We start from the raw sequence: 118,257 nt of genomic DNA on the forward strand, positions 1-118,257 counted from the left end.
CAGATCCGAAATGCGAAGATCCAACGGTCTCCATCTGGATCCGTCGTGCCTCCACATGCTGCCTGCTCTTCACGCCACCCTCTGCTCGTTTCTTTGCCTCCTTCCACTCGCGTTTGTGCGCAGTGGCAGGTTTCTCGGCAGGATAGCCACCCGCAGCTACATTTAGCCGGTCATCGTACGCGAGTTTTTTAAGGTGAGATCTTTTATTACTTAAGATCTCCCTTATTCGCGTCCTTCCCCATACATCCGAGAATGTAGCATGTGGGGGATTGGGGTACCGACTGTGTACAGCCTCTATCACCTCCCCAACTAATCGGCTATTTTGATCTTTAAATTTAATAAAACAATTTCTATATGAGTTTGATACTACCCCACGCATGTATTCCATTACCTCCCTCCCCCTCGCATCCATCACTATCCCGCCCCTATCCGTCACATCATAGCAAACCACTCTCTCCATCTCTCTCATCTCCTCCTCTTCCGAACTGTCTCCTCTAACTCTTCTCCCTCTATCTCCTCTCTCACCCCGTGCCCTACTACCTCCCCCACCTCCCCCACCTCCCCCACCAAAGCACCCGCCGCATCCTCCCCCACTCCCACTCTTCCTACTGCTGCGGGTGGAGTCACGACTGGGGGATTGTCTACGTGACGGTGGCTGTGAGCCCTGACGTGACGGTGGCTCTGAGGGAGCACGTGATGGTGGCTGTGAGGGTGTACGTGAGTGTGTCTGGGACGAGGTATGTCTCCTCGGTGGACGTGGAAGAGGAGAAGCTGCATGCCGTCTCGTCGGACTCGGAGGAATAGACGGCACTGGAGTGCCCTGGATACTCGCGACAGGGGTATAGACACCAGGCAGGGAAGGAGGGGGATGGACATACATATACTCTGTAAGCTCAACCGGACCAGGTTGGCGCCCAAAGTGATTCATCATCTCCATCAACCAATTGCTGTACGCAAATGGATCGGATGAAGAACCTGGAATATCCATAAAGAACCTGCAACAAACATCATCATGTACATCATGGGCTGTCTCTTGACTCACACATTGTCACTACACAAGTCAAATGCCTGCAAACCCTGAAATCTGAAACGCGGCAGTTTTCTGTCTGCAGAAACGCGTGTATACACCCGGCAAAAAACGCGTGTATATACCCGGCAAAAAACGCGTGTATATGCGCGTGGAAAAACTCTGCAGACAGGTTACACGCGCTCCTACACGCGTTCTTACACGCGACCTGCGAAAAAAATTTCTCGAAAAGACCGACCCCCCGACAAAAACAGAATGTCCTTACAAAAGGACCAGCCATTGTCGCCCCTGTCAGGATGCAGCAACCCAATCGTGTGCAAAAAGACAAACCCAAAGAGCAAAGAGCAAAGTAAACAAATCTGACAAAAGAGACAAGGCACAGGACAAAGTGACTCACCTCTGAAAAAGTGAGTCCTCTCTGCTCCTTCTCTGCTCCCTCCTTCTCCCGTGTGTGTGCTCCTTTCTCTGCTCCCTCTTTGCTGTTGGAAGAGGCGAAAACAGGCGCACTGTTGATTTCTAAGTTCAAAATCTATATTTGGGGAAGGCGGGCTATGTTTAGTTTAAATATGCCGCCGCGTTTATGTGTGCGTTTATATTCGCGTATATAAACGCAGGTATATTCGCGTGTACATGATTGTAGCTGCGTTTATACACGCGTTTTGCAGATATTAGCCGCGTGAATATACGCGTTTTTTAGGAAGTAGCCGCGTTTATACACGCAAATTGTAGGAGATAGCCGCGTGAATACACGCGTTTTTGTGCTTTCATTAAAAATATATAATGAGTTTGTGTTTTCTGATTTGTACACAGGATGTCATCAACCTCTTCAAGCAGTTCTGAGGAAGATGAGACAATGCGTCATCGTAATCGCGATGTGTGGTTGGGACAACGGATCAAATGTATGTGTAATCGATGTCAAGGATGCATTGTACGAGCACGTCGAATTACCTTGAATCATATCTCCATGTATGGAGAATGGAATCAAACAGGTTTGGAGGTGAGTAGATGTAAATTGATGGTATTCAAATGACTCATGGTATCCAAATTAAATTAATAGAGTTGTAACATATAATTTGATAAATTGAAGCAGGATGCAGTACCACACCCTAACATGGTACCCTACGCGCGACGAGAGCACGTAAAGCGTCGACGAGATGATGCTGGAGCTTCGGGATCTAATGTCAGAGATGAGTGGGAAAGGGACGACAATAGCCCTGCACCTCACGAAGTTGTGGAAGAGGAGGTGCTTGATGATATGGTGCGAAATCTTTTTAAGGATGATCCCAAAGGTATGGACGACGATGATATGGAACAAGAGCATCTTTATAAAGCTTCATCGACACCGGTGTTTGAAGGGTGCACATTCTCAGTTTTACGTGCTTCCCTTGAACTACTTAATATACAAACAGTTTATGGATGGAGCAATGCAAGTCTTGACGCATTGTTGAAGTAAGCATTCTAACTTATAAATTTGAATTAGTGGTTTAAGGTTTAGGATTTAAGACTAATTATAATTGATGATATTGGATGCAGGCTATTGTCAAATATGCTTCCAAAGGAAAATAGACTGCCCACCTCAAGAGACATAGCGAGGCGCTATGTGACATCTCTTGGAGGACTGGATTATGATAAAATACATGCATGCGTCAATGATTGCATTCTCTTTCGTGGGACGCATAAGGAGGCTCTGACATGTCCCACTTGTGGTGAAGCAAGGTACAGAACAGATATGAAGAGTTTTGATGTACCTCGTAAAGTCTTGCGACACTTTCCTATAATTCCTCGCATCAAACACATGTTCAAGTGCAAATCTATAGCAGAGCTCATGTCATGGCATTCCTCACATCGATCGGATGATGGCATGTGGAGAATTCCCGCAGACACTCCTGCTTGGAAGCATATTGAAGATGAGTGGCCCAGCTTTAAAACAGAGCCCAGAAACTTGAGACTTGGCCTGGGTATGGATGGAGTGAATCCATTTGGTTTCAAAAGCACCGCGTACAGCGTGTGGCCAGTTGTGCTGGTGAATTATAACCTTCCACCATCAATGGCGATCAAGAAGGGACATCTTATGTTATCCCTTCTAATTCCAGGGAAACATAAAGTCAAGCATATGGATGTTTATCTTGAACCACTGATTGATGAGTTGGAGGAACTATGGAGAGGTGTTGCGGTGGTGGACATTAGTAGGCCTCCCTCCTCTCGACACTTCGACTTAAAAGCAGTGTTGATGTGGACAATGCATGACTTTCCAGGATACAGCGATTGTTCTGGTAAGACGTCTAATTACCTCCCTACTCTATTACTATTGGCTATATATATTAATTAGACGGTTTGACTTTATTATTCTAACTTTTGTTTATATTTTAACAGGTTTGAAAACATCGGGTAAACATGCATGTCCTGTTTGTGGCCCTTCGTTAGTACATGAGTATGCTGATGGTTTGTGTAAGACTATATTCGATAATCATCATCGATTTCTCCCCTCAGATCATCCTAAATATGTTGCTAGTAAGAGTAACATTCCTCCACAAACACTTCGTGCAAAAGATTGGAAGCGTATTTGGGAGTCTACAACTATTCTTCCTCCAGATGGCATGAACAGGTATAGTGATGTTTTTTCAATCTTGTTTTGTGTAGTCTCTAATTGGATTAAAGGTCACATAGAGCAATCCCTTGTGCAGGTACTCCATTTTTTTCCGGCTGCCATATTGGACCCATCTTAAGATCAACCATCTTCTTGATCCCATGCACATCTTCAAGAATGTGGGATCTGGTATTTGGGAACATATTACTGGTAAACGAGACAATGTTAGCGTACGTGAGGACTTGCGGGTCGCAGGACGTATGCGTCAAGCTTGGCCACGAGAGGTGGGTGGGCACGTTCGTCTTCCGCCTGCACCATGGATTATATCAAAGAAAGAGGAGAAGCAGGTAAAGCAGGCCATCACCACTTTGCGTACTCCCACTGGATGCATGAGATCATTGAAGGGAGCCTTTACAACCACTAAGAAAAGAGGCGTTGAGCAACTATATGGGTTGAAGTCCCACGATTGGCACAAGATGCTTCAAGTAAGCGTTTTCCAAGTTTTGTACGTACGTTGAAATTAAATTTTGTAATGCCATAAACCATAAATGTGCTCTTATGTGCGCAGTTCATACTACCTACTAGCATCGACCATTGTGCGAATAAGAGTTTGAAAAAATGTATTTATAAGATGGGCGAGCTTGTGAGGTATGTAAAACCCATGCTCAGATCACCCTTCATTATACCTTGCAAAATGAACGTGCATGAGGTATAACGTACTATTTATTTATTTTTCAGATATGTTAGTTCCAAAGCAATTGATCCAGCCACGTTGGATGATGCGCGTGTTATGGCAGTGGAGGTGGTTTGTTTGGTAGAGGAGACTTTTCCGCGAACCATTCTCACAAGTCAACTACATCTCATTGTGCATTTAGTGGACGAAATTGCTTTATGTGGTACTGTGCATGCACGTTGGATGTTCTTCCTAGAGCGCTTCATGAAGACCTTAAAAGACTTTGTGAGGCAAAGTGCAAGGCCTGAAGGAAGCATGGCCGAGGGTTGGTTGATACAAGAGTCGCTTGTATATATTTCAGAATTTCTTGGTCAGGTGGACAGCTCTTTGCCACGACTATGGAGCAATGAAGAGGACTTGAGGATGACCTCTATTGTGCCTCAAGGAAAAGGACAGAGTAAAGTAATTGACAAAACGTTGATTGATGATCTCAATTTCACTTGTATCCTTAATAGTGATGTGATGAGCAGATGGGTTACAAGATATGAGGATGCAAAGACAAAAAGGCAAGCAGAAAGAGCTCTCTTTCGGAGGCAACATGGCTCTCGGAAGGCGTACCCTAAGCATCTAGCAACACTTCCGAATGATATCCATGTTGATTGGTTGCATGAGGAAATGGAGAGAGCAGAGAGTGACGAGGGGCTGCATATCACGGCGGAAGAATGGGAGTATGCACGAGGATGCATGTCAAAGGTACATAGAACTAATGTTTTGCATTAGTTGTAAGTGATTTTCTTTTAATATTTATTCACATTGCTTACACAAATATTGTTTCTATTTTGGTCCAGTGCACTATGTTCAATGCTATATGGTGTGAAGGCAAGCATTTTCGAACACAAAGAATTGATGAAAAGAGAAATACACAAGATTGCGGTGTCATTAGTAGCTTTGAGGGAGCTAATGGAAAAATGGATGATTATTGTGGCATAATCCAAGACATATTTAGGCTCGACTTTCGTCGCTTCTTTGTGTATGTTTTGGATGTCAAATGGCAAATGAACGTGGTGGAAAAAGGGCCTGATGCAACGATAAAACGCCATGCAAGTGGATATGTAACTATTGACTCTACAAAGTTCTGGCAAACAAAGAAAGATAGGCTCGTATTGCCACAACAATGTGAGCAGGTATGCATTTTTTTACTAATGTGTTTCATGTACATATATATCTAAGCTCGCGTACCCCTTGACTTTTGATATGCTAATTAATTACTGTACTGTGTGTATTTGAGTAGGTTATCTATCTACCAATGGTGCATGACATCAAATGGTGGTACGTCATCCCTATTGCACCACGTTCCAAAGTGATGTATAATACATTCACTGATATGGAGCATATGGAGGATGTAACAAGCCGCAATGAAGATGACGTCGAACATGCATATGCCATTGAAGATGTTGTGATCGATGATCAAGAAATAAGAGATGATCGTGATAATGAGGATGAGCATGCCATTTCTCATGATCATGAGAATGACCCTACCATTGAGGATGATGGTGATGTTGATGAGGATGATCAGGACATCGATACCATTATCAATGGAGTACAGAATATCGATAGTGGAATAAATTTAATCGTAGCCTTACCAATTGATCAAATGGATATTGATGTTGATCGTTTGGCAAGGATGGATCTTATTGAAGATGAGATCGAACCCTAACCAATCCGTCACTGTATGTTCTAAATTGATGACATTTCCATCATCTCATATGCAATATGATTTATTCTTGAATATATTTCATTGTTGTAAATGCATGTAGTGGGATTGTGTAATGATCTATACTGTAATGTACTATGAGATGGTTTAAGGAAAATAGTTTTTAATTTTGTAAAGGAATTCAGTTTTTTTTCAGTTTTTCTCTGCCATTCGTGTATTAATCCGTGTATAGTAGCGTGTATTTATCCGTGTATAATAGCGAGTATTACCCCGTAAATATTATCGTGTATAGGTGCGTGTATTACTGCGTGTATATAGACGCTTTTATACACGCGTTTATTAATGCAAATATACACGCGAATTTAAATGCAAAAATACACGCGCCCGATTCTATTCAAATACAGGCGCGACCATACACGCGTTCGTAATTTATCGCGTGTATGAAACGCGTGTATGGCAGCATTGTCTTGTAGTGCATGTATCTTCAAATGTAATAACATGCATGTAGGCTAGGAGGTAGCATAGGCGGTGCAATATGCCATACTTCATATGAGATGCTTTAGTAGCCACCTCTTTGTGTGGGTATGTTACCAGCCTCTTTGTGTGGGTATGTTACCAGCCTGATTTCCAAGAGATCTTACAAATTGCAGGTTTGTGTGCTTAGCCACATGTTTTCAGAGAGTGCCTTTCAAGCCATTGGTTTTAACTCATTGGGTTCTAGGGCAAGGGGATCTCTTTTTTCCTTTACCTATGGTGGCTGGTTCCTGGGTCTTTCTGGAAGGCTTAGAGATTTGAGGTTTTCCAGTGGCATGGTCCGTTGTGCCTTCCTTCGTTTCCCTCTTTGCTCTTGGTTGAACTCTACCTTTGAACATGCATCGAGATATGGTCCGATTTTGGTTTTGGTGTTCACCCTAGTGAGCTTTCCCATTTGCACTTTGAGGTTGTGGTAGAGAACCTCTGCCCATGCCACCCGTGTGCCTTCCTTTGTAGCTTTCACCATCCCAAATGTTTTCCTAGACATATAATAGGGTTTATGTGTAAGGTTTATCATTTCTACCACAAACGAGATAAAGCCGTAAATGAAATGATCCTTTCCTAGGAGGCGGTGCCTCTGAAAGGGAAGAGATAAATCCGTCGTCAATCACCTCAGAAAAAGATGTTTTGTTGATTATGGTGACCCATGGAAGGCCAACTTTCACCTCCCACTGAGTCCTTCTAATCACTACTACATCTAGCAATGTGGGGCTTGGTTAGATTGGTTCCAAGGACAGAGGCTTCAGAACTGGTTTTGTTATGGCCTCTTAAGAATGGATATAGGTCTATCTCTGAGGTCTTGGGCAAAGTACAAGGTTTTGGTTCTATAATTAGCTTTGGGATAGGGTCTAGGATATACTTAGGCATGGTTAGTGTTTTTTACTCAACCACTTACTCTAACATTGGTGCCATACCTTCCTCATAAGCTCTTAGGTTTATTTCATTATCTCTTTAACACTGGGTTGGGGTACTCCTTGAGTTTCTTTAGAAGGTTTTCATATTCTATGAGTAGGAGATCACTAACTATCTCCTCAAGGGAGGTAGCCTCAGAGCTCTCATTCGAATCACTTTCGTTGATGGTTATGACTATTACCCTTGACAACTGATCATGTATTGCATTTATACTTGCTCTTTGAGGTCTTCTTCTTTTGGACCTTTAGTTTTGGTTTATTGGTCTTTTAAGGGGCTACTGTAGCCGTTGGGACTTACACCTTTGGCTCTTTAACTTCTAAAATAATTAATTAGTTATATCACAATATTTAATTAGAATTAAGAACACGAAACGCACCCCGTCAAGTCCAAAAAATCATAAAAACTAGGCCAAACCAACTCTTGAGTAGGGGACGTGAGCCTTGTCTCACACAAAAGACGTTAATTTAGACACGTGAGAGGCGTGAGCTTAGAGACATGAGCCATGAGTCTGGACATGTGAGCTGTGAGCCTGGACACATGAACCTCTGACGTGAGCCTCAAGGTAGATATACCTAATATCATATGGACCAATTATTACAGCCATAAAGACCCGTACATGGACACACCTTCTACCCATGTCCTTGGAAGATATTCTTGTCATACAATCTGTACCAGGTACAAATTCTAAGGAAAATTCTTGTCCTTCATAATTATTAGAGAATTAAGTACACATATTACCCACTAATAAGTGTACACCAACCCTATCACACAGACCCTATTCCTAGATTTTCATGCCCCAAAAAGGCCCTATGTCACACCAGGGAAGCACATGAAACAAGTTCAAACAAAAAAAGCATGAGCCTGCATACGTGAACGTGAACCTACGTACATGAGCAAAGAGGTGTAGACTCAAAGACGTGAGCCTAGAGATGTGACACGTGAATCTACATATGTGAGCTAAGAGACATGAGCCCAGATAGTCGTGAGCCAAGAGTTTAGAGACGTGAACCTACATACGTAAGCCTAGTAGCCACCTTAAAAAATAAACTTTTAAAAAAAATCTTGTCTAAAATAAATCTTTCGTGCCCCAGAAAGGCCTATATCACCAGGGAACCATGTAAGTCAAGTTCATACAAAAAAGGCATGAGCTTGCATACATGAACGTGAACTTGTATACGTGAGCTAAGAGGTGTAGACTCAAAGACGTGAGCCTAGAGATGTGAACTTGGACACGTGAATCTACATACGTGAGCTAAGAGAAGTGAGCCCGGAGTCTAGAGACGTGAACCTACATAAGTGAGCCCAGACATATGTGAATGTGCATATGTGAGCTACGAGGTGTAGACTCAGAGATGTGAGCCTAGAGATGTGAACTTGGACACGTGAATCTACATATGTGAGCTAAGAGACGTGAGCCTAAATAGTCGTGAGCCAAGATTCTAGAGATGTGAGCCTAGACATATGAACGTACAGACGTGAGCCTACAGACATGAGCCTAGAGACATGAATCTAGAGGCATGAACTTGGACACATGAGCCTAGTAGCCCCTTAAAAAATCAACTTTAAAAAAACTTGTCAAAAATAATTCTTAGACCTGATCCAGAAACATCGAGGACCGTTGATGATGTGAAACCGATCTAGACTTATTGTTAGAAATGATAATATAGTTAATTGCAATGCATCAAACCACACCTCCTCAAACCCACCAAGCCGTCAGTCCCAATAACAAAACTAGCACTCAGCAAAGTGCTCCCTAGTTAAGAAGGCTAGACTTCTCCAGATCCACCTCAAAGAGAAAAGCTGTAGGAAGAAATGAGCCACTATAGAAGTGCCTATGCCACGGAACTAATTTCTTCTCTATTTGGACAAGGAACAAGGAACGTGGGAAAGGGTAAGAAACCAATGTCAAGGACTACCTCCTCACAAAGGGGACCATAACGGCATTTACAGAACGTGTCGTCAAGTGAGCCTATAGCCTTAAGGCAAGACCAACGGAAGTGCCATTGTAAAACCACATGCAAGCTAACCCCATAAGGTAAGAGATCATGTATGCTAAAGCAGAGGGTCTTATGCAACTACCTCCTTACATCCCACCACCACATGCTCTCTAGTTAAGAAGGCTAGACTTCTCCAGATCCACCTCAAAGAGAGGAGCTTTAGGAAGAAATGAGCTACTATAGAAGTGCCTATGCCACAGAACTAATTTCTTCTTTGTTTGGACAAGGAACAGGGAACGTGGGAAAGAGTAAGAAGCCAATTTCAAGGACTACCTCCTCACAACCTCCTCACAAAGGGAACCATAACGGAATTTATAGAACATGTCATCAAGTGAGCCTGTAGCCTCAAGGGCGAGACCGATGGAGGAGAAGTGCCATTGGAAAACCACGTGCAAGCTAACCCTATAAGGTAAGAGATCATGTATGCTAAAGCATAGGGTCTTACGCAACTACCTCCTTATGTACATAAATATGCTAAATACATGCTTAGGATGGTGTTCAAAATAGGAAGGGGGGTTGCAACCAACATAGCACACCTAGAGGCTCAGAGTTGGACAAATTAAACCAAGCCAATCCACATCTTAAGGATGATTGACCAAATTTGAGGTAGTCAAAACACCGAGCGATCAAAACCAAGCAAGACCTAAATCGAGTGACATACACTGAGCTACTTTTTTGGCCATTTGAATTTACCATCATTAATGCTAGGATTTCTCCTAACTTCTTTGTTTTGTGTGTGTGTGTGTGTGTGTGTGTGTGTGTGTGTGTGAGAGAGAGAGAGAGAGAGAGAGAGAGAGAGAGAGGAGGAGGAGGAGGAGGAGGAATCGTTGCACGCGTGCACACACAATAACCTCATAAATAGGGTAGAAAAATTTTTAGGCTTCCATAGTGTTATATGCACATTATGTGTGCATATACTAGGAGGCTAACGCACATTAGGGTTGTGAGCATGGGAGCATGGGAACAAGCTCTAGTGGAGCATGGGTTAGGACTAACCTTAAGGGTTAAGGTTAGGGTGAGGCATCCAAGGGTCACACATGGGAGATGGAGAGTCAAGAGTCACTTGAGGGCCCTCCTATATAATAGGGGCATGGGGCACACTCAAAGGGGGCTTAGGCTATGGTCTCTTGATGTTATCTTGAGATTAGAATATGTTAAGTTCTCTTGTGTAGAGGATCATAACTACTCACCTACCATTTCACACTATAACTACATGCTAGTGGATTGGAGTTATACCTCTTGATGGTATGGGACATCAAGGTAAAGGTATGATGTACTTCATTATAATTCATGTGTGCATCCCTTAGGCTCGGGGGTGGTCGGGTGGATGAGTTTATGCCTGATTTATGCATGTTTATGTAGCATGTTTATGCATTACAATTATCTAGAGAGATCTTAGGGTTTTAACAGTGGTATCAGAGTAATCTCTAGTTAATTGTTGTTATTTTTTCTTCTCTTATTACAATTTTGGCATTTTTTGAAGTAAATTTTAATATTTACTAAATAAAAATATTATTTTATTAATTTGTGTTGATGATTTGCACGTGGATCGTCGATATGGTAGTTGGAATGTGTGTTACTACGGTTCAATGGACGAATCGACATTACGGGGGAATTCTGTGAGTTTAATGCTATTTTTTTCTATTTTTTGTGGTTTAAAATAAGCCTTAATGGAAATTTTTACCAAAATACCACAAATTTTACTATGGATATTTTTGGTAGAATGGATTCCCTGAATTTCTACAATTTTTAAGAATTTTTTCCTAATTTTTTATAAAAATTTAGAGCTTTTTATGGTTTAAAATGTATTTTTTAAAACATTTTTGCATGTTTTTCTACGGGTATGCTATCAAATTTCTGTCGATTTTCTGCTGAAATGCAGTAGGGGGTAGCATGTTGATGCATGGAGTGCTCTCTCATGCGTGTAAAGTTCTTTTCCTCCCCCAAAATCTGGAGATTCTTTCTATTTCTCTCTCACACCCATGTAAACACCTCTCTGATGGCATAATTTGCTTAAACATTAATCATAATTAATAATTAATTATGATTAATTTTTTTAATTAAGGCTTAATCCTCTCTGTTAACAGAAAAGAGAGAAGGATGGGGTGGTGTGAGAGTAGGATTGAATGAGAAGAAGGGGAGGAGTGGAGAGGGGAGGAACCTCTCCCTCTCCATGATTTTTCATCGTCGCGGCGGGGGGGGGGGGGCTGCGCTACAGCCCACCGGGCGAAAATTGCCCCCCCCCCTCCTTAGAAAAAAAAATTTGAAGGCTTTTCAATAAAGCTTTATTTTTAAAAAATATGTTTAAAAAAGGTGTTTTTTAATTTCAAAAAAAACTTTTCAAAGCTTTAAAAAAAAAGGGGGGGAGAAAATATGAATTTTGAGAAAAAAAAAATCTCTAAAAATATTTGAATTTTTTTCTCTTAAAACCTCTTGGCTTTCCGAATTCCAAAAAATCTTTTGACCTTTCAGATTCTGGAAACTTTTGACCTTTCACATTTTGATTTTTTTTTGTCTTTTCATTTTCACGAAACTGTTGGCTTTCCGTATTCCGGGGAAAACATTGGAATTCTGAAATTTTTTGACCGTTCTTCGTATTCTAATGCGTTCGGGGTTAATTAATTTTTTTAAAAAAATCTTGTAAATTAGCGAAAAATTAGACAAAGGTTATTTTAAATTTTTGAAAAATGTGGAGTTGGTGTTGAAAATGGTGAGACACCATGTGGATTCTCATGATGCATTTAGTAAAGCCACATGACTCTAGCCCACCAACCATACACCCATCCATCCACATTTAAAAAATGTGTGAAATTCTCTCTCTCTCTCTCTCTCTCTCTCTCTCTCTCTCTCTCTCTCTCTCTCTTTCCACACACACACACACACAAATATATATATATTTGTGTGTGTGTGTGTGTGGAAAGAGAGAGAGAGAGAGAGAACACACACACACAAATATATATATATATATATATATATATATATATATTTATGTGTGTGTGTGTTTGCTCTCTCTCTCTCTATATATATATGTGTGTGTGTGTGTGTGTGTGTGTGTGTGTGTGTGTGTGTAGAGAGAGAGAGAGAGAGAGAGAGAGAGAAAGAGAGAAAATGAAGAAAGATAGAGTGGGACTATATTTTTTATAGCTTGTAAGATTCAATGGTTTATAAGGACATGTTTTGTCACGTTTATATTTTTTTTCTATTTGAATTGTGCCCATTAGATCTTTTGATATTAAATCAATGGATATGATGTTTTCATGTTTAGCTTTCTGTACCTTTTATAAAACCAAAAAAAAGCATGTGAGGGAGATTTGCAAAGGCCTTTGTTAACCACTCTGTTGGTTAACATGGTTTCACCCACTCAACCTACTGTAAGGCACTTTGCCATCTTGCTCGCACAAACATGCACTTATCTTTTGTAAGATAGCATTGGAATATATAAAGTGGCCATATTCTGAGCTTAATATCAAATAGGGAAAGTCTATGGACTTGGTATACATACTTGCTTAAGACTAGTAATAGAGACTATACCATTTTCAAGTTTAGCCGGCCTAGTGTAAAAGCTAGTTATTTGTATATAAGTCATTTTTTATAATAAGCAATACATAATCATTCCCTTATAATAGTTTTCTCCTTTCCTTTTCTTGCTTTATTGCATGTCATTATGTTCTTACTTGCTTGATATATGCTTGTTTGGATAGGTTTGATTGTAGGCTTGGTTCGAGTGGATGCCTTCTACATCCTTATCTTGCAAGTTGTCTACTGGGTTTATTTTGCTACCTCACTCTGTAACACTCCTAGACCTAAAGAGATGGTCATGAAGTCCCTTGCTCTTAAGACTGATCATCTTATCAATTAATGAGTGATAAGTCATCCAATCTATGCATCTCATTTGGAGATACTTGGTCCTAGTAATATAATCTCGCGTCATTTCTCCCTCCTCCTACTTGAGCTATGCAATTGGACTCCATCTTGCTCCACTAGGTGAGAATCACACTATGAAAGTGTGCCTTAAGATCTTGTAGAGCTGGCCTTTTCAAGTGGGTTTAGAGACCTAAACCACTCACTTGCTTTCAAGGCAAAGTCCAAATGAACAGACCTTGGTGGAAGGTAGTCAAAACACTGGGCGACTGAAATTGAGCGAAATCTAAGTAACGAAAACTAAGCTACTTTGTTTTTGGCCACTTGAATTTACCATCATCAATGCTAATATTTTTGTTGCTCGATTTTAGGTCTACAAATATCTTTATACAATATAGTAAAGTCTCGTTATCATTCAAGTACTTCTCTTTCAAGTCTCGTTATCATTCAAGTACTTCTCTTTCAAGTGAAGGTATTCAAGTACTTCTCTTTCAAGTCTCGTTATCATTTAAGTGAAGGTACTCAAGTACTTCTCTTTCATGAAGTCTCATAATAATAGTTTCATGTGGGTAATATTGAAAGAATTAAATTTGTTTAGTGATGAGAAGAACCCCTCAAGAAGCTATATTTGTATTCACCCTTGAGATAAGGTCTTTGCACATTGTATCTCCATTCAATTTGGAACCCAATTTATGAGCTACAATAGAGAGAGGGTTTAGAACATACAAAGGGGCATTAAACCAAATTTATTAAAATTAAAAATTTATTAAAAGCTACACAATGTTTTCCCGCATCACGGTACATTTTTAATTTTGATAAGAGTTTTGTTTTTAATGTATTTTAACAAGGCTAGTTAGCCTCTCACTGTTTTTTTATTTTTTAGCTCAAGACATAATTTTTGAGTGGTTAATAAGCCTTAATCAAGACTTATTAATCCTTTTTTTCTAGGCTTATTTAAACATTAACAAAACTAAGGTTTATAAGCCTTAGTAGTTTCAAAGTCTATATAAAATACTTAGTTCCTAAGCCTAATAAACCTAAAAGCTTTAAGGGCTAGCACACCACCTTTTGCCACCTAGGCACAATAAAGGGCCCCTCTTAACAACTTCTTTTAACATACTATAAATCTGTAAGGGTCCCTCTTAACAACATACTATGAATATTAACAACCTTTTGCCACCTAGGCACAATAAGGGTCCCTCTTAATAACATCTTTTAACATACTATGAATCTATAATAGAATTAGTAAAGAGAAAATAGAGAAGCCAATGCTAACGTTATCACCTTTGGCTATAGTGCATTGCAAGGAGTTGTTATGTATGAGATAGTTTATGGGAGGTTATTGTTCATGTGTACTGGAGGTTATTGTTCATGTGTATGGGAGACTCTATGTGTTAAAACCCTAAGATCTCTCTAGATAATTGTTATGCATAAACATGCATAAATCAAGTATAAACTCATCCACTTGACTACCCCCGAGCCCAAGGGATGCACACATGAATTATAATGAAGTACATCATACCTTTACCTTGATGTCCCATACCATCAAGAGGTATAACTCCAATCCAGCAGCATGTAGCTATAGTATGAAATGGTAGGTGAGTAGTCATGATCCTCTACACAAGACAACATAACATAACCTAACCTCAAGATAACATCAAGAGACCATAGCTTAAGCCCCCTTTGAGTGTGCCCCATGTCCCTATTATATTGGAGGGCCCTCAAGTGACTCTTGACTCTCTATCTCCCATGTGTGACCCTTGGATGCCTGACCCTAACCTGAATCCTAGAGCTTGTTCCCATGCTCCCATGCTCACAAGCCTAATGTGGGTTAGCCTCCTAGTATATGCACACATAATGTGCATATAATATACTTCCCCTCTCTCAAAACATTGCACTCTTGCAATGAAAAGAAGGAGAACTACATTGAACAATATCAACCAACTCCCAAGTCAAATCCTCTATTTCCCTATCTTTCCACCTAATTTTAACCTCAAGGATTAGTCAACTACAAAGTTTCATTTCCCTAAATTCAAGTACCTTATCAGGTTCATGTGGAACATAGGATAATTCTTTGACTTCAACGAGTTCTTGAGGAGTCAGTGTGTTATCCTCACCTCCCAATTTCGCTTTCAATCTATTGATATGAAAGACTGGATGAACTCTAACATGTGGAGGTAGTTTAAGTTCATACGCAACCGTGCCAACCTGATGTATAAATCGAAATGGACCACAATATCTAGGAGATAAATTTGATCATTTTTCTCTTGACAAAGTCTGAAAATCTTTAGGAACTTTTAAATAAACCAATGCTCCTGGTTCAAAAGACCAAATTGAGCGTCCTCTATCAGCATAGAACCGTGCCCTATCCTGAGCACTCCTGATAGAATCCCGAGCTTCGGTCTCAGCATTTCCTGCATATTACGCAAGAAATCACTCGATGTATCAAGCTCTATGTCCTTAAGACCAACATCAATAGGTGCCCTAGGTTGATACCCATACATAAGCATGAACGGACTAAAACCAATAGTCATATGTTTAAAACTGTTATAGGCAAATTCCATCATTGGAAGATATTTTTTCCAATTTGATGCTTTTCCAGAGACATATGCACGAAGCATATCCTCTACAATTTGATTCATACGTTGCTCTATTTTCCCATCAGACTGCGGATGATCATAGGAATTCATACTCAAAGTAATTTCCTCATTGTAAACCATTCGGAATAAAGTAGGAAAACATGGCATTATAACAGTAAGAACCAGGGATTCATCGGCGCCCCGACGTACCCACATCTGCACATGGAATTATCCGCGTCCCGAGTTACCTATATCAACATAGAGAGTCATCAACGTCTCGATGAGTCACATATGTCCATCCGTAAACCATCAGGTCGATTGTATAAATCACCTAAAGTACGAAACTAGAGAAAGAAATGCCAATAAAGAAAAAATCTAAAATTTCTTAATCCGAACACAACAAAATAAACTCGTTGAACTTTAAAGAAAGAGATTTCAATAAGTGAAAATGCCGACAAGATTACACTCATCAATATATGCAGGCTATAAATAAAATAAGTTTATCTAGAGAGAATGCCTACACTATAACTTCTAATGAATTCAAAAAATGAGATTGTCTGAATGTTGAGGTCAACATGCTAAGTGATGTAAGCAAAGCAACAATCTTGAGCCCAAATTATCCCATTAGGTAATATATGTGAGGGATCACTAGCGCCCCATACCACCATGATACCACCCATACATACCTTATTAATTTGAAACTCCCTAGTACGCCATCTAGGAAATATGAATAAAATCCTGTATAAAAGGAATAAGATGGCCTTATCCCAGACTTTCACATACTAAAACCTATCTCTATATTCGTGAGACCACATCAAGGAATAACTCTTTCCGAGTACATCATTAGAAAAGAATTTTGAATTATTGGCGCCTTTCTAATGATAACTACCCAATAAACTCAATAAAGTTAGGATAGAAAAATAACAATTCACCTAGATATATAAGCAACTAGGTATTTAAGTTGGAATTTGTACAAAAGTACAAGGAACATAGTCCAAAATTAAGTACAAAAAACGAAGGCAAATGTTACCTTCAAAGCACATGATATTATCCAACAGATCAAAAGATCCTTATAAAACCATGGATAAAAGCATAGAAGCTCCTTGAATCCATGAATTCCATAGTTGATCATAAAAATCAATGCATGCCATCTAATGGACATTAATCATGCCAAAAGAGGCATTAAAATTGGTGGCCAACTCATCAATCCGGAGTATATGAACATGGTGTTGTTCAAACTAAACTCCAAACTAAGCAAGTGAAACACATGTGTGTAATACTCAATAAAAAACCCCTAGACACAAGTGATCTAGGTAAAACCGGATGAGTCATATAAAACTTGAAAAACATCCAATAAAATCCACCAAAACAAACAGATCAACTAACCCATGATAGAACTTGTCTTAGGCTTAAGAAATTAAGCACAGACCACACTTAAATAAGTGCAAATAAATTATCATGGAAAAGTGTCAAAGGTGAAACATACTTTGAACACAGGTTCTAGCCATCACATTGAAGAAATTAAGGAACATGTCCAAAAAGAATGGCTAAACAATGGTAAAAAATCATGCAAACATCGTTTAAAATTAATCTAAACAGAAATATCTACTAATACAAGGTATAATCGTATTAATAATATGCGAATAACCCACATCTATCTAATGTTAGCATGAGAAAACGTACTTCAACATTAAATAACCTCGAAAATAATAAATTCTCGAGAAAAAGAATTATCATGATTTTTTTCTAATTTTTAAGGGCCTCAAAATATGATAATTTTGAATTCCACCAAACCTATCTTATGGCATTCCAAACCTATAATTTTCCAGAAAATTTTTAGCAATTAGATTTGCCAAAATACCATTGATATTTTAAAATAACCAATTTCTGGATTTTCTAAAAATAATTTCTAAAAATTTCCTATTTTTTTCTGAGAATCCCATCGTTCACGAAATTTCCAATTCCGCCCGACAATTCTCAAATCCAATGAAAATTTACAATTTTAATGGATTTTTTAAATTTCAGCCTATTAGCTTTCTTTTATAGGAAGAAAGAAGAGCAAGTAACTTTAATGACACAAAGGTTGGTTATGTCAAAATGAAAGAAGTCATGGCATAGCAAGAAGCATGATGCATCAACTCTAGTAAAGAGAAAAACACCAAGGAAAAATAAGTTCAAAATGTTGTAAATCAGCTTGTCAAGAAAGGTAAGTTCCATTATTGTAAAAATTATGGACACTACATCAATGATGAATGTAAGAAGCACATTGCTATAGAGAAGAGAAGCATAGTAGTCACCTTGTGGAGAGAAAGATGATAATGATTTACATGCAAATATAATAAATTAGTGGGCATTCCTCTAAGTGGAAGACTTTACTAGTGTCACTTATGGATAATCAAATTTGGATTGTGGTATTTTGCAAAATGCAAGTAATGCCCTTCGTGATGACCATGATGTTTACATTTCAACAGGAAGTTCTCAGCACATGATAATGAATCCAACACATGTGGCACATGATTCAACCAATGTAGTGAAGGATAGTGAATCTGGCACATGGCACATGATTCAACCCATGTAGTGAAGAACGTGATATGTGAATAGCAGTGCTCCCAAGCATATGACTCCACATAAAGGGGAATCTTTTAGTATAAGCATGTACCAAATAGAAGGCATGTTGATATGGCAACTTAGGTTAAGGGTTTTATTCCTTAAAAAGATCTCAATGAGAGTGTTAACACTCAAAGAACATTTGATATGTCGCGTTTCCAAAAGAACTTAATATCTATGCCTACCTTGGACCAGCAAAGTTGTGTTCTTATTTTGGTGATGGTAAATGGACAATCAAGGATCTCTTCCTTGGTAATGTAGTGTTTGTTATATGCACTTTGGAGGGGGAAATATTTAGGTTCAATGCTCACATCTTGTTCTATTTATGTGATAGAATGAGGCACACTTTGGCATGCTAGGTTTCCAATCTTACACAAGTCTTAGTCTTGGGTCCCCTTTTCATCGCTAAAATCCCATGTTGTAAACTAGAAAAGTGGGTGTAAAAAAGGTGAAGCTATAAGAAAACGATATACTTGATCGCACAATATTATAAAAGATCCTTGCAATAGATTAAGAAAATTTTAAGTGAATTCTACACAATGATCATGGTAGTCTCAAGATGTTGACTTTAGCCTACAAATGATAAATATAAAAGTCAATGAGACCTTAGGTGATTGAGCCACTAGTTGTGGAGAAACTTAATTTCTTGTCCAAAAAATTCTCTTTGTTCAAGCAACACACATTACTTTCAAGTCATAACATGTGCCACTAGGCATCAACTTTTTCACGATTGTGTTGTACATAGCAACTCTTATACTCCTCCTCCACTATTAGAAATGAAACTCATACTCCTTTCCCACTATTAGGAATTAAATTCTCCTCTTCCACTACTAGGAATAAAACTCTTATAATTCCCCTCCAATTTAACCATTTATGCCTATTTGGAAATCTTGTCACATATACATTTATGCATCTAACCCCCTATCACACAAAGAAACATTATAGTGCAAGAATCCTTCTAGATATGACCTTATTACTTCTTGCAACTTGTTCTAGCATGCCTCTAGGTAAGCAACTTATCCAATAAAGGAATGAAGTAAGATCTAGTTTGGCCTAGCAATATTGCCACTACCAAATACAAACTTGTGACCCCTCTAGGCCCTTCCTGTGGTACACTCGCTCTAAGGCTTTGAACTTTAATGGATACATAGGTCATCTTGACCTTCAAAAAGTTATCTTAGGTCTTATCTGATGTCTTCTTGATCTACCAAAGTATTTAAGATTACTATTGTACAGTCTTAGGCCTTATTCATTTCAATGGTCCCAACACAAGGACACATATCAAAACTAGCCCACTTAACCTATAGGAACATGCCCTTAGCATTTCCTTTCTAAGACACCTTGTGCCTATCACAAACTTCAAAGAAATTATGTGGTTCAAATGATATGTCAGTCAGAGCTACCCTATCACTACAAATGATCATAATTATCGCGGCTACTCTAACCACATAACTTGGGCATACTCATCTACTCTGAGCTCCATCATGCATCGGTTGCAACGCTTGACTTTTATAAAATTGAAGCTCATTAATATACTATCCTACATAATGCATCAATAGCTACACCACTCTTATCACCAGGTCTAACTCATAAGCTTTTTTTTAAAATGGTTCCTTGAGCCACGTGCTTCTTGAACCACAACCCAACCATGATCAACTTGATCCTTGGCAAAGTTTTTAAAATAGGATACATTAATGTATCATATCATTGTTGTTACAATCGATTGCATTCTCCATCCCTTTTAAAAAGGCTGATAATACTAAAGAAAAGAGCCACTTGCCCTTAACCATTCTTGAGCCATGCATCTCATTTATCAACTTGGCATATAAAAGTGTTAATGTCAATGTCATGTCCACTTGACACAAAACCAACCAATAACAATTGCCAATCTTGGTCTCAATTTTTGTCAAACTTGAGCTATTTACTCATTATCTATGTCCACAACCTAACCATCTTGATATTCCACATTCATGTCACTTTAGATATCGTATCCTCTTATTGAGTCTCTATCCTCAAAGCAACTGCTTGAACACAATAACACCAAGTTCTCACACAATGTCTCACTTCATGCTTAAAGTTCTTAACTTTCTAGAGTTGCACAAAATTAGGCAAATGTGCTTAAAGATTTTATGTCATGTGATATAGGTTCTCATGTTCAATAAGAACTTCAATAAACAAATCCATTACTGATGAGTTTATAATTTAAAAAAATCTTATATTGGAAAATTGCAAAGCTACCTTTTTCTCACAATTATGAGTCCTTGAGAAAAATTAACAATGTTTTTCTTTCTTTTTTTTGCTCTTTGTGTCTCTCTCATATAACTTTACAAGTGGTTGAGATAGAGAGATAGACTTCCATTACTTGTGAGTCAGATGACTAGGTATGGTTTCTCTATGTCTCCTCTCAAATTGATTTCATTGATATTTAAGATAAAGAAATTTATGGTTGAAGACTAATAATATTTTCTTGATACTATTGTCAACTTTTGGGAATACAATTGAATATCCTAAGTTTTTTCCAATTGCATTTGCTAGCCTAGCTGTCCAATTTACTCCCAATTTATCAAGCCTAGCCATGGTGGTAGACATCTAATCTTAAAAAATTTAGCATTGTCAATCTAATGTGATGGTCATATCAATGCCCAACTTTTTTGGTTAAAGGCAATACTCAACAAAGCTCTTATCATACTTTAACACAACAACAATAACTATAGAGTAGGTCACATCAATAAGCTATAGTTTGCGATCAAAATAACATGCCTTACAACAACTATGACTAGATATTAATTCAACTAACACATGCCATATAAATTAAAGAGAAGGAGAAACAACTCTATTTATCATGCTAAAAGATCCATAGCCAGCCTGTGTAAATCAATAATCCACTAACCCCCTCCATAGGACATTGCTCATCTACTTGTTGTGTTTGCATGTTGCTACACCGACCCATAAAAGGAGGCAATGATATATGTATATGTGTGGAAGACTCTCAAGCTACCTCCATATGCGTTAAAGAGAGCTCAAACATCGTTGATGTGTGTGCTGGAGGCTAGAGCTCCATCTCAATCGTCTACAGATCCTCCGTTGTGTACAGCTGACTAGGCACTGAGTCTCGCACTTAAGGTGCACCCTAAGGCTACCCAAGTTCTTACACTTGAGGGCACCCTAAGTCTACCCACATGACCACTTTTGGAGCAACATAGCCTGGCTCATCTTCCCCCCTAGTAATAAGAATTATGTATACACAAAAGCTACCTTCCATTTCTCAACTTCAATGCCTACAAGCCTCCATAACCTTGTGCTAGGCTCTAATTCAAAATGTTAAGCCCTCCTTGAACACAAAAGCTATCTTCCTTTCTCAACTTCAATGCCTACAAGCCTCCATAACCTTGTGCTAGGCTCTAATTCAAAATGTCAAGCCCTCCTTGAAGTAACCCTAACCCTAGTCCTCAACATGCAATGCTTGGAGAAGAACAACCTAAAAAATAGCAAATGTTCATGTAAAGAACACTATTGAAAGGAAAGTAGCATGGCATGAAGCCCAACCATTATATATGGCACCTTGTATGTGAACAGTTGAGTCCACACACTATCCTTTTCCACTTGATTGGTCCCTTGTTTGTACATACCAACTTGCCTGCTCGTGTTAGCATATGAACCTAATCTTCCAATAGCAAATGTTCATGTAAAGAACACTATTGAAAGGAAAGTAGCATGGCATGAAGCCCAACCATTATATATGGAACCTTGTATGTGAACAGTTGAGTCCACACACTATCCTTTTCCACTTGATTGGTCCCTTGTTTGTACATACCAACTTGTCTGCTCGTCTTAGCATATGAACCTAATCTTCCTTTGGCCTCCAGCCTTAAACACCAATGTCATTCACAACTATGGTAACACACCTATGACCAACATGATGGTATACACTATCTCAAGTTACTATGGGTGTTGTTCTCATTTGTACTTCCAACCTTCCTTTGGCCTCTAGCCTCAAACCAACATTCACATTTATGACAACACACCTATGACAAACGTGATGGTACACACATTGTTTCATGCCCACATTGATGTTGTTCTCATTCGCACTTCCCATCCTCAACCACATTGCTTTTCTTTGGACTCCTAAGTACAATAGCCTTGATCCACTAATCTCTGGTCAAAGCATCAAATTATTAGCCTTGATCCACTAATCTCTGGTCAAAGCATCAAATTATTGGCCTTGCTCCTCTTTATCCTTACAAAATTATCAATCAATTGATTAGGGTCATGATAATGAGTAATGTGTCTTTCCCCCATTTAGATAAGCACTTTTATTAATGAAAGTGGAGGATACAACACTTTGATTGCTAAAAATGGAGAAGAACAAATTGTTATAGAGACATAAAACAAAGAATAATGTACTTAATTTTTCCCTACCTATTTTGAACTTATTCACAAGTAGCTCAACTAAATGCAATTGAAATTTTGGTTAGTGTAACATCTACACAACAAACATAGTAGCATAAGGTTAGTGTCAATCTACAATGAAATTTTGGTTATATCACATCTACATCAAACACAATAGCATAAGGTTAGTGTCATATCTACAACAAAAACACTAGTATAAGGAGTTCTTAATTGGACAATCTATTAATTTCATGGAACAATTTTTGGTTCACAACAGAAGAACTTGCCATTTTCATTATTGTTAAAAAGGAATCTTGTTATGGGACTGATGCAAACCAAAGTTTGCACCATATCAATAAGCATCAACAATCCATTCTCATTGTTGTTATGAGAACTTGCTTTCATTCTCATTATTGCTAAAACATCCAGCCATTTAAAAGTACAACTAAACCATCAAAAATACAATCCATTTTTTAAAATGCTAAAATATCTCAAAAAATAATATTTTTTAAACCAAAAAGAGCACGAGCTCCTAAAAAGCTCAAAAAAACTGTTAAAAAGTGCAAGTTTTACACTTCAATACTTTGAAAGATGATAGAGTTGCTCATAAAATCACACATTTTTTTAGAAAAAAAATACTCAATTTGCAATAAAATAATAATGTCCACAAAATTGGTTACAATGAGAGGTCTTATGCCTCTCGTGTTAAACCTTTGACTTTCTCCAAAAGAATTTTTTTGGTTTGTTCTCGTAGATGACCCAACTTTTTCAAGGTAAAACCATAAACAAGAACTTCCACATCCTTCATGCTTAGGCTATCCATGCGACGTTGACTACGATTTACTTTCTTTCCCTTTTTATTTACTCGAATCATCTCTGGATAATATTTTCCTGATAATGCATCATCTCCATTGACCTTGTACCAGTGGACCTCAATTGAGCTTACTTTTCCATTTTCCTCAAGGACTTTAAGTACCTTTGCCAACCAAAAAAGACATCCGCTTTCATCATCTGTTGCTAACACTACAATCATTGCACTTACAGTGAGCTCCTCAATATTTCCTTCCCACATTTCCTTCTCTTGCAGCCATCGTTCGCATTGACTAGTCCTTCTAGCACCAACATACGCTTCACGAGTCTCCCCATGCACCAATGTTTGCAATTCTTCAGGCAATTCTGCTCGTTGATTTGGCATTTGAATATTATCATCACGGTCTTCAAGTTCTTGTACCCTCCATAGAAAGGGCTCTAGATTCATCAGTGATCTTGAATTGCTTTGAACTTCCTCAATCAAGATTTCTTGCTCATGAAAAAATGTATTCCACCATCCAAGTGAGCAAGCTGGAAAATACACATGTGCTGATTGTATGGTCTCTTTAATTTCTATCAAAACATTGCTGATAATTGATGGCTCGCTTTTCTTTTTTAGCTTTTGCTACTTCAATGCTTGATGCCAAAAGCATTTTTGTTGCCTGAAGAATTTGTCGTTATGGGACACTGAGTAAAAACTTCAAACCATCCTGAGGATGCCATGCCTCTGAGTTAGAGTACTTCTTACACCACAAACGTGTTTCAGCTTCTTTTTCTTTTATTTTGAATTAATGTTGTTAAGCTGAGCGAATGTAGGGCTTGCAAAATCTCCACCTATTGGCAAACTCTCTAAAATCATAGGTACCTTTCAAAACATGAATTTCTGGCACAGGATCATAAGCTTCTTTAAGAATTGTAAATGCACTTTTCTTAGCAAGTTTGACTGAAAACCTGCTAAACATCTGATCAATTTGATCATGAGTGTGACCCACCAACAAAAATCCAAGTTTGACCTTTTTGAAAACTTTCTGCTACACCAACATACTCAAATAAGCAAGCATTATTTGATTTTTGTTTTCCCTTGCCGTATTATCTAGCTGCACATAAAGTGTGCCAGGTAATTCTCCTTGCCATTCACTTACTATTTTCTGAATTATGGTGATGGTCAAGTTAGGGTCGTTGTGTAAATTTGGAAAGTTTATAAAAACTTTCGACGTCATGATGCCGTTAAAGATGAGGGCTCCAACAACGTGTAGTTGTATGAAATTCTCTTCCTTCAAATTCTTTGGAGCATGCATAAAATGGGGTATCAACGTCTTCTTTTGATCCATTCCATCTATGACTAATCCCAAATACATTTCTTTCTGCTCAAGGCACTTCTTTCGATGCTTTGCTAGCTTTTGACACTCTGTACTGTGTTGTTCTCGATGAGCTTTAAGTGCTTGTAGAATAGGACGTGAAAAAACTCAAAACAATGTAAAGCTAGTTTAAATTATACCACTTGGAATTCTCATTCATAAATTAAAACATACAAAAAACACAAATCAAACATACCTTTTTCTTCAAATGTCTTTGCAACATCTCTTTTGGCTTTGAGCTCTACACAAATTTGACAAACCCCCCATTCTAGTTTTCTTGGGAATTTTCACATCAGCAAAATATTGTCTCCAAACTCTAAGAAATGAAGTTAATGAAAGAAATGACATGTTCCTTCCTTTCAACGTTTCCACACGTAGAGTTTGTAAACATGCACTCACCATTGTAAGTGACAAATCGTTCCATCCAGCTCTTGAGAAAACACAGCTGAGGAGTGTCACGTGTACTAAATGAGTAGCGTCTTATTCTACCCATTGCAATCGCTTTAAGATCTTTTGCATCTACTAATTGCTTAAACAAAACACTTGAAGAAAACACTTTCGACACACAAGCGTGCCGAAAACTGTATATTTTATCTTCTCTCCAGACCTTAATAAAAAATCATGTAATGTTGTATTCTGTTGAGCACGTTTTAAAGCAAAGAAGTTTTCATGTTCTTGCTTAATTTTTCTGAATCCAAGTGTCCTCGAATTGTTTTTTTTACAACAATACACCCTACATGCCTCTCTCAATACATTACAATGCAAAAACTTGTCTTTTCTTCTCAAGGGAGCGGTTGTCTCCACACAAATAGGCTAAACTAATGATGGAGAAACTGGAACATCGGTATCAAAATTTGATAAAATAACAAATAGTGAGCTTGTAACATCATCATCACTGATAGATTGGGTCAGACTTTTAGGAGTGAGTATGGATACAGGCACTTGAAAAGAGCAAAACGAGCTTGAGAGAGAATTTTGTTGCCCTACCACCATGACTAGGAACTTCAAACCTCTAAGTTTCTCTAAAAAACAATGGTCTAAGCTACAAAGTGGAGTGTAATCTCAAATCCAAATAACTTACTTTTAATGGTTAGATTCAAAAATAATAATATTAATTATTATAAAAAATGAGACTTAAAAGATGAGAGGAAGTCCTTTTTAGATACACATTCCAAGGGTTTGTCACTAAGAGAGCCACAAGAGTGTTTTTTTTTAATTTGGAGCATTTTTCTTGAGTTTAATTTTGTAAGGTATGTATTTTCTTGATTACTTTGTTATTTGCTACAATTTTGAATTTTTCTTTCATTATCATTTGGTTCAAAGTTTGCTACGAGGAAATTATGGCTAGGAAGAAAAACAAAAACATTATCTAAGGAGGTAAGTGATTTCAAAAATAGACTTTTTTTAAAAGATATTTTTTTGAAAGAATTGTTTGTCTTTTAAATACACAAAAATACCAAAAAGAAGATTTCATATGTAAATTAAGAAAAAAAGAGATTAAAAAATAATATTTTATAAAATAAAGATTTAATCAATAATTTTTAAAAATTATAATGACTTCATTTTTTTAAAAGCTAATTCTTGTGTTGTATTCTGGAATACAATACAAAAATCGATAAGTTGCCATGTTTCTTGTATATTAAGTAGTTTGTATTCTAGAATACAAAGCTTGAAGTCACATTTTTAAAAATTTAACACATGCACTTTGAGGTTGTATTCCAGAATCCATTGCTTGTATAAGTTGTATTTTGGAATACAACTTCTCTCAACACTTGAGTTGTATTCCAGAATATGAAGCTTTAACAAGCTGTATTACAAAAATACAATTTTTCTCTATACTTGAGATTGTATTCCAGAATACAGAGCTTCAACAAGCTATATTCTAGAATACAACTTCTCTCTGTGCACTTGAGTTGCACTTGAGTTGTATTCCAGAATACACAGCTTCAGTAAGCTGTATACTGGGATACAACTTCTCTCTACACTTGAGTTGTATTCTAGAATACAGAGCTTCAATAAGCTATATTCTGGAATACAACTTCTTTCCACACTTGAGTTGTATTCCAGAATACACAGCTTCATCAAGTTGTATTCTGGAATACAACTTCTCTCTACACTTGAGTTTGTTGGAATTAGGGTTGCAGGAAAGCACACAAAGCTTGGAGAAGAAGAAGCAAGAATGCACACAACACACAATGTATTAGATTGTGTCAATGTACAAAAGATAAGTTAGCCCTAGAATGATGGGCGTATATACAAGCCGGGGGAAAAAACCTCCTAAAGAGGGAAAAAGTGCCCCGACGGTCCTAAGTGTGTTCACACACATCACTGCCTATGTATATGGCAACAAATCCCCCCTGGGAGTGATGGTGTGAACGAGAGCTGGCACTCATGTATAGGGGAGTGCCATGCCCGAAGTAGATCAATCCACAAAGGGGAGCAAGCCCAAAGCTTTGCGGAAAGCTTCGAACTTCTCATGAGGAAGCGCCTTTGTGAAAAGATCGGCGAGGTTGTCCTGTGTTGGCACATAGGCCAAGTTGATCTCTCCTGCTGAGAGTCTCTCCCTGACATAGTGATAATGCACCTCAATGTGCTTTGTGCGAGCATGAAAAACTGGGTTTCTCGCAACTGCCAATGCGCTCTGACTGTCAGTGTAGATAGAGGTGGCAGACTCCTGTCCAACACCCAAATCAGCCATAAGCCGTCTGAGCCACACACACTCAACCGTAGCTGTGAAAGCTGCCCTGTACTCAGCTTCACAACTAGAAGTGGCCACAGTAGGTTGCTTCTTGCTTAACCAAGATATGCATGAGCTACCGAGCATGAAATAAAAACCACTTGTGGACACTCTTGTGTCATAGCAACCAGCCCAATCTTAGTCCGAAAAGGCATGTAAATCTGGCGGCAATGATCCCCCCTTGGGATAAAACAACCCAAGATGTATGGTGCCACTCAAGTAGCGAAAGATGCGTTTAACTGCCTTCCAATGCTGAGACCCTGGGCTATGCATAAACCTGCTCACCTGTGAGACTGCAAACTGAATGTCCGGCCTTGTAATGCATACATAAATGAGGCAACCAACAGCTGTCTGATAGAGTGTGACATCAAAGTGATCTCCAGCATCATGAAGACTCAACTTCAAACCTGTCTCCATTGGAGTAGCAATAAGCTTGCAGTCTTCAAGGCCAAATCTCCGCAATCATGTCTCAATATACTTTGTCTGACACAAAGCAATACCTCCATCACACTGCTTAAATTGTATCCCCAAATAATGATGCAAATGTCCTAAATCTGACATCTCAAAAGAGGCATTCAAATCAGCCTTAAAATCAGCAATATGACTCTCATTTGGTCTTGTGAGCAACATGTCATCGACATAGAGAGCAATGATTAGATATACATCATCCACACGTTTAACATACAAAGTGCTTTCTGTTAGACTATTCTGAAAACCATGTGCAGTCAAATATGCATGTATCTTTTCATACCAAGCTCGTGGAGCTTGCTTTAAACCATATAAAGCCTTTTTCAACCTGCACACTTTGTTTTCCTGCCCTCTTTGAACAAAACCACGAGGCTACGATACATACACCTCCTCATGCAATACTCCATTCAAGAACGCAGTCTTTATATCCAACTGATGTACATTCCAACCATTATGAGCTGCCAATGCACAAATGCTACGAATGGTAGTCATACGACAAGTGGGAGCAAAGGTCTCATCAAAATCAATGCCCTTTTCTTGAGCATAACCCTTTGCAACAAGCCTAGCCTTATAACGATCAACACTGCCATCTGGCTTTTGTTTCAACTTAAAAACCCACTTACATCCAATGGCCTTTTTACCAATAGGCAAATCACACAAAGACCATGTACCATTCTTCATTATAGCATCATATTCACTTTGCATTGCAGCCAACCAATTTTCTGAATTTTGTGCCTCATCAAATGAAAGAGGTTCTTCCTCTTCACACATACTAGACACAGCCAAAGCATAACAATCTGATGTATAAGAGGCATGTTGAAAACCTGAACGAGTACGACTACTCATAGGTGCATCAATCTTACTACATTTTGGCATACCTCTAGCCTGCTCATTTTCAGCCCTATCCTCATGAATTACATCCTGTAAATCTGCATTAGAAATAGGCTGATCTATGATGTCGTTTGAAATCTGCATAGGCTGAATATTTGCCTCATTAGGACTTACATTTAAATTCCCACCTGTAAATAGAGGCAACAACGTATCAAATACATCCCGTGAGCTCACACCTGTCTCTTTGGTACATGATAACAAAGGTTGCACAGCATCTTCCATAAAAACAACATCTCGACTAATCAAGATACACTTTGACTGTGGATGATACAATCTGTAACCCTTGCTCTCAGCACTGTAACCAACAAAAATGCATTTGACAGCCTTATCATCTAATTTTCTGCGTTGTTGCACAGGCACTAAAGCATAGGCCAAGCAACCAAAGACACGCAAGTGAACAATAGAAGGCTTCCTGCTATGCCAAGCTTCATATGGAGTAATAGACTGCAAGGCCTTAGTGGGACACCTGTTGAGTACATATGCAGCACACATGACAGCCTCAAGCCAAAACGCATGTGGCAAAGCTTGGCTCTTGACCATACATCGTGCCATCTCCATAAGTGACCTGTTTTTCCTCTTAGCAACACCATTTTGCTGAGGGGTATACGGCACTGTACATTGGTGTTTTATCCCACGACTAGCCTGAAATGCATCAAACTCTTTAGACATGTACTCCCCCCCTCGATCAGAACGGAGGGTGCCCACATTACAATTGGATACATTTTCAACCATAAGCAAAAACTGTTTGAAGCACAAAAACACTTCAGACTTTACCTTCAGTGGATATACCCATGCATGCCTTGAGTAATCATCAATGAAAGTCACGAAGTACAAGTGTTTACCAAATGACGGAGTTTGCATAGGCCCACATACATCACTATGTACAAGTTGCAATTTGCGATTGGCTCGCACAGAACCATCCTTTGGAAACGCAGAACGCTGCATTTTGCCCAAAATACAGCCTTCACAAACATGTTTCAATGGTGCCTCAAGAGGGGGCAATGAAGCAACCATATCAAATTTCTACAAACGCAGCAAACTAGCAAAGTTCAGATGACCAAAACGAGCATGCCATAGTTTTGCATCTGAAACTGCCTTTTCATCAAAAACTGCATTTGCTGAATCTTCCACACACTTGTCATAAGAATTGAGCCTATATAGCCCACGAAACAAGGTGCTTAATGCAATAATCGTATCACCAGAAGTCAAATCATGAACAGTACATCTGTCATCCACAAATTTGACTACAAGTCCAAGTCTAGCAAGCGGAGAGACAGACAATAGATTCTTCTTTATCCCTGGCACATACAAAGCATCTGAAAGTGTGAAAGCGCTGCCATTTGCAGCAGTAAGCATAATTTTACCAACGCCCTTCACTGGGTAAGAAGCATTATTGGCACATGTGACAGTATTCCCATTAGAGACAGCCTCAAGACAAGTGAACATATCATGATGTGAGGTAATGTGCTTTGTAGCACCACTGTCAAAATACCATACATTAGAGTCAACAGAAACTGCCAAACATGCATCATGTACAGATGAGTCATACTGGCAATACACGCTAAACGCCCATTCTGTATCCTGCACAACATTTACAGAATCTGCATTTGTAGAAGCATCCGCTATTGTGGCTGCATTTAACTCTTTCTTCTTTGCCTCTTTAGCCTTTAGCTTAGGGTAATTCTTAATGACATGATCATTTGCCTTACAATAGTTGCACCTGGTCTTTTTCTTGCCTTTATCAAGAGCCTTCTCAGACTTATTGTTGTTACCTGTGGAAGGAGAAGAAGTTGCAGACCTACTAATAGGAGAAGAAACAGTGGAAGGGGCTGCCTTACCACTTCTTCTCTACTGCTGGGCAGCAATAAATGCTTGATCAAGTGCACGCTGCCTGGCCCTGTTTTGCCTAGATTGCACTTCTTGCAAGAGCTTGTTGACTAAAGTATCATACTTGACAGCATCAGGTCTGTCCTCATTAAGAAGTCTCCACGTGGAAGCAAAAGTCTGATATGTCTCAGGTAAAGCATCAAGAACAGTCTACACAAGAGAATGATCAAGAATAATCTCACCTACAAAAATCAATTGTTCTTTGAGATCTTTAATCTCAGCAAGAAAAACATTCATGTCATTATCTTCTTGCATAATCTTCAATTCTAGCTCTTTACGCAGGTAAGCGATTTTTGCCTCGTTACGACCTGCATACAAACCAGCTAGAATATCCCAAGCCTGTTTTGCTGTTTTAGCTGAACGAATATGTGGGGTGATGTTACGTTTGATAGAAAGTGCAATCAAGGCATGAGCCTGCGCATCTTTACCATCCCAATGAGCTTGTTCAGCAGTGGGTAAAACAGCAGCAACAGTAGAGCTGCTAGAACCTGCAACATCCTCAACAGATCCTACATCCACAGAACCTGGATGTACATCCATACCCTGCATAATGTTCCACACTCCTTTTGCAACCAAAACATGCTGCATCATGTATGCCCAAAGTGGGTAGTTTGCTGTCTCCATCCAATTTGTCATCAGCAGATAACATGCGAAATACATCATTGTTGTTATCAGCCATGGCCACTGACTGAAACTGATGCAAAAGCTACCTGTAATGAAGCAAATATTGAACAGAAAACAACTCGTGCTATGTAGCACGGTCCACAATAGAGTACATATGCCTATTTTGCAGAAAACTGCACTGTCGAAATTTCTGCAAAAAATGACGAAAACACCTGTGCAGAACTTGAAATGCAAAAACGGAGCCCGAAACGACCTCAGATGCGATTTCTGAGAACGCAGAGCCCTACAGGTTAATTTGCAGAGTATAGGGACCTGGAAGCGCTCGTGAAAGCTTACCTCAATCGGAGAACGTGAGTCGGAGGGTGCTGGCGGCATAGCCTTGGGAGCCGATGCCTGCTCTGATACCAATTGTTGGAATTAGGGTTGCAGGAAAGCACACAAAGCTTGGAGAAGAAGAAGCAAGAATGCACACAACACACAATGTATTAGATTGTGTCAATGTACAAAAGATAAGTTAGCCCTAGAATGATGGGCGTATATACAAGCCGGGGGGAAAAACCTCCTAAAGAGGAAAAAAGTGCCCCGACGGTCCTAAGTGTGTTCACACACATCACTGCCTATGTATATGGCAACAGAGTTGTATTCCAGAATACACGGCTTCGACAAGCTGTGTAACCCAAAACTCAATGTAAACCATTAGAATAGACCTTCATGCAAAAAGGATTTGCTTTTTATCTAATTTTAGAAGACATGCAAAGAAAGCAAAAGCTCTCGAGTTCGCATCGCGCACACGCGCGACTAAAAAATAGCAAACTGTAGTTTTAACATAAAAAAACGGAGGAGGAGCGACCCGAGAGTATTTGGAGCAAGTGTCCTGGGGTTTTACTCCCCTTTTGAAGCCAACGAAGCACGATCAAAATCTCCATCAGAGCAACGTAGCAGAAGATAGATTTTGGGGGTAAATTTTTCTCAAATTATGTTCAAGAAAGAGGTTCTATAAGTACTTTGGTGTGATAAAAAGGGTCCTAATTATTTTGGGTTTGATCTATTCATCTCTTAGTGCTTTCTCCTCTCTTTTATATCTCTATATTGTGTTTTGAAGCTTCTTGTGAGTTGTATTCTGTAATACACAGCTCTAGAAAGTCATTTGTTGAAATTCAATTACAAAACACATCTTTGGAGGAAAACAACCTGTTGTATTCTAGAATACATCTCTCTCTCCCTCTTTATCTCTAGTGTACTGAGGAGCTCTCTCTCTCCCTCTTTATCTCTAGTGTGCTGAGGAGCTCTCTCTCTTACATTCCTATCTCATGTTTGCTTACACATTAACTCTCTCTCTCTCTCTCTCTTTCTCTCTATGTCTATTTGTTCTCTTTCACTTTTTGTCTTTCTCGTTTGTTTGCCCTACATACATGTTTGCTACTCTTAAATGTTGTTTCACTTAACAAATCATATTTTTTCATGAGAAATATAATTTTGTCTCTGTTGTTTATCTTAGCAATAAGATAATGATTTTTTATTGTCTTGTTTAGGATTAAGATAGCCTCACCAATACGTGATGCTCGAACTTCTAAGAAGTAAAAGAAAAGTAATCAAGCAACTGCATCTGTCCCTGTGGGTGGCTCAGGACATTCAAGAGTCTTGACACCTTCTCGATCTCAACCTGCTCCAATTAGTCCTCACTTTTAGACACCTCGAGTGACTGCGACTCTTCCAAACCCTGATAGGCGTCCAAGTGAGCCAAGAAGACAACTTTTAGCAGCTCACAAGTTTCCAGAGTTACAAGATCAACCACCATCAAGCAGAATGGTTTTTGCTACTCATGGACTTCCTTCATCATCTCAAGGAAGCACACCTTTAACTTAACATTAGCAGAAAAAGTCTTCAAGCATCGAAGCTACAACTCTTTCGAGTAGTGCAAGAGGTAAAGCACGAGAAGGATTTGCTTGGACAATTCACTTTAGCATGGTAGGTAAGCACAAGACAATCGTTGAGCCAAACACACCTTTCCTTTCTATTGCTGAAGAAAAAGGAGACTACTCTGAAAATACAAAGTATTTAACTTATGGTCGCATTGTTGAAGTCAAAGAAAGTATATCTCGTGGGATCATTCATCATCTGGTAGACAACAACAAAGGGAAGTTTCTTGCAGTTAGAGTTTTCTCTATAGATTTTCGGCTTGAAGAGATGAATCCTGTTTCTACCCACTAGCAAGAGTTTAAAGATGCAATGATTACTCGGTCACAAACGGGTATGGATGTCTTTCTCTTTACCTTTTTTTCATTAGTGTTAAAAAAATTTCTTATCTTTGTGTATTCTGGAATATGTAAGAACTGTTATTCTTTTTCAAGTTTGTTTGAGTCATGTCTTTCCAGCTCATATATTGGAATATGTAGAGGTCTAGTCAACTCTAGTTTGCATGTATTCTAATATACATGAAGTTTGTCTAGTCTCGTTTGTATGTATTCTAGTGTACACATAGTTCATAAAACTTCTTGTCTTTGTGTATTCTAGAATACGTTGAGAACTATTCTTTGTTTTTTAGTCTATTTAATTCTTGTCTTTCTAGCTCATATCTTAAAACACTTAGAGGTCTAGTCAAGTCTAGTTTGCATGTATTCTAGTATACAAGAAGTTTGTCTGCTCTAGCATATGCTAGAATGCATTCTAGTATACAAGAAGTTTGTCTTGTTTAGTTTGAATGAATTTTAGCAAGAAGGCAGTTTGGCTTACTTTTTATGTCTGGTTTAATGAGTTTACCATGTATTCTAGTATACAGAGATGTGGTTATAGTATTCTTACTTTTGCATAAGTTACGCTTTGGTTCTTACTTTTAAGTTCACTCTATCAAGTCTTCAAATCCTCTTCTACTTAGAATGATTTTTTTTTTTATGTGGTCTTTTTCTGAAGCATTTCAAGAGCATCATGACAATTTGTACAATACCAACCACTCCACTGATGATTCTGATTATGAAGAGAATGAAGGTATAGACATAGATGACTCAGAGGAAGATGTTGAAGTTCTTGAAGAGACTTCTGGGTCAAAGTCTCAAGATGTGAGTGATACTCTGCTTTATGGACCTAGAGCTCCAAAGTATGATCCTTCAGAATCTTTTGGTCTTAATACCATAAGAAATAAAGCCAAAAGGTTTCATATGGTTGATGAGAGACCCTTAATTTTACTAGTGTCTAACATAGAACGTCCTCCATTGGATCCTGTTTCAAATAAGAGACCACTAGAAGTTCGAACCATTGTCCCTGGACATGTGAATAATCTTAAAGTAATTATGAAGGAGAAACCAACAACAAATGTTTTACCCCTTCTTGTTCTTGTGGATAAGTCTTCTTGTGTTAACAAAGAGAGTTTTGAGAGATCAAAAATCAATCAATACAAATACTTTGTCTTGGGGGAAACTCACTCTCTCATTGCTAAAAAAGAGTTATGTGCTAAGTATCCTCATGTAGAGAGCTATAAGACAGTCCTAGCATGGGTCTATGCTGGGTTAAGTGATGATGATGCAAAGCTACTTGCCCTTGATCACAACATTGATTTCGAGATGCGACTATCCATGTCTTTCTTACAAAAGATAAGATTTTTTCACAACGAGTGGATCAATCATATTCAACAAGGTCATAAAGTTGATGAAGCTTTCAAAATCAAGCTTTGTGAGCAAGTTGGCCTTGTCACAAAGAAGTCAAGCAAAGCTGGACACTCTCGAAAAACAAATGTTCGAAGTCATGAAAATTTCTTTCAGTTGGCCTTTCGTGATGGAGAGATATGGGATCTACAAGAAGACATTTTCAAGCTTTGGAAAGGAAGGTAAAATCAAAGGGCAAAAAGTAAAGCTCCCACGTGGAAGTCAAAAGAGCAAAGGAACAGGGAATGAGGACACTTTGAAGCCAATTCCTGAAGAAATGCGTATCACAAATTGGTGAGCAATGCAAGGAATACGCGAGAAAAATATTATCATACCCATCTTAGCACAAGTGAAAGGAGGTTCTTTGACACTCGATGAAATGGCAAAGGAATTAGAACAGTACGTTGCTAATTCTTCTTTTTAAATCTACTTATTTTATTTCATCTAAAGTTGTTTTTTCATTTTGTGTTTTTTTGAAATAGGCAAAAGACTTTCTTGTACATGCAAAGAATCATGATTGAAAAACTTAATTGCAAGGATTGAAATGAGGTTCAAATGTTTTATCCCATCACTAGTCAGCCAAGCTCCTTAGAGCGTTTTATTTATCTTTTCAAAAATGCGGTAAGTAAACTACATATTTGAATAGATTTTGTTTTATTTGAGTGTTTTTGAAGGTTTTGTAAAAATTTAGATAAAATATTTCAAAAAATTGATTTTGATTTTTGTAATCCAGTCAATGTGTATTCTTGAATACATTTAATGTTTACTTATTTTCATTATAACAAGTCTCGAGCACCTCGTACTGCCATAAAGAGCATTCCTCAAGAGTTTGAGCAACATTTGAGTCGTGCAAGGACAGAGCAGAAGAGATTAGAAGAGGCGCAAACTTTGGAGACCATTTAAGAGGCAAATATTTTCATTTCTGATGATGTGTCTGCAGAACCAGTTCAATATTTTGTTCATGAAGGCAAAGTAGAGAACATGGAATCGTTTGTGACTGCACAATATTTTACTTTAGCCATTGCTGATGCTCCGTATGGATTTAAGGCACCACACTCAATACACGACGAAGTAAAGTACGGTGTAAGTGCATATAAAAGAGTCATTGATGCTTTCAAGGTCACAATGGCTGAATCATGGGCACTGGTAATTTTTCATGCTCATGATCAAATCTCTGCTGCAAAGAAAGCATTCGTTAACAATCAAATGGTCCATCAGCTATGCATATGGTATGTTAAATTTCAAGGATTCTTTTGCAAGTTATAAAAGCTTAAGTTAAAGCCTAACTTTTTCTTTTGTAGGACAAAGCCTAACATCAAAGGCTATAAGCTTGACAGACTTTCTTTTGCTGCCGAGTTTGCTACCATTGGTTTTTGGTCTTCTGCGGGTTTGAACAGTGAAGGAAATTTTAATTTTGCTTCGAAACCTAACCGAACAAATATTTTTGATAGACCAAGCGTCTGTCAAAAGCTTAGGGATCTTTCTGGTGATTCAAATGAGATCATGAATCCTAATCAAAAACCACAACTTTTAATGATGGATTTAATTGAGCTTCTATCTTTAAAAGGAGAGTGGATCATGGATCTTTTTGTGGGGACATGTAATCATGCAACTTGAACTTTTTACATATTTTATATTGCTCATTTAAGTGAGCTTTACCATGTTGATTCTTTTTTTCTTAGGAACAACCACTATTAGTGCTCTTAAAAAAGGAAGGAACGTTGTTGCTATTGAGCTAGATCCAGTTCAAGTTCGTTTTATTCAACAACGAGTCACTGCAACATGAGTTTCAAGAGGTTGGAATGAAAAACATGGCAGGAAACCCAAGAGTGGTGGATGTGTCTGGAGAACCTCAACCTCCCTTTGGACTTGATGTGATGAAATACAGTTTGTAGATCTTGAGCCTTATGAAGATTCACATACTGTGGATATTGATATTCCTCCTACGGAGTCAACACCACTCATTGTAGGATGCGAGCAAACTGATGAAGAAGTTAGTCATGAAGAGGAGGAATTTCCTGTGCTAGAATAGATTTAGACACTTGTAGTTTCAAACAATTTTTGGTATTTAAATCCTCATTGGGGGTGGTCAAGGATTTCTAGGTTTTGAGAGTGTTTTGAACAACGTTTGTTTGTATTCAAAACTGGCAAATTGACACATATTTTGTGAGACACCTTAGAGGCCTTGGAGACTCCAAGTTAAAATTTGGACAACGATCTCTATGTGTCTTGCATTATTGTAGTAGATGATAGAGAGAAGGACCACAAAGGCTATAAAAGGGTTATCTTCAAATGGCTCCTCTAAATCAAAATGCACTCTAATAGTACCATACCAACTCTTAATCACTCAGGTGGAAGCATTCTCGTTAATAGTAAGAATGTTACTACCACATCTCTTAAAACCCCATTTGTTATAATCCAAGCTCATGAACATCTACATACCCAACCATCATAGACCAACATTTTTTTTTGTTGAAAAATAATTTAGCTATATTGCTTTAAGAAATAAGAGAAAAGATGTATATACGAGGCAACCATCGTAAGACACGGCTTTGGCCAATTACATCAAAATAAAAAAATACAAACATAGACTCACTACTCTCTATGGTGTTATAAACAACATTCAGGACATTGTGGCACTTTGACCTTCTCTAATCTTTGAGAAGATGGTTCATCTTACATTCTTGATAGAGCGGCATAATTCATAGCTCATAGTAAATTTGATGGCCATGTCAGGCTCATTCCCTAGTTGATCTGATTAGTGATATGGTGAGTGGCATCTAGCATAGTGCCTTATTAGAGATAGCAAATTCATCTTCTTTGAACTCTATTTCTAAGGTGGCCTCCCAAATCTCGCTACACTCCCATTCATGTCTTTATTTGCAAGTTCATCACCATGCTCTAAATTGTTTCATGTTGTCTTCCTTGCCTCTTGCAGTCACCCAAATATGATCCATATCAACGACCAAAAATCCCATGTTCCATGTGATGTCCCGCAACCAATGGATGTGTTCCCATTGGTTGTGGGACATGGAATAGTTAGAATTGAAGATGAAATATCTAGAAGGTTTGCCAAGGTAATACTTGGCCATATAAAGGATGAAAAATCTGCACATGACAACTGAGACATTGCGAAGCTCTTCAAATTCTCAATAAACACAATTAAAGAAAGTGATAGGTGAGATGTAGGGATTCTTCATGTTATGCCTCCGTTAATTGTGGAAGTAGTGTGGACCCTTGATAAAAGCAGTCCGCACCCTATAATTGGCGGAATGAGTGTTAGGACCACCATGGAATCATCTACGTGGGGAGATGGTAGTCCAGACCTTCATGGCAAAACAAGGGAGTATCACTTGATGTCACATCATGATTTTGAGAGATGAGGCCTCTTCATGGTAAATATTGTTGAAATATACAAGTGAATGGATGTGTGTGGGAACAAGCCCTTAGCAAGAGGCTGTAAAAGAGAATCTGTAAATGAGTGAGAAGCAGTGAAAAGGTGAGAGGTATCTACTGGGAGAGAATAAAGGGTAGCATGAGAAGATTTAGGATGTGTGGAGATATTCTAGGAAAAGTGAAGAGGTGGAGAGAATCAAGCAAAAGAGGTGGAGTGAATCAAGGAGAGATCAGTGGGATTAGATGCTTGGCATCTTGTGGATGTAAACTCTATAAATTGAGGCATTCGCCTAATCAAAATTTGCTGGGTTTTGAGTATCCATGCCTACATTAAGATATCGGTTAATTGCTCACTAATTCCATCTTAATCATCATCTAATCACTTTGTTAATGATGTTGATTCTTGCATTTGATCTGCCATAGCTCATCACTTTGCTTGCATTTTAACATGGTATCAGAGCCTAGCTTAGAATCCATCCAATTTATGAGCTTATTATATTGCTAATCATCCTATTAATTAGGATTAAGAGATAATCAATTTTTTAGTCAATTTCGTTCTTTGCACCCCCAGCTAGTGGAGAAGCTCCCTCTCCCTCCAGCCTTAACAATAGGCTTCAAGCTTCTAGCCCCACCTAGCCAAGCTGCCCACGCACCGCCAGCCCATCAAATCAAAACGTTAAACCGCCGCCGGCTGCTCCAGTTTTTCGCAAATTTACAGGCACCTTCTTTCTAAAGCAAAACTTAGATCTACTCCTCCACCACAGAAGCAATTGGTCTAATTCCTCTCGGCCCTAGGGGTTTTCAAGGGTGCTCTACATGATGGTTATGTCAGATTTGTGAAATTCCTCAAGAAGAAGTGGCATCAAACTCTGCATCAAATCTGCAAGTGACTTTGGTAAAATAGAGATTAAGCATTCAATGTTTGGTCAAATCTTTTGTTTCTTGGCTTGATCCTCTACTAGACTAACTGCTATTAATGCCTTTGAAAGGAGTTGAGCTTATTTGAACTCTAAGGCCCCAGATCTAGCCTCCCCGCACACTCTGTTTTTTGCACACAAAACAAGGGATTATTTTGCTAATCAATGATTAATTAGCACTAATCACTGTATTTTGGTGCAATTGAGGGTTCAAATTTACCATTGGGTATCTGATACAGATCCCTATCACTTCAAATTACAATTCGAAGATGGTTTGGTACTCCAACCATTCAGTACAGATTTGTTACCCTTGGCTTTATGTAATTTTTTGTGAATTTATACTGATAAATCTATTGTAATCATCACCTAAACACGAGATTGAGTTGTAAAAGGGTAGACACTGCCCTTGAATCTTGAATTGGATCGAGGTAAGACCCTCTTCACATCATCATGAGCACGACACAAGAGATAGCTAAATTTAATGGTGGTGGCGAGCAATTTTATACATGGCAAACAAAAGCCATGTATTTGCCCAACCATTGGGCAAATATTAGCCTCTCTTTATTTCCATTATTCATCATCTTCATTCAACTTTTACTATGGTGGGATGCCAAACTTGTATACACATATCACGAGGTGGTTGTGAAAATTCATGATGAATAAAATGATGTAACTCATACAGATAGACTTGATTATATCAAAGGGGTGTTTTTCAAAGAGAACCAACCTTGGGAGAGGTTTGTGCTACATCCTTGAATAAAGTGACATAGCTTGTATGCATATAGACGTCATTATATCAAAGGGGTGTTATTTAAGGAGAACCAACCTTTGATGAGGTTTGTGCTACACTTGAAGATGTAATTGATATCATAGCCTAAGGTTGAGCATAAGTCTTGTATTGAAAGGGCTTTGTCAAGATTCCAAAGGTGCAAAAGTCTAGGGAAATATGGCAAGTGTAAAAAACAAGTCGTGCCTCTACATGTAAAAAAGGCTCTAGTGATGAGTCATGCATTGTATGTGTTAAAAAGGAGTGAAAGTAAGTGACATGTGTCGAAACATGAAAAGACCATGAAAGCTTGTAACCTCCTTGGAATTTTAATAATAAAAAAGAAGCCTTTTCTTGAAAGCTACATGTTTACTCTGATGCATTCTCTTAGTAGTGCTGACTACCTTCTTAATGATGCTTAATATATCTCTTTGATCCTAGCTAGTTTTAGATAATTTAATTTGGTATCATTGTTTAGGTCTCCTAGGATTAGGCTTACCTTTCCAATTGTAGGTCCAATTTCTGGGCTTACCTTTCCAATTATATGTTTAATTTCTGGGCTTATCTTTCCAATTCTAGGTTGAATTTTTAGTAATCGTTCACTAATTTTTTTGCTAATTCTACATAATTAGTGAGCTGATCTTACCTGTTTCATCTTCACAAATCCTTTAGCCATTGCTTGGATTCCAAGGTATTCTTTGATTAACACTATAAAAGAAGATGGCACTGTCATTTTCTTTACGCAGTGACTTACTTTGTGGCTATGGATAACAAGAGCGTAGAGCTTCTTCTCCAACATCACCAAATCCTCAATACATTAAATTAAGCAATCAAGGTCACAACATCTGGTTCATTAAGAAAAAGGTAAGTACACATGCGTTATTGGGGCACATTTGCACCAAACAACTCTACACAGTCTCCCAACATTTGAAAATCTACTAGGCAACCAATTTAAAGCTTCTCAAGAGTCTTCATGCAACAGGCTTGTCTCAAGTGTATCATCAATAAGCATCAAAGCAAGGTACGTGTTCTTCACGGCAACAACAACAAAGGCATAAGAAGATACAATACTTATAACCATCATTTTTCTCTCGATCACATATTAACCACTTTGTTGGTTAACATGGTTTCGCTTGCCCGACCTACCGTAAGCTGTTTTGCCATTTTACCTACATGAACGAGCACTTAACTTTTGTAAGATGGCATTAGAACATATAAATAAGACTTACCATATGCTTAATGTCAAATAGGAAAAGTCTATAGACTTAGCGTACATAGTTGCTTAAGGCTACTAATAGAGGCTGGACCATTTTTAACTGGCTGGCCTAGTATGAAAACTAGTCATTTGTATATGTATCATTTTTGACAATAAGCAAGACCCAATCTTGCAATAGTTTTCTTGTGAGCTCCCATTCTTCCCTCTTGTTTCTTGCTTGCATGCTATTGAATCTTGCTTGCTATTAACTGTTTACAAGGAGCCTAGTGTTTCGAGCTCGCACAGAGCACATTGAGGCACATTATCATTATGTAAGGGACATGCTCGTTTTTGCAGAAGAGATTAGCATGGCCTATGTCTCTACACACAACAATGTGGAAAATATGTTTAGGAAAGCTCTCTCACGTGAGAAGTTTGAAGCTTTTTGCAAAGCTTTGGGCTTATTTTCATTTGGGGATTGATCAGCCACATGATCCATGTAGCCATTTATATGGTAGGGATGTGTGGACGTAGGCTAATAATGGGCTATGGTACGTTTTTCCTCTTTAGGAGGTTTTTTCCCCTGAGCGTATGTACACACTCTTATGAGTGTGTAAGTGACCTTATCATGTCACTTCACTTGTACTTCACTCATTATCATCAATCTACTTTGAGTGTTGTGCTTTTGTCTATCTCTCCTTGCTTGCTGTATCTATGTGTGGGTTGCTAACTTGATCTCCACTCTAACAATTTGTAGCCATTTATATACTAGTGATGTGCTGATAATGGTTTGGGTTACTTTTTTCCTCTTTAAGAGGTTTTTTCCCCTGAGCGTATGTACACACTCTTATGAATGTGTAAGTGACCTTATCATGTCACTTCACTTATTCTCATCAATATACATTGAGTGTTGTTCTTCTATCTATCTCTCCTTGCTTACTGCATCTGTGTGGGGATTTCTACCTTGATCTCCACTCCAATAGGAAAAATCTAATTTTCATGTCCTTCTTGAAAAACTATTAGCCCTAAAATACATAAATCTTTCACATATAGGTCTAATTTTAGCCCAAAGGAGGAGCCCTATAAAAAGGTCTATAGTTGATTTTTTTCTACAATCTAATAGGTTAAATGCCTACATAATAGCTTTAGGAAAGCTTATGAATATGCGCTACTCCATAACTTGTAGAAAAGGCAAAGTTTGCCATGTTAGATAAGATTATAAGCTTATTCACAAGAAGCCAATTCCAAGTAAGGTCAAGATTTGAGTCAAATTTACATGTTCTACAAAGAAATTGAATAACATTAGCTGTAAAAGGGGAAAGAATTGGTAGCACTACAAAAACCCAAGGATTGTGATGAAGCTCTGTATGTAGAAGAATTAGTGCCAAGCTCTAAAGTATGTAGAAGAATTGGTGTCAAGCATGGTAGAGATCCTGAAGGTTTCTTTATAAGAAAATGAGGTGTTAATCCTAGTAATTAATCACCTAACAAAACCCCAAGGACTACTCTAAAGACCCGACTACATGTTAGATCATTACTTTAGAGAAGGTGCAAGAGAGAAGCTTGACGAGATGAAGCCATCATAATCGACATCTAAAGACTAAGGCGCTAGAAGGAAGCTTAATGCACGATCAAAGTTGACATCAAAGGAGACAAACATAAAAGAATCTAGATGAATGTAGGATTTTAATACTACTCGAGAGTACACATCATGGATATAATACTAATAAACTTAATATTTCAACTCTAATTCATGTATATGTAGCTGTATTCAAAATACTCAATTCTTGAGTCACAACTAATGATTTTGAGTAATACCTTTGCACTTAACATCCGTAGGTTGGTTGCCAAGGCAACCTTGTGATTGAGAAACGACCAAGCTGCCCTTGGACTTGTTTTCTCCAAGTCAAGGAAGGTGAATGTCAACTTGGAAGCGACTCATGCAAGATAATAGCGAGTTTATCATCATTTTGTCGGGTTAACTTGAGTGCTATTTTAGGGCAATCTAAGTCCAAGTTTGGGACATGCCAAATAGGACCCTTCACAACAAGCTACTTATACCTGAGGGTTTTAATATGTGAAGATACAATTATGTAGCTAATAGTTCATTATGGTTGATTATTTCAAATTTTAATGTAGGTAAAAGTACTTATGAATTATTGGATCTTAGCTCCATGCATGTATACACTAATGTAGCTAATAGTTCATTATGGTTTATTATTTCAATTTTTCATAGATGTTAAAGTACTTGTGTAATTTGTTCATTGTCTATATTGGATCTTAGCTCCATGCTTGTATAGTCTTCTTCTCACACATTTTTGTCCATTTGTTGTGTACAATTATGTGTAGCTTTCACTTTCTCATTTCCAAAGGGAAGAATATGGTGATAGGTTCTAGCCACTATATATCAAATAGTGTCTCATTATTGTTTCATATTCATTAAACAAAAAATATATATTTTCCTATCTTTTGGAGTGAGATCATTGGTCCTAGAGTTAAGCATTAATTGTAAAACTTATGGTGCTTTAGCACATTGAAATTACCAAAGACTTAGCATTCACCTTTGTGGTTACGAGTTTTTTTTCATGAAGTAGGATAAAGAGGTGTTATTGATGGTTAATTATGCATTATAATGATGAGTTCTTAGGGCTTTATCGATTTTGTCACTTAGATGCCTTGAAAACTTGAGCGTTTAATTTTAGATAGTATGATGCCATGGATCGATGCATTTTTTAATTGTGGATGCTGGAAACTCTCAATGTACAAGTATTTGCTACACCCATAATCAGGAAAAATAAGATTCTCCTGTGCACTTTCTTTAGTTGGAGGTTCCTTTTTCCCTATGTCTAAATCTATATTTAGGGAGGGATGAATGTACTTTGGTAATAAATTAGCATTCATGAAGATTTATAACTTTATATGTTTTAGGCACTTGCCTCTATGTAAGGAACTTGGAAAAACAAACCAACAGATGAGTGGCATATCGTAAATCTATGTCCTTGACCAATGAGCCACACACACACATGATAAACATCATCACCATATTTGAATATTTTTTCTCATTATTATTAGAAGAATTACTAGTATTGATCATTTTTATTTTAAGTTTTAAGTGCCTCCATGTGAGATCAAAAAGATATTTTACTAGATTAGTCATTACAAAATACATCGAGAATGTAAATTCTATTGGTCTACATTTACACATAAAATGGCTAATTACTTACCAATAGAATTTACATCGAGAATGTAAATTCTATTGGTCTACATTTACACATAAAATAGCTAATTACTTACCAATGGTTTATGCATGCCGCTAAGCAATGGTTTGTTTTTTTTGGGGGGGGGAGGGGGAGGGAGGGACATGGCCCATCATTAGATGTGGCAAGTTTTGATTAGGAGAGGGCTAGGGTAAAGGACCCACTTGATGCATAGCTAAGAAAATGTGTGTTACATGCCACGGTGAAACCAACTTTTTGTTGGATTTCTTATATGTTTTCAATCTATCTTCATCACAAGAAAAAAATGATTATTTTTAGCCTTGAAAAGTAATGGACGATGTTAGTGACTATCAAAATTTGGTGATGTAAAGGGGGGCATTCAAAGCACAAAAGGAACCAATTTACAACCAAGAGTTAAGCCGATTAAAGTGACACATCAAAGCATTTGTTAGCCTAAAGAGGGGAAAACAAAAAGTTTCCAAGTCTTAGAAGGTCTTAAATTAAGGATGGTGATGGCCCTCAAAAAAATGTGAGGATGGTAGCAATCAACTTGAGTGGGTAGTAGGTGCTCCTCCAACTACTATGCCGAGTCAACAACCCAAGAAAGCTGGTATGATTGGCTATCAAGGGGCTTTGCACATTTTGCGGGCTGAGGGAACTTGCTTTGATAACCACCCAATCTAGCAGAGGTTTACACACTCCACATGCCCAATTTATGAGCATGTTAGAATTTGAAGAGCTAAAAAACGACGTTCTTATAAGAAAAGTATTGTTTCCAACCAACCTCCCTTGGTAATGAAGTTTGAAAAATTGGGCATGATGTAGCTACTGACAAGGGTTTGCCAAACTCTAGGCAAGAGCAACACATGTACACAATTTCAAATCATGTGGTAAATCGAACAACTCTTCTTATTTGAAGATTGGGCACTCACTGAGTGTTGTGAACATAAAATGGGTAGGCACCTCGTGTTTACACAAAGATGGGCTGAAAATTGCATGATTTGTATAAAGCCTATGCTTTTAGTGCCTATGGTTGATTTACTAGTGGATGCCTATGGTTGATGCACTAGTGTGCTTTTGATGGCACACTTGTGTGTAATGAGTCAAATCTCAAAACATAGATGTAAAAACAGTTTCAAATGAGGCGGTTTCTAATGGATCGAATGGTCAGAGAACCTCATGTGTACTAGAAAAATGGCTTGTAAGCACACATAGGGGCTTTACAGACTAGGCCCTCCTCTGGGGCCTGTTGTCATAAATGCATCTTCTCCACACATTGTGCCTTTCCAAGCAATCTTGCTTGTCTAGAGTTTGCTTCAAGGCACATGGCATTTCCAATTCTGTAAAGCACCCATACTTCACTCACAAAATTCAACAAAATCCTAAGTTGCAGCCTGCCCGAGGGTGCTTGATGGGCGGGCCCGTGTGTAACCAGCCAAGACACAATTGAAAGAAATTTGAAGGGATGGGCGAAATGCAAACGTGGCAATGTGGAGTTCCGTAACCCACGGTTGAACGCTCGTTAAGAGGCTGGGGATGGGGGATTGTACCGTCAGAAGACGCCAAGTGGCAGAGGATTGCAGGTGGATACCAGAAAAGGTCGCGCGGTGCAGTGATGTGGCATTTCCTTTTTTCTCGGGTCTCGCATTTTCTGGAACGGTGTGTGTATAATTGAACTGGTCCTGCCACGTTTCGCTTGATCGCGTCGCCGCAGCCTTCTTTTCCCAGATTCCCGAATCCGAATTTCCTAAAGAGGTTTATTACAAATTAACTATGGTAATTATTAGCCCCTAGTTACTAGCTAGTCAGCAATACGACTAGTAATTAATTATGGTGTCTAAAGACAGTTGAAACCTCAATACATAGCTTTTGAGGGGTACCTAAATTATTAGTTTTTTCATTAATATAAATTTCGCCTTTTTTTGAAAAAAAAATTTATTAGCTTTTTTTGTCATTAATTAACTAATGCGCGCTAGCCATACTAAGATTGAAGCTTAGTAAACAAATGTTTTTAAACCTAACAATCATGGTCTAATTAATGCCCGACCGCCCTCCCCGCTTGGCTGTCGTCTGTGCCCTCCCACCTTTGCATCTGTGCAGTGTGCCCTGCCACCTTTGCAGAAGAGAGGTTGCCGTGTAGAGACCTGAGAGAGAGAGAGAGGCTTCTATACGCAGATAGGGAGAGGGAGAGGGGCACGTGTACACCATGCAGCCCATACCTTTTTTTTCAAAAATTTCACCTTCATCAACCCCCTCCATCATGACATGAATATACCAAATCTTGTGTGTCAAAGGTTAAAACCTTAAAGAGCCTAAGGTCCAAAGATTTCTTTTTGATTAATTAATAGCAAAAGGTGCTTTATTGAAGCACTCTTTCTCTAAGTCCATAGGATTTTATACAAATTTTTTGAAGCGTAATGATGGTGATTTCATCGTTGTTTAAGGTTTCTCCATATATATAGATGTATATGTCTAAAATAGATATGTATATATGTATGTATGCATGCATATCTCTCTCTTTACACACACATACACGTGTGTATATGCGTATCATATATATTAGGCACACACATACGTGTGTGCATGCACGTGCATATGTTTATAGTTTTTTGCAAATTGTGGTTGAAGGACGAATGGTGAAGGACTATCGAATGGCTGGATACATTTTTGACAAATACATTGTTGTGGCCAATGATAAATTTTTGCCCTGGTTACGGACCATTTCAATATTTGCATTCTACACGAGAGAAATAAGTGTTGTCACTATGGAGCAATAAAGATATCCAAAGAGGACAAAAGCATGGATAATAAGTTAAGAAGCTCACATCCACACCAGTGTTGAAATAACAAGTGATGTTGGGTAAAAGTTAGGAGCAAGGGGGGGTGGTATTCGACCCTCAAACATTTGTACGAGTTGCATAAGTCATAGACTATGAGTCAAATGTTTAAGGGGAACCCAAATATGAAGGAATATGGCCAGCCCTCGTGGAGGCCAAAAGTAGGCACCTAGAAGAAGGTGAGAAAAAGGCCAAGTAGGTGCTCATTTCAAGGGAGATGGTGCTTAAATCTAGGAAAGATTAGGGGCAACCTAATCAAGCTTATGGGCCATGATTAATGGCTAATGGATATGTACTAAAGCCTATAAAAAGGCAATCTATTTAATTGATTATCGTGTGAGTTTTTTGCTAAACCTCTTGTCATCATGCTCTAGTTTGTCATTAACTTTGTCATTAATCTTAACCTCTTTTCTTGCATTTCTTTTATGTCAAGATGTTGATGCTAATCCACTTCTACACACCATAATCCACCATAGCCATGCCTAGATCCATGTGTTTGAACAACCAAGAGTAACATTAGACAAGATCATAGTAGTTCTAAAAACAAGTAAGCGGACTATACTAAAATCATTGTGAAACTCATAAAGAAACTCTCATAAGCCTTTATATGTTAAAGCAACCTTAGCCGCCAACATGCATGCACGAGCACAAAAGAGTAATTAGTTTTGATTGTTAAGGTGTTAAATATATGGCCTCCAAGCCCTGTGCATTTATTGGTTGCATAAGTTGTATAATTTAGCCTTGCACATGCATTAAATCTCTCTCTCTCTCTCTCTCACACACACACACACACACACACACACTCCACATGCATTTATGCACGCACGCACACACGCATATGTATGTATGCACACACATACACATTCACATTCACGTATGCATGCACACATGATCTCTCTCTATCTCTCTATCTCTCTCTCTCTCTCACACACACACACGTGCGCGTTTACACGCACATGTGCACAAGCACGCACACATGTAAAAACTCAAATGTTTTAACACTTAACTTGTCTCTTGGTGTTTTTGGAATATCCAATTACATACAAACTCTTTTTTGAAAGAGATGTTTTTTTTTTTGGGTTGAAAACATTTGGAAGATACTAAGGACAATTATGAACATACGAACATGCTTGTATTTTTTAGAGCAAAACTACAACAAAGAAAACTTGGAAAGATTTTTAAAAGCCATACTTCTTATGTATTTAGCTAGAGAATCATGGTGAACAAGCATTTCCATAAATTGTTATTGTGATGGTTTTACTTATACAGACTGCTAGGTCTAAGATGAACGATGGATATTTGTTTCAATCTCCTGGATGCCAAAATGAAGAGAGATTAATGGAAGTTGTGAAAGCATTGAATGATGGAAAATCATATTAAACTCTTTCGAACTTGTTTTGAGGTCTTACTAGTTATTTAGTGGGAGTTATAAGATCTTTTATTATTAACATTAAGATGTGTCATTTGATTCAATAACGATGGGAATATTATTTTTAAAAAATTTGAGAAACATCATCATAAAAGACACAAAGAATGACAAATATAAGAGCCAACCTGAGAGTATCAGGGACCATGCAAATGTTTATTTAGGTATTGCATTGCTCTTATAGTGCATTCATTGAAAGCAGGGAATTGTGTGTCAATACTATGTGAAAAAGGAAGGTGGGTGTAGAGGGGAGTGTTAGGAGGAGAAAGGGATGGTGGTTGCGAAGGGTGAGAACATATATTTTAGAAGGAATAACTTATAGATGTATATGTATAGTGTACATTCCTTTCTCTCTCTCACACGCGCGCGCGCACACACACACACACACACACACACACACACACACAATTTTTCATCATTGCAATAGAGTGTGGAATTAAGGAAGTCTATGCTATGATTAGTAAATATAGGAAATGTAAGAAGTTTTACCATGTAAGATATTTTATATACAATGTACTTATGGGAAGGTCTTCAAGTATGCACTCCACATAGTTTGGACTTCAGACTTCATGGTGAAAACCTACCACTTGCTTAGGGACCACATAAGAATTAAAGGGGATTTAAGTACACAAATTACAAGAAATGCAATGGGATGCGTGAAAGAAGACAAAGATGCAACAAAAGATGGGTCATATCAAATTTTGAAATAAATCAATGTGATCAAGAGAATTGCTTTACTTTGCACCAATAATACAAGTGAAGATTGCTAAAATATTTTGTGAGGGGGATTCTAGGATGTGTGAATTCTCATTGGTTATTACTAAGTATATTTTGGTCATGTACACACACGTACACACAACAATGCCTTCATTTCTTAATGGTTGGCTTGCTTAGGAAAAACTAAACTGTTTTGGTTAAAATAAACTCATGTTTCTTTCTCACTCTAAAGCTAGAACTTCCTAGTTATTTCATTGAATTTTTCAAAAGAGCAACGAGAGCTATCCTTACCCTAGCAACATATGTGAGTTCATGAAGTCTTTTGACAACCATTGATGCTAACAGATCATATAAAATGAAGTGGTAATTGCATGCTATGTACTAGCACATATAATTTATTAAATGCACACATAAGAGAAACCTTGCTAGTCGACGATTGATTGGTTAATAATACGAACACACATACATCAAGTAGCGTATGTAGTTTTGATGACAATACTGCTTAAACCAAATGTTTGGTGGTTGATACTTCGTATTGATTTAGTCACATGAACGTACACATAAGAGAAAATTGCTAGCCTCTTTGTTGTGATTGAATGAATAACTTGGGGTAAGTCCATTGTGGTTGGAGGTTCATAGCTTGGGGTAAGTTCATCGTGGTTCTAAACAAGCCTTAGCGACCAATGAGCTCTATTGTGTGATTAGATCGCTTGTGCTCATTATGATCAACCGTCATCTTTGAGTTTTCATTTAAATCCTATTAGATTAGATGTGATTATGTATAGTCTTATCTTTCCCATTTAGATTGAAATGCAACGTAAATTCCAAATTTAATTGAAATGCACACATGTAAAAACGTAAGCTCCACGATAAGCAAAGGCTATTTCAAGACATGGGGTTTTAGGGGGGTATTAAATTTGGGGAAAAACAGAGAACCAAGGGGAATAGGAGTACCAAGGGGAAGTCTCTTTTTTCATTCATTTACCTACTTAGGAGAGGAGCAATACACACAACAACAACAACAGTTTAGAGGAAGGGGTCTCGCCAACCCAGCCTCCTCTCCTCTTTCTGCTTACTCTCTCATGAGCTCTGGCCTCTGTCTCCTCCATCGCCGTCTTCAAGCAGAAAACAGAAGAAAAAGCTTTGCAGAAAGATGAAGAAAATGCATCAGCTGTGAACAGTTTTTGAAGAGCTTCCTTTGTCTTCCTGTGAGCTGAAGAAGAAAAGCAAGAGGCAAAAAAAAAAACAGCAGAAAAAGTAGCAAGAAGGGAGGAAAAACGCCGCGGCATGCAGTCGGCGTCTGCCTAGCTTCCCTGGCGATGGCGGCGGCACTAAACTGGCGGGTTTTGTTCCTCCTGGCTAGCAGATCCTTCAAGAGATGGCCGCAGATATTTCTCTAGGTAGATGTGGAGGTGAAACAAGCTTCCCGGCTATGGCGTAGGGCTTTTTTCATCTTCTTCTCTTCTGTGCTGTTTTAGCTTTCTTCTTCTTCCTCTGCTTCTGCTTTTGCTTTTATTGCTTTTTTTTTTTGGCCATGGACCCTGATGAAGAGATCGAGATGCTGCTTGGCGAAATCCCCCGCGCTACCTCTGCGCCCCCGCATTTCGACAGCTTCCAGGGAGCTGTGCAGGGATCGATGCCCGGCCAAGTTGATTTTTCTGATGCCTCTTCCGTCAAGAAGCTCCCCACTAGTTTCTCCGATTCCTGCGTCCCAAACCTCCATGTTTCCGCTTCATCAGAGATCCCTAACTTTAATCCTGACCCTATCTCTAACCCTAACCCTAACCCTAACCCTAGTCGCAGCCCTAGCATGCTCCCTCGCATACCCCAGGCCCTACCCCAGCAGCAGAAACAACAGCACTTCCAAGCTGTCCAGGGCAACCGCTTCCACGGTGATGATGAATCCATGGTACGCACTGCCCTGGCTAACTTGAGCTTGCACCAAACCGATTCCAATTCTTTGCACTCGTTGCTTGATAAACGAAATGCATACAATAACAGCGCTGGCAACATGCTTCAAGATTTCTCAATGTTGAATCCCTATGTTGCTTCCGTGATGAATAATCGCTCTAATGCATCTATGGTGAGAAGTCCCTCTGTTGCATCCATGGTGAATAATCCCTCTGTTTCTTCCCCTCAATCATCAATGTTGCATCATTCTGTTTCTTTTCCGGAAGCATCACTGCTGAATCCTTGTGTGGCGTCTTCCCAAGCATTGCTATTGAATCATTCTGCATCCCCTAGGATGAACGCGTCTCCTAGCAGTAACATTTTCTGTAATGGAACCCCTTTTCCTGGTGATGAGCAGACATTAGCCTTTAGAGCTGAAAATCTAGCGAGACAGCAAGGCCCCGATATGCAAACATTAGCCTCTAGAGCAGAAAAAGTAAGACAGCAGGGCTTTGATTGGAATCCCTCTTCGCATACAAATAGTTCAGATTTGCCTTATTTTGTGCCTCAGCATGCTCCTATTGTTGAATTTGGAGATTCCCCTGTATTGCCTTTAGCACCATCAAGGCAGTCTGCTTGCAGAAGTGTACGCGGCATGGACCTTTATGGAAATGGCTTCATTGCGGGTCCACAAGAGCTGCAATATGATGGTCAGCTGGTGGCTTACATACAACAGCAGAAGTTGGAGCTTGCACGGCAAGCTATGGAGGAGAAGTTACGTCTGCACTCTGCTTTGAATGCAAGCCTGCATAATCAGGTTGAAGTCCCTCTTAGATCAATAAAATATTCAACATGCGCTGCTTCCGGAGACGCTCAATATCAAGCTGGTGCCATGTTTCCGGCCTTTCAGAATGCCTTGACAGGGTATGGCAATTACTGTAAGTTTTATACTCAAGGACATTGTAGTCGGGGAAATACCTGTCCCTTCTTGCATCCACGAAATTATCAAGAAAGTGGCACTGCCATGTCTTCTCTAAAGGAGGCCTTGGCAGGGGCAGGGCCAGACGAGAGGCTTGGTACATTTTCACCAAATCAAATTCTACAGCGACGGAGGGTGCAGAGCAACGGGAGTTATGAAGGTTTGGCTGCTACGTCAGCTGGAAGGAGGAACAAGGATGCTCTGAAGGTGGGCCATAGTGTAGCCAATGCTGACGCTATTTTACCTGGAGGGGAGAGAGCCAATTTCAATGGTCTCTTGGTTCTAGATGATGATGGAACACAGTCTTCGCAGCAGCTTATGAAGTTAACAAATCTGGATGACCTTGAGGGCAGGATATTAAATATAGCCAAAGACCAACACGGCTGCCGCTTTTTGCAAAGGAAGTTCGATGAAGCAAAACCAGAGGATGTGGAAAAGATATTTCAGGAGATTAAGAACCACATAGTGGAGCTAATGACAGATCCTTTTGGAAACTATCTTGTGCAGAAACTTTTAGATGCTTGCAGTGAAGATCATCGTACTGCCATTCTTGAGGCTGTAACCAAGAATGATGATCTTGTAGACATCTCATTGAATATGCACGGGTGAGTGTAAATCATGCTTTGAAAATGTCAAGAAATTCGCAGGTAAATCCCAATACTTTGATTTGTACTCCGTAATGGAGTTGAAATTGTTACTCTATGCTTGTTTTGTGTTTTTGCCAGCACTCGAGCTGTTCAAAAGCTAATCGAGACATTGCAGACTCCTGAGCAAATATCTATGGTGATCTCATCTCTGAAGGGAGGTGTTGTGACCCTGATTAAGGATTTAAATGGAAACCACGTGGTGCAGAGATGTTTGCAACGGCTCAGTAATGAGGACAGGCAGGTAATAAAGATGACTTCTATGTACTTAATTAAGGCATGAGTGGTCTCTTCTTGTTTTTTCCTTTCATGTTTAACTTTGATTGTTGCTGACCTTTATGTTGGGCATTAAGGTCTCTTTTGATAACAAGTGATTCTGTTTGGTGATTGACTGAGCAGTTTATATTTGATGCGGCTGCATCTCATTGTGTGGAGATCGCTTCACATCGGCATGGATGCTGTGTACTGCAGCGTTGTGTGGATTTTGCCTCAGGGGTGCAGCAACAACACCTGGTTGCTGAAATTGCTACTAATTCTCTTGCACTTTCTCAGGATCCATTTGGGTAATTACGCACATTTTTTGCTTCTTTGATCATTATCACAGAACCAGAACTGGAAGCAGTTTCTTGTCTAGCTATTGGACTCTTTCTGACATTCAGGAAGGTACAAGAGCGGGTGCTTTGAAATTGTCACTTTTTTCTTTTAATCATTGTCAATGTCTGCACTCCATTTTTAAAGAGCTTGGATTCTATTCTTGAGTTTTACTCTAGGATCTCCGGTCCATAAAGGTGGATTTTTATGCATGCTTGTGCACTCCGTCTCTAGCTTGTAAAAGATAGAAGTGGCTGGCTTTATGGAAAGGTTTCCTCTGTTGAGGTTGATGTGAGCAGAGTGCTTTCTCTTATGCAAAACAGCCACTCTGCTACCTTCTTAAGGAAGTGGAGGGAGTGGGCATCTATTTTGATGAATTAGGAGTGTGGTTAAATATGGCTTCTTCTCCCTATAATGGGAGGCCTTACAAATATGAGCTAGCAAATGGTCGGTATGAAGAGGGAGCATTGATTCTCAACCGTATTTGCTTGCTTCAATGAATAGTGTGCGATCAATTTTGAATCCCTCTTCAATACATCCGACCACCAGAAGTCTTTTTATGTCCAGCGGGAGTTGAAGTCTTTTTGTGTCCAGTTTTCCTTTGTCAATAGGAACGTTACATCTTTAGCGTGGTTTAGGTTGAGACGACTAGCTTGGGGCTACTTAACCTAGGTAGTGGTTAATAGAGGCATTAGGCTAAGTATAGCATCAGTTATTGGATGACCAGGTAAGTTGGTTTAAGGCTCAAATATAGAGATTGATAATACCATCGTGACTAGAGACTACTCTGTGCGATGACACCCTAGGTTTATGTCTAGTTTCTTACTCCAAGAAGCTCTTGCAAGACAAACTCACACACACAAACCAATTGGTAAAGTGATGGACAGGTCATCCCCCAACTACCGGTGTCCCATACCACCACCAGAGCCCACTGTCCAAGTGTTTGGCTAAAGCCAAGGTCAAGGCCTTGCTTGGGTCTGATCCCTAGGAAGTCCCTGTCTGGGATGCCAACTTATGAGCTAATGACTCCATCGTACATGATTTGGCTGGAATTAAAGCACAACTGTTAATAAATAGATCGTTTACACTATCCCACACCATGTGTCCATAAATCAGTGCCCCTTTCTAGGGCCAACCATCAGTGTAAGCCTTGTCTTGGTTATATTTTCAATTATGTTATGGTCTTTGAGGCCATAACTTACTCCCTTCTTTAAACTAGACGCTATAGTCATTTAATGGAGAAGGTACTCGAAAGAAAGTCCGGGAACTGCTTATTAAAGGACTCCAGAGTCTCCCAAGAACTATCATCTTTCGTACAATCCTTCCACTTGATTAGCATTTCTGGAACACTCCTGTTCCTGAGTGCCCTCCCATGATAGTCCAGAATCAATTCTGGCTCTTTTGGAACATATTGAGTTAGATCTTTAATCGAACAATTTCATCATTCAAAACAAGACTATTACCAGCCCCCAACACCTCTTTCAGTGTACTAACATGAAAGATAGGATGAATCCTCACCCTTGGTGCTAAATTTAGTTTCTAGGTTACATTTTGAGGTAAGGCCCACTAAATGGAGGAGAAATTTTGTAAACTGATCCGGTTTTCTTAACAGCTGAATTCTTTAAGATCTAGAAAAAACCATTTGAGCAATCTCTAACCAGTACTGTGCTGTCAATATGGAATATGATGGGTGTCTGTTGCTAATGAGGGGTGTCTTCTTGCTCAACATATCCACCATTGTGAGGATGCAGTTAGTTTGAAACTGGTGACTCTTTGGCAATTGCATAGCCGTATTTTGTTCCGGCCTTTGAGCCTTGCTTCCTTGGATCAGCTGGGACCTTTCCATTCACCCCTTGCATCTGCCTCAAGCCACTCTCTGCTGTGGTCTCCATTGGTTGTGTTGCCCCTTTCAGGCCACAAGATGTCGAGACCAGCCTGTGGCCACCGAGATCTTATCCCCTCCGAAGTGCTTCCCTTTCACTTCCTCTCTTTTTGACGATGTGTTTTCTTGGGCTTTTGACTGCATCTGGTTCCCCTTCACGCCTAGATGTAAGCCTAGCGGGGCGTGCCGTGATAGATTCAACCACGTGTCCAAGATATAATGATAGAGAGAGAGAAGGGAGAGAAGGGAATAGGGATCTTGCACAGACTAGACTACAGTACACCACACTGAGCGGGGAATATGCCCCGCCTCCTTTTAGGAATTTATTTAGGAACAATCCACAGGCACATTGGCCAGGATCAATACAACAATGAATACAAAAGCAAACAAATATGCTGATGTAGAATTCCTTAGTCGATCGAAGTTGGTGTTGAGGCATGAGATCTCTGATGCCGAGCACACCACGGGGATGACCCACAAGAATCTCTCACCGGGCTAGTACCAGATCCAATATCCAAGTCCAAGTCCAAGTCCAAGTCCAAGTCCAAGTCCAAGTCCAAGTCCAAGTCCAAGTCCAAGTCCAAGTCCAAGTCCAAGTCCAAGTCCAAGTCCAAGTCCAAGTCCAAGTCCAAGTCCAAGTCCAAGTCCAAGTCCAAGTCCAAGTCCAAGTCCAAGTCCAAGTCCAAGTCCAAGTCCAAGTCCAAGTCCAAGTCCAAGTCCAAGTCCAAGTCCAAGTCCAAGTCCAAGTCCAAGTCCAAGTCCAAGTCCAAGTCCAAGTCCAAGTCCAAGTCCAAGTCCAAGTCCAAGTCCAAGTCCAAGTCCAAGTCCAAGTCCAAGTCCAAGTCCAAGTCCAAGTCCAAGTCCAAGTCCAAGTCCAAGTCCAAGTCCAAGTCCAAGTCCAAGTCCAAGTCCAAGTCCAAGTCCAAGTCCAAGTCCAAGTCCAAGTCCAAGTCCAAGTCCAAGTCCAAGTCCAAGTCCAAGTCCAAGTCCAAGTCCAAGTCCAAGTCCAAGTCCAAGTCCAAGTCCAAGTCCAAGTCCAAGTCCAAGTCCAAGTCCAAGTCCAAGTCCAAGTCCAAGTCCAAGTCCAAGTCCAAGTCCAAGTCCAAGTCCAAGTCCAAGTCCAAGTCCAAGTCCAAGTCCAAGTCCAAGTCCAAGTCCAAGTCCAAGTCCAAGTCCAAGTCCAAGTCCAAGTCCAAGTCCAAGTCCAAGTCCAAGTCCAAGTCCAAGTCCAAGTCCAAGTCCAAGTCCAAGTCCAAGTCCAAGTCCAAGTCCAAGTCCAAGTCCAAGTCCAAGTCCAAGTCCAAGTCCAAGTCCAAGTCCAAGTCCAAGTCCAAGTCCAAGTCCAAGTCCAAGTCCAAGTCCAAGTCCAAGTCCAAGTCCAAGTCCAAGTCCAAGTCCAAGTCCAAGTCCAAGTCCAAGTCCAAGTCCAAGTCCAAGTCCAAGTCCAAGTCCAAGTCCAAGTCCAAGTCCAAGTCCAAGTCCAAGTCCAAGTCCAAGTCCAAGAATCACTTGCTCATCCCATGAGTAATCTCCATAACTCCTAGAGCCTTGTCGATGAAGAAAACCATGGAAAAGCTCTTTCTGGCAAGGAACTGATATAAAACTTGTTTTAATGGTTTTCGAGTGATAAAAACCTCCAAAAAGAAATTTTTGGATCAGTTTTAGGGTTTTTGAAATCTTCAGCCCGTATAGCTTCGCACATGTCCGTACAGCTCCATACATGTGTCCGTATCGCCCATGCATATGCCCATACAAGTCTAGGGCTAATTGTACATCTGAAAAGCAAGTTGGAGAAGGTGTTGATGGCGAAGAAGTTCTCCATGATCATAATGATGTTCACACACACTCGACGATCTCTTTCATGATGCCACAAGAGAGGTTCAAGTCTTTTTATATCTGAAGAGGGATCTACTTTTTACCAAAAGCTTAACCAAGCTTTTGATTTTGCCTTTTTCCGTTTGCTTTCCACTTTATAATACTCACTCTTGTCAAAGTTCTTTAACTTTGCTTTTCTAACTTCATGGCCTTGCTTTTCGGTCGTGGAGGTGCTTTTTGAAAACACAGCTTTTAGCTTTTTGGTCCGGCTCAGTCTTCTCTTGCTAGTGCTGCCCTTGGCTCGCGGTCAACCTTTTTTGACTTTTTGTTTTTTCTTGCTTTTTGACAAAGATTGGTGCTTTTTCTTGAGCAAACCTTATGGACCCTGTCCCCATACCTTCTTCCACCTGTCTGGTGTCCGGGCAAGGGTCTATCATGTGAAATAGACCTAGGAGGGCCAAATAGTTACACCACCCTTAGTTGATCTCTTTCAGCAGCGGATCTCCATCTCCTCTTAGTGGACCTCAATGTTGTCACGAACCATGACGACCAGCAGCCAGGAGGAAAACACACCTTAGTTGTAAGTGAAGGGGTCTCCGAGACGAGAAGTGTCACCATTTGGCTCCCTGAACAACTAGGTATCCTTAAATAAATGCAAAGATGGATTCTCACTGGATCTTTCTATGCATTTGGACACCGGTTTGACTGGTGAATCACCCTCGGAATGTCTAGTATTTGGGCTTTGTTGATACGATCAGTAGTCCCGTGACATGGATGTCAGAATATGCAGCGGAGATGATGACCAAATCTGGGAACACAAGAGCAAAAACGCAGGCAGAAAAAACAGCACAAAAAGAGAGAGATGTAGGCGTGTAACTCTGCTCTGATATACACAAGAAGATCCCGAATATGATACAAATGAGGTATGGGGGCTGAGGAGCTATATATACTCCCCTAGAGGGCAGTCGGCCAGCACTGGAAGAGGCCCACGATTGGACAAAACCCACGACTGCTGAAAAACAGCAGTCGGCCAGCATCTGGTGCCCACGACTGATCAAATCCAGTCGGCCAGCACTCTGACAGCCCACGACTGCTACAGATGCAGTCGGCCAGCTTCAGAGTGCTCCTGGCATCACCTGGCAGCCCTCCCAAGCCTCAGAAAAATGGGAAAAAATAGGAAAAAAATACGGAGTGTGGGGAAAAATGGGAAAACACCTCATAAGGGCGGGCACACCCACAACAAAGGCCCTGGTGTATAAAACTAGGCAGGAGATGACTTCTAACACCCCCTCTCAGCTCCTGGCTGTGTAACCAACCACTGGGAGCTGGGGTGCCGCCTGAGCAAATCCTGAGAGCGACTTCGTGAAGAGGTCCACCGTACTGTCCTCCGTCGAACAGAACTCCAGCAAGATGTCATCAGCAACAATCTGTTCACGAACAAAGTGCCTCTGGATGACCAAGGGTTCCTTCAGTGGAAGCCCAAACCTGCAATGTAACCTCCTCATGCTCCGTAAAACTGCTCCTCGGGCATAAGTAGATCTCCTCGTGTCCGGATCTCCTCCCCAAACCGAGTCACTCCAACCGTGGAGTCGGACTCCATCCAACAATCCCCCTCCTGTGTACAAGAGTCCATGATCCTTCGCATGCCGCAGAAACCACAGGAAACGCAATCCTGCCTCACAAAGAGACATCTGCAACCAAGAGCTCAGCTGCCTCATCAGGAAGCTCCCGTCCAATCCGGTGTCCATCAACCAGATCCATGAACCATACAGCTTCTGAATCACAGAGACATCACACTGCTCACAAGGATCAACACCTGTTACGGTGCACAAGCAGGTCCTGGAAACCTTCTGAAGACCACGCAAGGCCTTCTGAAACCTGTCAACCACCCCCTCTGAATCCGGAACCACAAAGCCTGGAGAAACCACCTCCTTCTGCAAGTAGTCACCTGTCACCTGCCTAGCTTTCCGAAAGGTTCCCGTGGAAAGAACATCCTCAACTACTGGAAGTTCTATGTCCCGAACACGACGAGACATCAGAGCATAAGTGACCTGTTCAGCTTCCTCTGACTCACGAACACAAGAACTACCAACCTCAGTACTGGAAAGTTCCTGCCAACTGCTGCCATCTACTGGTAAGCTATCCACCACCTGGTCTCGGAAAGCCCGTACCTGCAGCGTATCCACACTTGAGTAGCCATTACTAAACTGCCACTCATCACAATCCTGAGGACCTGGGAGAGAGAGTGCTGAAAGCCTGTAAACTCCATTCTCCACTCCACCTTCCCAAACCACTTGGCCTGTTGCTTTGTCCCGGAGAGCAACAAAATGCTCATCAAACTCCACCCGTATGCCAGTCTTGCAAACCTGATGCACTGACAACAGATGAAAACCAAGTGCCGGAACATACAACACCTGGGAGGAATGCTTCCCCCCTCTGCCATCGGGAACTATCTCCATCCTGCCCTCACTGTGAACTGGGATAGTGGACGTATCCCCAGTAAGAATATGACCAGAAACCATGCAGAGATCCTGTAAACCGGAACGGGAAGGAGTCATGTGCCTGGAAGCACCACTATCGAGAATCCACTCCCGAGTATCCATTGCGGAGAGTCCTCCAATCTCCTCCCTGCCTGAAGAAAATGAAGCATCGGTGTCCATCACCTCCAGGTGCACAAAAGCCGGAGTCTTCGTGATTGTTGAGGAGTCTTCACCCTTCTCGGTCTTCCGCTTGGGACACTGCCTCCAGTAGTGGCCTTTCTCGCCACAATCATTACAGGTCCTCTCTGCCTTCAGTTTCTCGCGGTCAGCGTCGGACATCTTCTCAGAAGACTTCTCCGATGAAGCCTTCCCCTTGCCCGAGTTACGGCCTTTCGACCGTTGGCCAGTAAAGGCCTCCGAACCTCCACCCTGAGGAGGGTTCGTGAATCGTTCCTCTTGGTCCAAGACCATGGGCACAAGCTCCTCCCACGTGATGGTGCTGAGCCTGCCACTGGTAATCAACGACGAGTAGAATGCTGAGTACGAAGAGGGCAAATGTGACAGCAACGTGATGGCCATGTCCTCTGATGATATCTCCTTCCCAGCCTGGAGAACTTCCTGCTGAAGAGCCTGCAGCTTGTTAATATGCTCCCGCATCGTCGACGACTTTGCAGGGCTCATAACCCGCATCTGTACTTCCAAAGAAATCCTCTTCATGGGCGATACCCTGTTGTACAGAGAAGCCAAGTGCTGCCATATACCTCTGGCCAGCGTCATGTGCTTTACATGATTAATTACCTGTGGTGTGCAATTGAGGAAAATAAACGAACGGACCCTGGCGTTGACGCGATCCCACATCTGCGTCTGGGCCTCCCGGTCCTTTCGGTTTGACGGTAACTCCCCTTCCTCTACTTCCGGCCGTGGAACACCAACAACGACGAAATCGGCGAGATCGTAGGACTCCAGAACGGATTCCATCATCACCTTCCATATGCCGTAGTTGCTCCCGTCCAACTGACGGTCCACCGGGAACGTGGGGAGTGTCGGGATCTTCACATGTCTCTCGGCCATCTCAAACAGATCTGCCATAGCGGGGATGTACTCTGAAAAGGGTGGGTGGGTGGGAACAAAGAAGAACTGATACCTGCAAGTGGCTGTCCAGCAAATCAGCCCGCCTTCCTCTTGCTTCTCCTCTTCCCGAACAGTCCAAAACAGTCCACCAATCAGCCACAAAACAGCCCCCTCTTGCTCACACAAATCCCAAGACCTATCTAGAGCCTAGGCTCTGATACCATGTCAGAATATGCAGTGGAGATGATGACCAAATCTGGGAACACAAGAGCAAAAACGCAGGCAGAAAAAACAGCACAAAAAGGGAGAGATGTAGGCGTGTAACTCTGCTCTGATATACACAAGAAGATCCCGAATATGATACAAATGAGGTATGGGGGCTGAGGAGCTATATATACTCCCCTAGAGGGCAGTCGGCCAGCACTGGAAGAGGCCCACGACTGGACAAAACCCACGACTGCTGAAAAACAGCAGTCGGCCAGCATCTGGTGCCCACGACTGATCAAATCCAGTCGGCCAGCACTCTGACAGCCCACGACTGCTACAGATGCAGTCGGCCAGCTTCAGAGTGCTCCTGGCATCACCTGGCAGCCCTCCCAAGCCTCAGAAAAATGGGAAAAAATAGGGGAAAAATACGGAGTGTGGGGAAAAATGGGAAAACACCTCATAAGGGCGGGCACACCCACAACAAAGGCCCTGGTGTATAAAACTAGACAGGAGATGACTTCTAACAATGGACTCGTTTTTCCAAAAGGATGGGAACTTTGTTGATATGATCAGTAGCACTTCTTGCAGTGCAGTGTGGAGGTGTGACCAGTATGACTAGGAACACTGGTTCTCGAGGTCATCTAGTATGACTAGATTCCTAGGTGAGATACATGGCTTGAGAACGGGGGATTTCCAAAGATGTTTGCATATGCATTTCATTTTATGTGTATGCGGAAATAAAAGATTTATTAGATTTATGACTTGTTTTCATGCTTGCTTATGTCCGGTCTCGTGGCGCTGGGGCGCCCAAAATTACTAGCTACGAGGCTGTGTGGATGCCTTTGCTTGTTGATTAGTGAATTGGCTTTTTGTAGGTGTCGAAATTGGCCATTGAAAGTCCCAAAACCCATGTTTAAAACTTAGTTAAGTTTTATAAAATGGAGTGTTCACACCCACATTAAAAATGGGTGTGAACACCCCAATGGGCACACAAACATTTAAGTCATTTGTAAGAGGACTTGATGGACACAATATCATGTATGAGGGCTTGTGGTATTTAAAATAAAATAAATGAAGGGCTTCGATGGCCATGTGGGTAACTTCTGGAGCTATTGCATGCTTACAGCATGGTGGTCGACGTGGGGGAAGGACAGCCGGCTCGCTTTAGACTCGGGCTCTTGCTCTCTTTTGGTAGACCAAGCAAAAGCGAATCCCTCTCATACGTAGGTGGGCCGAAGCATTCGAAGTTCTTTTTTCTCTCACAGGTGGCCAAAAACGAGCAATGCTTTCTCACAGGTGGCTCGAGACCTTCGAAGTTCTTTTTCTCTCACAGGTAGCCAGAAGCATTCGACGTTCTCTTTCTCTTTCTCATAGGTGAACTGAAGCGAAGGGATCCTGATTCCTATCTCTCTCTCATCCAAAGGATTGAAGCGAAGTGATGCTTTCTCTCTATCTCATTGATGAATTTAAGCGAAGAGATCGTCTCTCTCTTTCTCTTTCCCACCCAGTGGACTGAAGCGAAGGGGATTCTCTCTCTCTCTCTCTCTCTCTCTCTCTCTCTCCCCCACTGGTGGACTGAATCAGCTGCACCATAAAGAAAGGGGAATAGTTGGTCATAAACTGTGCTTTTACCACAAGACAGTTTGCTGCATACAATCTACATCAAGCTACAGTTTTACCCTCGGCTCAAGAGCTGTTTCATGGAGCAGCAAGAGACAGAGGCAGAGTACCGGGCCACTTGTGGTGCTGCTTGCGAGGTTGAGTGGCTAAGGAGGTTGCTTGGCGAGATTTGGTTTCCATAGAAGGAGCTCACGGTCATCCAGGGAGATAACCAGAGCTGTATCGCTATTGCTCGGAACTCGGTCTTCCATGCTCGGACCAAGCACATAGAGATACAATATCACTTTGTTCGTGGATGGTGACATCTTGTAACATGCGGAAGCTTCGGGGAGGATCAGTAACTTCAATGCTCAGAAAATAATGCGCATGCCTACAATAAATGCTGGCCACCAGATGTCTCAAGCCTGGCTGTTGGGCTGCCCCACATTTGGATTATAGTCCCTTGGGGGCTGTGTGACTAGTCGGCCACCTGTCCAAGAGCCCTAGGGCTGTCTATATCACTCCTATGGCTATCCCATGGCTAGTGGGTACAGCCAGGGCCTTTCTGGCCCTTATGGGGGTTGTCTTACACTTTCCCCATGCCCACATGTATCCTTGGGGTAGCCCTATGGGCTGGCCCCTTTCCTATATGCAAACCCTAACTATCTACACATTGTTCTAGAATCCAGTATCATACCAGATACCCAAAACCATTGACATCATTCCAGAGGGGGACTCACAGCGCGGACTGGCACTATTTCATGTGCAGGACAATGCACACCTGACCTTGGACTCATGTGCAAGACAATGCACACCTGACCTCGAATGACTGGAATGGAACCCTGGCTGACTCATCCCGGACTGGGCTCACATGGGACCAGTTTTCCATCCCAGGTCCCGCACCTTTGGATAATCTGTCAATAACGCCAATAATAATCCGTCAATAACGCCGGATAGTCGTCAAAAAACTTTGTCAAGCCATACCGCTTCGTGGGTCCCTCGGTCTTGATACTTCGTGAGGAACTGTCTTTGCCTTCAGCCTGAGCCATGCTTGAAACGGTGCAAAAGGATCTATTCTGGAACCATAACTTCAGCTTCATCAATAATATCTGGTTCTGCCTCGTCTTTAACTTCTGAAGGGATCGGACCTGCATATGGCTTTAACCAACTGACGTGAAACACATCGTGCATAGTCCAACTCGGAGGTAGCTTCAACTTCATTGAAACCTCGTTAATCTTTCTCTGGATGGAAAAAGGTCCGAAGCTCCTGAAAGACAACTTTGGGCATCGCTTGCCCACATGTTTCAACCTTTGCTTCATAATCCGAAGATAAACCCAATCCCCTTCCGAAAACTTTATATTCCTTCCGTCTTTATTGGCCTGTCAAGTGTAGGCCTCTTGCGCTTTAGCCAACCTGTCTTTTACTGACTCTAAAATCTCTCGGTAAGGCTCTGTCACTCTGTTTGCTTCAGGTACTAAAGACGAGGTCCCCGTCAATAGCGACTGGAATAGTCTTCCAAACGCTGCCTCATATGGAGTCCTGCCAATAGTTGAAGAAAAAGAATCATTAAAACAGCTTGAACTAAAGGCAAATATGATTCCCACTTACCTTGCTGATTGTGGACATAACACTTCAGTACATCAAAGACCAATTAGTTGTAGATTTTCGTGTGGCCATCTGTCTGTGGGTGATATGCATTGGAAAAATTCAATTTAGTACCAAAGTTATCAAACAATGTCCTTAAAAAATGATTGGTAAACTTGGCATCTCATTCTGACACTATAGTCCTAGGAATCCCACCAATCAGGTACCAATGCCGAATGAACAACTGGGCAACATCCTCGACGGTCACATTGGCCTTGCATGGAATAATCATAACAAATTTGCTAAATCTATCAACTATAGTTAAGCACTGAGTATTACGCTTACCCGGACTGGGAGGCAAATTCGTGACAAAGTCTGTAACTCGCGGGTGCCCGGGGGACTAGGGCCTTTGACACACTTGTTGATACCATCAATGCATATTAAAACATTTAAACATGGCCACAACCTTAATACATATCCATCATCACTTTGCATAAAACATAAAAGCTGGACAAAACATCCACAAATGCTAAAAATGGAGCTTGCACATGTGACACCGCATAGAGGCCGGAATGGGCTGACCCCCCCCCCCCCCCCCTTGGAGTATTTTATTACCCAAGGAGAATAATATCATGTACATGCTTTGCGGGCCTTACTCTCCCTAGGGGAGATGCCGGATTATCCATATACAAATGCCATAACACAGCCCAACACGAGGCTACCAAGCCGGAACACAGGTTGTAGAAATGCTGAGCCAACAATATAATCCATATACCTCCGTGTGGGTACTGATTCTTCCCCAAAAACCACGGGTCTTCATGCAATAGAGCTGGTACATCAAATACAACTCTCCATTCAACCGGTACAACAAGTACAGTGGTTGGTACAACAGGTACAATGGTTGGTACAACCGGTACAATGGTTGGTACAACAAGTACAAGGATTGGTACAGCCAATATAGTGGGTGGTACAACAGGTACAAGGATTGGTACAACAAATACAATGGCTAGAAATCATAATAAATGATTAAATATCCTTGCCTTCAGTATTTCTTCACGATGGAAGCCTCCAAAACAGTCCCCAACAGCCAATATTCTTCATGAGCAGCCTTCAAGAGAGAGAGAGAGAAAGAGAGTAGCCATCATTAGGGCAGCCTGCAACGGTGGTAGAGGCTAGTGTGCAGCAAGAGAGCCTCTATTAATGAAGAGAGGGCTCCAATTTATAGATTTGGGGCTCCCATGAGTGAAAATGGAAAGAGAAGGCTATGATGACAAGTGGAGAGACACACAATAGCTAGAGTGACAAGTGTGAGACCACTTGTCTCACTTTGATCCCCTTTCTAACAAGTGTGAGGCCACTTGTCTCACTTTGATCCACTTTCTTGCCACATGTCCCAATCTAAGAGATAGATGTAATGACGCGAACAGAATCTCCATCGGAGTGGGGCCAAAAATAGCAACGCTCCTAAATTTTAGGAGTGTGGTCCTTTGTATTCCAGGATAATCCCTCATTCCCAAACCTTGTACTTTCCAAATATTTAGACATCCTGGAGTCCACCAAACCCCTTTCATACTGGGAAATGTCCAAGTTGGTGACATCCTCCCCAGCTTCTTAAAAGTTGTCCGCAACTTTAAGCTTGAAGCCATATGTCGATATAATCATGTCCCATCAAGTGGGCGAGATGAGACAATCTCAAAAATCCAATATAACGGAAGAATCCATGTCCCAAAGAAATGGGTGAGACTAAATAAGTCTCCATAATACCAATATCAAAAGCATGTCCCAAAATAAATGGGCGAGAATTCCATGGAAGATATGCTAGACACAGGCACAAGAGCCAATTGTGTCTCAATCACTAATATCAATGCCAATGAAAATCACCAACCAGGTGCTAAGACACTTAAATAAGTGCCATGCACAAGAAACTAGTGCCTCGCACAGAAACATGTGCTATGCACACAAACTAGTGTCATTCAAGAGCACAAACCATGGTGACAGAAAAGCTAGTTCTCCATAGTTCTGGCAATCCTTTCTCCCAATCCCAACAGTTCCCATGTTCTCCCATACAATCCCAACTCTGATCAACAAGCATGGTGTGGAAACAATGAAACACTCACTCCACAATCGCAACACAAATCCACGTGTATGGTGGAGTGTTCATTGAATTGCCCTCTCACAATCCCAACATGAATCCACATGCATGGTGAGATGAACAGTGAACCTCTTGGCCTTTGTATGGGGAGATAGTGATTCTAATATGGCTTAATAAATAAATAAATCCATGTTCCAAATAAATGGGTGAGACAAAACAGTCTCAAAAGTCTAGATATCATAATCCATATATCTCCGTGTGGGTACTGATTCTTCCCCAAAAACCATAGGTCTTCATGCAATAGAGCTGGTACAGTAAATACAACTCTCCATTCAACCGGTACAAGTACAAGTGGCTGGTACAATCGATACAATGGCTGGTACAACAAGTACAAGTACAATGGTTGGTACAAGAAGTACAAGTACAATGGCTGGTACAACTAGTACAGTGGCTGGTATAGCAGCTACAATGGTTGGTACAACAAGTACAATGGCTAGAAATCATAATAAATGATTAAATACCCTTGCCTTCAGTATTTCTTCGCGATGGAAGCCTCCAAAACAGTCCCCAACAGTCGGTATTCTTCATGGGTAGTCTTCAAGAGAGAGAGAAAGAGAGTAGCCATCATTAGGGCAACCTCTAACAGTGGTAGAGGCTAGTGTGCAACAAGAGAGCCTCTATTAATGAAGAGAGAGGGCTCCAATTTATAGATTTGGGGCTCCCATGAGTGAAAATGGAAAGAGAAGGCTATGATGACAAGTGGGGAGCCACACAATAGCTGGAGTGACAAGTGTGAGGCCACTTGTCTCACTTTGATCCACTTTCTTGCCACATGTCCCAATCTAAGAGATGGGTTCTTCCATAATCTTTACCTCTAAAAATATCCCAACTAGTAGACATTCTGTCATAGGCACTTTGCCAGCGCGTTCTGAAGCGCTCCCTTGAACTCGTCTTTGAGTCACTCAAGGTAATGGGGCGGTAGAAACCGCTGCTTAAGGTCGCGGACAAACTCATCCCACACATAAGTTGCCATACCTAATCTGGTGTGGGCATGAGCCCATTGGGTCCACCAAGGAATGGCCTCACCTTCCAAGTACCAACTGACTAAGATTACTTTGTCAGTATCTGTCTTTCTAACTGCGGCAAAGTAAGCTTCAAACTGATGCAACCATGAATAAAGAGTTGTGGGGTCGAGTTTACCATTATACTTACTGAAGTTCATTTTCTTGGGAAAATGATTCGAGGGCGCCGTTGGTGTCAATCTGGCGTTCAAAGCTGCAAGGTAACGCTCATGTTCCACGCATCGCATGGCTTCATCTTTCCGTTGTCGAATCTCCAATGCACGCATCTGCAACTCGAGCAAAGAACTTCGTTGCGGTCGTGACCCTGTGAGAGGGTCCCTTTGTAGAGGATTTGGAATCTGGGATACTGAAGGAGAGGAAGAAGGAGATGGAAAACGCGGCCCTGGAGAACGGGTGCGCTCTGTGTGGGACAAACAGAATTAGGGTTAGGTTAATGTGGGAGACATAAACAGAGAAGCAAGAGAGAGAGAGAGAGAGAGTTGTGGGATAAGTCAACTCATGAGGCATGAGTGTGTGACTCCCCTATCACACATGTATATTGCACTAGTACACATAGTGCACTTAGTACATTAAAAGTACTAAGTGTACTATGTACTATAACTTATGGGCTTGTACACACTATAAGGGTGGGCATAGTGCCTTTACCCCAACAACCTCCCACTTAAAGGCAAAGTGCCCTTAAATGAAGGAGAAGAAAAAATCAGCATGTACATGATAATATACAAGACCATATCAAGGCTGAAAATGGCCTCATCCAATGCCCATCAAGTGTCTGCAATGAGCAAACCGCTCCGGAGGCAAACTCTTTGTCAACAGATCAGCCGGGTTGTCATCCGTATGAATCTTAACAAGCTGAATTTGCTTGTTCTCTATCACCTCTCTGATGAAGTGATACTTCACATCCACATGCTTCGTCTTTGCATGAAAGACAGGGTTCTTTGCCAACTGGATGGCACTCTGACTATCACAATGCAACAATGGAATATCCCTTGTATAGCCCAAATCAACCACTAACCGAGATAGCCATAATGCCTCCTTGCAAGCCTCTGTGGCTGCAATATACTCGGCCTCTCTAGTAGATAAGGCAGTACACTTCTGCATCCTGGATATCCATGACACAGCACCTCCTGTGAATGTAAACACATAACCGGTAGTAGACTTCCGGTTATCTGGATGACCGGCATAATCCGAGTCCGTGTAACCATGCACTAATGCATCCTGTTTGCCAAAGCAAATGCACATATCCTGTGTGCCCTTCAGGTATCTCATGACACCTTTCACTGCTTCCCAATGCTTCTTGCCAGGGTTGGCCATGTATCTAGAAACCACTCCCACTGCAAATGCAATGTCCGGCCTAGTAGCAACCATGGCATACATGAGACTGCCACAAGCTGAAGCATACGGAATCTTGGCCATATCAGCCCTGTCTCTATCTGACTGTGGGCTGTCCATAGCACTGAGTTTCACATATGGAGGCAAAGGAGTACTAGTCTTCTTCCCCCCATCCATATTGAACCTCTGCAAAACTTTGCCAATGTATTCCTTCTGAGACAAATACAACACATGCTGATTTCTGTCCCGAAGTATCCGCATACCCAAGATGTGATTTGCATCACCCAAATCCTTCATATCAAAGGTTTGATGCAGCCTCTGCTTCAAGGTATCCATCTCCTTACGAGATTTCCCGGCAATCAACATATCATCAACATACAAGATGAGGATCAATAGACTGCCATCCAAAGCTTTCTTGGTGTACAAGCAGTGATCTATGTCACTTCTCCTGAATTTCTGGGATTTCATGAATGTATCAAATTTATGATACCATTCCCTTGGTGCCTGTTTGAGCCCATAAAGACTCTTTTTCAGCTTGCATACAAGCTTCTCCTTTCCACTTACTGCATAACCCTCTGGCTTTTTTATATATATCTCCTCATGGAGATCACCGTGAAGAAAAGCAATCTTCACATCCATCTGAATCAAGTCCAGATCATCATGCGCAACCAAAGCCAACACAGCTCTAAGTGTGGTCATTTTGACCACTGGAGAGAAGATCTCATCAAAGTCCACACCATATTCCTGCTTGAAGCCCTTAGCCACTAACCTGGCTTTGTATCTTGGCTTTGCATCTGGTGCAACTTTGTAACGCGCGGAAGCTCTGGGTAGTCATCTTTCAGCCCTAAACACTCTTGAAGACCTCCTGATGCAAAAACGCACCATGATGCAAAAACGCAGGTAGAGAGAGAGTAGAGAGAGAGAGTGAGAAGTGCTGGAATTTCAGTATATACTATGTACAAAAAAGGTACAAATCTGTTCAGCCATGGGCTGCCTTCATAAAAGGTTGTTAACTCCTAAATCTGTCCCCTATGGGACCTCCTGGTGACCCACACCCCTAGTGGGAGTGAATCAATAATTCATGAGCACTTGAGCCCCTTTTATATGTGTCTTGGACAATGTGGGAACTGCTGGAAACTGGCCGACTGCTGGTCGGCCAGTTCTAAAAGCATTAAATGCTTATTAAATCAGCCGACTTCATGCGCCTTCTTCCTGGTTCAGCCGACAGCTTCTGTCCTCAGCCGACTGCTCCCTGGTGCTTCTCCAAGTCCAACCTGTCCACTACTGCATCTTGTGCTCCACAGTCTGACTCTATCTGGTTCCTAGTCTTTTATCTGTCTGCCTCTTCTGGATCTAGCCTTGAGAAGGTCCATGGCATTGCTGATGCACATGACATCCCCCTCTGCTAAACTTGATGACGGGAATCCAACCTGCTCTTGGATGACTGTCATCATCCCAATCTTGTTCCGAAGTCCCTCTGTCATCTTCCATCCCTGGCAAACCTTTTTTCTCTGAAAATCCGTTCTGTTCTCCAAACCACTCAGTCTCTGATGAAGATCTATGCATCGGGTCTTCCTCTAGTCCACAATCCATTCCTGCCCTGACTCTGAACACCGTCTTGGTCTTCGTTCCTGGAACTGAGTCTGGCACTCTCACATCACCCTTGGAGGATCAACCTCCCTTGGGACCGTTCCCTTAGAACCCATCTGGCTCACGGAACTGCCATCCCCATCTGGCACTGTGGAACACCACCAACAAACCTCCTGGGAGTTCTTCCCGATCTGTGTTCCCGCCCTGGGCTTCGAATCCGTGTACTTTCCTGTACCTTGGACCTGTACACCATCATATGGGACTGAATCAGTGTTTAGCTTTGCTGAGCCTGATGCTCTGATACCAATGTAACGCGCGGAAGCTCTGGGTAGTCTTCTTTCAGCCCTAAACACTCTTGAAGACCTCCTGATGCAAAACGCACCATGATGCAAAAACGCAGGTAGAGAGAGAGAGAGAGAGAGAGAGAGAGAGAGTGAGAAGTGCTGGAATTTCAGTATATACTATGTACAAAAAAGGTACAAATCTGTACAGCACTTGGCTGCCCTCTTTCTTTATCTGCTTGCCTCTTCTGGATCTAGCCCTAGAAATGTCCATGGCATCTGTGATGCACATGACATCCCCCTCTGCTAAACTTGATGACGGGAATCCAACCTGCTCTTGGATGACTGTCATCATCCCAATCCTGTTCCGAAGTCCCTCTGTCATCATCCATCCCTGGCAAACTTTTTCTCTGAAAATCCGATCTGTTCTCCAAACCACTCTGTCTCTGATGAAGATCTATGCATCTGGTCTTCCTCTAGTCCACAATCCTTTCCTTGCCCTGACTCTGAACACCGTCTTGGTCTTCGTTCCTGGAACTGAGTCTGGCACTCTCACATCACCCTTGGAGGATCAACCTCCCTTGGGACCGTTCCCTTAGAACCCATCTGGCTCACGGAACTGCCATCCCCATCTGGCACTGTGGAACACCACCAACAAACCTCCTGGGAGTTCTTCCCGATCTGTGTTCCCGCCTTGGGCTTCGAATCCGTGTACTTTCCTGTACCTTGGACCTGTACACCATCATATGGGACTGAATCAGTGATTAGCTTTGCTGAGCCTGATGCTCTGATACCAATGTAACGCGCGGAAGCTCTGGGTAGTCTTCTTTCAGCCCTAAACACTCTTGAAGACCTCCTGATGCAAAAACGCACCATGATGCAAAAACGCAGGTAGAGAGAGAGTAGAGAGAGAGAGTGAGAAGTGCTGGAATTTCAGTATATACTATGTACAAAAAAGGTACAAATCTGTTCAGCCATGGGCTGCCTTCATAAAAGGTTGTTAACTCCTAAATCTGTCCCCTATGGGACCTCCTGGTGACCCACACCCCTAGTGGGAGTGAATCAATAATTCATGAGCACTTGAGCCCCTTTTATATGTGTCTTGGACAATGTGGGAACTGCTGGAAACTGGCCGACTGCTGGTCGGCCAGTTCTAAAAGCATTAAATGCTTATTAAATCAGCCGACTTCATGCGCCTTCTTCCTGGTTCAGCCGACAGCTTCTGTCCTCAGCCGACTGCTCCCTGGTGCTTCTCCAAGTCCAACCTGTCCACTACTGCATCTTGTGCTCCACAGTCTGACTCTATCTGGTTCCTAGTCTTTTATCTGTCTGCCTCTTCTGGATCTAGCCTTGAGAAGGTCCATGGCATTGCTGATGCACATGACAAACTTTGAGCTTGTAAACCCACTTGCATGGCAAAACCTTCTTGCCTGCAGGCAAATGCACCAACTTCCAAGTTCCATTTTTATGCAGAGAATCCATCTCTGACTTCATGGCACGCTCCCAAAGAGCCTTGTCTGCCCTCTGTAAAGCCTCCTTATAACATGAGGGCTCCCCACAGTCAGTAAGCATCAAATAGTCAACCCCTGGAACAAACCTGTCAGGGGTCTGGAGGGTCTAGTGGACCTCCGTACCCAATGACCATCATTTGCAGGTTGCTGTCCAGCCTGCATATCACCCATTGGTGGCTCTTGTTCCATGCCATAGGGCTGAAAAATCATGCCCGCTATTTCCTCTATCTGTGGTATATCCATAGGGATATCTTCTGCCATCTCTGGCTGTCCATTTGGACCATTTTCAGCACCATTTAAGGGCTGGTTTTCCTGCTGTAATGGCTGATTTACAGCCCTTGGTTGTTGTCCATGATGTCCATCATCATCAAAGATGACTCTGCCAGGCTCCTGTTGCCTTGCAGGCTCCTTATACATGCATGTTTCATCAAAAATGACATCATTGTTGCGTATAATCTTTCTATTTATGGGATCCCAAAGTCTATACCCCATTTCACCTCTGTCACCATATCCTAGGAATATGCATTTGTGAGACTTAGGATCAAGTTTGGTGCGCATTTCCCTGCGTATGTGCACGTACGCAACACAACCAAATACTCTCAAGTGCTTGTATGACGGAGGCTTCCCTGTCCATACTTCCTCTGGCACTTTCCCACCAAGCCTCGTGTTAGGTGACCTGTTTATAAGGTGAACGGCTGTCATAACAGCTTCAGCCCAAAAACCATGAGGTAATGCAGCATGTGACAACATAGAACGGACCTTCTCCTGAATGGTCCTGTTCATCCTCTCTGCTGTCCCGTTTTGTGGAGGATCATAAGGAGTAGAGAGCTCCCTCTTGATGCCTTTAGCATCACAAAAGTCCTGAAACTGTTTGGACATATACTCTCCACCATTGTCGGAACGCAAAGCCTTCAGTGTTTTGCCAGTTTGATTCTCAACAAGAGCAACAAACTTCTCAAACACTGAGAATGTATCACTCTTCAAGCGAAGAGGATAAACCCACACCTTGCGTGTGGCATCATCTATAAAAGATACAAAGTATTTTGCCCCTCCCAAAGAAAGCTGAGGCATCTCACATACATCTGTATGCACAAGCTCTAACTGAGCATCTTTCTGTCCAAGAGCTTTCTTGTGGGGGCACTGTAGTTGCCTACCATATATACAATGCTCACAAAAGTGAAAACTTGAAAACTTTAGAGAAGGCAAGTAACCCAAACGAGACAATTGCTCCATTCCTTTGACACTCATGTGTCCCAACTGGCTATGCCACATAGAGATTTCCGGCAGCTCGGTTGCATTTACATTAGCATGGTGACAAACACCTGCATGCATGAAGTAAAGAGTGTCCACCTTAGAGCCTCTGGCAACAACCAGTGAGCCCTTACTAATTTTCCACTTTCCACAACCAAATGTGGTAACATAATCAGCATCATCAAGCTGTCCAGTAGAAAGCAGATTCTTCTTGATCTCAGGCACATGCCTGACATCATGGAGCATAAGCTGTGAGCCATCTGAAAACACAAGCCTCACATCACCTCTGCCAAGAATCTTGCATGCATGGTTATCACCCAAATAAACCACTCCTTCATTCCTAGCAGTATACCTGACAAACAAGTCTCTGCAACCTGTGACATGAAAGGAGGCACCTGAATCAATGATCCATGAGTGCATACCATGACCACCTGTAAGAAGTGAATGGGCATCAAGTGAAGACGTAAAGAGGACCTCATCCTCACTGCCACCTGCATGTGACACATTGATTTCTTCAATCTTGACTCCACTTTTGCCCTTTGGCTTTACATCTTTGGCTTCATCTTTCTCTTTGTCTTTGCCTTTTTCCTTTTCTTTTTGATCATTTTTCCATTTGTAGCATTGCTTTTTAATGTGTCCCTTCTTGGCACAATAATGGCATTCCAAATCCTTTTTGGAGCGAGACTTGCTCCTTCCCCGTTCTTGGCTTTTTTCCCTTTGCTGGGATCTCCCACGTGCATTCATTGCATTGGACTTTCCAACAGAGTTGTTTTTCCTGTTCATCTCTTCTTGAAGAAGAGCACCCTCAACATCTGCATATGACAGCATAGCATGCGAATTGCTAGTGGCTGTCCTGAATGTGTTCCAACTCTCTGGCAAAGTGCATAACAGAAAAGTGGCTTTGAACTCATCGTCCATTGCCAACTTTTGATTAATGACCTGGCTGACAATACCATTAAACTCATTTAGATGGGCTGTCATAGACGCCCCTTCCTTCATCTGAAGACCTATGAGTTTCTTCAACCAATACACTTTGCTTGAGGCACTTTGTTGGGCATACAAGTCCTGCAATCTCTGCCACATTCCCCAAGCTGTCTTCTCTTCACGAATGCTGAAAAGTAATGAGTCTGACACAGACAACATGATAGTAGATCTTGCCAGCTCATCCATATCTTCCCACTCTTCAGCAGTAAGAGAAGCGGGCATTACACCCCTTTCTTTGATAGGCTTGTGCTGCTTTTTCTGGAGCAACACATTGTAGCACTGGGTTTGCCAAATATCATAATTATGCGAGCCTTCAAGCTTCTTGATGTGAAGCAATGAAGAGCTCTCACCTGTGGTTGCCATAGCAATATGCAACCTGTCAATGCCTGACTCCCTGCAAAATGTGCAAACACTGCACCAAAAGCACACAAAGTGCTCACAGTTGTTCTCCCAAGCTTTATCTCCCACTGCAGAAGCAAGAATGCAACTTTTCTCCCACTTTATGTGATGAAATCACCAAAATCTGGTTGCTGCAGATTTAGGACAGCACCTTAAATGTGCTCTGTTGCCCTTCCAAAGTACTGTACAGCAGTACCAAGTGCTCACCAATGATGTACCAAACCTGTACCGGCAAGTACAGCAGCTGAAATTGAGCCTTTTGGTCACTCAAAACAGTGTACAGCCATGCCAAAACTTGCACAAAGCTGTGCCAAATCTGTACCAGCAGGTATAGTAGCAATAAATGCTCTCTTGGCTGTCCAAATGAGTAAAAATCAGACTTTTACAGTCCCGAACACTGCATAAAACAGTCCCGAACAGAAATTGGGCAAAAGCCCCTTGACTGCAAGCTGATTTTTGAGGATTCAAGGCATAAATGTCTTGCCTGCTGCTTTGCCAATCTCAACAAGCATACGAACTTGAAAAGCCCCTTGATTTAAGATCAATTTCTGATCATACATGGTACATTGACGCACATGAAGGCATCCAAAGTCTTCGCGATGCTTCCCCCTGGCCACATATACTCTCTACGTCAAACATCATCAACATCAGCAATTTTCACCCCCCTCACCTGCACAGAATAGAAGCAGCAATCATTAGCAATCATCAACCCCTCTTTTCCTGCAACAAAACCCGCCTGCAAATCAGAGAAAAATCGGGAAATTACAAGGTATTTTCCTCAAATTTTTTTTTTGGGATTTGCAATTGAGCAGGTGCAATCATTAATTGAGCAGATACAGGCGCCGAATTGCTCAAATTTTGAGCAAAATTGGCAAAATTGGGTGACATTGGTCACAATCAGGATCAATTTGCAAGAAATTGGTCACAATCAAGATCAATTTGCAGCAAATTGGATGTCGAAATTTGGGGCTTTTGATGTAATTGTGCAATTAAGCACTCATACATGCTGTATGATGTGAAAAATTGCACATTTGGGCAAAATTGCAGCAAATTGCAGTGCAAATCAAGGGGCTTTTGTGCCGATTTGGTTGATTTGCATGCAGGCAATCGCATTTGATGCTGTGGATAATGTGTTGATGCCTTACAAGCACTCAATGTGCCTGTAAATCAAGGGGCTTTCATGTATTTGAACGCGGGCTACAGAAGGGCAGAAAACCCAACTCGTCACCGGCGTCGCCTTCGCTTGGCGTTTGTTCGCCAATGCTCAGCGCTAGAACTCCACGTCACTTAACTTGAGCGTCGCCTGCTCTTCGCTCCTCGCTCGACACCAGTTGTCTAACGCCCAGTGCTAATGCGCTTTGCAGCCACTGCTGGGAGTTCAGTGCGTCGGCGCTATTTGTTGCACAGAACCCGCCTCTGTGCGCCGCCTGCTCTTCGCTCCTCGCTCGACGTCTGGTTTCGCTTGGAATTCTTGCTGCCGCCTAGCGCTGGCGCTACACGCGACTTGGGCTGGTCTTGAATGAGTACAAGGCAGCAACGAACATGACGGAACAGATTGTGGCGTTGGCAGCCATTGCTCAAAATCCTGGGGAATTGCGTACTGAAGTGCTGTCCAGTAGTTCGCTTCTGGCCTCTTCACACACAGGCTAATGGAGAGTCGAGCTGCTGCCTGCCTGCGTCAGAGATTCGAAGGACACCTGCTCTGATACCAGTTGTGTGGGACAAACAGAATTAGGGTTAGGTTAATGTGGGAGACATAAACAGAGAAGCAAGAGAGAGAGAGAGAGAGAGAGTTGTGGGGATAAGTCAACTCATGAGGCATGAGTGTGTGACTCCCCTATCACACATGTATATTGCACTAGTACACATAGTGCACTTAGTACATTAAAAGTACTAAGTGTACTATGTACTATAACTTATGGGCTTGTACACACTATAAGGGTGGGCATAGTGCCTTTACCCCAACACGCTCTTCCAGAGCCAAGATCTGCGCCTTTTGCTCTTACAACTTGGTCGTCTGGTCTGCGATTGCTTGCATCATCTGTTGGAACATCTCTGTAACACTCAAGCCTGTTGCCCTAGCTGGGCTACCAAGATTCTTGGTCTCTCGTCGTCGTCAAAGCTCGCAATAGGAGGAAAACGCACTTCCTTTTCAGAGCGCAATCTAACCATCCACTATGTGTGGGGGAGATTTTCAGAGGCTTCCGGAGGCTGAAAACCAACCGTCCTTCGAGGGACAGGAGTCACTCCGAAAGGAGTAGTCCACCGGAGTCTGAAAACCAACCACACAAGCGAGAAAAAATTCTGGTTTCTTGCTAAATCTTTACACTTGAAGTAGGCTCTGATACCATTGTAACATGCGGAAGCTTCGGGGAAGGTCGATAATTTCAATGCTCAAAAAATGCTGGAAAATGTTGCGCATGCATACAATAAATGCTGGCCACCAGATGTCTCAAGCATGGCTGCTAGGTAGCCTGTGTGGGCTGCCCCACATCTGGATTATAGTCCCTTGGGGGCTGTGTGACTAGTCGGCCACCTGTCCAAGAGCCCCAGGGCTGTCTATAGCCCTCCTATGGCCATCCCATGGCTGGTGGGTACAGCCAGGGCCTTCCTGGCCCTTATGGGGGTTGTCTTACACTTTCCCCATACCCACATGTGTCCTTGGGGTAGCCCTATGGGCTGGCCTCTTTCCTATATGCAAACCCTAACTGTCTACACAGTGTTCTGGCATCCAGTATCATACCAGATACCCAAAACCACTGACATCATTCCAAAGGGAGACTCACAATGTGGACTGGCACTGTTTCATGTGCAGGACAATGCACACCCGACCTCGGACGACTGGAATGGAACCCTGTAACGGGACCCTTTAATCTTCTTGAAGGGAATAATCAAAAACTCATAAAAATACATCAAATATTAAAACAACTACTTGAATTAAATTGAACATTAAAGCATATGACAAAACATAAGGCAAGAGAAAGAAAAACATCACCATCAACACCATGCTGGGTGCAATCTCCCCTCCCCCCCCCTTGTGCGTGGCTTCTCCCACACAAGAGTATTTTTATTAGCTTTCATAAAAAATAGGCCATAGCTCCCAAAAATATACAAAGTGTGCTTTTAGAGAGCACGACACTCTTCCACAATAAAAATAGAGTGTCCTAAAAATTGGGGCTAGGGTAAAGCCTTTAGGCTTTAATAAATTCCACATTATAAATGTATCTTTCCTAAAGTTCAAAATGGAAAAATCAACTACTAAGGTTACAAGCTATGCTTGTAAAAATAAATGTGAGGCACATAAGAAACATTCTCCTCAACATTATTTATCAATCCTCGTAATCTTCTTGACCTGAAAATATAAGCCCAATTAATAATTAAATTAATCCCACAAATATTAAACAGGCACAAACCATAACCAACTCATGACTATCAGGCGTAAGTACTTCCAGGGATCACCCTGCCAATACAAACCTAACTGAAATAATCATAGACGGTCCCAAGCATACGTCATATACCGCACGTATTAATATTTATAGTGGTGTCACCCACGATATTAACCTAGCCGGCATGAAGCAAGAGTAACCTAGGCGTCCCCAAATTACTCAAGAGGAAAAAAATAATATTCTTAAAGAGGACTTAAAATATATTCTCATAACATCCCTCTTGCTTGAGTTTGCAATTGTCCTCAATTGCAGGTTTGCTGTTAGCACTTTCATCCCCCGTTTCTGCTCTGTATGGTGCCCATTTGGTCCCCTTTTGCATGGCCCTTGCTTTTGGGCTGGCCATCCCTTTTTTAGTATTTTTCTGGGATTTTTCCTAGCCATTCTGGCATTTTTCTAGGGAGCCATGTCCAACAGCTCCAGTCGGCCTGTTTTCATGCTCCAGTCGGCCAGCTCTTCCCCACTATAAATAGTGGGTGCTGGCCTCTCATTTTTCATAGAGTCTTGTACTTATTTGCTCCCTCACTTATGAGACTATCACTGTCTCTTGCTTGGGACTGCTTTGGTTCAGTATATTCAGCATAGTTTGCTCCATATCTCTCTCTCTCTTGCACTCTCTGTTCAGCACATTCTAGTGCCACTCTGCTTCCGCTCTGTGCACTCTTTCATGGTATCATTGCTCTAGGTTTAGCAACCTTTCTGTTGCCCCAGATTCAGCCCTGTTTTCAGCACCTTCTCCTCTGCGTTTTCTTCCAGATCCATAGCTTTTTGCTGCTGCGTTTTCTAGACAGCACTCTGCTGGTCAGTTTTTTTTTCAGATTGGCTTCACCGATTCAGCCGTCTGGCTCTTGGAGATCAGCGTTTCATTGCCCACTTGGAGATTGGACTGCAGGCGGCCTGTTTTCTACAGTACAGCACTTGTTCATTGCTGCGTTTTCCTCTCCAGTGGTCCTTTCCCTTTGCAGAGGGGGCTTGTGGTGTTGCAGGCTTTGGTGGCACTCTTGGTACCTGTGGAGGACACCTTTTCTTCAGAGATTGTGCATTTCTTGAGATTGAGCCCAAGCTCTTGTGATGGCTGCTCCCACTTCTCTTCATATGTTTGCTGAGTCTGCCAAGTTGGATGGTTCCAACTACACCCTATGGAAGGTGAAGGTGAAATCGGCCTTGCGTGGCGTGGATCTCTGGGATTGGCTTGTTACACCAGCCAATGCCACCTCTCCCACCCTTGCTTCTGGTGGTGTGACTCAGGCACAGATTGATATTTGGCAGTCGAATGATCGACGTGTTTTCTCCTTCCTGATGTTGAACTGTCAGGATGCTGTTCTCTCTCATGTGCGTACAGCAGATGCTGCACATGAAGTTTGGAAGGCTTTTGCAGATCTCTATGAGATTAAGTCTCCGGGTCGGATTTTGGCATTGGAAAAGCAACTTATGAACTTATCAGTTTCTGCGTTTCCATCGTTATCTGCTTTCATCTCAAAGATGAAAGATCTCCGGGACGAGCTTGCTGTTTGTGGCAAGGACATCTCCACAGAGGATATGGCTATTCGGCTGCTCTCCAAACTTCCAGAGAGGTTTGATGCATACTTTCAGTCTCTGGTTTCTTCTCCTCGTCTTGTTCCAGTTACTTGGGAGGAAGTTCTCCCCTCCATTATGCAGATAGAGTCTCGCTTTGAGGAGCGGACTGGCACCTCCGGTGGCCCTGATGGAGCTTTGGCAGCACGAGATAAAGGGAAGTCTCAACAAAAGAAAGGTAAAGGGGGTTCTGACAAGAACTCCAAGGATTCCGATAAGGATAAAGACAACAAATCTTCAAAGAATAAGGACATTGAATGTCATTATTGTGGCAAGAAGGGTCACAAGTCACCCCAATGTCACAAGAAGAAGCGTGATGAAGCAGCAAAGAACTCTTCCTCAACGGCGGTGTCTCAACCCAAGAAGGATGATGGAATTCTTCTCTTAGCAGGTACTCGGCGTATACTTGCTCTTGTGACTTCTCAGTCACGGTCTTGGATTGTTGATAGCGGTGCTACTGCTCATATGACACCCCATCGAGATTGGTTCGAGGACTTCACTGCCAGATTAGGCGAGATCACTCTGGGTGATTCTTCTTCTGTGCCAGTGCATGGTCATGGCACTATCCCCATCTTCCGTTCTGAAGAGGACAAGAGGTACTTCTCTGACGTTCTGTATATTCCAGATTTGGCTTTTAACCTTTTGTCAGTGAGTGCTCTTACAGCTCAGGGTGCGGAGGTGATCTTTTCTCGTTATGAGATTACCATTTGTGATAAAGCGACTGGTAGCATCTTGGCTCAGGGAGTCCAAGATAGTGGTCTCTACAAACTGACCGCTCTGCTTTCTTCTGGTGCTTCTTTTGCTCTTTGGCATGCTCGGTTTGGCCATTTGAGCTATGAGCTTCTGCAGCGAGCTTCGAAGGATGGGTTGGTTGATGGATTACCAACCATCAAGGCTCCGTCTTCTCCTTGTTCCTCTTGTTTACAGGGGAAGCAGCACCGAGCCGCCTTTCCGAAGGAGGCGACACACAGATCTTCGACATCACTTGCTCTCATTCATGCAGACTTATGTGGTCCTATGAGTACCGCGTCTTTGAGTAAGGCGTTGTACATGCTCGTGATGGTGGATGATTTTACCAGATATACTTGGGTTTTCTTTCTGAAGACCAAGGATGAGACTTTTCATCACTTCTGTGATTGGAAAGCCGAGGTGGAAAAAGAGACCGGTCACTCGGTCAAGGCTCTCAGGACCGATGGAGGGGGTGAGTTTACATCCCAGGAGTTTCAGCAATATTGCAAGACACATGGCATTCGGAGACAGCTTACTACAGCATATACTCCATCTCAGAATGGAGTTGCCGAGAGGAAGAATAGGACCATTATGGAGATGGCCCGTGCTATGCTTGAGCATTCTTCATTACCTCGACGTTTCTGGGCTGAGGCGGCTTCCACTGCTGTCTACATTCAGAATAGGTCTCCTACTGCTGCTCTTCCCGACAAAACTCCATATGAGGCTTTCCATGGTGAGAAGCCCTCCGTTGTTCATTTCCGGATATTTGGATGTACGGCGTATGTTCATGTGCCTAAGGAGCACCGCTCCAAGTTGGACTCGAAGTCTCAGCGCATGACTTTTCTCGGATACAGCACTGTGTCCAAGGCATATCGTCTTTATGATCCTCAAGCCGGTAAAGTTGTTGTGAGCCGTGATGTGGTGTTCGACGAGACTCCTACATCTTCAGAGGGGGGTGGTGAGCTTCTTCTTCCTGCACCTCCTCCTCCTCCTCCTACTCCTCCTCCTGCTCCCGCTGTTACTGTTACACCTCCAGCTGAGGATTCTCAGTCAGATGATGATGACCCTGCTCCTCCTCCGGCGAGTTCGAGCAGATCTGTACCTGGTTGGTATTATCAGACAGTTCGTGACTCTGGGTTACGTGAGCTTCCTTCTGCTCCTCCGCCTGGTTCTCTTCGGCGTTCTTCCAGAGTTACAGGGAAACAAATTCATGAGGGCAACATGTTTGTTAATTATGCTCTTATGTCTACAATCATTAATGGTCCTTCTGATCCCACTTCTGTAGACGAGGCTCTTTCACATGAGTCTTGGCGTCGTGCTATGCAGACAGAGCTGGATGCTATCGAACGGAATGGCACTTGGACTTTGGTGCCTCGGTCTCTGCAGCGTAAGGTGATTGGTGTGCGTTGGATTTTCAAATCAAAGTTTCGAGCTGATGGCAGCTTGGACAAGCACAAGGCGAGGTTGGTTGCCAAGGGTTATGCTCAGCGCCCTGGTGTCGACTTCGATGAGACTTTCGCTCCAACGGCCCGGATGACTACCATTCGCACCGTTCTTGCACTTGCAGGACATCATAGATGGCCCGTTTTCCAGATGGACGTCAAGTCGGCTTTCTTGAATGGAGAGCTTACACAGGAGGTTTATGTTGATCAGCCGCCAGGATTTGATGTTCCGGGCAAACAGGATCATGTGTACCGGCTGAAGAAGGCTTTATATGGTCTAAAGCAGGCTCCGCGGGCTTGGTACCAGCGGATTGATGAGTTCTTTCAGAAGCTCGGCCTGCGCCGTTCTCATGCAGATTCGAACCTTTATATCCTCCTTGAGAGGGGGTTGATTGTCATCATTGTGGTCTATGTTGATGACCTCATCTTTACAGGTTCTTATTCTGTGCGGATCCGTTCTGTTATGGATGCTTTGGAGACAGAGTTTGAGATGACGGATCTGGGCCTCTTGCACTATTTTCTTGGCTTTGAGATTTGGCAAACCTCGAAGGGCATTTTCTTCTCTCAGCAGAAGTACACTCGGGAGATTCTTGACAGATTTCAGATGACTGGGTGCAAACCAGTATCTTCTCCTTTGGATATTGGTGAGAAGCTTTCTTCACTTGATGCTTCTCCAGGGACTGATCAGGGACAGTATCGGGTTCTCGTCGGTTGTTTGGTATGGTTGACCTACTCCCGATTGGACATATGCTTCGCAGTCAGTTTATTGAGTTCCTTCTCATTCAAACCCCGTCAGCAACATTGGCGGTGTGCTCTCAGAGTTTTTCGGTACTTACGTGGCACTCTGGATTTTGGCATCTTTTATGGCCAAGGTCGCACTCTTGTTGGATGGTCTGACTCAGACTGGGCTGGAGATCCAGATACACGGCGTTCGACCACTGGTTGTGTTTTTTCACTTGGGTCTGGAGCCATTTCTTGGAGCAGTAAAAAGCAGCCTACTGTGGCGCTTTCCTCTACCGAGGCGGAGTACCGTGCAGTTTGTTATGCTGCATGTGAGGCGATATGGTTGCGGAGATTATTGGAGGAGCTTGGCTGTCCTCCTACCGGATCTACTCTTCTTTGGTGTGACAATCAGAGTTGCATCCCCATCGCCAAGAACCCTGTGTTTCATGCTCGTACGAAACACATTGAGATTCAGTATCACTATGTTCGTGAACGGGTTCTTGCTGGAGATTTGCATTTGGAGTATTGTCCTTCCGCAGAGAATGCTGCAGATTTGTTCACCAAGCCGGTTTCTCAGGCTTCCTTGGCTCCTCATCTTCGGATTCTCGGAGTTTGTTCAGCATCTGGTTCTGAGAGGGGGTGTTAGCACTTTCATCCCCAGTTTCTGCTCTGTATGGTGCCCATTTGGTCCCCTTTTGCATGGCCCTTGCTTGTGGGCTGGCCACCCCTTTTTTAGTATTTTTCTGGGATTTTTCCTAGCCATTCTGGCATTTTTCTAGGGAGCCATGTCCAACAGCTCCAGTCGGCCAGTTTCTATGCTCCAGTCGGCCAGCTCTTCCCCACTATAAATAGTGGGTGCTGGCCTCTCATTTTTCATAGAGTCTTGTACTTATTTGCTCCCTCACTTATGAGACTATCACTGTCTCTTGCTTGGGACTGCTTTGGTTCAGTATATTCAGCATAGTTTGCTCCATATCTCTCTCTCTCTCTTGCACTCTCTGTTCAGCACATTCTAGTGCCACTCTGCTTCCGCTCTGTGCACTCTTTCATTTGCTGGGTTTGAAAAGAACGAAGGATCTCAGGATAAGCTCGGAAAAATTTCTCGAGCATTCATTTTGCATCTTATTGAGGATGGTTTTTGAATGTCAAAAGATATTTAATTAACATGGATCATAACAGTTTCCCCTGTTGGGAATCAACTGTCCTCAGTTGCGCAATCAATGAGTGGATGGCTTCATGGCACAAGTGGAGGACAAGATCATCACATCAAACAATTTCTGAAAATAAAATCAAACAAGTGAACGCATGTAAAAGGAATCTAAGTGTCCCATACTACAGAGGTACCTTCCAGATACAAACACTCGCTGGTGAAAGATAGAAGACATAGATACGTCTGGTGTAGCCATGTAAAACCAATCTAATGTTCCATACCATAGATTAATTCCTCACGACACTACCTTAAGAACAGAAGTTTGAGACGGAGTAGCTAATTCCCTTTGAAACTTTCATTCTGACATAACTTTTCTCTATCCTCAAAATTAGACTACAAGTCTTATTCCAAAAATGAATTAGGTCGAAATGGAAATTCTTATCAACTTAAGATTGAAAAATAATCACTTATATTACTGTCAATAACTTGATGAATTCTGGGGATTTGTTCTTGATCTTAATCTTATAATTGTCTAACTAAATTTAAAAATTATAATCTTTGAATAGGTTTATAATTCTTGAATTTGTGAATCTTACTTGTAAACAAGGAAATCTAAAGGAGATCTTGATCTTAAGCTTAATCTTAAACTTGAAATCAGAACTTGAAAAAAGATAGACATCTTGCGTCCTAGTCATAGTTGCCAGGTGTTTCAGAAACGGTTGTAAACAAGGAAATCTAAAGGAGATCTTGATCTTAAGCTTAATCTTAAACTTGAAATCAGAACTTGAAAAAAGATAGACATCTTGCGTCCTAGTCATAGTTGCCAGGTGTTTCAGAAACGGCAGGTATGAAACGGGTTTCATATGTTTTGAAACGTTTCATAAAAGGTAAGAAACGGGTAAAAAAAGGTTTCATACAAAACAGAAAAAACATGTATATTTTTTACTTGAAATATACAAAAGAAAAAACTATTGACATAACTTATAAGAGACCACATTGAATTCATTTCAATAAAAACAGAATACATGTAAGATATGATGATATCACAAATCACGTAGGTGATCACTGATGACTAAACAAAAATCAAAAGCATCACCACGTGGGTGATGATTCATGACTCAAAATCCAAGATCAAAATAAATAACATGTCCAAAGTTCAAACTAAATAACATGTCCAAATAAAATGATACTGGCAGCTGCTAGCTACTATCTGCATCCTCATGCTCATCCTCATCTACATCTTCTGCCTCTGCAGCCTCACTCTCAAGGTCACTGCCGGTAGCCGAGTCCTCAAAGGCCTCATCCTCTAGAGGTGCAGGTGCACCACTAGTACTAGCCTCTCCAGAAGATCGTGTAGTGCGAGCCGGAGCCATGATCTCCTCATAGAGCATAGAATAGATGTCTCTCTCCTCCTGAGGAATGTCGGGAATCTCCTTGCACTTCATGATATCAATCTTATCTGGATTCACTTGGCGAGGCTCAATGGGATGACCCTTTTGTTCTAGCAATCGGAGATTGCAATGACAAAAGACAAGCCTCTCCAATTGTGCTGAGGACAGTCTATTTCTCTTTTTCGTGTGAAAAAGAGCCCATGTACTCCAGTTTCTCTCACAAGGCCCTGAACTGCAATCTTGGGAGAGAACTCTCAGTGCAATCCGTCTCTACATTGCACAAAAAAGAATGTTAAGTTAGAGTCAAAAAGAGAGTAGCATTTGAATGTAGATTTTGAAAGAGTAGGACTCACAAGACAAAGATACAAGATTCAAGAATCAAGAAACCTTACCAAGTTTGGTGTCCCAATACCGTATTTCTCCCACCAAGACACTGACTCCAACTGTGTCTCCCTGAGCAATGCAGTAGCTCGCCCAAACATATGGCTACCGTTGCGGTAAATGAGAAGCTCATCCTCGAGCTTTCTCATTAGCTGTATATCACCTCCCACTCCCACCAACTTGGTAATGTACTCGATCCATCCTGACTCTAGCTCCTCATTGAGGTATTGCTCCTCATTCCTCCAAAGGGGATGCAAAATGTGAGCAACAGCATGGATTGGCCTATGAAACCAATCCCAACGCCGATTCCAGATCCCCTTAATATCTTGAACTCTGCATGTAACATGTGACACACATAAGAGATCAAGATTTATAAAATAACTCAAAGACTAAAGTTAAAGCCCAAGGGTGAGCACCTGTCACGCGACAAGGTAGTGAAATCATTGAGAGCTTCACCAATTCTGTCCATGAACTCATAAAGCAGCCCAATGGTACTCCCTTCCATGTCTGTGAGCCGAAGGACACTATACATGGGTTGAAGTGCCTTCACAAGTCCCTCTGCATCCTGCCACCAAGTATCTCTCATGACCATACGAGAGAATGCTATAGACTTGGGCTCATCCTTGTCCTCCCATGCTGTCCATTCACGACACACAACAGTGCGTAATAAGCCATGTCGCACTCTCACTAGTCTCTCCACCACAATAAACATATATGCAAACCGAGTTTTGGAGGGCTTTAGAAGCTCAAGATCACTATTGGCCCTGTACATGCTCAAAACCTTTGGCCTCTTTGTGACAAAGTTCACCATGGTAGATGCAGCTGAAAATACATGGCTCACCCAATCAAGCTTCCCCACATCCTCAGTCATCAAGTCAAGGCTGTGTGCTACACAAGGTGTCCACACAATCTTGGGGAACTCCTCCTCTAACATCCTGCCCATGTATACACAATTGGACCCATTGTCCGTGATCACTTGCACAATGTTATCAGGCCCAATTTCATTGATTGCCTGGCGCATGTGGGACATAATGAACTCCCCTGTAACCACTATCCCTGGCACCGATGCATCTATGGCATGAATGAACATTGTGCCTTTGCAGGAGGACACAAGAATGTTGTACACATTTCTCTTCCGCGCATCTGTCCATCCATCACTAAGCAAAGTACAACCATACTTTGCCCAAGTGGCCTTGAGAGGCTCCATCTCCATCTCCACAGCCAGTTGCTCCTTGCGAAGCTCAGTAGTGCGCAATGTCTCGTAGGAGGGGCCATCCCACTCACACCCAATGCGGGAGATAGCTCTCATTGCCTTCTTCCATCGAGGAGTCCTGACAATGTGGAAGGATAATCCACATTGAATAAACAACTTCATCAACTCTCTCGTTGCCTCTTTCATGGCAGTCTTTTGCATCCCTGCCTGTACATGTCCTTTCTTGAACACTGGAAGACTAGTTCTTTTGGCTCGAGGTGCCGAGCTAGAACCACCTGCAACACCACCTGCAACCTCACCACTGGTATCTTCCTCTCTGATACTGCGAGTCCTCTTGGAGACACTTTGACGTGCTTCAGGCTCTCCCAGATTGGGGATATCCTCAAGGGGGATACCTAGCTGCATGGCCTTCCAAGCCTTGAGGCTATCATAGATTTCTTGTGGCACATGCTTACATGGCCCAATGCCGAAACCCTTTGTTTGTGAGAAATGTGCCTTCAACCTGGTGACACTGCCATGGTGCTTATCAGCACAAAAGTTGCATTTCCACTTTATCTAGACTCGAAGGTGACATTGTTCCAAAGAGAATCACCTGTTCGAGGCATCCTACAAGACGAGGATAAATGCAGATTGTTGGCCCTGCAAGTGCGACACCGTGGAAGATATGCCATAAATATTGATGGAAGAGAAAAAAGTGTGTTGTTTTGTGAGTTGTGCAGAGAAAACCAACTTAAAGCAAAACAGGACATTACCGTGCTGGAAGACGTGCACAAGGCCCAAGGACACCAAGGAGCAGGGGGTCGACAGAAGCGATGGAAGGACAAGAAGGATGGCACGCAAATCGGCGAACTCACATGCGGCGGCCATTGGGAAGCGTGATAATATGCGTCGTACGAATCCAGGAAAGAAAACGTTTTTTAAGGTTTTTAAAAACTGCATGATGTATGAAACATGTTTCATACTGTACGAAACGTTTCGTACGTTTCAAAAGTGTATGAAACGGGTTTCTATGCAACACTGGTCCTAGTTGATAGCAAGAACTTGATATACTAGTAATGAATCATGGCTTAGATTAAAAATACTTGAATGGACGAAAATTGAGAGATTAGTCTTTAATTAATCATAATTGCAATTCTTGAATAAATCTTGTTCTTAAGGGGTTTAAATCTTGTGGTTGAATATATCTTTGACTTAGAGCAATTCTTGGTCTAGAAAGAATCTTGTACTTGGATAGATCTTAAACTAGAACACTTGAAAATTTAAACAAAACTTTACTTGAATTGGTATAAACTTCGTAATTGTGATTGGTATACAACTTAAGCTTGGTTTCTAGTCACTTGAGAGCTATTTCTTTACTTTTCTCATCATCACTAAATTCGATGGTGAAGCAATTGATAACTTGAATCAAAGACTGGAGAAACTTGCTTGGTTCTTGAATCTTCAAATTAGTCTTAATCTTCTATGAAATGTCTAGCAATCATTTTTACTTGAATTTGGGTAACTAGATCTTGAAGATAACTTTTGCTAATCTTGTCTCGATCTTTCTAGTTAGGTCACGGTATCTAAAATTCTTTTCAGGAGCTAAAGTTTTCTAACTAGGTCTAGAAGAAAAGAATATTGAATAATTTTTTTACACATACGTCCACCTTTGGTTAATGTGTCGAGTGCGTTAACCTCTTCGGTATCAAGCATGTCCTTCGATGCAATTTGGTTCTTCTTTTTAGTTGGGCAAGATTTAGCATAATGTCCCATCTGCTTACACCTGAAACACTTGACAATAGACAGCTTGGATACGATGTTATTGGTCGGGCTATGCATGTTAGATGCTTCCACAGTTTTAACTTTCTTCTTAATATATTTGTTTATTCTAGACAGATGTCGTTCAATCTTTCTTTGAAAGTTGTCCCGATGCTCTCGTTCTTGATTCAAAAGATTATGGAGAGAATCAAGCTGTTCATGAATAGTACGACGATGCGGATATTCACCCATTTCCTGATAATTAAAAGGAATAGGAAAAATTAAAACAAGAGAAAAGATAAGGTTTCTTATCTCATATGGAATGTCGAGCTAGATGTGAGTCCTGCCAAGTTAGCTCAATACACAAATGCATAATTTTTCAAGAAATAATCCATGTACTCTTTAAAATTAGAAAACTAGCCGTAGGTTAAAGCAACATTTTAATGATATCTTCACTAACAAGCTGTTTATATTATTCGTACTTCATGAGGATTTAGAAAACAACATTATTCACAAGAATTTGACTAAAGTCTCAAAATTTCTCTTGAGGTAAGTTCTAAAAATCTGTAGAAGAAATCCAAACTAACTATATGTACATGAGATTCTTTTCCATAAAATATGATGGGAATAGTCAAAAAATATTTTCTTTGTAAAACATTTTATTGATCTCATTTGTAAAGCTTTAAGCCTATTGGAAAGCTTATTTGAAAAGAAACTTAACAAAGCTTTATAAATAAAAGCTTTTTCAAACATTTCTCAGCCTGAAACTATTAGCTCAGCTAACCTAAATTTAGAGAAGAGATGGTATATTTATAGATATGGTTCCCCTTTTTTTTACTAAGCTTATATCAAAGCTTTATGCTAAGCTTTATCTCATAAAGCTTTTAATATTAAACTTATTAAGCTTATTAAAGAGCTTATGAAAGCTTGTAACCTGGCCAATGCCCAACGCCAAACGTTGGAGCGCAAATAGAAAACAGCCCACGAAAAAAAATTCACCGCATCTAATATAAAAATAAAAATAAACATTGTAAGCTTATAAAGCTTTTAGCTAATATAAGCTTTGTAATAATCAAAAGCTTTTAAGCCTCCATAAGCGCAAAGCTGAAAATTCCTCTTCCCTGAATTCGCAGCGTTCGTCGCCGGCCGGATGGAGATAGGAGCCGCTGTCGCCCGGGTACGAAGGAGGGAGAGAGAGGGAAAGAAAACAATTGGAAATATTATATATATATATATATATATATATATATATATATATGGCTTTTACTCATTTCTCTCTGCGCTTTTACTAATTGAGAAAAATTAAGAAAAATCTATCACCTCCCACCCTTGATTATAGAAACTGAGCAAAGCAAAGGTTTAGCAATTCTGATTATGGCTCTCCATGCTCCTCTGCTTGCTCTTTCAATCCGTACGGACAAATTAAGAAGAGGATTAGTGAAGAGGAAGGTGGTTTTATGGTTTTGGGAAACCCACTAATGGTTTTCCACCTAGTTTTACTCTTTGGGCAATAGATTGATGGAGATTGATTACCCAATGGTCAAAAACAAGCTTTATTTCATCCATACATAAACAAAAATCCCTAAACGTGTTCTTCTTTCATTTAAATTTAAGAAAATTATCAAAATCACCTCTGTTTTTGTCTCTTTCACCTCTTTTGATCGCCTTCAAGAAAATTAAATTACACCAAAGCTCTGATACCACTGAAATGGGACCCTTTAATCTTCTTGAAGGGAATAATCAAAAACTCATAAAAATACATCAAATATTAAAACAACTACTTGAATTAAATTGAACATTAAAGCATATGACAAAACATAAGACAAGAGAAAGAAAAACATCACCATCAACACCATGTTGGGTGCAATCTTCCCCTCCCTTGTGCGTGGTCTTCTCCCACACAAGAGTATTTTTATTAGCTTTCATAAAAAATAGGCCATAGCCCCCAAAAATATACAAAGTGTGCTTTTAGAGCACGACACTCTTCCACAATAAAAATAGAGTGTCCTAAAAATTGGGGCTAGGGTAAAGCCTTTAGGCTTTAATAAATTCCACATTATAAATGTATCTTTCCTAAAGTTCAAAATGGAAAAATCAACTACTAAGGTTACAAGCTATGCTTGTAAAAATAAATGTGATGCACATAAGAAACATTCTCCTTAACATTATTTATCAATCCTCGTAATCTTCTTGACCTGAAAATATAAGCCCAATTAATAATTAAATTAATCCCACAAATATTAAACAGGCACAAACCATAACCAACTCATGACTACCAGGCGTAAGTACTTCCAGGGATCACCCTGCCAATACAAACCTAACTGAAATAATCATAGACGGCCCCAAGCATACGTCATATACCGCACGTATTACCAGTCGGCCAACACTTCCTCACTATAAATAGTGGGTGCTGGCCTCTCATTTATCATTCAGTCTTGTACATATTTTGCTCCCTCACTTATGAGACTAAGAGTGTCTCTTGCTTGGGACTGTTTTGGTTCAGTATATTCAGCATAGTTTGCTCCATATCTCTCTCTCTCTTGCACTCTCTGTTCAACACATTCTAGTGCCACTGCTTCTGCTCTGTGCACTCTTTCACTCCTCCTCCTCCCTCTGCTTCTAGTACACGTCTAGTTGTGGATTCTCAGTCAAATGATGATGACTCTGCTTCTCCTTCTCCAGTGAGTTCGAGCATATCTGTGCCTAGATGGTACTTTCAGACAGTTCGTGATTCTGGGTTACGTGAGCTTCCTTCTCCTTCTCCGCCTAGTTCTCTCAGGTGATCCTCCAGAGTTTCAGGGAAACAAATTCATGAGGGCAACATGTTTGTTAATTGTGCTCTTATGTCCTCTATCATTCATGGTCCTTCTGATCCCTCTTCTATGGACGAGGCTCTTTCACATGAGTCTTGGCGTCGTGCTATGCAGGCAAAGTTGGATGCTATTGAACGGAATGGCACTTGGATTTTGGTGCCTAGGACACTACAGCGTAAGGTGATTGGTGTGCGCTGGATCTTCAAATCGAAGTTCCGAGCTGATGGCAGCTTGGACAAGCACAAGGCGAGGTTGGTTGCCAAGGGTTATGCACAGCGCCCTGGAGTTGACTTTGATGAGACCTTCGCTCCAACAGCTCGGATGACTACCATTCGCACCGTTCTTGCTCTTGCAAGACATCATAGATGTGGCCCGTATTCCAGATGGACATCAAGTCGGCTTTCCTGAATGGAGAGCTTACACAAGAGGTTTATGTTGATCAGCCGTTGGGATTTGTTGTTCCAGGCAAACAAGATTAGGTGTACAGGCTGAAGAGAGCTTTATATGCTTTGAAGCAGGCTCCGTGGGCTTGGTACCAACGGATTGATGAGTTCTTTCAGAAGCTCGGCCTACGCCGTTCTCATGCAGATTCGAACCTTTATATCCTCCTTGAGAGGGGGTTGATTGTTATCATTCTGGTCTATGTTGATGACCTCATCTTTACAAGTTCTTATTCTGTGAGGATCCGTTCAATCATGGATGCTTTGGAGATAGAGTGATCTTGGTCTTTTGCATTATTTTCTTGGCTTTGAGATTTGGCAGACTCCGAAGGGCATTTTGTTCTCTCAGCAGAAGTACACATGGGAGATTCTTGACAGATTTCAGATGACTGGATGCAAACCAGTATCTTCTCTTATGGATACTAGTGAGAAGCTTTCTCTTCTTGATGCTTCTCCAAGGATTGATGAGGGAGAGTATCGGGTTCTCGTCGGTTGTTTGGTTTGGTTGACCTACTCCCGATTGGACGTGTGTTTCGCAGTCAGCTTATGGAGTTCCTTCTCATCCAAACCCCGTTAGCAGCATTGGCGGTGTGCTCTCAGAGTTCTTCGGTACTTGCGTGGCACTCTGGACTTTGGGATCTTCTATGGCCAAGGATGCACTCTTCTTGGATGGTCTGATTCAGATTGGCCTGGAGATCCAGATACTCGGTGTCCAACCACTGGTTGTGTTTTTGTTTCACTTGGGTCTGGAGCCATTTCATGGAGCAGTAAAAAGCAGCCTACTGAGGCGCTTTCCTCTACAGAGGTGGAGTATCATGCGGTTTGTTATGCTACATGTGAGGCGATTTGGTTGCAGAGATTATTGAAGGAGCTTGGCTGTCCTCCTACCGGATCTACTCTTCTTTGGTGTGACAAGTAGAGTTGCATCGCCATCATCAAGAACCTTGTGTTTCATGCTCGTACGAAACACATTGCGATACAGTATCACTCTGTTCGTGAACGGGTTCTTGCTGGAGATTTGCGTTTGGAGTATTGTCCTTCAACAGAGAATGTTGCAGATTTGTTCACGAAGCCGGTTTCTTAGGCTTCCTTGGCTCCTCATCTTCGGCTTCTCGGAGTATGTTCAGCATCTGGTGTTGAGAGGGGGTGTTAGCACATTCATCCTTAGTGTCTGCCCATATTTGGTGTCCTTTTTGGTCTTTTTTCATGGCCCTTGATTGTGGGCTGGCCACCCCTTTTTATATATTTTTTGGGATTTTTCCTAGCCTGGATGTATTTTTCCCAGCCGGCCAGCTACATCATGTCCAGTCGGCTAGCCCCTCTTATCTATAAATAGGTGGGCTGGCCTCTCACTTTTCCATCTTGCCTAGTCTTTCTTTTGCTCCCTCACTTATGAGACACTTTTTGTCTCTTGCTTGGGACTCTACCATTTCAGTATATTCAGCATAGTTGCTCTCTCTCTCTCTCTCTCTCTCTCTCTCTCTCTCTCTCTCTCGCACTCTTTGCTCAACACACTCTAGTGCTTATTTGCTTCTGCTATGTGCACTCATTCACCTCAAAGCCTGGAGGTTGCTCAACATACACCTCCTCCTGCAAGTCACCATTAAGGAATGCGGATTTGACATCCATTTGATATACGGGCCACCGCTGAGAAGAGGCAAGGATGGTTCGAATCGTGGTCATCCTCGTTGTCGGTGCAAAGGTATCCTCATAGTCGATGCCAGGCCGTTGAGCATAACTCTTAGCCACAAGTCTGGCTTTGTGTTTGTCCACCGATCCATCAGACGTATACTTGGTCTTAAAGACCCACTTGACAGCAATGACTGACCGTTTTGACGGCCTTGGAACCAACTCCCAGGTTTTATTCTTCTCTATGGCATCCAGTTCCACTTGCATGACTTTCCTCCAAGTATCCTGAGAAAGAGCTTCCTTTACGGAAGTGGGCTCTTTGTCCTGCATGATACGAGACATCAAAGCATAGTTTACCTGTAAGAGCTCTGCTGAATGGCTTTTGTCATGAACTCTATGCGATCTTGGAGGTCCGTTTTCTGTGGTCCACTCGGTAACACCCGACTCCCGAAGGGTGTCTAACAACCACCTGGGTACTCGAATAGAACGCGGTGCCTCCTGTTGTTGCGTGGACTATCTCCAGCCGTGGGCTCAACCTCTACAACTGACTGAGGCTCTCCGGTTGAAATAATAGAGTGGGAATCATCATCAGACTCATCTGGGTCTCCAAGAAGTGGTAGCTCAACAGTGGTAGCTGGAACATGCTCATCAAAGACATCTTTGCTGACAACAACAACCTTGTTCCGCTCCGGGTCATACAACCTATATCCTTTGGAAAGAGAGTTATATCCCACAAATACAAGCTTCCCCCTTTGTTTCTTTGGAATGTGAACATAGGCATCACTCCCAAACACACGAAAATGGGAGATGTGATTTTCGTCGGAGATCGGTTGAGGATATGGACAGCCGTAGCCACATCCTCTCCCCAAAGTGGACGAGGAAGATCACGATGCTCCAACATCGTCCTTGCCATCTCCACCACAGTCCGGTTCTTTCGCTGAACCACTCCATTCTCTGAAGGCGAACTTGTATTGACCAGCTCCCGTTCGATGCCATGTTTCGCACAAAACCGCACAAACGCATTGGAAGAAATCTCACCTCCTTTGTCAGCCCGAAGAGTCTTTATCTGCAATCCAGAATCTTTCTCCACCATCACATGCCACTCCTTGAACCAAGCAAAAGCTTGGTCCTTCTGGGAAAGGAAATAAATTATAAACCCATGTGAATCTGCTACAATCATCAAGCAGCAGCATAAAATACAAAGAACCTCCCAAGGATGGCGTCTGCATAGGTCCACACAAGTCAGCTCCAAAGGTTTCGAAGCCCGCCTAGAAGCCTGCTTCAGAAAAGATTCCCTGTGTTGCTTACCAAGAACTACAACGTCCCTGCGTGTTGCCAACATCTGGCAAGCCATCCACCATCTGGTCCCGGAAAGCCCGCCGCAGCGCATCCACATTTAAGTGGACAAAACGGAAGTGCCACAAGTCACCGATCTGAGTGCTTGTCAGAGAGGAGAGTGCTGAGAGTTTGTAGATACCGTTCTCCACTTTGCCTTCCCAAACAACCTGGCCTGTATCTTTGTTCCGTAGAGCAATAGAATGCTTCTCAAACTCCACCTGGAAGTCAGTCAACCTCATGCACTGACAATAGATGAAAACTAAGTGCAGGGATGTAAAGAACACAAGAGGAATGCTTCCCCCCTTTGCCATCGGGAATTTTTAGGTTATTTCTATGAAAATCACATGCAACCAAGGCCCTTCTTAAATGTATCATTAGGAGCACACCTGTAAATTTTTTAGCACTCTTGAGCATTAATAAAGTACGCTAAGAAAATGATGAAAAGACTTATTAACACTCACAATGGAGTATTGAGTGGTCAAAATTTTATGCGAACATGTAAGCATATGAATCACATGCAAAGGCCATGATTCCCCCTATATAAAACATGATGTCAATGTGAGTAAGCTTGAGCCCTCTAAGTGGCATAATCATTTCTATTGAAGAAATTTCATATTAGAAAATATTTGGTGGAAAATGAAGTGATTCCAAATTTGAAAGCCGGGACTTGACTGCCGTTTAAGATCCTGTAAGAACTCACAGGAAGGAGTCATGTGCCTGGAAGCACCACTATCAAGAATCCACTCCCAAGTATCCCTGGCGGTGAAGCCAACTGTCTCCTCGCTCGAAGAAGATGAAGCATTTGTGTCCAAAATCTCCAAGTGCACGAAGGTTGGAGTCTTTGTAGCTGAAGCTAAAGAATCAGCACTCTTCCCGGTATTCCGCATAGGACACTTTTCCCAATAGTGGCCTTTCTCGCCACAATCGTTATAGGTCCGCTCGGCCTTCAGTTTCTCACGGTCTGAATAGGGCTTCTTCTCAGAAGACTTCTCCGATGAAGACTTCCCTTTGCCCTTATTGTTGTTGTTGTTACGGCCTTTCGATTGCTGGCCAGTCAAGGCCTCAAAACCTTTGCCCTGTGGAGGGTTCACAAAACACTCTTTCTGGTCCAAGACCATAGGCACAAGCTCCTCCTATGTGGTGGTGCTGAGCTTGCCACTGGTGATCAAAGAGGAGTAAAATGCTGAGTACTAAGAGGGCAAATGAGACAACGTGTTGGCCATGCATAGTCACAGGGAATGGGCATTTTTAGACTCAAGAATGTTGGGGAGAAAACTTGTGTGGATCTCTCAAGCAACTCCAAGTCTCACAATGGGCAAGGAGGTCTTCAAATTAACAAACCTCGAGGCTTATCTGGGAAGTGATATACCTTCCTAGCAACCAAATTAGGGTTCAACTGAGCACCAGGCCTCAAATCAGCAATAAAGATGAGGGGGCAGCCTGTAACTCATCAAATACAAGTTTCTAGCAGTGAAAGTGATAAAACAGCTTGTGTAACTGGTTTTTTTGGCGACAACACTCTCAAAACGACAAATTAGGGTTTCTACACAGGTGATACATGCTATCCGTCACATTAATAAGTGTAAACACATCAACTTAACAAGGTTTTGGGATATCTGACACAATTTTGGAGTCCTGCAAAATGACCACCACTCATCAAGAAGCAAGAGCACCATTTGCATGTGCCAATGGGCGGGCGTTGGCAGCACTATTGGGCTTTAGCATGGCATCACAAGCAGTACACGAAGATAGGTCAAACCTCTAGCAAAATTCACTGCTGAAGCATGCAAACACGAGTGATACAAATGCATATAAACTTGCAAATCTCCCGTTCTCAGTACTTGCACCTGGACGTCCAGTCTCACTGGGCACCATTCAGGAATAAAGGAGTCACGACCAGGTATTGCAGGTGCAGGAGTTATATTTCAGCAGATTGCTTGCTGGTGATCTGCTCGCCACAGTTGTGATTCACCATTATGTGCAAAACCTGCCTTTTAAATTCTACTGGAAGAGGGATAGTTCCTCATGGATCTAGTTGTGGCTATTGTGATAGGAATATACTTGGGTCAGGTTTTACCACAGGATGTGAAAACCCACTCTTTTCCGCACTGCAAGTTCTATGCATGAGGCCAGTGAAAATGGGGCCCTCCTTTCAGGGCCCTTTGCCCCTTCTTTGCCTAATCCACTTTTACTGCTTCACATCATTGAGTTGCAATTGTGGCATGATTAACTGGTTCACTTTTGCTTGGGACTGTTTCTAGAGCAATAACAGAAAGCTTGTCAAATTCCTGGAGCATGGAAGGAAAGCTTGTGTGTGGCTGAACTGATGGCAGGTGATAGCTCATGATGGAGACCAAGAGTGATAGCTGGCAAGTGAATCGGCCCAATTTAATGTTCACATCTTAAGTTCTAAGGTGGTTTTGACAACAACTTATGAGATCACAGTATTGCAGTGGTAGACTCGTTAGCATGACAAGTGACTTGGAAGAGAGAAAGAAGAAACAGAGCCAGGTAGCCAAAAACTGGAAGTGAATGTCTGATTTGTGGGAGTAACTAGTACAAATCCCACAAAGCACAATTTGACAGCCTTATATGTGCATGAAACAATCAGAGCCCCCATAAATTAATCAGTACAAATGGTGCGTGGCACAACTGGAAAGCTGTTGGACTGTTAGGGAATGTCTGGTCCTTGCTTTGGGTGGGGAGGGAGGAATTTCGACTGGAGAACCATGCGTCTTTGATCACAAGAATGACTAACTTTGGCTAGGAGAATGGTTAATTTGAAGGCCAACTTTCTAGCTTAAGTGTTCATGCATGTGGTTTAATACACAGGCACCCTTGCATGGGCTAGAGTTCCTGTTTGTGTGTGCACATGCAGAAGATCTGATGCAGTTGGTCACTGCAAGCTTGTTGAACATCTGATGAGGACATCAATAAGAACGTTTTTTGGAACTAGGCGAACTGTGCTCTTATACAAGCTTGGTGTGTTTTTTTTACAGGAATTATGTTGTGCAGTATGTTCTCGAACTAGGGTTTCCTTGGGTATCTGCAGAAGTGATCTCAAGGCTTGAAGGTAGCTACCCACATCTTGCAATGCAAAAATTTAGCAGCAATGTGGTGGAGAAGTGTCTGAAGATTGCAACAGAGGAAAACAAGTCCTGCATCATAAGGGAGCTCATAGAAAGCTCTGTGCTTGGCCAGTTGCTACAGGATCCATATGCCAATTATGTCATTCAGTCTGCTCTTCAAGTCACAAAGGTATGTACCTCGCTCTTGTAGTCCTGTGCTGATGTGGGGTTATTTTAATGCAACGATGAGGTTGATTGGATTGATCTCACAGGGACACCTTCACATGAGTTTGGTTGATGCGATCAAACCTCATGTACATGTCCTTCGTAGCAGTCCATATGGGAAACGGATCCTGTCTCGTACCCATTTCAAGAAATGAAGAAAGAGTAATCTCACTGTAGTCTACCCGAATAACAAGCAGTCAGACGACGTCACTCTTGTAAACTTTTCTGGTGCTAATTATCTTAGCATGTAAATTTAAGAAGGTATGGATTATCAGCTTGCAATTAAAATCTCCCATTAGGGGGTTTGTAATTTTGCTGTATTGATAGGTCAGTTAGTTACTGTCAAAAGAAAACAGTAGACAGAGAAGTCCAAATGGTGGACAGCAATAGGAAAGGTTTACTTCACTCGTGTAATCCTGTGAATAAGCCTGTTTGTTGGATTTATTTGGCCCACCACCACCACCGTGGGCAAAAAGCACATCAAAATTTTGTCTTTTTCATACCTTCAATTACCAAAGAGCTTGTGCACACAACAGTCAACAGCAGCGGGTGTTTGAATAGCCTAGTCAAAATTGTAGAGTTTAGACTTGATTTTGCAGAGAATCAGTCTCACTTATTTGTACACATGGCTGGTGCTTCTGGGTACCATTTTTGTATTGTACACACCCTGTAACTGTCTTTTGACATTTTAATGCAGCCAGAATTTTTCGTTTTGTCACGTATGTTACGGCGTGACTGAATATGTTTTCCTAGTCGCCAACTTGTTAGAGATGAAAAATGTTTGATCTGATTATGTCTATGTGCATATGTGTTCATTCGTGTTTGATGGGATAAGGATATGACAACAGGCTTTTTTAAAGCTCTATGCATCCAAAACTGGATCATGTGGGTTATGAGAGATTAAAATGTTTCCTAGGCATTGGCTCGAGCTTGCATTGACAAGTAAAGAAGTGAAAGTAATGCTGTAAACTCAATCCTATGATATGCATAGCATGACATAAGCCTGGGTTTCATCTTGGATACATTGATAGATCAATGGATCGACGAAGGAATTGATAGATCAATGGATCGACGAAGCAATTGATAGATAGGTGCATATAGGTGGATAGAGAGAGAAGACTAGCTAGCTATTAATAAAATTATAGTAGGCTTGTTTGAAAGCACGTGTACTCTCAAAACCTCAAATACTCTTCTTGCTTTTTCTTTCCTCACTGAAGGGCTCACACGATGGATTCTATATTTAACTTACACGTGACTAAGAGTACTTTAACCACGTACGAAATATCCACAAGCCATGGGAGGTAGCCTAGATTTTTTGGCTTAATAGTTTTGGGCGATTGTCTATACAAGCACTAGCCTAGAAAACACAGCACTAGTAAATTTGGGAAAGCTTAGAAACTTTGAAAATTCAAAAAATGGAGTGATTCTCATGAACTTTTCATAATTCCGAATGCTTGAGCATTTATGGGAAAATTTATTATCTCCAAGGCATCTTAAGTAAGTTTTTGATGCTCTTTTGGATCCTAGTTGCAATAACAAGTGAGTCTTTGACAAGCAAGTCTTCGACGCTCTTTTGGATCCTAGCTGCAATAACAAGCTACTTTTGCATTGAACGATCAACAATCGTGTGGTTCTCTCTCTCTCTCTCTCTCACACACACACACACACGCACACACACGCACGCACACATTTTTTTTGTTAAACCATTGCTTCATTAAGGTATGTAAGGTACATTCATAGCAGATATTAGAAGCAATGGACAAACCTCTCCAACTGTTGTAAGGAAAGATCTTGTGAGGTCAAAAGAATCTTCAAGTGAAAGGTAAAGAGACCACTTGAAAAATGCGAAGCATATGACCTTGTTATGGCAAAAAATCAACTGATTTCGTGCACGGTAGATCATCCACAAAGCCCATTATCTAGTCCAAGAAAGGAAAACTATGTAATATGCCAAAGGCGTCCAAACCTCCAAAAAAGAAAATTTCCCGAAATTGTTAGGAAATCACACTCTCAAGTGTCTTGATAGTCTATCCAAGAGAGCACGAGGAGGGGATTCCCATAACAAATGAATAACTATCTGTTGGCGATGAGAACACCTCTTGCAAGATACAGGTGCAATTTTTCTCTTAGCTAAGAAGGTGCCAACCGAGAGTGCACCCACAATGCACCTCCACTTGAGAGGCAATTTGCTCTTCCAAACTATGGTCAAAAGGAGGCCTTCGACCAATGAAGAGGTTTGTTTACATGCTACAGTTGGTTTGCATGTGTATGTATCCAAGGTGGAGGGAGCAGAATTTTATAAGTTGAGGTGATGGAAAGAGAAAGGACAGTAACTTGGAAGCTCCCTATCAAATTTTCACTCTCTCAATCTTTCCTCCTCCTCAAGTGGAGGCACCGGCTGAAAATCTTGCAATATAGAAATTACTTCATGCCATACATGCTTGTGTTGCATACCCGAACTGTATCTTTTGACAGCATGTAGTGGAAATGAAAATATATTGCCTTGATCATCAACAACATCGTCAACTAAGCGTATGCCAAAGTCGGAGAGAGGAAGTATGCTTTTTTGGGTTGTAGTATAACCAATGAATGCTGAAAAGCCCTTCTTCAATGGATACTTTCTTTTTGCAAAGAGTTGCCTTTATCTGGAGGTCTTCTCGACCAAGAAAGATGACAAAGGAGCATTTGCCAGTCATGTATATGTATGGTGGAATAAGGGCAGCTGACAATCCAACCTTCAAATCTTCCAAATATGATGTCTTGGTGGGAAACTATCCAATCGCCAAAAGCCTTTGTTTTCATTGTCGCAATCAAATGTGCCAACATCAAAGTCCAAGGTTACTTTTTGGTGAAGGAATCAAGAAATAAAGTTGCCTTTCTTGCAATGACATTGTAGCGAATATTGAGTACATTCAAACCTCCATGCATACAAGTTCTTTTTTGAGCAATTTGACAGCCTTTCTATCTATTTTCGTCCGTCCATTAACATTCTAATGCTTTGGACATGAAACTGTCAATATCCTTATTTGACCAAGGCACACGAGGCAAGTAGAATGGAACATAGGCCATGATGATGGATTGGACAATACTCAACTGTACAGGCAATGGCCATGCCAATAGTTTCCAAGACTCAATCTTGTGATTCAACTTATCCATAACCCATTGCCTTTCTTGCTTGAGAGACACTTTCCATCTGATAGGATATCCAAGATGCCATACTATTTGGTATGGAGGCAATATGAGTCCTGGCTAAAGAATGGAATGCCAGTCACATTCTTTAAGAGGCAACAATATCGACTTAGTGAAATTAACCTTCAATCCAGTAGCTAACTCATATAGCTTCAATGCATCCATGGTTGAATTGACATCATGTTGTGTGTTTCTAGGAAAGAAGAAATCATCTGCATATGCTTGACTAACAAATTGATTGGCTCCTGTAATGTCAATACCATATAGCCTCCCTTCTAAAATCAAATTGTCCATTTACAAGAGCATTGGGTGAGTATCTATTGCATTAGCATATTCAATGCCTATGAATCCTAAATTGTGTATTTAGCATATTCAATGCCTATGTAGGCATTTGTAGTGTTATCCATGATTTGTCGCCTAGGCACAAAACCATATTGAGCAGGGTGAAGCCCATCATGAAGGCATAAGGCTTATAGGTCTCCAATCTGTACATAACTGTTTTGTAGGGAGCAAACACACCAACCCTTGCTTCTAAGAGGCTAGAAGCACACCAGAGTGCTAACAAATATTAATCATATAAAGAACTTCATTTTTGAGTAAATCCCAATGCTCAAGAAAGAACTCTAATGTAAAGCCATCCCAGCCAAGAGATTGCATTTCCCTAAACCATGCAGGGCATCATGCAACTCTTCCTCTGTAAAAGACACTTCCCATTGCTTTTTGAGGTGTAACAATTTGCCTGCTCTACAAAAGAATGCAACATGCATGAAGGGTTTGCTATGATGGCTATGTAGGGTAGCAAAAAGGGTAATAAAATGGTTCAATACTTTTGTCTCTTGTTGATGTTTATTTTGACTCCACTACCCATTGTCCTTTAAGTCTATGAATGGACTGACTCTGCTTGGAAGTATGCAGATTCTTAAAGAAGGCCTTTGAAGAGCGACCTTTATCCTTGAGAGTTTTTGTCTTGCCCTAATTTGCCATTTTTGAAGTTTCCTAGTATCATTGCATTTCAGGCAATTTTCAGCCTCTAGAAGATCATCCATACTCCTGAGCATCCAGTAACCTATACTGACTATACTTCGTCCTCAGTAATTGTGTTGTTGATTTTGCATTCAACACATTTTGCCTTTCCATGCCCATATACCATTTCCCATATTTTTGAATAACATCCTGGAGTTTGATTACAAATCTATACCATGCTAGATCTACATCTATGTGTATGTGGAGCTTTATAGGCTGAATCTCAGCCTCCACCAAAACTTCCAATTGGCTGATGTGTCACACAATTGTTATTTACTATAAGCAATTTCTTGTGAGGCAAAGGTACATCATGTTTAGTCGTGCCAAAATACAAAGTCATCCATAAAGGGAAATGATCTGAAGTTTGCATAGAGAAGTCTATGGGCATAGTGCAAGTAAAGGCATCAAACTCATCTGCATTTATAGCATATACCATTGATCTAATTTGGCCCAATAGTCATTGATTGCATTGTGATTGAAGGTATATCCTTTTTGGGGAGGCATTAGATGCTTTCACAAGTCACTTGCTTTCGTGCTACAAAGTACGCTTTGCCATGTCTTGTTCTTAAAAGAAATCATGTGTGATTTGTTAGAGCTATTGTCTTCACAGTCTTGTGAATGATAAAAGTCACCACATAAAAAATCATTTGTGACCCATGGATATGCTTGCAATTGTTGCCACATTTGAGCTTAGATTGCAGATGTTTGTGAAGCATATACAATTGCAAACTCAAATATTTCACCATTCATCATACATTAAATGATCATCATTCTGCCTTGAGGATCATTATAGGCCAGTTGAGGCTATAGCTCATGCCTAACCAATATGGTAGAAAAAAAAAGCATGATTACTAGCCTGAAAAATATGGAAACCCAAAAGGCAACCTTCCCTCCTAGCAAAGGAATGTTGGTTGTGTTCTTGCAACAAGCAAACTATGTGTGGTTGAGTTCTATGTACGCAAGCCCTAATCTACCTCCATTTATTTGACAGAGGACTTGTACATTATATGTCAAACATCTAAGTGGTATATACATATTTACATGTTTTGTAATGGGAGAAATACCTCTTAAGTTTCCACCAACATGGTTGCTTGGCTCCCCGCATAACCATGCTCAACATTAACCATAGCATCTAAATCACTTGCATCTCCAGGGTCATGCACAACATTTGCAAGTAGTAGTATTTGGGTTTGCTCATATAATGGATCAACCCTCACAACTATTGAGAGACCAAAGTGGACCAACTCCCAACATCATTAGCTATTTCATTAGTGTGATGTCCACTAGTCAAAGCAACCTCTGTCCAATTCCATGAGACAATCGGTCTCGGTCTTGCCCTTTTTTGAGGGTCTGCCAAGCATTTGTATCCGGATTTTCTTTTTCCTTACGTTTTGGCATAGGAGAACTAGTGGATGAAACTTTCATTTTACCTATTTTGGGGGTCTGCCAAGCATCTGTATCATGCTTTTCTTTCTCCTTACGTTTTGGCCTTGGAGAACTAGTGGATACAACTTTCATTTTACCTTTGTCCATGTTAACATTTAAGGTCCACTGTACATTTTTATCTTTTTGGAGTTGCATTGTTTCAACTGGAGTGTTCTCAGTCAATTGCATTGCAACAGCTAGTGGTTGCAATAGCATAGTTAAAACACTCTGATTGATATGACCAAATTTGCCACAAGTGAAGCAAGAGCCAGCAAATCTTCTCCATTCAAGTTAAAAAAAGACCACAATATGCAAAACTTATTGACATTTCCATTCAAGCATGGGGGGCATACAACTTTGCCCAACGCTTCTGTCAAAAATGGTAGCCATACCTTCAACATGTTGGGAAAGCTATCCTGCCAATATGTAGCTATGGACAAATCCCTTTGATTGATAGAGTACATGAGTTTCATTGTTATAAATACTCTGGATTTGTTAGCATCATCCATCTCACCTACATGTGTAACAATGGGTTTAGTTTGTTTGTCTATCTCACATGACCATATGGCCATTGCAGTTTTGTGGCCGCTAGAAGTGGCGCGAGATTTTATGACATCATACTGAATAGTAACACACCCATTCCCAATTCCCCAAGGGCCCGGCATTTTATAATATTAACACCAACTACATGTCATGACAATTATTTCTTCTTGCAAAATACTTCTTAGCCAAGGAAATTCATCCCTCCACTCTTTACGAAACTTCATTTTTGGACCCTCTTTTTGAGAACTACTTCCTTCATGTGATTCTAGACTAGCCAAATCAATACCATTCCACTCCAAATCTTCATTTAGCTCCTCATTCAAATTGAAGTCTCTTTCATTGGCTATAATTTTGGGATCTTCATTTTCTTGAATATTTCTAGAGGACATATTCCATCCAAACACTGCACTAATTATAATTTGCTTCTTCTTTTTGGGAGCCATGTAAGATTCTCAACCCCCACCTAATCCAAATATGCGTACTTATAAGTTAAATATATATTGTGTGCTAGAAAAATCTATTAAAAATTTCCATTAAGAAAATAATAAAAACTCAAAGTAATAGTTTGTGAGAAGAGGGAAAAAGAGACAAAGAAAGTCGGATCCAATCTTACTTGCGTCAAGAAACATTTTAGGTAAAGAGATTGCCAATGTTGAGGTAGACTTGGATGTTAATTTGCTTGATCCTTCCACAAGACCCTTCAAAAGTCACAAGTAAAAAACTTTTGAACTAGATATTAATTATTGATTCATAAAAATAAATAATCTTCTCTTTTGTATAAGTAAATGAGCAATCATAACTTACATAAATTTATCATCCAAAGACTAAAAATTAAAAAGCTTCATAAATACCTTAATGCTTGGAATGTGGATGTTGTGAGTCCAACTTTGGGCTTATTGAGGCAAAGTGAGAACAAGTCCTCAAAATGGTAGAAACTTAATTAAGAAAGTTCTCCAAATGCAAATGTGAAATAAGCTTGATGAATGCATCCTAGCAATACTCTTGAGAACTAATATTGGAGTGAGTCGTGACTATAAAGGATAATAAGAACAAAAGTATTAGCAAATGGCTAAAGTAAAGAAGGCAATAAAAGATATTGGCAAATAGCTAAAGTAAAGAAGGCAATAAAAGGAATTAGCCAATGGCTAAAGTAAAGAAGGAAATAAAAGGTATTAGCCAATTGCTATTAGGAAGGAGTGAAATGAAGTGAAAAGACTGTGAGTTATGTGAACTCGGGTGAGGAAAAAGAAGGCAATAAAAGGAATTAGCCAGTGGCTAAAGTAAAGAAGGAAATAAAAGGTATTAGCCAATTGCTATTAGGAAGGAGTGAAATGAAGTGAAAAGACTGTGAGTTATGTGAACTCGGGTGAGGATGAAACTATATAAATGTAGTAAAAGTGAACGTTAAGCTTGGATTAATGGGGTAATAAAGTATTAATTGATAAAAAAGCACTAAATTAAATGAGAATGTGATGGGAATGGAGTCAAGCGCTAAGGACTTAGAGGCTCTTAATTGATATTTAAAATTTATAATATATTTAAATAAAATATCTATATAGAAATGATCTTTGATGGGTTGGTGAAAAAAGTGCCCATTAATTTAACAGTGCTCTGAAATATTTACCTTGTAGTGATGAAATATTTACCTTGTAGTGATGAAATATTTACCCTGCAGTGAAGTGCCCATCAAGTTGACAGTGCTCTAAAATGTTTACCCTCTACAGTGATGATAGGAAGTTTTTTTTTTCCTTTCTCAGAAATGTTCTGAAAGGCTTTAAATGGCTAAAATGACTGACAATAAGCATCAGTGGGATGCCTCATTGCATGTTATTCCGTAACTTCCCTTCAAGCTTTTTAGGCTATATAAAAGAGTGTGCATTAATCTTGTCACTACAAGAAAAATGGGGTAAAAAGTATAGAGCTCAATTCTTGCCTTTTGCATGTTTCAAAGGGTAAATTGTGGTCAAAAGGGTAGACATGCAAGTATGCCTTTTAAAATGAACATCGGTTCTTTTAGATGCAGCCTCTTTTTGAGCGGTATGGATCTGTGTGGATTGGAGGGTGGAATGATGGCGGTGAGGGGAGGAGTATCATCTTGGCATGAGGGAGCAGCAAGCACAACAGGTTCTTCGTCCGTCATTAGGACTATTTGGTTTGCCTCTCTTTAGCCTCTTGTTGGCCTACTTGTTTTATTTCTTCTCGGTCATTTTTTCTTTGTATTTTGTTGTGAATGGCCCTAAGGGTGGTTTTGGTTAGTGGCCATAGTAGCGTTCTAATTTGCTGAGCAGACTATTTCTTGTCCTTTTGACCTAGTTTTTTACCTTTTTGACCCTTTTTATGATAGATGAATTCTCGTCCAAAAGTATTTCAAAAATTGATGTTAAAAAAGGATGGACACTTGTCCACAATTTTTTCTAAAATTTCAAATTATTGTCTTAAAAACAAGACCAACAAACCCCTTTACGTGAACATTTTCTACTTTTTAATCATCTTTGTATGAGTGTTTATTAATCAATAACAAAAAGAGAGCACTATTGAGATTCTTGCATCCAACACTTTTTCTTTAAAAGTAATTCTATTGAGAAAAATGTTTGTGGTTGCACAAATCTCAGATCATGAGCCAAAGGAACCTCATGCTAATCAAATATATAATGTACAAGAAGAAATGTCTTCCATGGTTGCACAATTCTTGACTTTGATTATCAAAGCAACCTATGGATATTTATCTTACATAGGTTGTTCATGACAAATTTTACTCTCACCAGTTCCTCCTTTGTTCTTTTTACAAGTACGTATGATCGGCTTAGTCTTTTATCATATTAACGCGACGGGAATAATCCCAAATATTATTGGTTTGAATGTCTTAGCTTAAGCATGTCATTGTGTTAGCATTGCCATCCTTATATTTTTGGTAGCAATAATAATGTAATTAAAAAGAATCATCACTATTCGGTTTTCCATTCTATCCTTTAAGATTTCCATTTATAAAGTTGGCTCCATGTGGGTCATCGTAATTGCTAATTAGACTACATACTAAGGTATTTCTATAGTAATAAAACAATTATAAACATTATGTGCTTCTATGAAAACATGTTTATGCATTTTCCCTTGAGATGGTACGATTACTACTACTGCTATAGAAACATCATTGATGCTGTCTTTGTCAAGTTTTGATTGATGCCATTTCTGTCAAATTTTGAGATGGTATGATTGATGGTCTCTATCAAAGTTTGATTATGAAAAGCTGGTAAAAGTCTAGAAAGCAAAAGAACTGATTGAATACACAACCATGAAAACATTATGTGCTTCTATGAAAACATGTTTATGCATTTTCCCTTGAGATGTTGTGATTGCTATTGCCATAGACACACCATTAATGCCGTCTTTGTCAAAGTCTATGCAAGGTAAGGTTGAGCATGAAAAGATGGTAAGAGAATAGAAAGAAAAAAAGTGATTGAATACATAACCACCATGACACGATGGTGCCATTTAGATTTTGAAGCATTCTAGAAGTTCTTTACAAGCCAAGGAGAAAACCATTTAAGCACTCAAGAAAGTAACAATGTTCTCAAGCTCAGAAGAAGCCAAAGGAACAAGAAGAGATGGAAAGGGATGTTGATTCAATTAAGACAAGCTTTGGTGTCTTTGTAAAACTAGATAAAGTGGATTTGAATAAGATCTTACTAACACCTTAAAGAGAAGCAAGTTCTCTTAATAGAGATGCTAAAACTTTTTATAAAGGGAGCTTAAGTTAGGCCACACAAACTTGAGAAGACTCGTAGCTTTGGCAAAAATCTAACTACTTTTCAAAACAAGTATAATCTTGTAGACACCAAATTGCTAATGTCACATGCATCTCTTGTACTTGGATACCACATAGACATGATGGTACGTGACAAAATGAAGACCTTAGGTTGGACTAGGCATTTTTCATTGTGAATCTTTGTTTAGGGATGAGTTGTTGGTATGCCACCATTGATGGCCAAAGTCCCACAAAAGTCAAGTCCTTGCATAAGTTGTGCCCTCTTATATGTGATGAAACAACATCGAACATGAAACTTGTACAATGATAGGAAAACATACACACACACACACACACACACACAGAGTAGCTGGGAAGCTTGGGGGTGAGGACAGTGAGAGGAATGGCTTTCTCATTGTATTTATTGGAGCAAGATATCAAGAAGAAGGAACATACAAAATGAGCAACAACCTTGAATAAGGTGAGAGGTTGCTTATATACTCACTAACCCTAAGGTATATATTCACACCTAGATGTCCAAGGGAGAAACCCAGTGGGAAAAAATTCCCTTTTGGTGAAGGACATGGATGGCCTCACATGTAGTGCTTATGTAAATAGCTATTGACATACACTTATTAGACTTATGGTCAGGGGTACCTGAGAAGTTCCAGATCTTCTAGCCTAAAACATAGGTTGACATGCTTTTATTAATTTGAATTAGAGCATAATTGAAAAGTGCAATTAAAAAATCATTATGGGCCTAGTGAGGTCTCCAAAAGGAACATGTTTTGGTATAAATGTTGCATTATGAAAGTGCATAAATTCCAAAGTATCATAAAATTTTGAATTAAGAAAAAGGTTTAAAATTGGAATCAAGCACTAAGCAGACAACTTGCTTGCAGAGTATGTCGCCTCCAATACACTAAACAACATTACATGATACCCCCCTCTCTCTCTCCCTCATTTTTTTAAAGGGGTTAAATCTATTATATTGAAGTTGAATACACATGATTTTTCATAGAAGCATTTTTTATGGTATATTCTTCATAGAAGCATTTATGGGGGTATATTTTTGAGCTAAATTATTACTAAAATGACTTTAGTTTTGGTTTGTATGTAATTGATTTGTATACAATCTAATGATTTTTAAAAAAAACACTAGTGTAAGTACAAATGATTTTTATGCGTAAAAATGTCAATCTTGAAAATGTAATTTTTATAGTCTGTATTTTTTGTGTTAACATTTCTCTTTTGCTATACTGCTAGTTACCACAAAGAAATTTGATAAAAGATATGATATGAAAATACATGCACGCGCACGCGCGCGCACATACACACACACATAATAGTTGGGAAGCTTAGGGGTGAGGAGTGTGAGAGAAATGGCTTACTCACTGTATTTCTTGGAGCAAGAGATCAAGGAGAAGGAACATACAAAATGAGTAGCAACCTTGAACAAGGTGAGAGGTTACTTATATACTAACTGACTGACCCTAAGGTGTCTGTTCACACCTAGATGTCCGGGGAGAAACCCAATGGGAAAAAAGTACCGTTGGTGAATGACATGGGTGGCCTCACATGTGGTGCTACTATAAATAGCTAACAAACCCCCTTGTAGTACAAATGTGAGGCTTTGAGAGATTTTAGATCCGTCTTTGAATAAGATAAGGCCTAAAGCTTTGTGGAGCCCACTCTAAATCACTGAAGGCCTGCAGTTGTAAATAACCCCCTTTGGCATAGAACAATCCAAGGTCTTGAGTGCCTTGCAAGTATTAAAAGATATGTTTAATTTCTTGCCAATGTTTGATGCTTGGGCAATGCATGAAATTTGAAGCTGTGACGTTCCATTGGTGTAGAGATTGGTTTCCAACTTTCCATAGTGAACCTTTTGAGCAATGCCTGGATATACTTTGATTGCTTAATGACTATACCATCATCTTGCTTGTATAAACTGCATACCCAAATAGTAGTGCAAAAGACCAAGATCTGATATCTAAAAATTTGAGGCAAGGTCAGTCTTAAAGGCTACCATCAAATCCTCACTAGTTCTAGTTAACAACATGCCATCGATATAGAGGATAACAATGAGCAAATCTTCATGGTCCTTTTTAACATATAAAGTGCATTTTGTAGGACTATTTTGATAACCTTGTCTAGACAAATAAGCATGAATTTTTTGGTACCAAGCTTTGGAAGCTTGTTTTAGACCGTGAAGAGCTTTCTTAAGTTTACATACCTTCTGTTATTGGCTAGGATGGGCAAATCCCAGTGGGTTGACTCTTACATAAACTTCTTCTTGCAAGTCACAATTCAAGAATGTTTTTTTAATGTCCAACTGGTGCACTTTTGACTCATAGTGGGCTGCCAAAGTAGTAACAAATCTGATAGTGGTCATATGGGAAGTGGGGCAAAGGTTTCATCATATGCCTTTTTACTGAGCATAACCTTTTGGAACAAGTCTGGCATTGAACCTATCCACAGATCCATCAACCTTTATCTTGACTTTGTAAACCCACAATTTCTTTCTTTACCAAGAGGTAGATCTACTAAATCCCAAGTACCATTTTTTTGAATGGCTTGAATTTTACCTTACATGGCTTTAACCCGATTTGGATATTCTTGAGCCTCTTTAAAAGACTTAAGTTCATCTATATCATCTAGAGGACTAAGAAATGAAAACTCAACAATACCTACTAAAGGAGCAGACACAATTCGTTATCATTCTAACCCGTTTAGGCATAAGCCTAGATTGATCGCTGATCTTTCAGAATTTACTGCATCTTCTAGCTGAGCACAAGTTAGTGTATTAATTTATCCTTTCCTTGCAACAAACTTGGATCTAAAAGCAAAATCTATTGAGAATTAATAAATACCAGCACAAGTAATAAACTATCAAACATGTTTAGGGAATTGGCATAGGTATGTCTGTTGAATTTCATCATTGGATAAATGGAATCCTCTGCAAAAAGTATGTCCCTCTATTGATAATAATCTTCTTAGTGAGAGAATTGTAGGGACAATAATATTTGCTTTTTGCACTATAGCCAATAAAAATGCATTTCACTACCTTGTCTTACTCCAAATTTTCATGAAAGTCGTATGTTACACTAATTTTTATGGAGTAAGAATCAACAACTTCAAGTGTCAAAAAGCCTATAAGTGGTTTTGTGAGCTTGGTAGAACTCGAGAATAGTTTATCAAAGAAGCCCGAAATATGGAGAATCTTGATGCTGAATTGTTGGCAAAACAAAACCCTTGTAATAAAGTTGACCATAAACTTTGCTTGGCCCAAATTTTAAAGAGCTTGGAAGTCTTGAAGTATAAGTGGAAGATTTGACACTTTGGAAACTCTCTTTTATAGAGCTTAGCTTAAAGCTAAGGCTTAGCTTTAAGCCTAGGTGGATCTTGGCACTTTAGGATTACATATTTACATCAGCTTAATATCTTGGCAAAGCAAACTATATTTCACATTTATTAGCCCAGCAATTTGAACAGACTCAAGCAACAGTTCATAATATGCAGCTAATACAATATGATTTGCCAACAAAGGAGCTAAATATGGTTTTGATGCAAAGCAAGGATTTAGAAATTCAAGAAATTGTCTAGAAGCTATGAAGTTCACCCAATTCATTTCTTAGTTCAAGATATTTTATTCATAATACATTTTGTATACGGTTTCTGCAAGTGAACCAAGAGTCTATGTTCCAAACTCATTAAGACTGCATTATATCCAGTACTTTCATGAGCATTCTTTGTTGGGAAATTTGGCCTTTCACACAAGCGTTTAAGTTTTTTGCAGAGGAAGTATTTTTGGTTGAAGTTGCAGAAGACTCTTGGTGATTTTTGGCAGACATGCAGTAAGTGTCAAACTTGCAAACACCCTATGGGGAAACTTGTTGGTCTTCTGCATCCCATCTCAATTACCCACCCTTTTGAGTTAATTGCTTGGGACATTATGGGACTTTTTCCCGAGCCCTCTCAAGGAAACAAGTATATCATTTTGATGATTGAGTATTTAACAAGGTAGTGTGAAGCAAAAGCAGTGTCTAACATCACCTAGATACTATTACCAAATTCTTGGTACATGAAGTCATTGTCATGCATGGCACTCCAAAGTCAATACTTTTCGATCAAGGATCTAATTTTAATTTGAAGGTCATGCAGGTTCTCACCCAATGTTTAGGGGTCAATTAGAAGTATGGTTCTCCTTACCACCCTCAGACAAATGGTCCTACAAAACATCTAAATAAAACCATTAAACAGATGCTCACTATGTATGTGGATCCCTTACGACAAGATTGGGACAGCTGTTTGTCCTATGTTTTGCATGCCTACAGATGTTCAATTCAAGCATTGACTCAGGTCAGCCCTTTTTGAGCACTTTATGGTCGAGATCCAACATTCCCACCAGATCTCCCTTTCGTATAGATTGCCAAAAACATACTTATACTGTTGCATGGTTGGCCACATGTCCCTTCTAAGGTGACACTTTGGCTAGGGGGAAAGTGTGACGTGGTGTGGAAGCGACAGGCGATAATGTAAAGGATTATAAATATGAATACAATAGTTGGAAGCGACGGGTTGACAATTGGTTTTGGGGGGGGGCATATGTCTGTGCATGTCGCGAGAGAGAGAGAGAGAGAGAGAGAGAGAGAGAGAGAGAGAGAGAGAGAGAGAGAGAGAGAGAGAGAGAGAGAGAGAGAGAGAGAGAGAGAGAGAGAGAGAGAGAGAGAGAGAGATTAAAAGTTAATCAAGTAATTAATTAGCAAGTGCATAATTAACAGTATTTCACAATACATAGGAAGCGAAAATATGTAAAAGCTAAAAAAAGGTTTAATGAAGATTGAATTGACATTACACTTATAGTGGAAATTTTAAAAATTATGCAATTAGTAAAAATTAGTGTTCTAGGGGAAATTTTAGAAATTGCATAATTAGTATTAAAATTGAGATTAATCAAATAATTTGGACAATTGATTTTATGTCAAAAAGTTATGAAATGACATCTCTAATCACCGCACCATATCTATTTAAGTAACGTTTAATGTTATTCTAGATACCTACTAATGGTAAAAAGAATAAGACATAACTATTAAACTAGTTTATTGCGTAAAAAAATTGAGGCAAAAATGGAAACTTTCTTAACTCCTAAACCACACCTTGTCTCCTTTAAAGTAATTTAGAATAAAGCTTGTTTAAATTTTAAGACACGATACTTTCATCCTAGATCTTGTTTCCTTGGAAGTATTTTAGCATTCTTCAAGACATACAACTTAGTAATATATAGCCACTAGTTTACAAAATGTGTGAAATAGTCTTAACATAAAAGTTGCACCGTAGAACTAGTACTAAAAAGGATTTCTTAAGGGTATACATGAAAAAAATGTAGATGTGGAGACCTAATTTTAGTCAAATTAGTTTTCAAAATGTGTGAAATAGTCTTAACATAAAAGTTACATTGTAGAACTAGTACTAAGTAGGCTTTCTTGAGGGTATCCATGAAAAAAATGTATGATGTGGAGACTTGATTTTAGTCAAGTCAAAATTCTCCTAGACAGGTTTAGATTAGGATGTATTTCTAGATCCGGATGATTATAGCTTACTTTATGTATACGCGGGTGATTTCGTACATGTGTGAGAGTATGGGTTACATAGTCTTGATTTATTGAGCTTCGTATGATTATTTGCATTTTTCATCAATTAATTGATTGGCATAGTTGATGTAAGTGTAGATCCTTGGGTTAGATAATGGAGGCAAGTTGGTGGTGGTTAGGAGGATTTTAAGACACTCGACTTTGGGTGTCGGCAGATTATTATTATTGATTTTGTGACAACACATGCCATTTGTTCCATTTTATTAGCAACTTTATTGGCAACGAATATATTTATTAGGACATGTGAAAGATCCCTTTTATATATATATATATATATATATATATATATATATATATATATATATAATTTTATAAAATATGTATACACTTACATGGTTTGAGGTTTATACCTATTTTGAGTAATTTGGCTTGCACGTTTAATAAAGCAAGCTATTTTTGTTGAAGTAGACATCTTTGTAAAAGTGGACACTATTTTGAGCCCCATAAGTTATTTCAAGCAATATGATTAAAAATACACTAAGAGGAAACGTGGACTCACTCTTATGTGGGGGCAAATTGGACCCAATCTTATGTTATGTACAAATCTTACCCCATGCCATGCCATGCCATGTTAATTATTATTTTGTAATTTATTTATGGATTGTTTTCCTCCAAAATTTTATGCATGTAAACTTCTATTCAGGTGTGATGCCATAAATAGCTGTAGTGGGGGTCATGTTCATAACATAAACAACACTTTATTGCTTCAACCCAAAAATAATGGCATATTCTTTTCAGACATTAAGGCACGAGCAACTTCTACAATGTGCATGTTTTTCCTTTCTATAATATCATTCTATTACGGAGTGTACCTGCATGTGAATTGTCTCTTAATTCCTTTCTTTCTAACTAAATCACTGAACTCCTTGGAGAAATATTATCCCCCCCCCACTATTTGATCTTAGGTATTTGACCTGCATACCTTTTTTCTTGTCGACCAAGGCTTTAAATCTCTATAAGTAAGCAAACATCTCACTTTTCTCCTTCATAAAATAAACTCACACTTTCCTAGTGTGATCATCAATGAATGTAACATAGTATCTGTAACCTACAATTGTTGTAGTATTGGTCGACCCCCCCATACATTAGAATGTGTAACATCCAATGGCGTTGCCTTGATGTGCTTTTCATGTGGGAAAGCATGTTTGGCTTGCTTACCAAGTTGGCATGCTTCACATAGTTTGTGCACACCATCAACCTTAAAATTTGGTAAACCTACAACATTATTTTGAGTCTACATAGACTTCAGCCATCACCATTGTATATTCACATAACCAATGCGCTTGTGCCATATATCAATATCTACAATGACACCTGTCCCATGTGAAAAGGAAACATCCTTCCATTGTTGTTACCCTTTGCAACCAAGCATTACTCATTTTTGAAGTCTTCCACAAAGCATCCTTGAGAATTGAACCCACTTACAGACCCTATTCAACCATATGATGTCCAATAGAAACCAAGTTTTTCATAATATTAGGAACATAAAGTACATCTGTGAGATAATTCATTTTACCATCTTGCATAAACAATGACACTTTACCAACATACACAATGGGTGCACAATATCATCACCTTTTTCCACATACCTTGGTTTTTCCATTTTTTGCATATCTTTAAACCACTCACCATCACTAGTCCTGTGATTCGAGGCACCAAAATCTACCTCTCCCAACCATGACACATCTACCTCTCCCAACCATGACACATCTCTTATCATGGAATTCAGTATGTGAAGCATCAAAAATAGCTGCTCACTTCTGTCACATTAACCATGTTTACTTGATGTATAGTTGCCTTACTACCAACTTTTTCACTTTTGATATCATTCTACTTTTTATAACATTCCTTTGCAAAGTGCCTTAGTTTGCCATAGTAATAGCACTTCATGCTATTTCCATTTTGATTTCTTCCGCCTGTTTGTACACATTAGATTCCTGCTGTTATTGCCCATGATTTCTGTTTCCAAAATGGCTTGCACTTCAGCCTCTAGATGATGATCTACCTCTACCTCTACCTGTATCTGAGTAGAAGACATGCTCATGTTCTAGATGATAAACCTCCCCCAATATTCTTCTCCTCATGGATGAGCAAAGCAATCAATTCCTGCTGAAAATAAGGAAAGTTCTCTTGAACTCCAATGGATGTTTGAAACTGGTTATATTCCTTACTAAGACCATTCAAGATTATTGATACCATATCATCATCATCTCTACTGGTGATGCAAGGGAATCTGCAAGCCCTTTAACCTCACCAAGTAATCATTTCTACTTAGTGTTCCTCTCGTTACATTTGTAGTTCCTACTTTACATACATCTTCCGAGCTTGAGTACTCTACATCTATACCAAGGTGTCCCAAGCCTTGGCATTTATGTATCCTGTATATGCACAATCATAAAGACTCTCACATTGATAAACAACTAATATAACACCTTTTTAGATCTTTTTATGCCATGCTTTATATGCCTACGGAACTGTTGTGGGGTTGGATTTTCTTTAGCAATCTCTGGCTTCTTTTTATCACTTGGGAGGATGAACTCCGAATATCTTTTTCTCATAAGAAAATTGGTCATCCTAAATTTCTATGCTTGGAAGTTATTCTTTCTCAACTTCTTGCTCACAATCTGGGTTAGCAAATAGTGCTCGTGAATACTTTCGCACTTACTGTACACGTGTTATACAATAACTATATATAAAACAATTAAACATACAAATAGCAACAACTTGCAAATCTCAGATTCTCTGCATAGAGACTATCCTACATCCAAAATTTTACCCGTGATTTGGCTTTGAACTAGTAATTGAGCATACATAGTCAAAATCGACACTTTCCACAGTGCCTCTGTGAAAAACTTGTAGAGCTAAAACATGGCCCGAATTAAGTCAAAATGCATAAAATTATAGTGAACAAAGTTAACTGCACATGACAAGGTCTTCTTCCTTCACCCAAGAGGATTCCTCAATTTGAGACAGTGTCTTCCATGTCTACCTATAGTTCTCATAGCTACCCAAAGGTGTTGCTCCAAAATCATAGAGGAAAAGAGATGGAATCACCCTTACCCATATACCGTTTCCTTGCTTGCCTCTTGAGCTCTTCATGGGAATCGGTGCTTTGATACCATGAGAAGAATGTGGGGGAGAGGGTGACCTTAAGCTCCTTGCAAGCGCGCGCGCACACACACACACACACACAAAAGAGTAGACACACATATTAAAATGGAAAGTATTTTCCTACTATAACATACTAAGGTCAGTCCATAGTGTGAACCCATAAGGTGACGCTATAACTATGCCATAACTCTAGTATGAACCCAACTACATAAGGGAAAGTACTCTTCTACTATAACATACCAAGGTTAGTCCATAGTGTGAACCCAACTACATAAGCTGACACTATAACTATGCCATAACTCTAGTATACCAAAGTGGCTGTCACATAAACCACTAGCAGTATATTACTCAAAATCTCACCAACCATGCCAATGGCATAAGTGCGGAAGCCATCTAATGTTAAAAAGGAAAGTATAAAAAAGACACAAAACTAATAGACATATTTCATTGTATCATCCACACACATATCAATCAAAGAGAGAGCCATAATTACGTTAGCCACAATGGTGGGTGTTGCTTACAATTATGGTTAGAGAATATGTACTTGTTATGAGGAATTAGTCATGCACAATTCAGGTATTTTTGTTTGAACACTTACTAAACTATATGAAGTTGTAGTTGTTGCTTATGAGGATGGTGATGTGGAGCTTTGAGTGTCCCAAGTGCAAGGAAAAGAGTGTAGAGGATCTTTGAAAAAGAGTTGCTAATATACTTTTTCTTTTTCGAAGAACCACCCTTAACAAATGCCTACCAAAAGGAAAAATATATACATGGTCACAAGATCAAACAATTGCACAACAGACCAACTTTTCTCTTATTCGAAGGACCATCCTTGACAAATGGCTACCAAAAGGAAAAACATATACATGGTCACAAGATCAAACAATTAAACAAAAGACCAACTTTGAACCATGGATCACCATCTTATTGGACTTCTCCCCATGCACCCTTCACCTTAGTTTGGCCACTTTTATAGAGCAAGTACACTTGCCACATTTAACCAACATTCTCCAAACTTTTAAACTAGTGTGTGAAAAAACTTTTCATTTAAACAGTGAAAAAACTTTATCTCTGAATTTCTTACTTAACACGTAGGAACCTTCAATATAAGATGTTGCAGGTATTTTTTCAAATTAAAGAGCTGTAAATACACTAAATGTTTTTTTTTCGGCACCATATTTTATATTAGCTCTATCAAAATAATACACAAGTTGTTAACAACAAGAGGCCTACCATTTTCAAC

General features: G+C 40.7%; 1 protein-coding gene across 1 annotated transcript; it reads left to right on the plus strand.

Moving 5' to 3' along the window:
- Positions 1-50,713: 50,713 nt before the first annotated feature.
- On the plus strand, positions 50,714-99,046 carry LOC147605826 (uncharacterized). Its single transcript, XM_086792315.1, has 5 exons — positions 50,714-53,239; positions 53,360-53,522; positions 53,678-53,841; positions 98,034-98,292; positions 98,375-99,046. The coding sequence occupies exons 1-5, from the start codon at positions 51,300-51,302 to the stop codon at positions 98,480-98,482; spliced, it is 2,634 nt and encodes an 877-aa protein (XP_086648441.1). The 5' UTR covers positions 50,714-51,299; the 3' UTR covers positions 98,483-99,046.
- Positions 99,047-118,257: the final 19,211 nt, after the last annotated feature.

Source organism: Cibotium barometz, chromosome 58 (genome assembly GCF_041138505.1).
Source record: "Cibotium barometz isolate CiBa-2024 chromosome 58, ASM4113850v1, whole genome shotgun sequence".
In the NCBI taxonomy this organism is placed as follows: domain Eukaryota; kingdom Viridiplantae; phylum Streptophyta; class Polypodiopsida; order Cyatheales; family Cibotiaceae; genus Cibotium; species Cibotium barometz.

What these genes read in the sequence shown, in the direction of transcription:
- LOC147605826 (XM_086792315.1), top strand. Translation starts at nt 51,300, where the DNA reads ATGGACCCTGATGAAGAGATCGAGATGCTGCTTGGCGAAATCCCCCGC. An exon ending in TCAGTAATGAGGACAGGCAG is followed by an intron (nt 53,523 to 53,677) that starts GTAATAAAGATG and finishes TTGACTGAGCAG; the next exon opens with TTTATATTTGATGCGGCTGC. An exon ending in CTGCTCTTCAAGTCACAAAG is followed by an intron (nt 98,293 to 98,374) that starts GTATGTACCTCG and finishes TTGATCTCACAG; the next exon opens with GGACACCTTCACATGAGTTT.